Source organism: Epinephelus lanceolatus, chromosome 1 (genome assembly GCF_041903045.1).
Source record: "Epinephelus lanceolatus isolate andai-2023 chromosome 1, ASM4190304v1, whole genome shotgun sequence".
Taxonomy (NCBI): domain Eukaryota; kingdom Metazoa; phylum Chordata; class Actinopteri; order Perciformes; family Serranidae; genus Epinephelus; species Epinephelus lanceolatus.
Window position 1 is genome coordinate 12,929,577 of NC_135734.1, and position 144,179 is coordinate 13,073,755.

The following is a 144,179-nucleotide window of genomic DNA, read 5'->3' on the forward strand; positions in this document are numbered from 1 at the left end:
AATACGTTATAACTAAGTAAGTAGGCCTAAGTAAACTTTTTGCTTTGTAATTTCCCAAACCCATTTTTTTTTGTAAATGTCTCATAATTTTAGAATAAATTATTATATAAATTATTTCATTTCAATATTAACACTGTTACCTTATTGTTTCTTCCTAATAGTGATAATATTATTACTATGGTATGCTGTACTTAGGTACTCAGGTACTCAGCACAAAGAGAGAGGACAAAAGGTTGAAGGGATCCTTCAAGGTTTGTTTGTTTCTTTGTTTTTTAATTACTAACACAGTTATGTACCCAGCTAGTATTTATTGATACCCTGTATACACTAAATAATTACACAGTAATTCCAGGGCTGTAATCTAAAGCATTACCAAACTAAGTATTATAGCTAAGTGTGTATAATCAACCTACAAGCCTGTACAGTTCAGTTTGAGCAAATGTGTTTTATTATTAAATGCCAAACTTTTTCAAAAAGCTTCACATGAGACAAAAACATTCAAATAGCAGGAAAGATTCCCGCATGTAATTACCACTGCTGAATCATTAAAAAACACAGTGTGAGCCAGATGAGAAATCAGGAGCCATGTTAAGCGCTGCCATGTCTACAATGAATCCAGGTTGCAGTGCTACAGGTTTATAGATACTGTCTGTCAGAATTCAGTCATGGTAAGGATCCAACATCTTTGAGTCACTCCACAGGGTGAAATACTCACACCACTGTGCCTTTGAAGTGTGCGGGTTGATTTGCTGACAGTAAAGAAGTTCAACAGAGGAGATAATTAGCATTGTTCCGAGCAATTCTTTCAATCAACATGACGTTTGTGGCCTGACTTGTTAGTGCACCACAGGGGCTAAATAAGTTGCCATACTTACATTCCACTTGCAAGAAAGGCAGGGACAATGATTCATCTGTCTTCTCTGCTGCTGTGTGTCAACTTCAAATGTCTCACACTGAGTGGACAAATTGCTGTAGGAGATGTGTGTGCTTCTAAACATGTTGGCCATATTAAGAGCAATATCTCCTTATAATACCTAGTCTGTTTGTTACCCCCAAACAAAAGGAAAAGTAGCCCAGCTTGCAGCTCACACACCCTCACCTGTCTGCAGGGGCTTATTCTTCAGAAGAATTAAATCAATTATTGTCTTCTGAAAGCTTCCAACACAGCTAACAATAGATCTTAACAAGACTCTACTGCTATGCTATAGGCTCTGGGAGATACACTTAGGCACACTAGCGCTCTGAGCTAAATACTAACATACTGATGTTTCGCAGGTATAATGTGTATCATGTTCAGCAGTTTAGCTTAGCATATTAGCATGCTAATGTTTGTTAATTAGCACAAAACTCAAGCTGGAGCTGATGGGAATGTCATTAGTTTTCAGATTTGGTCCTAAATTAAAGTATTGGACAAACATTCACTACATTGTGTTGGTAGATGAAAACTCAAGAGGATCACCAGACTAAGAATTTATCATGAGAGGGTGAATATCTAAACCCAAATTTATGACAATCCATCCAATAGCAGATTTCATTCAAGACCATTTGCAAAACTCATGGTGGCGCTAGCAAAAAAGTCAAGGCATCATACTGTAAGTTGCCCATTGCCTTTGAGCCATGCATGCCTGTATAAAGTGTTTACATATACAAAAATGAAAACTCTGACCTGCTGATGATGCTACAGGGAAAATCAGGGGATCGTCAGTGTCAACAGGAGTCATCTTCTGGGGACCATGAGTCTTTGTACCAAATTTAACCTGAATCTATCTGGTAGTTGTTGATGTAGTCTGGACTGAAGTGATTAACCAACCAACAGCAGAGCAACATAGCCGTCCCCAAAAATTTGAAAATCACTTTGATAGACTTTTGACCAACAGAAGGGGATGCCCTTTGCAATTTCATTCAGAAATTCCTATTTGCTTCAAAGATCCAGTGTGTAGGATTTAGTGACATCTAGCAGTAAGGTTGCGGAACTGAAACTTCTCCTGTGTGCTAAGTGTGTAGGAGAACTACGGTGGCTAACACGCAAATGCGAATGGCTCTAGAGCCCTGGAGCCAGTGTTTGGTTTGTCCATTCTGAGCTACTGTGGAAACAACATGATGGACTCCATGGGAGAGGACCCGCTCTGTACGTAGACATAAATGGCTCATTCTAAGGTAAAGAAAACACAACAATTCTTAGTTTTAAGTGAATATAAACTAATGAAAACATAGTTATGAATATTATATTCTATTATTTTTTTCCCAATATCCTACACACAGGACCTTTCATAAGTATAGCCTAATGTCAATTTTATTTTTTGCCTAAAATTAATGTGTTCTTGTTGTTCAAAGTGATGGATACACAACTTGAGCAAATTTCTTCTAATAGATTTTTGTGCTGCACAGAAATGAATGGAAACCAATGGCTGTCTGGTATTTATATTTCTAAAACAGTTTGCAAAAGAGATAGCTGTGTACATAATCAGTTCAATATTTTGGGTATAAATTCATTTTAAAGGCTACACTAGCTTTTCATGCCTTTGGTCAGGGCCAGTCGAGCTGTTTCCCCATTTTCAGTTTCAGTGCTAAGCTAACCATTTTCTAGATTTAGCATGTAGCTATCAAAATTATCATCTAACTCTCAGCAGGAAAGTGAAGTAAAGGAGCTCTGTACATATGAGGTATCTGGACACAGTTCTCAACAAGGACGTAGCTCAGCCAGCCACTGGTGCTAACTCAAATAGTGCTAAATAATGGCAACAGTGCTAACCTAGCTAACGGTGTTAATCAGGGGTGCTACACTTCCACAACAAAGCCTCCCAATATCAGCAGTAACTGCCATGTGAGTGCAGTGCAAAGTCCTGTTGATGAGCTTCCAAGTGGGACACACACATGCACTAACATACATGAGTAGCTGGACCAGCTTACCATAACAAACCACAGAGAAGCTTGGATTATAACACACACACAGAGGGACTGTGACTTAAGTCTCTGCTCCGAACGCCATTACTCCTCGATATCTTTGCATAGCAAATAGTTATTTGCTCTATAAATACTCTAAATACAGAACCATGAGGTGTATTTTCCCAAATGCTGAATTATTTCTTTGAAGCTAATGGGCTAAAACTTGCAAATAGTGGTAAATACAAAATAGTTTCTACCATCTGTGTTTTTTCTTGTTTGTTTGTTTTTTAATGTAATACTGGCATGGCCTTTAGAAAGCCAAACTGGTCAACCACCACTCTCAGATAAACAGCATCTGGTTTATGTGGTTTACTTAGGGGTTTTTTTGTCTTTCCTTACAGTGTGACACTTAATGCAAACAAACTTTTATAGCTTATTGCAGTTTTTGTGAAAGCTGAGAGAGAATGTACAGTACAGGCCAAAAGTTTGGACACACCTTCTCATTCAATGCGTTTTCTTTATTTTCATGACTATTTACATTGTAGATTCTCACTGAAGGCATCAAAACTATGAATGAACACATGTGGAGTTATGTACTTAACAAAAAAGGTGAAATAACTGAAAACATGTTTTATATTCTAGTTTCTTCAAAATAGCCACCCTTTGCTCTGATTACTGCTTTGCACACTCTTGGCATTCTCTCCATGAGCTTCAAGAGGTAGTCACCTGAAATGGTTTTGACAGTCTTGAAGGAGTTCCCAGAGGTGTTTAGCACTTGTTGGCCCCTTTGCCTTCACTCTGCGGTCCAGCTCACCCCAAACCATCTGGATTGGGTTCAGGTCCGGTGACTGTGGAGGCCAGGTCATCTGCCGCAGCACTCCATCACTCTCCTTCTTGGTCAAATAGCCCTTACACAGCCTGGAGATGTGTTTGGGGTCATTGTCCTGTTGAAAAATAAATGATCGTCCAACTAAACGCAAACCGGATGGGATGGCATGTCGCTGCAGGATGCTGTGGTAGCCATGCTGGTTCAGTGTGCCTTCAATTTTGAATAAATCCCCAACAGTGTCACCAGCAAAACACCCCCACACCATCACACCTCCTCCTCCATGCTTCACAGTGGGAACCAGGCATGTGGAATCCATCCGTTCACCTTTTCTGCGTCTCACAAAGACACGGCGGTTGGAACCAAAGATCTCAAATTTGGACTCATCAGACCAAAGCACAGATTTCCACTGGTCTAATGTCCACTCCTTGTGTTTCTTGGCCCAAACAAATCTCTTCTGCTTGTTGCCTCTCCTTAGCAGTGGTTTCCTAGCAGCTATTTGACCATGAAGGCCTGATTGGCGCAGTCTCCTCTTAACAGTTGTTCTAGAGATGGGTCTGCTGCTAGAACTCTGTGTGGCATTCATCTGGTCTCTGATCTGAGCTGCTGTTAACTTGCCATTTCTGAGGCTGGTGACTCGGATGAACTTATCCTCAGAAGCAGAGGTGACTCTTGGTCTTCCTTTCCTGGGTCGGTCCTCATGTGTGCCAGTTTGGTTGTAGCGCTTGATGGTTTTTGCGACTCCACTTGGGGACACATTTAAAGTTTTTGCAATTTTCCGGACTGACTGACCTTCATTTCTTAAAGTAATGATGGCCACTGGTTTTTCTTTAGTTAGCTGATTGGTTCTTGCCATAATATGAATTTTAACAGTTGTCCAATAGGGCTGTCGGCTGTGTATTAACCTGACTTCTGCACAACACAACTGATGGTCCCAACCCCATTGATAAAGCAAGAAATTCCACTAATTAACCCTGATAAGGCACACCTGTGAAGTGGAAACCATTTCAGGTGACTACCTCTTGAAGCTCATGGAGAGAATGCCAAGAGTGTGCAAAGCAGTAATCAGAGCAAAGGGTGGCTATTTTGAAGAAACTAGAATATAAAACATGTTTTCAGTTATTTCACCTTTTTTTGTTAAGTACATAACTCCACATGTGTTCATTCATAGTTTTGATGCCTTCAGTGAGAATCTACAATGTAAATAGTCATGAAAATAAAGAAAACGCATTGAATGAGAAGGTGTGTCCAAACTTTTGGCCTGTACTGTATATTTGAGAAGAACCATATAAACAGCATCTGTAAGATGAGGAGCAGGAGATGCTTCAACATACAGCAACAGGTTTGTCATAGCCAAGCACAAGTGTTAAAGGCCCCGGTGCATTACTGTGCTTCCCCTAAGGCTGACTTGGCCCTGTCAGTCCCTTGATTCACGATCGGTGCTTGCCTTGTCTCTGCCAGATATATATCTGTGTCATTAGGTGATAGGTTGTCCATAGTTTCTGGACACAGGCAGACCGCAACCATGTCAACACAGACTGTAATTCACTCAGGACAATGCCCGTTGTCCTCATAACCGCTTGTCTCCGAGGACGACGAAACATGAGGGCCGTGTTTCATATTACCAGAATCAAGAGCTGCACATGGATAAAACCAATCTCCCTCTCTGTGATGCCTGCAAGGGCTTTATTTCATCTCAGAGAACTATTTTATCTTGCTTCCTGTTTTTATCTCCTCATGAAACTGACACCTGCTCACACACACACAGACAGGCGTACACACACATTGGCAGCAGATCCCAATGAAGTGCCTAAATATGGTGAACAAAAGGTCTGCAGGGGAGTGAAAGGAGAAGCGGAACAAAAAACAAATAAGTAATGAAATTATAACAATACAGAGAGAGGGGGAGATAGAGAGACAGAGAAAGAGAGAGAGAGTAGGGTTGCCACAATGGTGAGGAACAATCGCGCCGCGTCAATGGAAAAAGGGAGGTGGGGGGGGAGAGGGCTATCTGGACAATAGAGCCGGTGACAGGAGCACAATGGCTGCAGTGTTTTCAATTAGACATTATCTCATAGACAGAGTGGCAGGTCTCATTGTGCAAGGGGGCTATTTCAGGGCTGCCTTTGTGTGGGGCAGTGCCATATTCCCCCACCCCTCCTCGACCCTCAACTCCCTGAATCCCTCCCACCCCCCCGCACCCTCGCCCCCGCAGAGGCCCTGTTATCTTGTGTGCCACTGTGTGTATTTGTGCATGCATGTATGTGTGTGTCCGTAGACAGAGAGCAGGCCTTTTATGTGGCTTGTTATTTGCTTTCCATCAGCGCAGGGCAAAGTGTATCCTGCTACATGTGCCTGAGCTGCAGACAGATGGAGGGAGAGGGGAAAAAAACGGGAGGCGGGAGGTGATGGTGTCTGATGGCGGGAGGATCTGACCCTGTCCGACTGACCTGTGATGTTCAGGCTCACTGTTGAGTCGTGTTTGCCAACGCTGACCGAAGTGCCCTCCGTCCTCCAGAGACTTTCTGTAGAATATTGTGCACATCGCTATCGACTCAATCAGGTCATATGTGGTCTCCGTATCTCTATAGGGTAATGTGTGCAAAAAATCAGCTCTCGCCTTCGGCCTCACATGCTTCCGTTGTGTTGTATTGCTGCATTCAGCGGATGGAGGGTCGGAAAAAAAAGGGTGTTGCGGTGTGCTTGCTTCTCAGAAATAATGTGAACTTCGCTTATCGGGCTGGAGCATCTGTAACATGTTGACACGCTCACAAAAACGGTTGTTTTTCAAGAGTCTCATTCAGTCGCCCCTGTGCGGTTTGCTATGTGTGTATGTGTGTGTTGTTTATCACTTTGGCTTTTTGCATGTTGGTTAAGACACCTTGTTCTGTCTAAATGCACACATAAGCAGACCTGTGCTATCGCTGTGATATTGTGTCAGCTAAGCAGAATAATCTTCTGAGGTTTTTCCACTGTTGGTGGTTATCTCAGAGGGGGCCCCTCCCTCTGGTTTACATGGCACGTATTAGGCTGGGTGTCATGGGTCACACTGTTGCGGGTAAAGAAGATTGCTATAAAACTATACTAACAGCTTGGAGGTAAAAGGTTGAATCAAAAGAAAGATGTCTATATAATCACACACTTTAAGTGCTCATGCTTTCATGGAGCATTTTTTAAAGAAATGAATTGCACTCAACAACCTACAACCTTAAGCTCATGGGAAAGTGCAGTTGCTTATGGAAGAAAACTGGATGAAATCAGATGTAAGTGGGTCTTATTTAAGTCATCAATCAACGCCACCATTAGCTGTCTAGCATCATTGTTCCGGTGTTTGGATTGGATTGAAGGATTTCAAACTATAGGTCCTTGTAATTTGTGCTTTCATACTGTCTTGCTTGCTCCATCACTATTGCTCTTGCTGACTTTTTAGGATCTACACTTCAAATGTATCCTCACAAAATAATTAGAATGATATCCTACTGATGAGCACCCCGCAAATGACGTTACGTCCTTACTGTAAAGTTATGTAACTAAAGTTACGGAGGTTAGATTTAGGCAGGTAAACTTACTGTGGTCAGGTTTAGGAAAAGACACATGGTCTGGACGTATCTTAAAATGACTCAAAGTTTACACGGTACTGAACTCTGGTCTCCTGGGAGGAAGTCTGAAATTGGAGTGCTGGGAACTGCTTCCTTCTTTACCCCTGTCAATGCATTGGTCACGTGATCACAGTTATGTTAGTGGGTTATGCATGAATTACTGGCTCATAATAACGTGGGATATGTATGAATTTTGGTGCGTTACTTTTCTTCGGAAAACGCACAAACCATGTGATGCGATGTGATGTGATGGGGCCTACTTACTAATAAGGGAAATTCCCAAACAAAAAGAATCAGCTCACCATCACTACAGGTGAAAACAGAGAAGGTGGGAGATTAACTGACTTGATATGTTATGTTTGAACTCACTCTGTAATCAGGTGAGCAATGTGACATGAAAATGTTGCAGAACTTAAAAATTCCACTTTATTTTAAAGGAGATTGGATGATTGGTATTTTTATTAAAAACAACACAGTAAGTAAATGACAGATAAACTCTGGGTGACATAAAAGCTGTTAAACATCCTGAGATGCTATGAAAATCCAGTTAAGATGTGACAAAAGGACCTTGACTCGACACAAGACCCTTTAATACAGCTTGTTCAAGGCAGAAATGTTGCTCTGTTATTCTGCTTCACCATTCTTTCTAAAAGGTACAGTCACAAAATGGCAAATGTCTTTCCTTTAACCTAGCAGCAGAGGTAGTAACAGTGCTGAATCAACATCAGGACAGCCAGCAAGAGGGGACGGGTGTGAGGTTTAGATGACAGGTTGTCTGTGCAACCCATTGCCGAGAGATTTAAACGCAGCTAGAAGCAGTTAGCAGCTAACTCGAAGAAGAAGAACAACAGAAAATGTGTCCGCAAACTGGGGAGATAATGAAGGCGGGGGGGCTCCTTACCTTCCGAGCAGAGGATAAGATCAACCGCCATAAAACAGGGATGGTAAGTGATTGTTATCGGCATTTTATTTCAGGGTTATTTAGAAAGCACTGCCAATGCGTATGATACATGTTACACTAGAGGCTGACACTGTTGTGTTACAAGCCATGTCCATCACGCCTCTTTTGCGCTTGCGATGTCGGCATGCTATTTAAAACCACACACTGGGGTGGCATAGTTTGGTTCTGTAAGAAACAGCGGCATAATGGAGGGTCTTCATTGCGGCCCTGTTGCAGGATTTTTGCATGAACAGGGCCACTAACATACTGTATGAGGAAAGAAAACATTATTTCATATCTGGAAGTGATTATCTTAATTTTTTGGGGAAACTGGAATTGGAACAATATATATATATTACCTTTGACACAGCACATAGTTTTGATGGACAGAAAGACAAAAAAGAGGAAAAAAATCTGGTTAAATTCATAAAAAACAAAAGTCAAAGCCTATGTTGTATTTTTATATTTGCATTGTACTTGATACATGCATTAATTATATTTTATACATAAATTTAAAAAAGACCAATGCCTGAATTTTCTTTTTACTTAGTCCTCAAAAATCAACAGATTGAGATTATTTCACAACTGTACTGAGATTGCTGACTGCTAAAAAAAAGAATGACTACAACAATCTTAAAAATTAGGATAATACTAAAGGCATATGACACAAAAACATATCACAGATCTGACAAAACCAGAGATTAACCTGTATCAGCGCGACAGTGAGAACAGAGGTGGAAAATGGGAACCACCAAGATAATTTGCAGACTCAAACATACTGCTGGGTATCAGGCAGAAGGAACAACATATCACTTTTTGGTCTCAAACCTTTATTGTTTTGTCATAAAATATGTCTTCTACCAGTCTGTATCTGTTTTTGTAAAACTCTCCAGATATTGATCTGACAAAAGTTATTTACTAGTAATGATGATCGAGGATGTTTGAGTGACCACTGCTGCTGGAAACACTGACCCAAAACCTCCCCACGGCAACGGCTGTAGGCCTACTTTTTACTCTCTTGTCCAGTGTTTCTCGTGGTTTATTTCCGTGCTCTGAACCAGTTATGTGACCCAACAAACTCTGCGTGTCTTTGTGAGAGTCATTTTGTGAGGATGACAAGTCTCTCTCAGTGGTTTCCAGTCACCATAAAGAGCGTGCTGGTTTTGACTTTGACAGCAGCTCAATGGTTATCTGCTGTACTCTGGTTTAATCGGTGTTAATCAATGAGATGAGCTGCTGCGGTGTTTTGATGAAGAGATAGCATGACTGAAAACCTTTTCTCTTGAAGGTGACACTTTGCGTGCATTTTAAAGACAATCATCTAGGATGTTTAAAGTTCCATAAACAAGGACATAGTCTAAATAAAGATACCACAGTGCATTAATGCTCACATTTAAACAGCTTCCAGAACTGTTGTGAACTGTTTTAAAGTCCTGCAGACTGATACAACCACAGGTGTCTTAATTTTTATTTAGGAGTAGTATTTACAGAGGTTTTCATTGTTGGTGTAGTCCATCTCCTTGGCACCTATCGCTTATTAAAATATTTGCTGGGTATCATCTCGGACGTGCCTAATTTAAGTTGTTTAGTGTGCGTATTGTGTGAGGTGCAGAGAGAAGCGGCAGGTAGGCTGTGCAGTCAGCAGCCCTCAGATAGATATCTATCTAATGGCTGAGTGGAGATAGCAGTCGAGTGACCTGATTCCAATCTCTACCATCAGGATCTGACAACCCCAGAAAAGAGGGGCAAACTGGGACACAGGAAGACAGTGTGGGTAATTGACTTCAGTTGAGGTCGGGGTTGTTATGACATGTTGCACCTAGATTACGTTGGGCTGCTCATACACAACAAGCCTCCAGCAACTGCCACTGCGGCCAGAGGGGCATGTAAAAAACCCATATTTGCTCTCGTAACATATTTGTCATATACCTCAGTTACATTTCAGGTGAATTGTCAGACATTGCAAACAGATTGTAATAGGCATGAATAAACTTTGCTTCCTATTAAATTAAATCAAGACAATATATGTTCAGTGTAACATGATGAACTTTACTGATATGTGTATATTACTGTATGTATTGTGGTGCCTTTTACAGATTACAGAGCTGATGTCATCCGCAGCACAGTCACCCATTACTTGATTTTTCCACATGTATTTCATTTGTATATATTGCAAAAATCTACTTATATCTGTACATCGACTGAGATACAGATGGGCGACACATTTCAGCTTCAACGTTTCTTGTCATAGATTCACCTGGATAAGTGTTCTTTTAAAACTTGTTTTGCTGATGCTGGTGGAAACTGTCTAACATATCATGCCACAATCTCATATATTGTAGGCGTTCAACTGAGTTGATATCTGGTGATTGTAAAGGCCATAACAAGTGAGTCACATCATTTTTATGTTTATCAGATATTCAGTGAGACTTTGTGTCCCTCTGTTTCCGAATCTGAAAAAAGAAACACTTAAAAAAAAAGATCTTAAATGAAATGGCTGTAACATAAAAAAAAAAAAAGTTCTTAAAATGACATGCACCAGGGTGTAAATTATTCAAGTGTGATAATGAAGAAATCAAATGTGTTTGATGTATTATACCTGATTTAATGTTTGATAAATGCAGCTAATTTTCTGTAGTGTGTCACCGGTACAGAGAGTAGAAAAGCCTGTAATTACTGATGGACGTGTCATTTTGTCTAATATATGTTGATCACTTTTTAGCATTTTCCTCTTCATATTTGTCTGTTTCTGCAGTGATGGATACAAAATCAATAGCTGTCTTAAATGGGACAGCACTAATGCACAAAACATCTTGATTAGAATTTTCATTAGAATAATAGTATTTGATATTACTTTACGGATTAAAAAAATAAATTAGCAAAGTAAAAAGGAACAACAATATTCAAGGTAAAAAGGAAAAATAGATTAAATATGTCGTTGTATTTAAGATTAAACACATTAAACTGAAAAATAAAACAGTGATGGGTGCTTCATGTCTAATTTGTTACATGTAAGCTATCTGGAGGGCGATGGAGTGTGATGTTACAGATTCAAACAGATTCATGCATGGAACTGGAACCTGACAGCTTAGCAGTTTAGATACTAATATTGTGTTAAATAATAAATAAATAAATAAATAACATATATATATATATATATATATATATAAAGAAGATATAAATATAAAGACCAAACCAACAATAAATTGATCCTCCTGACATGCACTGTGTGATATATCTTATGACTCTGTGCCATGTTGTCAAAAAAACACACTGATGAGCCAAACTGTTGCAACGGGGTGACATCTTCCTTCATTACCATGACGACACACACACTGCACTTTATTTTGAGTAAATTCCTATCAGATGTGTATGAATTCACTGCTCAAAATTGTCCCCAACTAGTGCACCACTTACTTCTGTTTGACTAACGTTTACTAAAAAGCAGTGTTTTTTTCAATAGATAGCAATAAAAGTCACAAAAACAGAGAGAGGGCATGCTACAAGATAAGATGATTAGAGCTTTATTTTTTCTTTCTCCCTGATTCTCTCCCAATTTTCACTCTGCTTTACTCTTTTTGGTCTCAACTCTTTGGTCCCTAACTTTGTCTTTTTGTCATTTGGTATTGGACAGGTGTGAGAGGTTTTTCAAGGAAAAAAAACTGTCTGCTGCTGCTGGAAATAAGGTTGATGAGAGCGTTGAGAGTGAACCAAAACAAAAAGCTGAAAGGGTTTGTAGAGCTGAGGGGAACTGCACAGCTGGGTTATAATTCTCTGTGAGTTTGCCACTACAAGCAAAACCTATCATATTACACAATCATTTGATCCATTCCTATTTCAAATTATTGATTAGTACAACTTTAGTAATTATGCTCTTGTAAATGTGATGATCTACTGAGGAAGAAATCTGAAAAACAGAAATTAAGATGTATCTAGATGAGCTGAGAATCTCTTGGTAATCAGATTGCACAACTAAAAAAAAAAAAAAATCAAAGTGAACTGCTGACAACAGATCAGTGACTCTAACTTTCCATGTGTTTGATAAACTGTAATTCTGTAACTACCATTTTAAACATGAACCTAGGTCAAAATAAGACAGTGTTACAGGTTGCTGTATGTTAAATACCCATTTACTCTGTACCTATTTATATTCTCCTTTTCTCTGCTGTATTATTTGCTGTTGCACCGGCTCAATATCCTCAAGGGAATAATTAAAGTTTCATCTTCTAAACAACCTGGCACACTAATATGGAAACTCTGGTGCTCCAGGAGTACAAATAAAGGTTGAAGCTGTATAGTACAGAGCATGGTAATACAAGGCTACGCTTGAACCTACAGCTAACAGTGGCTGAGGGTGCTGCAGCATGGCCCAGCCTGGCAGAACAAACAGAGCGGGTTGGCACTGCTCAGCAAGGCTTGGCCAGCTTCAGCAGCCTAGACAAAGGTACACGACCTGAAAGGCAGGAGGCAAAATAAAGCTAGGAGATTGTAGAGCTGGCACTATGCTTTCTACTAAAACAAAACTGCGTGGTTTGTATGGACAAAATGACAATTTTGGGGGGGGTATGTGCTCCATAGGTTGTGGTCTCTCCTGAATGAAGTTTAAACAAGAGTTGAACTACCATCATTTGAATTTGGTATTAAAGGGACAGTTCACCCTAAAATCAAAAATACAGATTTTTTCCTCTGACCTGTAGTGCCATTTATTAACCTGGATTGTTTTGGTGTGAGGTGCCAAGTTCTGGAGATGTCAGACATAGAGATGTCTGCCCTCACTCGAATATAACAGAACCAGATGGCACTTGGCTTGTGACATTCAAAGTGTCATAAAACTACAATACAGTTACAGGTACAGCTGCACAGCTACAATACAGCAATGTCTCTTTCCAGATCTCATGACCCTGTTACTCAAGATAATTCACAGACTGTGTTGTGAGCAGTTTCATGTAGGAACTATTTTCTTTCAACTGAACTACACCCACCAATCATATCACTGTGCAGAAGGAAGTGTGCATCTACTCATGGTCAAGAGGCTGGTACGAGATATAAACATTAATGGCGTTCTCCTCGGCTGAGCTGTAACACTAGCTAGCTCAGTGGTGGCAGTTAGCTAGCAGTCATTGCACGCTTCGGTTAGCAGATGAAACCAGGTCATGCTGTTGAGTTTTTAATTTTCTTTTTCTTTTTTAAGCTAAGTGCCATCTGGTTCCATTACACTGAAGAGAAGGCAGACATCTCTCCAGCTGATATCACGCTAAATAAAACCCACGTTTGACTGTACAAACACTGCTAGAAAAGTGGCCATCGGTTGTTAAAAACAGGCGTTGTTGTTGTTTATCTGGAACAGTGCTCTGCAGTGGTTTTTAGCACTGCAGCCACCCTCCCCTCCACCTCCTGATGACAAAGTCAGTTCATGTACTTTCTTACTTTTGAAACATTGATATGATATGTATCATACGCATCCATGGTTTGCAGAAACGTCCAATGCAAACATCTTCTTTTGGCAACTGGACTGTAAATGGGCAATGTAAAAAGTATGCAGAATTAGCTTTGTTAGTAGTTCCTGTTTGCAAAGTACCCACTGATGTACAGACAGCTAACACTGGATAAATGTGATACTGAGATAAACTTAAAAATGTGGTGATTCAAGTTCTAGGGCATCTTTTTTCTATCATGTATATGTAGTCACACTAAATGTAAAAACATGTTCATCATGACTGTGAGTTTGGATTTGACTGAGTTATGACTCAGAGAAGAATTACGGATTTTAATGCAAATTACAGCAACCAGGCATTCGCTTAATTACCTTCATTGCTACTCCTGCTGCTGACTGTATTGATAAGCGGTCAAATCAGTGGCCAAACCGCAATAAATACCTTCCTGTTTTTTAGAACACCTGCATATGTCTGTCCCTTTCACCTCACACAGTTTCTTTGCTCTAAAGCAAGAGTGTACTTGAGCATGAAAGTTTAATTTTAAACGTGAAAACCATAGTTTGACAAAGTATTCTCAACTCAAATTAAATTCCTGCTGATGAAGACTGCGAGATGTCGCTGAAGGCTCATGAAAAAGCTAGTGAGCGGAACTTGGGTTAAAATTGTTTCATCAATGCATAGGCATGTCCTTACACAGAGATGTAGTTGACCATATTTTATGTGGAATTTTGGTTGACTTTATTGCATCTTGATTGAATGTGTGGGTGTGCTATGTTCCTGTCCTTGAGAGAGACAGTCTCAGACCTTCAGCATTCAACATTATCGTGAATAAGGTTACATTGGTCATTCATACTTCTTCAATAGGTTTGTTCAGGGCTGGTACTTACTATTCGTTGAGAGATGGGGTTAAGTTAAGGTTAGGGTTAGACATGAAACGCTGAGGATTACATCATGTAGAATTCAATAAAAAACGTTTCTTTAGAAATGAATTTAAGCAGACTCTCATGTATTCAGCTACATGTATGTCTGTGTACAACTGAGTGGATTTTTGACACAAATTAAGTTTTTAATGTGTATTAAAACACAAAGACAAATTACTTTTATAATTTCATAATCTCAGTATCACTTAATGGCAAACAGATTTTTGTTTTGTCTGATTAAAATGTGGCTGAGAGCTCTAAAACTGTAAATTCCCAATTTAATCCAACACCATGTCCAGCAAAAAGAAAATGTAGTGGTATTCTCATTAAAGTGCTACTCATGCCAGCAGTGGCTGATAAACATTTGCTTACGTGACTAAAAACAAGTCAAAGTGTCTGTGAGTGTGTGTGTTTTGCATTTATGGAGAACACACACCTGTTCTTCAAGTGAATTTTGTGTCTTGGACTTTAAAAGGAGGAGGTTTGTGGACTGAAAGTAACTTTTAAACTTGTCTCCAGGCTGTGACAGAATCACATCTGGCTCCACAACACCAGGATGAGAGCAGAAAGTAGCTGAAATAACTGCGTGTCAGTTTCTGTGTTGTGTTGGCAAACACAAACAGGACATGGTGAGTGACTTTTGGTAATTTTGAGGCCAGAGGCACATGGCACAGCTGCAGTGGAGCTAGCACTGAGGAGGAATACATTGTCAGTAGATATGGCAAGTCTGGCTTAATTTGAGACTAATGAAATTCCCTCCTTTCCACTGCGCTGTGCGCCACAGCACTCTGATAGCTCCGTTGTGGAGGAGAACAGTCCAAAACATGTTCACCAGAAACCCCTCCAAGAGAAAACTGATATCTGAGGTGCAGAATTGCTACAAGCAAATACACTCAGTGGCCACTTTATGAGGTACACCTGTGGATTCTAATGCAGTCCCAAACGACTGCCTTGAAGTCTACTTTCATGCGTGCCTATTATGTTCAGGTTTTTTCTTCTCTATCATAGAGACCTTAATTAAATTACATGTTTTAACATTGACGTCATAACTAATAGTGAGGTGTTTCTGAATCTTTCTGCATAAATGAGGTGAGCATATAGATTGTATAAAATAATGGACATAGCCACCATGATGTCACCCACTGGTTTGTGAACTTACAGTTTGAAGCCTTGAGTTTAGCATTTTGGCCATTGCCATCTTGGATTTTTGGAGTCAGAAGTGACCATACTTGGACAAGAGGGTGGCACAAACCCTGAGGCTAGCTGCTATCATGGTTAGCACAGCATACATTTAAAGATACAGTTAACTGTGATGATGCTAATGCTAATTTCCACTAGTGAAAAAAAGGCTTAAACCATCAAAACAAAATGTAATTACTGGAAAAAACTGAACATCCAACTTCCTGGAGGGCCTTTTAGTACACAAAATGCTGCACGAGCCTTTTTTATTTATTTATTTATTTATTTATTTTAGGTGACCAACATGTTTCATTTAACTAACCCCCCATGTCCTCGGGTCAGGCAATTTAGGTAAGCTTGTACGAAAAAAATTGCAGGTTTTGGGCAGGTGGGTCATAAAGTGACAAAGCAATGTTCTTAGTAAGTTATTAATAACTTACAGAAACATTGTGCAATAATCCAACTTCCATCTTCTCTCAATCTGATGTAACCGTCCCTCTCTCTGTCTCACTCACACAGCAAGCAGCTTAATAACCAGCGCTGCTGCACTCACACTTTCTTCTTATTCAGATTTTGACCCGAAAAATCTGTTTAAGTTCAGCATAGGCCGAGTTAAATCTCTCCAGTCTTAGGTCCTGTTTATACGACAACGATTTCAACTGAAAACGGTAAACTTTAGTTGCGTTTTGGCTGATAGTTTACACGACAGCGGCGTTTTGGGTGCCTGAAAACACAATGTTTTTAAGACGGTTTCGAGGGTGCAATTTTTTAAACTTGCGATATGCAGTTCCTCTGACCAATGGCGGACTCCCGAGCTCTGCTTGTGCTGCTCACCCAATTGAATTTATCAACGCTCCAGCAAAGTGTAGATTTACTGTAGCAACTCCACCTCGTTGTCCGTCCAGACAAATGTTCATGCGGTTGCCTTTTTTTTTGGTTTATACATCACCGCTCTGTAGAAGGAAGCGCATGTACGCAGGAGCGTGTTGTTTCATTGCAAAGTCACACCACCAAATACTGGCCTGGCATACTGCAGCCTTTTTGGTCATTTTTGTGGATCCGTGTGCACAGCAATTGTTATCAAAATGTTGTCGTCTGAACGCGGAACTTTTTTCAAATCGAAAATGAGAAACGATCAGCGGATTGCTTTAGTGTAAACATGGCCATAATGTCCATTACAAATATTTCCTTCTGCAAATATGTAAATATGCACTTCTGTAACGTCATTTTAACAAACCAATGTACACATCAGCTGTAAGCTTGAGATCACACTTAAGATGAAACCACTTAAAAGATGGGTGAGCACTTGCTGTCTTTCTACATTTGTAGTTTTTAAAATAAACATGATTTATATTGTGATATTTACAGGAAATATAGCCAAGAGCAGCTTGTCATTAGTGATGATTACCAGAAATTCAGCTCCAATTTACAGGTCATTAATTGAGGCATTTCTTTATGGGTGGTGCGGGTTGTAAAAAACCCTCACCGTGCATCAGTACCCTGTACGATTGACAGTGGTGGGGAAATCAGCTATGGAGACCAGAATGGTTTTTTGTACCAGGCTGTAAACATGTTAATTTCTGCTGCAAAGTTGGGCATTTTAACATGGGGATTTATACAGTCTATGGGATTGACTCACATTTGGAGCCAGCCTCAAGTGGCCATTCAAGGAACCTCAGTTTTTGGTACATCTATAGGCCCGTTTCCACTGAAGAAGATCCTGGTACTATCTGGGGGGCAGGAACTACTACAGGAATGTCCTCTCACTCGGCCCTCTCAACCGCCGTGTCTCCACTGAGAGAGTGGAGTAGGAGGAAGGTTCCTGTAAAGTTACCAGGCTCTGTATGTGACGTAATCGTTGCGCGACCATTTTGACCGGGGCAACGTAGGGGCGTAGGGACACCATTAGCCGGTGGCAGTGTCTGTAATAACTCCAGTCACGGTCCGTGAAAAAAATATTTCTTCCAGCGGATGTCTTAGTTACAACATGATTGAGCTAACTGGAGTAGTTTCATGTTGTTTCCGACAACGGGAGGCTTTTAACAGATGACATCCTGATGTTAGCTTTGCTGCTGCTGTTAGCTGTCCCTGTCAGCTGATGCTTTCTAGACAAAGTGATTTCCCAAAACTGAATAAATACCACACATAGCAACACAAAACTGCTTTGCTAGCTCAATCATGTTGTAACTAAGATATCCGCTGGAAAAAATATTTTTTTCACAGACCGTTTATTGAGTTATTACAGACACCGCTAACAGCTAACGGTTAACCCAGCTAATCTAGGATAACCATGTTGTTATTTACAAAACGTCACATCCCGCCTTAAGTATATCCAATCAGTACCAAGTAATCCCCAAGCCCCAGCCAGGAGTTTCTCGGGGCCGTTCTGAGTACCTACCCCGAGGCAGGGACTTGTTTAGCCCCTGTAAAAGTTCCAGAACTGTCCTTCGGGGGTGGTTCCTGCGGTGGAGACACGTACCAATGGCCCCGGCCCCGTAAAATTACCTCGAAGTTCCTGCAGTGGAAACGGGCCTTATGTTGGCTTCAATTATCAGCCCGTGAGGGGCACCAGTCAATACAATACAGTCCATTACAACACCACCTTTGACCATCACCTCAGCAATAATTGGATTAAGACATATCGAACAATATGAGCTTTGTAAAAGGAACTCACAGCGGATTAGTTGCATTGAAAGCCAACTGAATGTTCAATTGTACCTAATACATCTGAATTTGCTTGTAAGAAAAAAAACACTGGTTAATTCTGTTCTCCAGTCTTACAAGATCTATTTGCACGAAACAGACATCTTTAATGTATGCGGCTCCTCCACAGTCCCCACAGCATCATGGTGCAAAAACTGACAGCTGTGTGTTGGATTACAATCATTCACACCCCAGCCATGTGCGTGTAGTTCAGATAAAAAAAATACTGTTTATTTTGTTCTTGCTTAATAGATACACATCAGTACAAAACGTATCTACAAAAAGTTGATCTTCGAATTGGAACTCCTCACGCACGTATAACAGCACATCCGCAAACAAACTGTCTCTGCACCCTGCGCTCTGCCCTGGTGTGAGCAAATGCAAATCCTGGTAATAATTGACATGAAAATTACACTTCACAGTTTGATTCTTACTGGAACTGCACCTCTGCCCCCACACTGACACAGTTAACTTCACTGTCTGTCACCAAAACACCAAACAGGCACAAGTGAATAATAAACCTGGAAAATTCAGCTTTCCTGCCTCAAAGTCCCACCATGAGCTTTAATGAAGACACAGCCCGTAGTGTCTTAGTCTGACCAACATTTGGACAGAAAATGTGTCAAAATGTGTTTTTCTTGGTTATACTGTGATTTGATGTTTTACCTAAATCTTCTTTCTTATCTTTGACAAAAAGACATGTCCTGATTATGACATGAGGCACAGTTTGAAATGCTGCTGTTACATCTACCAGCATGGTATGGATACATGAACACTGAGTTTATAAATATATATATATATGAATATGCTATTTTGTGGAATGAACAACTTTATTATTGCCTTTGTTTTTCCCAGTGTTAAAGGGCCTTTCTAATAAAAGCAGCTGAGCTATTTCAGACATTTTTAATATAAACACAGCAAACATCACAGAAATATCTGTTCACCAACAGAATATAAATAACTATTAAAATAAAAAGAAAATACAAATCATATAGTAGTATGCCAAAAAATTTAAGTTAGAGAAACTTGGACTTCATTTCAACACCCATGAGTCCAGACTCTGGTGGGCTGCAGCCTTCTCCTCACATACCAGACACATATGACATACTGACAATGTAAACTTTTGCCCTGCAGACACTGAATTTCAAAGCATGACTGACTCTACTAACAAAGCTCAAGGTTTATTAAAACTTCATCAGTGTATCCAGGTGCCAGCTGGAGGCTCAAACATCTGGTCCACCTGTATTTGGGTGTCTTTAGGTTTAGGTCAGTTAAGTTACTGTGGTTAGGTTTAAAAACGAAACATGGTGAGGTGTAACTTAAAATGACTCAGAGTTCACTTAAAGTTTGCATGGTTCAGAACACGAGATTCATGGGGAAAGCCCAGGTTTTTGTGTGTATACTTGCTGCAGCACAGTCATTCGTCGACACAGCCAAAACGCCCGAAACTGGTGGTCTCCGCAACCTGATCTCACAGAAATACGTGAAATGACCACGACCTCTTAACACCGCATTCCGTGGTGGCAGCACGTAATGGGTTGAAATTACGTGCTGCCACCACAAAAACAATGCCAATGTAAAGTCAGTTAGGGTCCTCTCCCGTGGTGGACACACGGATTCCCTGATTCAATCATGTCACGTCAACCTCGTTTTCCTCAATGATATCTTTAACATTCCTGTATACACACAAAAACGCGGAAGTGTTCTTGATATTAAAACGGCAAATACATTCCCCTGTTATAATTTCCCACCAGTAATAATAATAATGATAATAACGTGATAGTTGGGCTGTTCTAGATATTTGTTATAGCCTATTCAAATATTCAATCACAAAAACGCCGTTTCTAGAGAACTTGCTAAAATATCTGAAATGAACCATCATGCCTACTTTTTCTTAACATATTTCATCTAGGTGCAGTGTCATTACTAGTTCAGCTTTACCAGACATTTGATATACTCGGTAGATGTATCTTTTTATGACCCTGTTTTACAACAAGCCACAAAAAACCTACCATCCCAAAAACGCCGTTTTTAGAGTACTATCTAAAATAACTACGATTAGCCAATATCCTTGCTTTTTTTCTTAACATAGTCCATCTAAGTGCAGTGTAATAACTACTTCGGCTTTACTAGATATTAGATTTATTCAGTAGATCTAGCTTTTTACAACCCTATTTTACATGCTGCAAACGAACCTACTGTCCCAAAAACGCCGTTTCTAGTGTATTAGCTAAAATATCGAAAATTAGCGGACATCTTTACTTTTTCTTACCATAGTTCATCTAGGTGGAGTGTAATAACTAGTTCGGCTTTACTTGATATTAGATATACTCAGTAGATATATTTTTTTACAACCCTATTTAGAGCCCTACTTTGCAAATCAGAAGAACTACAACTATGTTGCTGATATGTATCAAACTGCATGGCGCGGTCCCAGGGAATTGTAGTTTTTTAAAAATCTAAGTGTTTTTCCCAGATTTGGAAGTTGTAAATATTGAATTGAGAGTACACTGTGGACTTTAAGGGGATGGTAAACACATTTGTGAAATCAGATTTTAAATATCTAATTTCTAAATGGGTGAAAATTAATTTTATACATATTTTATCCATATCTGACAGCACCCACAGTTGTTGACTACACTCACATGATAGCTGAGATCAAGAGCTCTCTATAACAGTTGGTCCCATGTCTGTACCCCCTTTCGTTGCTAAGTTATAAGCCCTGAAACATGCACTGAGGTCAAGGTTCAAAGGTCAATGGCTGAAAGCAGGAGCCATGTAGAATCTTCATACTGACATATGTTACTCTCCAGGTTGAGACCTTTCCAGTGATGTATTTGGTTTAGCTCTATGACGAAGTTTAGATTTTTTCATTTTTTGGACACAAGCCATGCCAGGTGTAGTTTCAGAGAGCACTTTGAAGGCCCCGTGTATAAAATGAGTTTTGTTTGTTTCTTTGCTTGTTTTTATCTTTTTTACTGTAGATAGTTAGTAAAATGAGTCATCCTCAGACAATACAATACTACTAAAAAGTAAAACCAATAATAACAATAATGAAATAAGCAAAAATAATATTAAAATCATATTGAAATGTTAAAATCTATTTACAGAGTGGAATTGTAGCCTAATAGATAACTTAGATAATATTTATTATTGTTTAGACACTTTATTATTGCTTAGATACTATTTAGCCTATTATTGTATTTACTTTTAGCATGTTCTACTTTTGAGTAATTTCCGATAAGTTATGATAAAAAAAATAAAAAATTACAGACTATAGGAGACAACCTCTTCAATGTCTCACGTCAATTAATTAACACGATTTGTCGGCTTTTTATAAAGCCTTTTTTTTTTTTTTTGCTGCTGTCTCCAGTTGAGAGTGGTGATTTGCTAAATACATTCTACAATAATAATTAGATTAACATTTGGTCTATAATATTGTTGGCTATATTTCGCATTTTAATTAAAAAAAAAACGGAAGAATAAAAGAAATAAACACCGAAATAATTACTTTTTTTTATTGATACTCCTCTCTGACACACACACACACACACACACACATTGAACACGCGATTGAATGAATGAATGAATGAATGAATGAACGAACATTGGAAGTGGTTCAGCCGCAGTCCCGCCGGCTGGCTCACATTGAGATTACATTTGTTTTTTATTACTAACAAAATGTTTTATATTGACTGTATGAATGGTTTCGTTTTCAAATAAATATTTGGAAACGAAAATATGCTTTGGTGTACTTTTACAGAGTTTTGCAATATAGCCTACCTGTATCAAAATGTATAATTTTCAGCAGCGGTTTGTGTGACAGCTGCCACGGTCGGACGTATAACCAGCGGGGCAGCCGCTGGTTCTGTGGCGCTGGCTTGGGGTCCACTCTCCCCTGGTGGAGTGGAGGGTGGCCGGGTTGCCAGGGGCAGAAGGCTCCATGTGATGGTGTTTCCTCTCTGGTTCTTCCGTGCTCAGCCTTATTTTTATCTTCTTATTTATTTATTTATTACTGGCGTTTGGATTCAGTTACGGCAGACGGATGGCAATCTGAAATGGAATGAAGCCCACAGACGGCGGACAGCAGCTACAAAACAGTAGTGGAACGCGCCCCATCCGCCCACAGCACAATGCTCTTAAAGCCCCACGCTATCAAAAGCTGGCAAAATACATTTATTTTATTTTATGGCCTTGACATTAACCTGTCATATTGTTGAGTTATCAAGGACACTTCCGCGTTTTTGTGTGTATACAGGAATGTTAAAGATATCATTGAGGAAAACGAGGTTGACGTGACGTGATTGAATCAGGGAATCCGTGTGTCCACCACGGGAGAGGACCCTAATTGACTTTACATTGGCATTGTTTTCGTGGTGGCAGCGCGTAATTTCAACCGATTACGTGCTGCCACCACGGAATGCGGTGTTAATAGGTCGTGGTCATTTCACGTATTTCTGTGAGAACAGGTTGGGTCTCCGCTAGAGGCAGACCACAGCGCTCAGACACAGAGGTCGTGAAAAGTGAAGAAGGCGGTGACACTGTATTTCCAGATGTAGTAGGCTATATACAAACATGCATGGGTGAGGAATACAGGTGCCTAATTGCGGATAAGGTCCAATAGCCTTTCTTCAAAACTATAGTCCGCCATTGTGATGACCTCCGACCTCACGTTCACGGTCTCTAGAGGTCTACTTCACACGAGTGCCTCTAGGGTTCATGTCAATATTGCATCTTGCACATGTGTCACGTGACCTCGTGTCAAAGTGAGCGGCCTATGTGCCAAACGACCACAAAATACACATGGCAGCCATGATGCGTACACGCACGCGTTGTCTGCAGCAAGTATACTTCTCCTCTTAGGCTTGCTTACATGAACTGAATTACTTACATGGTGTAAAATAGTCAATTGTCATGAGGAATCATACAAACTCTCAAGCATGATTTTTTTTTCCTCCATGGTTAAATACTTCTGAAGATGTCCATGTAATGTAATGCAATATAATTTAATATGGACATAGACAACTTAACTTGCTAGCGTGCTATCTAGCTAACGTGCTGTGCTTGTAACATTAACTCCTTGATTATAACAGAATATAACTTTCACCACTGCTCATTTTAGAAAGACCACCACAAGAAAACATGTCCTTAGTTTATGTTTATAAAACATACAATGGAGCATAGATGTTTTTTCTGGCTGCCAGTGATCAGCCATAGCTAACATAGCTAGTGGGCTAATGTTAGTGAGTCTTTCATTGTCCCATACCAGGATACAGACTGGAACCAATCTAACACCAATATAGTCAAAGAACACTTTTTCTTGCAATGGCCTTTCTAAAATTAGCAGAGGTGAAAGTTACTATATTCTGCTATGATCAAGGAGTTGATGTTATAAGCAGAAAACGTTAGATAGATAGCGCGCTAGCAAGTTAAGATGTATAATGTTCATTAAAGGAGCAATAAGCGAAATTCAGGACCAGGATCCGACATTACCTTTTAAGAAACAACGGTTGTTGGCGAAGTTGTCGGATAAAGAAAGGGACAGAACTCGGATTAACATTGGCCTTGCATTTCCAAGGTGGAGAGCACTGCAAGAGCTAAAGGGGCTACAATTTGGCTCAGAGCTAGCTCTTCTTCTCCTGGACAGGTAACATTAAGTAACAACATAAAGTCAAATGTCTGTTTTAATTAGTGTTACAGTAATGTTAGGCACATGTCGCTATGTCGATTCAATTAAATTTAATGTTACAATCGTAGCATGGGTTAATGTCTGGAACTTGAGTTATTAGCGGCTCGGTCCCAGCAATGGGTCAGGCGTTACGGTTGTGTTAGGTGAGTAGCCCGGCAGCCCAGCTAACGTTTGCAATTAGCATTGTAAAATGTAGCCCGGCGGGCAGCCCGGCGGGCTGTGTTTAGCTATTTCCCTGCCTACTTCAATGATGATGGTACCTGTAATAAATGTAATATATTTACTGAGATGGAGGCGAGGCTCAGTGACTAGAAGAGCTGGTAGAAGCGCTCCATAGCTGTAAGTTACTCCAGTGGCCGTAGTAGCTCTAGTGCTAACTCTGGGAGCTAACGCTAACGTCCCTACTCTTCTCCGTGAGCCGGAGCCGTGGCGGGCTCACAGGCTGACAGAGAAGAGTAGGAATGTTAGCGTGGCAGCCGACTAGTGCTAACGCTAACAGGAAAGCAAGGAAATAGCTAAACACAGCAGAGACCGAGAGTGAGTTAAAGACATCGCTAACTGCTAAACTAAGCCAAACTAAGTTGGCTGTTTAGGTTTTATTTCCTCGCCCCTGTGGCGAGTGAATCTGCCTGTAGTGAAACCTAACCGGTGCTTCTTCCTCAGGATCCACTTCACTGCTGCCAGCACAGCCAGTTAGCCTCTGCTAGCTTCCCAGCTAACGTTACGCAACCGGAGCACCGAGCCCTGGTTTGTTATTCAGGTTAATGTGGGAAGAAGCAGCGGGTATATCGGGCAGCTGAGTAAAGCTGAGTGAAGAAGCTGCGGAAGAAACACCGGGACCGTCTGGATGTAATAGTCCGTGGAGAGGCTGCGGTGCTTGGCTGCACAGATGAGGCGAGTGGGGTGGGGAGTGGAGAGCAGAGGTAGAGGGAGGAGTGGCTCATGAGACACTTTGTTTTAGTCTACAGGCAGTGCACAACAGCAAACCTAGCGGTGTAACCATTTCGCTTTTTGCCCCTTAAAAGATGTAGATCATATTAAACAGGGAGGTCTCCACAAGTATTAACCAAGGAAAATAAGCCGAATTCCATGCTTGACAGATGTGAGCTTTTACAATTCCTTATGACGATTAATTATTTTAAAATGCATAAGTAATTCAGTTCATGTCAGTCTAACACACACTCCTCTATTCAGCATCCAGCAGTGACTATAGCCTAAATATCAAGATTCTGTTTAACTTCAGACTTTCTAATACACATAGATCATAAACCTATTAATATAAACACGATTCAGAAAAACAAACTTGAGAAAAATAAACTTTATACAGCTTTTTACTGTAGCTCCCCTGTTTGCTTGCATTTGTTTACAGGCAAGTCTGACTATTTCAATATGGCTGTTGACGCATGATCCAGCAGCCAGTGAGGCCTATGTTTCTATATGGTTATATATAGCCTAGTTTAAACATTCACATGCATTCACACACCACAGCCATTGGGGGCTATTTGGGGTTCAGTATCTTGCCCAAGGATACTTCTACATGCAGACTGGAGGAGCCGGGGATCAAAACGTTAATTTTAGGATTAGTGAACAACCCACTCTACCTCCTGAGCCACAACTGCCCTAAACTGTCAATTCATTCATTCATTCATCTTCTAACCGCTTCATCCTCTTGAGGGTCGCGGGGGGGCTAGAGCCTATCCCAGCTGACATTGGGCGAGAGGCAGGGTACACCCTGGACAGGTCGCCAGACTATCGCAGGGCTGACACATAGAGACAAACAACCATTCACGCTCACATTCACACCTACGGACAATTTAGAGTTATCAATTAACCTAGTCCCCAATCTGCATGTCTTTGGACTGTGGGAGGAAGCCGGAGTGTCCAGAGAGAACCCACGCTGACACGGGGAGAACATGCAAACTCCGCACAGAAGGGCTCCCACGCCCGGGATCGAACTGGCAACCCTCTTGCTGTGAGGCGAGAGTGCTAACCACCACACCACCGTGCCGCCCACCTAAACTGTCAATGCCTATTATAAAAAAAAAAAAAAAAAAGCTTCATGCGACACTATCCCCAGTGGAAAAACAGCAAGAGGTTACTGAAAAACACTCAGGTTTGGTGGATAATAAGCCACTGGAATCACAGCAACTGGTTGCTGAAGAACAACTGGTTTTGTTGTTTCTGGGTCTCAAACATTGGTCTGTGGCTTGGCAGGCGTCTCGCCAAGGTGTCACACACCATCTCCTTGATATGACACATACATTGATATGAAACATATGAAATGCACAAATTTTACATAATGTGGTTTGCAGAAATGTACAATGCCAACATTTTCTAATGGTGACTGGCCTGTAACCAAAGTGCATTTGTTGCCTAAACCTAACCACAGACTGGAAGTGAAACCTGGGATTCTGGTGTCACAGTCCTGCACTTTGTATGTCCACCATCCACTCAGCCACCTCTCTGCGTTTCATTAACTCAAAAAAACATTGTCTCTCAACATAATCCAGACAGCGATCACATTGACACCACAATGTAATTATGAAAACAGTTTATTAATCTGCAAACATATTTTCTAGTTGACAGAGTTTCTTTCTCACATGGTTACATAGTAAAAGAGGGTGGTCAAAATCCACATTCCTCCTTTCAGGTACAAATGTATACTAAAGTTCAGCGAAAGATTCTAGACTTCTCTCTGAGTTAATCTGAACGTGTCGTATTTTTCTATTAAAAAGTCATCACATACAGTAAGAGCATTAAACAAGAGGAAAGCCTCTCAGGCTTCTCCACAGCAGAGCACAACATTGGTGCCATAGAAATGGCAGATTAAACTTGTGTGATTCAAACACATAATAAAAAACAATAATCAAAACACTGTGCTGTCACTGTCGGGCTACTCATTCAGTTTCTCTCCATTGTTCAGGTGCATTGTCAGAAACAACGGTGCATGCTTTTTAGATTAGGTGACACAAACAACACAACTATGTTTCAGTTTTCAAAGTAGTCAATGCCTGCTCAAAATGTTATTGTGTTCTGAGACTCTTCATGCCATTAATAAAAATCACATAATGCTGTGTGAAAAGCAAACGCTGCAACAACAAAAAAAAAATCCTCACTGAAGACCAGAAAAGGAAAACAAGCCTCTGTAAAGAAGCAGTTCATGCCTGCAATCATGTAGTGGTGGCAGGGAAGAAACGTATTTTAGGTAGTTCATAGAAAGGATGGCACGTGGCTCACAACCAGACGATCCTGGGTTTGAACCCGCTCACCAGCTTAACCTTAACCATCATGTGGTTGAGGAAGCACATAGAAAGACAGTTTAAAGATGTTTACCACTCCTATCTATATTGTTGCTGCCGTAGATTAAATGACAGTTTTGTATTCATGCCACCACGATTCAATTTGCTATTTTCTTTAAAGGCCTCCTACAGTGCATCCCTGTGTCTCACAGCTGCATTTCGTGCTCCTTCCGCTTCCATAGTTTGATGTACTATGGTCTGTCTCCTTTGTTCAGATGCATTATTGTGTTTCAATTTGCAAAGCAAATAGATGCTACAAACTCCTCAGTTTACACCTGCAGTGATGAACAAAACTGAAACTAGAGTCAAGAAAACATTTTAGACAGTGTGCAGGCCTATTCTTATTTTACATACACTGACATCAGACCATAGATCACAGCCTGATAAACATTGTATTGTCTAGTCCTGATAAAGGACCATGGGAAGGATGTTGAAAATATGAACTTACCAGATGGTAAGACATGTTGTACTGTCCTACAAGCAATGACAAAGCAACATCAAGTGGCCTTAAAGTAACCAAAGCATGATTTATCCAGATGGGAAAGATCTCTTCTAGTAAAGTCAGTACAAACCATCAAGGTAGTGCAAGACTTCATCGCTCATCGGCCAGGATGCTGCTGGGCAGTGGAGCACTTGGGGCTGCCACTGACGGCCAGAAGATATACTGCAGCAGTACTGGTGATTAAAACAATAACCTCATTAATAATATCTGTCGGAATAAATGGAGTAAGCTTTACAGCAGCCTTATGTTTTCCCTCTTTGTAGGTAGCTAAGAAGATACCATGTACTCATATTTTCCACATTCTTACAGTGTCTAATTTAATTTAACAAAGGCAGACCTGTATGTAGTATAGGGTTCTGGACCAGGGCTACACATTTCTTGGTGTGACACTGTAATAAAGTTTGGCAACTTTTTACTTTCATACATTGTTTTCCATTTCACATTTCAATATATACTCAGACAACAGTTTGTATGGTATCTAATAGGGCTGTACCCAAATATTCAGATATTCTAATATTCGGTTCTATGGGTAGGTATTCGTTATGAAAATTTGGTATTCTTTTTTTTTTTACATATTTTTTTGGTGCTAAATGTAGTCTTTTTGTTGTTGGTAAATGTAGGTTATCAATAAAAATAAAAATAAAACTTTTAAATTGCATTGTTAAAAATGCGAAAATATAGTATAGCCTACCAACGGAGCTTGTGCGCACGGCAGTGGATCAATGCCACGTTTTACCACTTTATCACTATTCCCTCTAACTTGTAGCTGTTTTTTCGTTATCTTTTGAATTTAATATGAATTATGGAACCGTTTTTGTCAACGTTTGTTTCCCCCGTTTTGTACAATAAATTATTGTTTAAAGTTTCAACAAGTTTCTTTTGGAGTGTGTGACACAAGTGTGTTTTGAAAACGGCCGCGGACTGTCACCTGCTCAACGCATCAGTACCTTCGGATGCCATGACAGTAATAGATTATAGATTAATAGATTATAATAATAATGTCAAAATATCATTTACAGACCAATTTAACAGACGATCACTGCTGCCCGACCCGCAGGTCCATTTGCAGGTCCCGCGGGTTACGGGTCAACCCGTGCATCACTACTCAGCTGAGTCTATAAAGGCTGTACACACAACAGTACGGCTGTAGACATTATATTCTATTCAAGCCGGCAGAACCAGCAGTGCATTGGCTCTACAGTGCACGGCACTGCTCTCTGCCAACCATTTTATTGCAGCACAGAGTGTCTGCCAGCAACCAATTACTTGCAGAGGCTTCCTACAACTTGTTTAATCAGAAGACAAATTAAACAGGATGACTAGCCAATGTGAAAATCAAAAGAAAGCATAGGATAATGTACTGAAGGAGACTGTTGTGCCATCACATTTTTTTTGTGGTTTGAGAGCAAAGATCTGGTTGCCGCTGTGCAAAACTCCGCAATACAATTAGGTACCGGACCCCCCCCCCCTCTAAATTCTGCCGAAGGTCCGAATGTTATCTAACGAATTAGTGCCCCACTAATGACATTACATACTTAACATAAAGTTACGTACTTAGTGTTAAGTTACAGAGGTTAGGTTTTGGCAAGTAGGGTTAGGTTTAGGAAAAGAAACATGGTGTCGACGTACATTAAAATGACTCATATATCACTTGTTTTCAAACAGTTAGCAACACTGGTCTCCTGGAGAATAGTCCTGTACTTTTTGACCCATACACCACCCCAATCTGCCCCCTTAAGTGGACTACTTCTTGTTTTACACCCCTCTGCGCGTTGGTCATGTAATCGCTGCCTTTACAATTATGTGGGTTATGTACAAATTGTGGTGCATTACTTATCATAGGTATATGTACTAACAGTGCATGGCAACATCCTGCACATTCTGATCCTTGCTGCATTTCTTACTTACTATGCTGCAACCTTTTTTGACTATGTTCCCAAACTGGTGTGTCCTTTTACATATGACATCACACAGATTATGGTGTCAAAGTTTTGTACAAAACTCTGCACTTCTACTGATCTACAGTGGGCTCTGTATACAGGCAAAACACTGAACCTCAAATTGCTCCAGATGGTTGGCTTGCATGCCTGCTGCCACCAGTGTATGAATGGGTGAATAAAAGACAAAAATTGTAAAGCGCTTTGGATAAAAGCACTATATAAATGCAGTCCATTTCCATATTTTCACACAGTGAATGAGCCAACACAGCAGAAACAGATTTTGTCTTTATTGGGAAAAGCTTTAGAATATGTGAGCAGAAGACTCTCAGGTGAAATCTACACTCAGTGCTGGCATATGTGTTAAATATTAAATATGTGATGAGAGCCAGCAATTATTGAGTTCAGTGAATGCTTTTGAAGTTGTGATCACTGCCTCATTGCATTTTCAGCCTAAAGGCTCTGTTATACTCCAAAGCTGCACTTTTACAAAGGACCAAATGACAGTGGCGTCATGCTGCTCCAGTGTGTTGTGGCTAGGAAAAGATCATATCAAGGCTTAAAATATCTGGTTTCTGTGGCGCAGTCTCTGCAAAAAATGCAGCAATGTCTTGGTAAAAACTGCTTTTTGTGCCACTATCCCCGGTGGAAACAGCAAAGCATTGCTAAAAACACAAACATTTGATGACTAAAAAGCTGCTAGAAATGCAGCGATGACTCACTAAAAAACTTGTTTTTAGCAAGTGGAAGCATGGCAGGTATCTCACCTTGGTGTTACACCATCCATCCCCTCCACCTCCCAATGACAAAGTCAGCTCATATACTGCATCGACTTAGAAACACAGATCTGATACATTTGAAATGTACAAATGAAATGTATTTATAGTTTGCAGAAATATACAGAGCCAAAATTTTCTTGTGGCAGCTGGGCTGATAAAAAAAACCAAAATGATAATGTGAAATTTAGAAGAATGTATGAATGCAAATTCAGCAACCTGCATGCAGCTGTGGAATCATGTAGTAGCCAAGCTCCTGATCAGTACAACAGTGTTGTCCATTGTTTATGTATTACTGGTCCACAAGTTGATTTAATCACTTGACCTGGTACACTGCTGTTAGTAAAAAAGCTTCTTGCATTCAGTAGCATTATGTCACTGTAATATTATCTGATGTTACCTGTACTTGGAGAAGGAATGAGTATGTTACATGATTAATGGTCGCAGTTGGCCATCTAGAGCCTCCTCTTGATGTTCATTAAAAAAATATGATCTCAGACCTTTTAGCTTCTCCTTTCAAGCTAAATCCAATGAACAGTGAGTGAAGCTAGCTTCTGAAGGACCAGAGCCACTGTGGTACAGACTTAGCCTTTGTGGTACGTGCTCTACATGTGAGCTGCAAGGTCACTTAGAAATGTGCTTTAATTATATTAAATTTATTGATCATGTGAAAACTAGGGGTGTGACGGGTCACAAAAGTCACGGTTTGGTTCGATACAATACAGTGGTGGCACGGTTTGTTAAGTTTTCGGTACAGCAAGTGAAAAAGCCAGAGAAATTTCCTTGATTTTTAAACTTTACTTTGGGCTTTTGTTTTTTTGTATAAAGCAGTTATTACCATCTGGCCAAAATAGGCTCATTAGAGTATGGATAAAATCAGTGATTTCTTTCCACACAAGTCACCTGTGAGAAAATACTTGTTAAAATGTGAAACACAACTGTGTAGTACTGAACTGTGGAGTTAGAGTATTGGGTTATTTTTCACCATGTTTGTGTCCAGCATTTTTTGGGTGGGCCAAAAAGCCTGCTCAGCGACACACTGAAGCCATCCCTAACATAATCCCTTCCTTACTATATAAAAACTGCTTTATAACTGACAACAGAGCACATAGTATCAGTGTTGTTTCTTTTGCTTACTGTCGTCAGTGGTGAGTTCGCTACATCCCACGAACTCTCTGAGTACATTGTTTAATAAATCCATACATAAGCATCTTTGTTAAATGCGACCATCACATAAACACAAGCTAAACAGCCATCACTAACGTACCTTTCAGTCCTTCTGTCCGAATCGGCTACCCTGCCCAGTGCTGTGGGTGTGTGCTTAATGCTAACATTAGCTGCTGTTAGCTGCTGAACGAGAGGCTATAGCCTCACAGCGGCTATTGGTCTCTGGTTAGGAAAGTGTGTGTCCTGTGCATTGTGCAACCATGCATGCGCATTGGCTTAGCTGCTAAGGAGAGTCTGTAGCTGTGCGGTGGCTCGTTCTTTGGCTTGTGTTCTTATCCACCACTCTCTCTTACCATCATCCCCATTATTCACAGCGAAACAGAAGTGGCTCCAAACACCAGACCTGTAGGTTATCGGAGGATCTTCTATTTCTGGTCTGGTAATGACGTTACTTACCATCTTGCAACGAGCTAGCTTAGTGTAGCTGCCTCACAGTGTGTCTTCCTGGAGTAGAATGCTCTGGTTTGGGGTCTGACAGTATGCTGCCTGTTCCATCATGTGGACTTAAATATACAGTTTAAGCTGTGTATATTATTTTCCAAATGTAACGGGATAGATCAATGTATCCTTCAGTTTATAATGCGTTCCAAACTGAAAGCGTCGCACTGTGCAGTTTAATACAAACACATGTACTGTTCCAGCCATAGTGAAAACATCTAACTTGTAATGTCATTTCTATAAGTCAGTAAGTAAACTGTTGCACTTGATCCTGTCCAGGGTCAATCGTAGACCTTTGCATGGATGCCTCCTGGACCTTAGGCATGGGTCATCTGTACCTTGACCCCCCTGACAGCAGGCCTGTCTGTCACACAGAATTAAATGTAACATCACTGTCTAGGACTTCCTGAACAAAACAAGCCAGAACTCCAGGCTGATGCTGAGGGGTCAGTTGATCTTACTGGAGGGTGCAGAGAGGTTCATATAGTGCTTGAAAATAGTCATGTCAGTCATGACATATCTGAGAAGCCAGAACATCACAACACAGAGACATCATGTTGCTTCAAAAGAAGCATGATCAAGTATGTACTTATATGTATGGCAGTACATAACAGTGTGTCTGTGTGTGTGTGTCTGTCAAAGAGAAAAAGACTGAAAAGATGAACTGAAGAGAAAAAAAGGGACATTAGTTTGAAAGCGTAAGAAAAGAGAAAAGTGGAAAAAAAAGGAAAGGGTACAAGAGAAAAGGGTAGATGGAGAGAAAAAAAGAAGTGTAGAAAAGGGTTTTGTAATCTCGGTATAGTGGTGTTGTGCCGTCTCCATGGCGACAGGCACAAAGGCCTGTGGTTGGCCATTGATGGCTAATTGTATTCTTCACAGCTCTTTTGTTAATTGTTGTCTGCCCAGCTCCCACTTCCTGCTGGGCCACGGCACAAAGCCACGAACAGGAGGGATTAGAAATGGCACATCAGCTCCCCCAATGCACCGCAGAGCTCTCTCTACCTCCATCTCTCCCTCTCTTTCATTCTCTCTCCTCCTCTCTATGTCCCTCTTTCTTTCTCTATCTCTCTCCATCCCCATAGAGCCGCGCCTCCTTTTATCTTCTCCTCACCGTGTGCACTCCCATGACCTCGCCGATTCTTTCTTTCTTTCCCTTTATTTCTGCCTTGATATGAGGTCTTCACTTCTTCACTCACATTTTTGTGACGTTCTGTCAGCTTGTTTTTCTGCTCTGCCTCCTTCACTGCCAGCGTTATTCACAGACACAGATAAGACCAGCTTACTGTACAACATGAACACACTAATGCAGATTAAAACTGCAGATACACTTAAAAGTAATGTATATCTTTTAATCTCAGTTGGGCCTTTTCATCACTAAGCCAATGTTTTCCACTACTGAAAACTTTACGCAGAGCTTCATGCAAACACTGATGTATGATCGAGAACTTTTCCTACTCATGAGCATGGTACAGTACTTACACTTTGCAGCCGTGTTAAGAAACTGTTCAGAGACAAGGTGGTGTCTGTGGTAAGAAAACTGTTTGTGTATGAAAAGAAATCTGATAAAGAGTCAAACTACACCAAATTACTATTCTATACTCCTCTGTCCTCTGATAGCAGACAGACCAAACATCAATGACAACAACTACTGTTTGATCAGATATATTAAAGCACAACACAAGCCATCACAGTGAATAGAACGAAGCAGAGGAAACGGCCATGTTCGCCAAAATGTTCCGTCAACTCAACCAAAGACTGTTGAAGTTTACTGTATGAACCACTGTGTGCTGTTTCCTATGACCACTGTTGGGGGATGGGATATGCTCGGAAAACAGCGCATCTTCAGTGGTGACCTCAAGGTTTATAGTAGATGTACAGGAACAGGGAATACACCCTCCTCCTGCACCTCTCCACTCTTTGTCACTGGTGAAGATTCTCAGTCATCCAGGTCATGGTAATCACAAGTCATAGGCAACTGGACTTGCTTGAGTTTCTTGAAGACGTTTCATCTCTCAGTTTTGGACTAAACGGAAGAAGCCTCTTGGATGAGAGGTGAAATGTCTTCAAGAAACTCAAGCAAGTCCAGTTGCCTATGATATAGCACTATGATCCCCTCTCTGTCCTAAGCCCCTCCCACCAGATGACCGTGGGCATATGCACATGCTTCATACAGTTACCTAGTGTTCACCAAACATTAATTTATTTAATCTTATTTCATTGTAGAATTGCCCACAGTGCATTCGCTCAGCCTCTCCTTGCTTGGCTCTCTTTCTGTTTATCAAACCACAAATAAGACAAAAATTAGCGAGCAAGCCACCCTGCCTTACACCCCGCTGATGTGGACTGCTGGAGAAGAACAGGCAGCAGTTTAGGAGATGGATCTACTGTCAGTGGCATTAGTAGCTCAAATTTATCCAGCGCAAACCTCCCAGCACAGGGTGTCACAGTGCGCTTGTGGCCAGAGGGGCCAACCTGTGTAACGGCAGCAACAGAAAGTTTGGTGATCCAGTGAAAGTGCGGGCAGTCCGTGCCCCTGTAGCTGGGGTTTGTGCTAGCTGGATTCAGGTTGCTGCATCCACTGACTGGGGGTCTGTCTCTGAAGCTGCTACCCGCTCTCCATCCAGCGAGGTGGTCTGTAGCAGCGGCGAGTGAGGCAGATGGCACACTGTGATTCAAGGCTCCAGCTAACATTAGCTAAATAAACGTGAACTTTAAGCCGCAGACGTGAGCCTTTAGCTCCAGTTGGCAGAAGGCTAACTATTAGCAACATTTTCTCTCCATCTTCAAAATGCTTCACTGATATTGTTACATGTTTTATTGCGTTCATTGTCAAACTGTCTTTTAAACTCACCCTGTGATAAGTCCGTCTTCCTTCTCTGGGTTGCCTTGCAGTGTAGGCAGTTGTTACCAATGCTGGAACATTAACTTTCTCTGCAGGATTCTCCGCCATTGAATCAGGCTTTCACTGAAGGGACATGCACATGCATCTGCATCTGCAGAACAGCCAATACCAGCGCTCTCTCTCTGAAATGACCCGTGATTGACTGAAATCTCCTGTCACAGCCGTGATTTTCTACAGCCTGAAAACAGTTAAGAGGAGTTGCAGACATCTTGTTTTCTCTCAGTCGATTTGAATTACCATATGCTCTAAGTTTATCATGGGAGTTTAACCCAATTAAACCAAAATGAACCAGCCTACTCCAGCTTTAATTACAACCAGTGAATCTGAGGATGAATTTCCTGTTTCAGCGCAACCTTCTGGCAGAGCTGTGATTAAAGGTGCCAATATTCTCCATCAGAACATGCCTGTCAGATAGTCAAACAGCTCCTACCAATACTTTCTTGCGTCCTAATTGGAGGGGCTGCATCTGCATTTCTGTTACTTTCCAAAATCCACAATCTGACATTCATGCTCACTTCACACAGTGGTTGGCTAGGTGTGTGGAGGTGAGAAAGTAAGTAGAGTTTGAACTTACCCCTTCAGCTCCTTTTTCATTCATCACACCACTATTTCTGTGACTTTTTGTGTGAACAACTGAGTGCAACACTATGAGTGCCTTTCACGAAAGGCTGTCTGAAAATGTGTTATCCTCATGTTGAATTGATTTTTGCATCTCACCCCTCTCACTGATGGCTGGCTTTTCACTGCACCTTGGAGCGTGGCCGTTTGGAACAGCTATAAACACATTTGCCTTCCAACATAGTTGGACAACAGTACTATAAATTACCAACTTGTTTTCTAGCTTTATCTATCCCTAACACTGCACTTTTGTTCATCTTTTACCTGCAGGTTAGAATCGTCAGTCCACAACAAACACTGATGCACAGTGTGCATACAGTAACTAATGGGCTGAATGAGTTAAACTCTTCAGCACTCTTATGATAAATCCTTCACTGACTGAACACATTAAAAACACTAGTGTGGACATAAAATGTAATTCAAACCACATTTTCTAATTTATCCACAGTTGTGTTTACAAAAGGCCATTTAAAACTGTGGAAATTAATTTCTAAATTTGTCTTCCTATGTTCCAAAGATCTTGTCATTTTCAAGGATACAGCATATAAAGTATGAAATGAAAGATGAAGGCATCCAGGATATTTTCATTTGATGTAACAGTGCAGCCATTAAAAACATGATTCTGGGTATGAATGTGTCATTCAGAGTAAGCATCTGGAAAAAAAGAAAATGCAGAATCCAAACAGAGTATTCAGTGTACTTCATGCACTGCTGTTGCGTGTGTGCATAAATCTACTTTTATAGGGAATTTAACGGAAAAATAAATGAAGTGATTTAAGGGTCACTGCACCCAAATTACACAAACAAGTTGTTTCCACACATGCTGGAAGTTTTGGACTATTTTTTGCCAGAACATCAATACAGTGGAAAAGAAATGTGACGCTCAAGGCAAAGAATTTTGGAAACAAACGGTTGCTCTGGATAAAACTTTTCTTTCAAATGTTTTTGTAAGGAAAAGATAATTGGTATTTTTTGTACCCAGGTCACAAAACAATTTGAAGTTTTTACTGGAATGAAGCATTGCTGTTGAGTTTGTCAAATGTCATTTATTTTGTTACTTTAAGCAGCAGAAATGAAATTCAATTAATCCCTCAGGTATCTGGGTGGCGGCAGATGTTGGTAAAAAATATGACACACAAAACCAAAACTCTCTGCAGAGAATACAAACCACTATGGGCAAACTGGAAACTTTTTTTTTTAGTTTAGAGCCATTAAGAAGTTAATTATTTATATGAGATTAACTAATAAATTGAATGATCTCCTAATTGGTGATCTACTAATCATTTAAGGCATTTATTAAGTAAAAATACCAAAGATTTGTTCATTTCAGCTTCTTAACAAGATGCACTGCTTTTCTCTGTTGTATCATCATTAACAGCATTTTTGTCGAGTCTGTTGGTCAGGCAAAATAAGGGACTGTACTAAGGTTACACAGGAGAGTGGCTGAACTTTATGTTTTCATTAAAGAAAAATAAAATAAATAATCATTTTTTCTTTGGACCCAACCCTTTAATGAAGAAAACAAAGCAAAACCCTCCCATCAGTATATTAAAAACATATAAGGGAGTTGGAACAATATCTTTAACAATAAATAACTTAAAGAAGAAAAGCAAATTAATTTAAGGTGATGATATACAAGAGCTAGATACTCTCATTTGACACATTAGGGAATATTTTATATGCAAAACAAATCTTTGAGAGCCTTATCTTAGTCTAAGTGCGCGGGTTTTAATCACCCAGGGACTGCAAACATGCGAGCTGAGCTGATCATTGTCCTAACTTTCCAAACTGTAAACAACCACTGTCAATGTATTTTATCTCACTAGACGAATTAGTGGCAGTGTGTGATGTCTTATGTGACACATTTAACTTGCTGCAATTCTGCTGTCTGTTAAGATGCAGAGCAAATGAGAGAGTGTACAGGCTAGTGAGAAAATGGCCTCCTTGTTACAGATTCAATAACTGATATGACCCATATGTTTGGTGTTTGTTCCTATTAGCTGCTTATTTGATTGTCATGGGAAAATAAACCCCTGGTCCCGAGACATGATTGTTGTCCCCTGGTATAGACATTTTTATGACCTGTGGTGGACATGATAGCATCTTTTTGGCTTTTTCAAGTACATCAGATTTAGAGCAAAGGAAACACTTTGCACATCTATTAAAAAAGACAGGTGCGTTGGAGAGAGAAGATCAAAAAGTTGCAAAAGAACTCCTGCACACTGTCTAACTTGCAATAAATAATTTATTTGTGACGTTTCAGTACTAGACCTTCATCAGACAAACAGGTTTGCCTGATGAGGGTCCTTCATCAGGCAAACCTGACCTTCATTGCCTGATGAAGGTCTAGTACTGAAACGTCACAAATAAATTATTTATTGCAAGTTAGACAGTGTGCAGGAGTTCTTTTGCAAGTACATCAGACTACCCTCTCTTCAGCAAAAATAAAAATGATTATGACCACCAATTCCCCCTCTAATAATTTATGTACAGTCCCCAAGACATATGAGGCATCACCTTTGGTACTTGACATTTTATGAACTAAACAACAAATAGAATAGTGAAAAAAATTAAGTTCTGAGTTTAGAGTCAGAAGTAATTTAATTTTTTTAGTATTGATGCATCAGTACCCTATTTCAGTTTGTGATCAGCGCTTACAAATTTGTCTCCTTCCGAAAAGATGCAATTTTGGCACAATCTCTTTAATATCCTAACACTTATTATCAAACTGTTTTTACACATGAAAACATAAGAAATTTCTGTGACACACTGAAACCGATTCTGAAGGACTAGTTTACCAAGTCATCTATAAATGGCATTTTGCAGAGGCAGCTGTATACGCTTACACAAATGGTTTCATTTATTTTCATGTTTAACTGCAATCTTGAAATGTCAGGTTTATTCTCGACATTTCAATGTTATTCACATTTCTAATTTATTCTCAAAATGGTATTTCAGGTAGATTTTTTCGACACTTCGGCTTTATTATTGCCATTTTGACTTTGTTCTCGAAATTTTGACTTTATTGTAGATGTTTCAACTTTATTCTCAAAATGTTATTTTGATTTTATTCCAAACATTTCAACTTTATCATCAATTAAGACTTTATTCTTAAAATAGTATTTCAATTTTATTCCTATATTTCATCTTTATTCTCGACATATTGACTTTATCATTGATATTGTGACTTTATTTTCATAATGGTATTTCAACTTTCTTCTCAACATTTCGACTTTGTCACTGATATTTCGACTTTACTCTCAAAATTTCAACTTCATCATTGATATTGTGACTTTATTTTCAAAACAGAATTTCAATTTTATTCACATTTCGACTTTACTCTCAAAATTTCAACTTTATCGTTGATATCTCGAATTTATTCTTATATTGGTATTTCAGTTTTATTCACGACATTTTGACTTAAGTCTTAACATTCCAGCCTTATTTTTGATATTTTTACTTTATTCTCGACATTTGAACTTTATTTTAAAAATGGTATTTCAGCTTTATTCACTAAACTAAGCCTTAATTTCCAAAATAGTTCAACTGTATTAGTGATATTTCAACTTAACTCTTGACATTTTGACTTTATTCTAAAAATGGTTTATCTTTTTCGCACGATTTTGACCTTTGTCATGACATTTTGATTTTATTCTCATAATGAAAACAAAAAACGTCTCTATTGTTGCCCCCACGTTTGGCCCTAATCCTCTCCCATACAATCGAACTGAGCTAAACTAAAGTGAACATTTCTGTGAATAGATATTGGATTGGATATGGATCCAAAGGAGGAGAAAAGGCTGTCAATTGATCAGGACTAACCCATCAATAGCTATCGATAGTCCGACCGATTTGTGTATAACTGCAACAAGCCGCCAGTGACGGATAATCGTTTGGGTTTGTTTCCCCTCCCTCCCTCTGTGTCCCCTCCGCCACCACCTGGAAATCAGTCCCTCTCCCTTTAAGTGGGAGGTGAGCGGCAGGGCGCTGCGGACGATGAATGTTGGAAACCCAGAGCAGTGGATAGACACAAAGTCACCGGGACTGAGTGAGTGAGTGAGAGGGTGAGTGAGTGAGAGCAGCGCTGCGCTCTCTGTCTCAAATACATTTACGCACCGCAGCAGTATTCCGCCCCTCTCTCTCTCTTTACTCCCCGCCGTCCTCTTAACACCAACATCCACCACCGACCGGCTCTCTCCACTCTGAAGGACCGGGGGCAGAGAAGTCAGCACACGTACCGAGCAGCCTCCGTCCCAAACCACCGTGCTTTGAATGCAGTGAGGAATTAAAGCGGGAGAGGAAGAGGAGGAGGACGGAAGTTTTTTTCTCGTGGCGAGCTCAGGGCGCACCGGGACTGGTGAGTGAAGGCTTGATTGCACATCGGTGAAATGTAACAACTAATCTTTGTCATGAACTAACCTTGTAGATGTGAGGAAGCTGCGCACATTACAACTCACTCAAAGTCTCAGTGTCACGCAGCCTTTGCGTTCAAAACTTCTCTTGAATTTCAGGTGTGGATCTGTGAGAGTGTGAACCATCTAGCAGCTTAAAAGGGACATGGTTGGGCAATCACCCCATGCATGAACTCCCAACTTCCAAAAACTTCTATTTCAGCTTTCCTCCGTAATAAAACAAACACATGGTCCAGTTTATTCTAAGTTGTACCCACTTCTCTCCACTCTGCTCTCTCTGTGACATCTTTATGTCTCCTTCCCTGAATGTGCCACACAGGAGATTCTTCCGACTGGCAGTGTACAGTTAGGGGGAGATGATGGTGATGATGATGATGATGTCAGCCCTGTTGGCAGATGCAAATGAGCAGATATCAGCAGGTTCACTGAGAATAGGTACAGGCGGCAACATTGTTGCTTTTAACAGCAACATTGTTGCTTTTAACACCCTCTTTTTTTGTTCTCCAGCTGATTCACTGAAGTTTAGGAAGAAGAGTTAGAACTTTATCAAGTGTTGGAGGGATGTGAGGTCGTCTCAGTGAGAGGGAGCACTTACTGTCATTTATCAGTTGTCCGGTTAGTGTGTCGTTTATGTAAGGCTCATGCTGCACAGAGTAGTCATAGTTTACATAGTTTACATGCAGTATGTGAAGCATGGGGATATTGTAGGTCAGTGGTGCTTTGGGTCGTACACATGGGTGCTTTGAAAGCATTCAGGGGTCCGCTGCATCTGACAGGGGTCACACATAAGGGTGTGATGTTGATCACATACTAAAGCTGTCGATATGCGAAACAGTTGAGGACACCATGAGCGTAAAGTGACCAGCTCAGAGGTGACTTCTCTGCCTCAGCGCAGAGTACAAAGTAAGGAAAAGCCAGTGGGCATTCTGCCACAGTGGGGGTGGAAGTGAACAGTGAAGTTGTAGATTTGCGTGAGTGTGCGTGTGCTCGTCTTTACAGTGGCTGGCTGCATACAAAGCTATCCGTCAGTGGGGAGTCCCTGACCTTTCTCTCCGTCAATCTTCTTTCTTTTCCTCACTCGCTCCTCACTCCCATCCTCACACCCCCCACTGCTGCCACCACTCCTTTTCTTTTCTCTCTTTCTCTTTATTTTCAGGCCAGTTAGAAAGACAGTAATGTTGCATCTCTATACTTGCACATGCACACGCTCCCATCATGCTTTTTAGCCTCCACAGCGAGGACAGGATGGAGCAGTGCACATACTGTGGACTATATACCTCTGCTCTAACTCTGACATAAACATGCAGGATAATCTCAGGGAGTGGTTTGGCATTTCACCCTTCACCTCTGCCCCCCCCCCCCCCCCCCCCCCCTTCTTCTGTCTCTTGTAGAGCTTTGTCTTCTCAGGTGAATGAGTTCACGCAGGACAAAAGGTGTTCCAGGCTCTCACTCTTTCTCTGTCTCTGTCACTCAGGTAGAGCACTGCTATCATGTCTTACATCATAGTTGTGTTTGGCAGACAGGTGTCTGTTAAAATCCGACATCAGGACAACTTAAACCGGTCAACAGTAACCACGGCAACAGCACTTATGCTCCATACTACCTAACCAGTTAACAAACTTTGTCCCACTTTATGGCTCTCATGTGTTCCTATCACGTTAGAGATACAGAACTCAGCATCCAATATTCCTAAAAGTTCAATATCCAGTGATGTCTGAAGGTTGTTGAACAACTCTTAGTGCTATTTTGAAGGTATTTATCAAATCCTCAAAGACCTTTCTCACCGTCTGAATGAGCAGATATTCAGTCCACTGTGGAAAAAAGCTTTAAAACACATTTCCCTGAGTCTTTTTCCAAATACAAAAACGAGAGACAGAAATGACTAATCTCCTGTCTCAATTTGTACAACATGAACCAAAATGAAAAATCTGTCACAATTATATATGTCACTGTTTCTTTAAAGAAAAAAAAAATGACACGGGCATGTGTTACGTCTTGCTACCTGCGCAGGAAACTTTCTCATGCAGATGTTGAGGAGAGTCTCTGAGGATTTTAAATGACCTTTAGAACAGCAGTAATCTGTTCTAAACAACAATCTGATGGTTAACATTGGGACTTGAAAGTAATGGTGATTAGAGTTAGACCGATAAGTCAGCCAGGCCCATTTACTGGCTGATATCAGCCCACTGCGGATATATCAGTCCAGTCGCCAGAAGAAAATGTTAGCATTGTATGTTTCTGCAAAACATGGATACATTACATTTCCATGTCTCATGTAACTTCTCTAAAGTGATGTATGTGAGCTGACTCTGTCATCAGGAGATGGAGGGGGATGGTGGATGCCATGACACCTTGGCAACTGCCTGCTAAGCTACAGAGCACTGTGCAAGACTAACAACAAAAAGGGTTGTTTTTTAGCAAGTCGTTGCTGTGTTTCCAGCAGCATTTTAGCCATCACACGTGGATGTTTTGTAACAGCCCGTTGCTGACAGTGCCACAAAAAACAGTTGTATTTTACCAAGACATAGCTGTGTCTCCAGCCAACATTGTGACACCAAAAGCGGGTATTTTAAGCCAAAATACTAACTTTTCCTAAACCTAACCAGGTGGTTTTTGTGCCTTAACTTCACCACATGTTAACCACAGCACTGTTGAAATGTAAAGTTTCAACATGTCTGTTACACAGTAGGCTTCTGTGGTATCTGTTTTTTCATACCTTAATACCTTCCTGACATTTCACCAGGGTGTATGTTGTATGACGGTGTTAGTGTGTGTCGCAACCCCTCAGCCTCTCCATCTGGGTTTGATAAGCGCCTGTATTTATAGAAATATTGAAAATCATACCGTCAGGATTCCTTAGTACCCCGGTATATTGTGATACCATGATACTGCCTAAGCTTTACACATGATAATAACATGAAAATGTAACGTATCCATGGTTTGCAGAAAATGTATAACACCAACATTTTTTTCTGGTGATCGGGTTGGATTTATTGGTGTATGTTTACACTGTAAAACACCCTGATTTGTATGTATATTGGTCACAGTTTAAAAAAAGAAATGTAAAGAATCCATATCAAGATTTGTAGTTTATATTTATGTACACAAATATTCTATCGGCTCGTATACCATTATTGTATTTCTGAAATTCCTAAAAAATCAATTCCCGTATTGGTGTTGTGTTTTTATAGAGCTTCTCCATCCTCCATTCATGTTATGATCACGTTAATGCACTCCACAGGATTGTAATTTAGAAAACCTCTTACCTGTTTTCATACTCACGTTAGACTTTTGACTTTGTTTCCTTGCGTTTTGAATGATTTGTGCATGTGCTTGTGTGTGTGCATGTGTGTGTGTGTACCATTTCCTATACATGGGACGTCTGCACAAGGGCAGCAGAGCAGACAAAGGTTTTTCCCCCTCTCTCCTCCTGACCTCCTATATCCTCTGGACATTGTTCTCTCAATCCTATTGAACCAGGAGTCCACAGAGAAACATCACAATGGAGAATAATGGTGTGTCTGTATGTGTGTGTGTGTGTGTGTGTGTACTCCTCAGCCTCTCCTTTAGCGCAGTGTGAGGCCAAGCCAATCACACAGAACAATGCTGGGTTCGGGGAAGCCTTATGATCTCTTTAAATAAAACCCTCTGGCTGTATTGTCTCCTTTGGAAGAATCACAAGAAGTGTGAACATTAAAACACTCAGCTGGTTGACTGGCTGATAAACACGCTGGCAGTCAACAGTTTTATCCTCATGTGACGTCTCGCACAGAAACTTTTCACTTTTTTCACTGCTTATTCAACGACTAAGAAACAGACTTGTTCATCAACTTTTAACTGAATCATACTTCTTAAATATGCTCATATTATGTTATCCTTCCAAATGAATGAATGACTCAGCAGTAGGGCTGCAACTAATGATTGTTTTATTTTTGACTAATCTGCCCATTGTTTTCAAGATTAATCAATTAATTGTTTAGTCTATAAAATTTCAAAAAAGTATGAAAAATACTTATCACAATTTCCCAGAACTCAAAGTGACATCTATAATTTGCTTCTTTTGTCAAACCAACAGTCCAAAACTGACAGACTCTTCATTTACTATCATAAATGCAAAAGAAAAGCAGCAAATTCTCATATTTAAGAAGTTTGAACCAGCAAATAGTTGAAGTTCTTGCTTGAAAAATGACTGAAACGATTAATCAATTAATCAAAATAGTTCGGGATTCATTTTCTTTTGATCAACTAATTGATTAATTGCTAATAGTGGTAATAGTAGTGAATAAAAAATTGGCAAAATTATTTACTGAAGCTTTTCATTTGTAGAGTTGAAACGATAATCAGTAGCAATCCTTTTGTTGCTTGCCTGTTTTTGCTGTTGGTTGGACAAAACGTAACACCTGAAGACACCAATTTGAATTCTAAGAAACTGGGCTCGACAGTTTTCACTGTTTTCTTACATTTTTTATGCAAACATTTGACAAATTCATTTTTAAGTAGAATAATTGTTAACAATTGTATGAATGGTTGTGCACATATTTACCATATTGGCAACATTTTAATATTGTGAGGATGATCTTCATCATATCACCCAGCTCTGACTGATTGCTAAACTCATTATCTTTTCTCTTTCTGAGTTAACCAGGCCACACACACACACACACACACACACACAGGCTCAGACGACTGTCACACACACACACACACTACAAACGCGCATGAATAATATCCAGTTAAGATGCGTAAGCAGTAATAAGCAGTAATTTATCTGTATTTATCTATATCTTTATCTGTAAGTTAAAACAAGTTGAAAAGTGTTGTATAGATCCTTTAAAATGGACTAGAATTGACCAAACAAAAAAATCACTTACAATTTAGTTTTTTACTGCACATTGCCTCTTTAGGGACTGTATACTTAAAAGCTGTGTGAGAGCACAGAGAAATGAAAAGGTGTTTGAATTATGCACTACAGTGTGTACTCACCTGACTTTTTTTTGTCTTGTACAGCAATGTAACATGTTTCTCAGTTCTTAAAATCCTTCATTACTTGATACACTTGAATTCTTGTGATTTCACAAATTTAAAAAATACAGAAAATAGAAACAATCCGACAGTATTACCATCTGTCAACAGAAAATTCATCTGCAACCATTTTGTCAATCAGTTGAATGTTTCAGTAATTTTTTCGAGCAAAAATGGCAAAAAAAAGGCTTTTCTTTGTCTTACTGTAAACAGAACATTTTATTCACTTATTTTAATATGTCACCTTTGGCATGTTTCTTACTGTCCTCTTGTAGTTAACACACAAAAGCATTCAGAAATCCAGAAAATAATTAGCAGTTGCAGCTGTACTTTAAAGCAGTGATGGTCTATTGCTCAGAGGTTTGGTGGAGGTGGTGACATCAGTTTGATGCAAGCTTTTGTGGTGTCAATTATGAATTAATAAGTTTCTTAATTCAGGTCTCTATTCAGGCAGAGGTGACGAAGGTGTTTCTCTTCAACTCTGTGACTTAAAAAGCGGATAAAATGAGATTATTCAAGTTAATTCTTCACTAAATCCTTGATAAGTGTGTTATCACAGACAGTTTCTATGCCTCACAGTGTCCTCTTTTGCATTGTGTAACAGCCTGCTCTCCTCACGTTAAGCCACTCTGACCCACCAACATGTGCTCTTTAATGATTCTGTACATCAGTATCACAAATACAAAATCCAGAACATTCAGTGAAGTGCTGAGAACTGCTTCTTTTTATAAGAACTGCCTGCTGTGAGAGCTTCTTGGTCACCCTTTAAGTGTCAAGGTGCGAAGTGTCTTCGTTTTTTTTTTTGTTTAACCTTTGAGGCTAACAGGGTGAGAAAGAGCAGGAATTATAAGCAGAGATGTTGAATGTGTTAGGAGAAGGTCTTAGAATTCATCTCTTAAGGTGAAAAGGTTATTTGATTACTGTTGCCTTATCTTAACATCTCCTCTCGGGACTTTTTTAAAAAGACACTTTCCACCTGTTGCCTTAATAGAGGAAGAAAAAAGATGACTGTAGGAAACACACACATGTGAGCGTGCACACAGTGGCTCCCGCTGGGCGGGTGATAAAGTACAAGACTTAAACTGATGATGGGCCACTCTCATCTAGAGACAACAGCAGCTGCACACACACACACACACACACACACACACACACAATCCTTCAAGCATCTACACACACACGCCCTGAAGGTAAGATTCCTGTTTCATGTGCAACAACTTTTTTAAAAAACCTCAATAACATGAGGAAGATTAATTTACCTCTCTGCTCACACGGTTAAATATATGCTTTCATGTGTTTGGTTCTGAGGCAGATGCACTGTTGAAGCATCTGATAAGGTGTGTGTGTGAGCGTGTGCATGTGTGTGTGTGTGTGTGACAGCAGCAGTGTAGTATCCACATGTTTAGGTTTGTATTCTATAAAGCTGAAGATTAAACAGGGATTTTGAATGATATTTGTAAGACCTCATTCTGTCCTGCACACGCCGCTGCAAAGTGCATTTATGTTATGCCAGCTGCACTCTGATGTGCACTCACTCGTCCATGAATGCTGTCATAAGCTCATAATAATGCGCTAATAATGCAGGAGCAAAGCCCGCGCTTTCAGCCACGGCAGGCTATTTATCAACGGCTGTAAATCACTTTTGAAGAAGAAAGAACGGAAGAGTTGTTGAACGCTGCCCTGCGTTTCACATGCCACTTTTAAACACTTTCTAATCCCTAAAAAAGAAAGAAAGAAAGAAAAAAAAAACAGCACTAGAGATTTCTTAACTTTTCCTATGTGCGTGTGAAAGCCTGTGTGAAATGCAAGTGTTTTCATTCAGCACGCAATGTCATATGCAAGCTCCTACAGGACTAAGGTGTGTTTCATTAAATATAGAGTTGAGAGGGAAGCTTTTGTTGGGGAGTGTGTGTGTTATTTTTTTTTATTCTGATGTTTGTTCATAACTACAGGTTTCTTTTGTCTCACTGTTCCCATTATGTTCGTCACATAACGGCTCTGTATTGTTTAGCACAAGACATGAATGAGCAGGTTTATGTGAACCAGTAAAGCCTTGTAAAATCTGCCTGTTAATTTAAAGAGACTTAAGAGTTAAAAAGTGAAAGGTTTTTGTGTTAAAATATGATAAATGTAGAGCTTTAATGACAAAAGTGTGTGGATTATGACAGAAGTAACATAGTTTGATCTTCTGCACAATTACAGGGACAGAAAAAGGCTCAGTTTTCAGTTTCTTTTACAACTTTTTCAGTCCTCACCAGCAGATTTGCATTGCCATCAGAGAAGAGCGCACTGATGGTTGTTTTGTTTGCCATGACTGAAGATCTTTTTTTCCAGCCAATTTGTTTATTCCTGCCCAGATCATGAGAATTCACAAACCCGCTATTGATACATGAACTTGGCAGGCACAAATAAAAACAAACCAGTTTCCTGGTTCATTTACATGACTTTCCCCAGGACTCAAACAACAGCGCTCTGTTTTCCTATAACCCTATGTCCAGAGACAGTTTTATTTATAATCAGTGAGATCTAAAGTGACAGTAGGCGATTATGTGCCGCTTTGTAGCTAACGGGTGGTACGTGTGCATCATTTGGGTCCATGTCATTGGTTCGACAGCCCACTGGTTCGACATCCCATTAGTCCGACTGTCCGCGGTGCTGAACGGCTCGCGGCGGGCGTATGGTGCGCCGCGACCGGCTTGAGGCAGAGCAGGCTCACGGCTTATGTGTTTGTCACTTTCTTTTTCATTTTAACCCACACCATGATCTTTTCCTGACCGCAACCAAGTGGTTTTTGTGCCTAAACCTAACCAGACCTTAACCACAGGGCATCATGATGATTTCAGAACGGACTTCGGAACAATGAGTTTAATATGGTCGGAACAATGGGATGTCGAACCAATGGGATGTCGAACCAATGGGCAGTTCCCCATCATTTAAACCAGGTGTGCTGTAAAAACTTCTTTGAACTATAATATAACTATGACTATGGTGCGTTTAGGTGTTTGATATCTTTTAGCACCTCATAAATAGAAAAGTTGTCTCACAGTGATACCGCTTTAAATTCTTTTCCTTTCCTACATGACTTTGTTTCAGTAAAGTGAAATATGTTTCTGACAGATCTCAGAGAACATAAGATAAGCTTCTCTGCAATCTTATCGTCCACTAATCGCATCTGCTTGATAACTTCTTGAAAATCATGCGCTCACTTTTACGTCCTGTGCAGTGAGACACTGAGATAACTCCGTCCCTGTCATGTGTCCCCTGCCATTCTCAACATCTCAATTTAAATAATGCCATGTCGAACCTGTAAAGTCACCGGGGAAATAAACAGAAAATGCACGGCATACCTCACTGTGTCAGAAAGAAGACAAAAACAAAGCTGACTGATGTAGATATTGTTGCAGTGGTGAAGCCGTAGATGAGGGCTGTACGAGCATATACACTGTCAGTTACATGCCTTAAACTTGTGTTATTATACCCCCTCTGTTTGCTGCTCACTGTTGTTCCTCTGTCAGATAAAGATTTTCCCCCCATGTTTTAATTCTTTTTCACATACAGTATGTTGGTTTTATCATGAGCTGAAGTGTAACACAATTGAAGGAGAAACCACCCAGATAAATTTCAGTATGTGGCATTTAGCTACTTTATCAGCCTGTCAGCTCCAAAAACAAAGACTCCTGCAGACTGTGTGACGAATGCTGAACTCTCCCCATAAGTTACAAAGCAATATTTTTTCTAGTAGCTTGTGTTTGACAACAAGAGAATCAAATTAAAAAAAGTAGAAATGTAGAAAGTGAATTTTCTTTATTATGATTTTATTAGTTTGCAAGCGTTACTTAGCAGCTCCAGTTTGACAACTGGATCACATGATGCACTTTACATTGTTTAACCCTGATGTCATCATTAACTCGAGTGGCTCCTGTTGTTTGTTTGTGCGATCTCCAGAGTTCTACGTAATGACTCGGATTAAACATGACTGTTTTTTCGACCACCAATGCTTCTCTACCAACCTGCTTTGCTTTGTCTTAAGCGGAGCAGAGCAAGTCATATTCATCTCTACCTTTTGTGCGACACCATATCCCATTGGGTCCTACTGAAAATGCAGATCTTTAAAAAACAGGTCACAAATACACAGTGTCAATCTGAAGTAGGTGAAAGCAATTAACTTAAAGCTATAGTAGGGTAACTTTTTTTTTTGTAATTTTTGCTGAAATTGTCATTTTGTCCAGACAGTAGTACATGAGACAGATAATCTGTTAAAAAAAAGCTAAACAGTACACTAAAGTATGTTTCTGTAAACATCTGAGGCAAGAAACAGGCAATGCAGAAACAGAATCTTGATTTATATTTGATCAACGCTGCCTAGTTTGACAGTTTGATCGCAGTTCACAAGCTGTGACTGACAGCTGCGTTAGAGACTCCTCGGCTCTGATTGGTTGTTTACATTCAGCTGCGGTAGATTCTTGCAAATGCTTTCAGAAGCATTACGAGGAGGAGGAGGATTTTTTTAACAGGTCAAGTGTCTCATGTACTACTGTCAGGATTTGTTGACAATTTTAGCAATTATGACAAGAGTTATTTTTATAAAATAAGAATAAGAATAACTTTATTCATCCCCAAGGGGAAATTCAGTTATCTTCAGCTCATCTATTATATGTCAAAAAATTATAGAGCTTGATGGCTGTTGGTATATAGGATCTCTATATTCTGTATCTCTCTGTCCTGCATCGAAGAGAGCGGAGCTGTCCACCACAGTTTTTTGGTCCATCAAGGTGTTGTGGAGTGGATGATCTGGGTTGTTCATGATGGCCTCGAAAATCTTCAGTGTGCATCTCTCCACCACCTCCTCCAGTGTGTCCAACCTGACTCCAGTCACAGAGCCAGCTCTTTTGAAGTTACCAACTGCAGCTTTAAGTGACTGAGCGCTGTAGATTTTAGCAAACTTTACTCAAACTAAAGGGCTTTTTATATGACTTACCTGTTTAAATGTTATTAAGTTGCAGCCATGTTGACCACGTTGGTTAGGGAAACTAACCATGGTTAACTCCAGGTAGCTGTGGCTGTCACTATTTCAGTGTGTTCACAGTTCATAAAAGTTAACTGAAATGTTTTGGTTTCCTAAAAAAGTTTTGTCCAAAGTTTGATTGTACGAAATGACCCTCCCCGTTCATTGCAACCGTACATGGGTGAATTTTTATGTAACTCACCCATTTATGTTTTATTAAGTTATGCATAATTAGGGACAGGCTGCTTTGAGTGACAGACTGTCTGCCAACACTGTCCTCGGCCTCTCAGTCAGATCAACCCCTCACTTCTCCACAGAGCAGGTTTTTAGAGCGTTTTTGTTGAGGCCAGAAACAGCGCTGTGAGAATGGTGAGCATATATGTTCACGGCCCTGCTTTCATCTTTTTTTCTGCTTCTTGAATTGACTGGCTTGACATTGAGTCTGTGCTTTATAAACAACAACAAAAGATTCAATGGATTTTTATTTTTTTGTTCCACCAGTGTTCCTCCTGTGTTTTCCTATTTTCAGACACTATCCAGACATATCTGCTGTGTAGTCAGGTCTGTGAGCCGGGCCTGTGTGTGAAGCCAGGCAGCGTGTCATTACTGCGGTCAGCCGGCAACTTCAGACATGATCTCCAGCTTATTGGAGCTGGTTAAGACCTATGGCACTAAGTTGTTTGTGGCATCAGCAGCTATACTTGTGAAACACACGCACACATACACACACACATACACACACACAAACACACACACACAGCATAGACCTCCCGCGGTTTCTCAATGCTGAGACGAACAGGCCCTCAGCAGAATCACCTGTTGTGCTCCTTACTGCTCAAAGGCGTTTCCATAGTAACACCTCAGAGCCCTGGCCCCTTGGTCTATAAGACCCTCAGCAAACATAGACCCCCACTACCACCGTTACAAACTCCATAAAACACACATGCACGCACACACACACACATACGTTGTGCACACGTGGGTGCTCTCAAGAAGTGGCAGTGAATGGAGTGAGGATATAAAGTGTGCCGGGCTAAAGGAGAGAGCACATTGTGAGAGTCGGGCCTCCTTTGTCTGAGCTAGCCTGAAGGAGTAGGGGGTGGAAAGGGAGTGGGGGTGGGGGGGCTTTGTGAAGGAAAAGAAAAAAGTGGCCTTCATACACATCCTTTCTTCCCTTTCTCTTGTTCTATCTCTTTATTGGGAGTGTGTTTTGTCTTCTTCCCCCCCTCCTCCTCTCTGATAAATGCCACAGTAGCCTTTCGCTAGCCGCCACAATAGACGACCTGTTTCAGAGAGAGAGAGAGAGAGAGAGAGAGAGAGAGAGAGAGAGAGAGAGAGAGAGAGAGAGAGAGAGAGAGATGAAAAGAAAAAAATGGCTGCTTTTTAACCTGTGCTTCTGAAAAGCAGACTTTTCAAAAGAATAAAGCGGCCGTGACTAAAGCCAGAGTCCTGTTCTCCTCTCTTTTCTCTCTCCTCGTGTCTTTGTGAAGGGCACAGTTGTGTCATCAGCCTATTTATACATCTTATTTAGAAAGCCTTTGAGAGAGAGACACAGAGAGAGTGGTCAGAGAGGGAGAGAGGCGTATGAAGTGTATCTGAGCAGGATGGAAACACGGCAGACATGTTTAGCATGTAATTGTGACTGAAGACATATAGTCACATAAAGTCAGAACTGTGCTTTGAGATGATATACTGTATCTCTGACTACAATGAACAATGGTTAACTAGCAGTGACTAAATGTCCTTTGTCTTGTTTTTTTTTCTTTACTGTAGAATATTTTCATTAGTGAAATGTATTCAGATCCTTCAATTTGGTGAAAGTAGCAATAACAAACTGTAAAATAATCTGTTACAAATATTACATTGAACTTGCACTTAAATAAAAGTAGAGATGTTTCATCAAAATTTACTCAATCAAAAGCATCAAAAGCACTCATACAACACTGTATATACATTATACTACTGAACTGTAATTACTAATGCAGTAACCTGGGCTTTAAAGGACCCCTATATGATTTCCCAAGCTTTACTATAGCAGCCAACCACTATTTGCTATGTAGAGATATAGTGGACTGATGGTGTCCTTAGCAGAGAATGAAGTGATGCTACCTGTGTGTTGTAATCTGAGCTTTTCTGTTTTTTGTTGTGATGGAGGGTCCGGCCACGCGTGCATATTAGTGCATGTAGCCCACTGGCTAGCTAACTGCCATTGCTCTGCACTGCGCTCATAAGGTGGTTACCAGTGCCCCAGGAACACCACTAAGCCTTGCTTCTAATTTCTCCCAGTGGCCACTTGGTGGTATTGCAGCAAAACATCATCATCTGTGGCTCAAAAGCTATTTTCCGCATAGACCATTGTAAAACAACATTTGTAAAACTGTTGACAGGACACCCCGAACTGCAAGGTCAATTATGACTCAATCTGTTATTAAAAAAGGTGTGTGTGTACATTATGGTAAATGTACAACCTGCAACAAAGACGCTAATTATCATTACGTACAGATATTTATCACTGAAGCTTCAGTGTCCAAACTCAAGACAGTTAGAAAAAAAATTAGCATTATGTGCTAGGCCAGCAATGTTGTTGTCTGGTGTCTTGTTATCATTATACAATGATGTGGTCACTGCTGACAGTGGAACAGCATCATCACGCAAGCCACCCTCCGATTCCCTACAGATTAATAATGTTAGCTCTGCCAGCACTGTTGCTGCTGTTAGCACTGTACGCACTGTTAGCACCACTAGCTGCTAGCGCCACTAGCGCTAGCTTCAGCTAGCAGCCACCTTCATGTTGAAAGCAGTTTGCAGGCAACTTCTGAATCACAGATATGCTCTGATAATATATAGAGCTCCTCTAATGTTGTATTTAGCAAACAAGGGAACCAATTTAATTTTAAATTTGTATACTTCTGAGTAGATTTATTGATAGCAATGGATTAATTTTTTTTACAAGATATTCATGTGTCCTGAATGAAAAAAGTAACTACAGCTGTCAAAAATTGTAGGGAGTAAAAAGCGCAATATTATCAGCTGAAATGTAATGGAGTAGAAAAATGCAGCGATCTCAAGTTAGCTACAAGTAGCTCAGATTTTACTAAAAGGTACCTTGTGGAGTTTTTCACCACTAGTGGTGCAATGGAGCAATGTGTGCAACTGTGTTCTAGTTTGGTTTGTATTGTGAGGGTTATCACTCATTGTCCATCACGGTGTCAATGAGAGAGTTCCTCGCTAATCTGCGGCACACTGACTTCCCAGCATTCGTATCTCTTTCCTCTTGCTTTATCTTGCTGTCTTTGGCTTCTACCCCCTGACAGGCTTTTATCTGATGAGATGTTGGGTAACCAATCAATAGGACATATGACCATGTGATTGCGATTATGTGTGAAATGTGTGAAGAGCTCTGCATTAACAAAATGTGATCTGCATCACAGCTGTTGTGATAGTTTCCTGTTACATTTTGTATCGTGTCCCATAGTATATTGTTTGCTGTTTGCAATGTACCAGTGACATCATCCTACAGTATAAAAGTTATGTGTTTGATATTTAAGCAACAAAAAGGAAGGTTTTTTTGGTCTTTTTGTTTTTTGCTGCAGCACCTCTCACAAAACATACAGAGACAGACACACAGTAATAACAAAACAAAAAACAACAACAAAAAACGGAGCCATGTAACAAGCACGATTTGTCCTGCTGCATTGTTTCTTGTCTTTTTGATGCTGAAACACTAATTCTAGTGAAAATCACAAACAATCTGAGCCTGAAAGCACTGCATTAAAGCAGCACAGCTGCAGCCCACTGCTGTCTGGAGAGGCTGTGAACTTCGAAAGTGCACTTACCTCGAGTCGTAAACCCGTTGACTGGGAAGATTACTGAGCGTAGTCCACAGAATCTTTTAGATATCACTTAGAAAGCCCTTGTTTCTATGCAGTGATATATCTGTACTTGTAAAACTCTCGCTAATAGTTCTGCTGCTCGTACTGTATTGGACGAGCACATAAAAACCTAAATACTGAGGCCTTAATTTCTAATTAGTATTCATACAAATGTGTCCATCCTTCTGCTTTGCACATGCTGCTCCATCTGACAGGGCCGCTCGCCAAACCATCTCCTTGTAGTTTTAGACAAAGATGAGGATATGAAAACATTTTGTACTTTAAGGTTATGTTATTCTGTAAATAAATGTCCCTCAGTTAAATAAGTAGACAGACAATACACAGCCTAAACGGTGGGCCGTAACAAAGGGCTAAAAATATACTTTGTTTTGCATCATTTGAACCAGAGCATGTGCCCTACAGTACTATGAGGTGCACGGTTACATGCTCACTAGTGTGGGCTAAGTTAATGTTAAAAGAGAAACCAGTGCTGACACTACAAAAAGCTGTTGCTCTCTGCATTTATCAGTTCTAAAGAAACTCAACCACACAAGCACATGAACAAAACAGAAACCACAACCCAGACAACTTTGTCAATCATGAGAAGACAGAGGAAAGAGCAGTCATGTGTTCACAGCAAGTTAAAGTGGGATGGTTAACTTTATGACTCAGAACCCCCCAACAACACCCACATCCCTTCACACCATCATACTAGTGATGTAATAGTTATCTTCTATCACTGGAATCTTAAAAAAATATATTTCCTGCTTTTTTCTTCTTAAGCTATTTTCCTATTTAACAAGTGTCCAAACTTAAGTTACAGGAAGAGAATTTAAAACAAAGCCTGACTCATTCCTGTATCAATGAAAAAGGCCGCAGCCTACAAAGAACTTTATCTAAATAAAATAACCAGATCAGACCTGATCTTCTGACAACAGACTAAAGCCTTTGTGGTTTTATTTAAGTCAGGGGTGAGTCATATGCAGTCTGTTCATTGTAAGTCCTTGTTAAAACTTTAGAAAATCAAAGAAAAAGAAAAGCAGCAGCCAGTGAAGAACAGCAGGGGACTTTGTTTTTGGTGAACTTGTGCTTTGGCGGAGTTCTGGGCGCTGACATTGGGGAGTAAAACCAACTGCCACAAACAACAACTCCGGTATGTAACCAATGCACTACTACTGTTATGCCAACCTGGGCGTTGTCGATAAATTCTTAGTCAAATCAAGCTGTAATGTAATGACTGAACAATCAGCTGATCAGTCCCTAGCGCTAATGCAGGTAAATCTAGTCAGTGTACTTTTCAAGGACATAAAAAAAAAATTTGAACAATACTGACGAAGTCCTCAGAAAAGTCCTCTTTCTTCTTGGTACAAGGGAAAGGCTTTCATTATTGTCTTAGTTTTGTAACTAGAGAGTAGCCTTGCTTAGCAGCAACTTCTAGCTAGCAGGTGTTCCAATAATAAGCTATTGTAACTCAGTACATTAAGGGTTTCTTTAGCAGTCTTTATAAACCAGTGGAGCAGAGTTTAGTATCCCTACTGTAAAGTCAATGTGTATCTGCTAAAGCTCCAAACTTGGTCAATAAGGGGACTTGAACCGGTTCCCAAGCCAAGTCCTCATGGACTGAGCTAATGCCACCCCATATCCACCATGAATACAAAAGGAACCAATCTACCAATGCTCTCTCAATGTCATGTTTCCAACGTTTTCTGCTCCGTTCGGCCCGCATGTTTTGCTATTGTTAAGGCAAGTGTGCTTGAAACAATCAAGTCCGTACGTGGTGTAATGTTGTTCCTCTGCTTCCTGCCTACAGCCCACCTTGTGTTGTTCGTCCACGTTTATTTAGAACAGCCAGGACACAATAACGGTTCCAATGGGTGAAACTGTGCACATTTTCACATATGTCTCTTCTGAAAGGCATTCATGATGCGCTCCATTGTACAACCGAAAAGTGCAGGAAGTAGAGAGAAATTTCCAAATCCTGCAAGCTTTTATACCTCATTTGTCATTTTCGGAAAGTTACGAAATTTATCCGACGCAGTCCCCCAATTCCAACGTTTATCGGAACATTGTTGGGGGGAGGAGGCTTCAGACGCTGTTCGGTGATTTGATGAGCACTTCATTTGAACCATACAGGTGCTTTAAAGCCATGTCTGCATTAGCCATAGCCATCACCGCATTGTTTAATTCGCAAAGGTCTTGGGCTTGTGGGCAATTGTGTTTTTTAAGGCCCCTGAAAACAGAAATAATGGCATTTGGTAGGGCTGCACGGTATATGCGGTAGACGGTAGAAATGATATAAATTTGGCCCACGGTAGAGATTTGCGCTCTACCGTCCTATCGTCGATGATGTCATCAAACCTGCCTCAGTGTGAAAATGGCTGCGAGCACAGAGACAGCGGAGCAAGAGGAGCTGGTTCACGTCCGTGATTTAGCGTAGCACGTGCAACATGTGTTGCTGGAGAACTTGTGAGTGAGTGAGTTAATGTCTTATGAACAGCACCGGACTTCTCACACTCTTTTAGCGACTTACCGCTCAGAGGGAATTCATTCAGTGTCTCCTCTGGCAGCAGCACAGCGTCTCTCCCTCTCCTCTCTCGCCGTGTGCACACGGGAGTTGGTTTTCGGCAAGAGAGTTTGTCATAAACCTTTGGTAATGTAAACCTATGTGACGCTAGGGGCTCCACAAAAAACGCCATATGTGAATGTGTGATAGTTGTGGTATCATAACAGCCTGTCACAGGTTACAGCGTGATGATTAGAGGAGAAATGGCAGAGCATAAAGGTCCAGGTGGAAGAAACACAACTCAGTCATTTAGGATTTTGCTAAAAGAAGGAAATTACCTTTTGATATAGATCCCAGGGGACATTTTGCACCATAGAGTACTGGGTTTTAATTTTGAGTTTTGAGATCTGCATTCTGCACAATAAATGCTCTAAAAAATACATTATATCTTTGCTTTTGTTGTTGTTGTTGTTTTTTTTTATCAATTTAGCTTTGCTAAGGGACTACAAAACCCATTCAGAAACACTTCTATTATAACTTTTACACTTAAATTTATACCGTGATATATACCGTTGTTACCGTGAAGGGATTCGATTTATACCGTGATATAAATTTTAGGTCATACCGCCCAGCCCTAGCATTTGGTCTTTTTAGTTTATTTGTGATCCTTATCTTGACATACTGAGTGAACCACAGAATATTGTGTTCTTGCAAATGTTCAAAATGTACAAAAGTTCCTGCTTCACTTTGGCTTTGTGTTACTTACTGCTAACAGTGACTTAATGTAATAAACACTAAAGTAGATACTTTAGATTTCAGGTCTTCACAGGTCCAAAATGACCTGGGAAGTTTGTTCGGTAATTTTAAAAATTGATTTTTTTAATGGAGCGTAATTACAATTGCTACCAAAAATGTTGCTCTACTGCTAAAAACAATTTTCATATCAGGAAACTAGGGCTGTCAACGAATATTCTAAATTCGAATTTAAATTCGGGGGCGAGCGAGAGGTCCGCGGTCGTTTATAACGTAATGTTATAGATAATTGTGTTATGTGTTTTAATGTGTAGGTATGTAAATGTTTTCGGGAACTGCCCATTGGTTCGACATCCCATTGTTCCGACCATATTAAACGCAATGTTCCGAAGTCCGTTCCGAAATCATCATGATGCCCTGTGGTTAAGGTCTGGTTAGGTTTAGGCACAAAAACCACTTGGTTGGGGTTAGGAAAAGATCATGGTGTGGGTTAAAATGAAAAACAAAGTGACAAACTCATAAGCCGTGAGCCTGCTCCGCCTCAAGCCGGTCGCGGTGCACCATACGCCCGCCGCGAGCCGTTCAGCCCCGCGGACAGTCAACCAATGGGCTGTCGAACCAATGACATGGACCCAATGTTTTCAAAGACGTTTATATTGAAATAAAAATACCTACAGGTAGTTATGTTTCATATACAAGTATGTTTCCTTGTATTAGTTTGCTCTCTTGTGGACATAATGCGGAAAAAAAAATATTTGAATTTTTAGAAGGAATATTCAAACGTCATTTTTGAGCAATTTTGACAGTCCTACAGGAAACATACTGTTCTTACCCATCTTACTGTAAATACTGTTAATGTTAATTTTATTCTATTGTCATTTATTTTTGTTGTTCTGATGTAAGCTCCTGTAACACCTGCCAGCGACCAGTTTAGAATAGTTCTAAGTGGCTTAGATTGTGCACACAAATATAAATGTTTAAACTCTCGTAAGTATGGAAATGCTACATTGTTAGCTTGGCTAGAATCACCAGATTTTAGTCATTCAGTTTAAATTAATGGAAACCATGAGCATCAAAGTATAATTAACTCAGATTTACATGGTACAGAGACAAAGAAAAGTGCTAACACCTTACCTTTGAAACAGGCCGAGTCGTAAAGGTTTCATAAGTTATATTTATAATTTCGCTCTGTTAGCGTTCACCACTCAAAAGGATCAAAAGACTTTTTCATAAAATGACTGCATGTTGTGAATATTGTCAGGCTCAGTATCCATCTTACCTCGCTCCGCTCCCCCGCCAACTTGCTGGCCCTGCTGCTCAATCTTTGTCACCTTGCTGTTGCTTTTGTAATCTCATCCTTAATCCGCCCAATCATCGTGATCAGCACTGATCATGGGTCTTCTCTGATTCACTTGGGTATTACACATAATGAAAAACAGACCTGGGACCCACCCATAAAAGAGTGGGACCACACCCGGACCCAGTTCAACATAATGAAAACTGGAACCAAACCCGTGTGGTTGGGTCTCAGGTTGTGGCGTCAGGGTAGACCTGTGAAGGCCCCTACTGTAGATTAAGTCGATAATTAACTACCTGTGCTGTGGCATTCATTTTGTGGCTTTGCCTTAGTTTTTCCAACAAGACTTTTCCGAACTCAGATTGTTTTTTTCCTAATACCACACTACAGATCCAGAGATTGCATTGCCATCCTCTTAGTAGTCTGTCTGACACATCAAACACTTTTTGTTTGCTTGTTTTGCCACGGGTCATGCATTAACACGTGGTGGTGTGCATGCCGATGGGTGGATTTCAAAGCTCTAATTTACTTCAGCTGCCATTTTACCAACACAAATGCTCTTTTCAGCAGAAACAAACTGTGATCATACGGCAAAAATGTTCAACGTCCGTATCAATTCATTTGCCACTGACTGTTAATGAAAGTGTGTGAATGAATCAGCCTCACACTTCCTATTTCTTCATTCCTTGTTGGCTCATTTCTTTATACTTCTTCTGGTACTGATGTTATGTTTGTGGCATCGTTAGGTATGGGAGAAATCGGAAGTGTGAGATAGAAATGTGTTGGAGCAGAGTGTGTGTTTCTCGTGTGTGTGCAGTGGGCGGGCCTCTGTGGGGCAGCCCCTGAACTCCAAGAGGAAAAGGGAGTAAAATGTAGTCTTTGTGATGTCTCTATCACTCAATCGCAGCGCTGGAGTTCCCAACACTGCTCTTTGTGTGATGAACTGACCAGCAACCACAGAACAACAGCACCTTATCAGGGCTTGTAGGTCTCTGTGCTCGCTTTTTGGCACACACACACACACACACACACACACACGCATTCAGTGCAAGGTAAAAAAAAAAAAAAAAAAAAAAGAGGAAACTAAGTGTGTATTCTTGATGAGCTTATTCTTTGGACTATGCACTATATGGTTCAGTACCCTTGACATCAAAAGGCCACGAGAACAGAGGAAGAAAGGGGAAGGAAAGGAGAAGAGGGCAAGGCTTTTGTGTCTTCAGTCCTGAGAGCTCATTCTCTAATGAGGCCCAGTCAGCAACGCAAGGAAGCTTTGTTCGAGAACTGTGTGTGTCTGTTGCTATGTGTGTGTGAACGTCTTACCGACCTCTCCAAAAAATAAAATAATAATTCAAGACCTGAACATACGCATTTGATTCTTTGAGACTTCATCTGTCGGTGTGATCTTAAGAGTATTTAGTGCTCCGTTGGAAGGCCTTGATATTTCAGTGAAAAGCTGTTTCTGAACTTCTCTAAAAGTCAGTCAGGTAGCGGTAAATAAATGCCAGGAGAGCTGTTGGAAAAGCAAACAAATGCCACATGCATCACTTTGTGAACCATGCAGAAATGTGCTCATCACAATTTTACAGAGCCCAAAGTGACGTCTTCAGGTTGCTTCTTTTGTCTGATGAACAGTCTAAGACCCAAAAACTATTAGTTCACTACATCGTCAATGACAAAAGCAAATTCCCACATTTAAGAGGCTGGGGTAAGCAAATGTTTGACATTTTTGCTTGAAAAATTACTGAAACGATGAATCAATTATCAAAATAGTTGGCTTTTAATTTTCTTTCAGTCGACTAATTGATAATCGATAATTGTTGCGGCTCAAGGCTCATTGTAGCTGTTATAAGAAAGTTTTTTTCCAGCTGTTGCAGAAAATATAGATTTCCATTTTCTTTGCTCATTTTAGGCTGCATTGACACCTCTAGTTGTTATCAACCACTGTTTTTAACATCTTCAACACCTCGTCAAGGTATTTGTTGTTAATGACTGAAGGAACCAATATGTAATTATTTATTTTCCTTTAACTGTTTTCTCACTATGAGTAAAACAGGACAGAAAAAACACATCCTTTCCCATCCTGTCTCTATAGACTGGATCACAGAGGTGAGTGCCATTTGTATTGTGGATCTCAATTTCGCTCTTGTTCAGAAAATGTTTCACATTTATGTACAGTATGTACAATAAAACCTACTGAATATTCAGTGTGTGATCAGTGAAGTGCTCCTGAATGTGCACCATCTGACTGGTGGCATATGTCCACATATCTTGCATCACACCTGAATTTACTCCATTTGGTATGATTGACTGCTAGCTTCAACTGCAGAGCTCATTACATCACTCAGTTCTGTAGCTGGTTCTCAACTGCACTAAACTCACAACACATTTTTAAAGAGTCATTGCCAACTAAAAGCCCAAATCGGACAAAGACAGCAGATGGCCAATGCGGTTCTGTTTATACTATATTGGGTGTTCACACAGTCCCCCCAGTCCACTCGCAGACGTGGGCTTACGATAGTGTTAAAGTCATGCTGACCCTCGCAGCTATGTGGATGCGGAAAAAGCGTAGTTGAAGATTTGAAGGACTTGCACCCATATAGTGCATTCTGCCTCGCATCCCGTTTTTTTTTGTTTTGTTTGTTTGTTTGTTTCAAAACCAGACTCCACTGACAAAAACAGTAATTTTACCTCGCTGAACATGGGAGCTGAGGGTCTACTGCTGCCTTGATCAGTTAGTTTGTGTCATTGTGTGACTTTGGTTAACAGTTATTCGGATTCTGTCCTGGTGTGCCCATCCTCTTGAACATTTTTTGCCATGCTTTGTATTTTTTAGCCAAGTCTGTATAACTGCAAATTCAGAGACACCCAAAATTAATTCTCTAAAGTGAAATTTGCACCATTATTACTTCTGGCTCCCGTCACTACTGGGACATGTGTCTTTTTTGGGGTCAGTGTTCACTTTGGTTGACCTCTCGACCTCTGGGCCGCTAAACATGGTAGAAAAGCAGTGTGTGTTGCTATGGTCTGCGTAGCCGCTGTCTTTAATAGTTTATTAGTTGTTGTGCTTGTGTTTACGTGTGAAAGCCCTGAAACAAACAAACACTGCCTTACCTATTTGCATCCAGCTCGGCAACCTGCTGCACTTCCTTGTACATCACTTGCTATGTAACCGTCAAAGCACATGTATAGTGTTGAAAATACGGCTGACTCCCGACAGAGTACCAAAATGTAGCTAGGTTTCGTAGTAATACAGCAAAAATGTAGTCACTGGCCCAAAATGATTAATACAAGAGACAAAGTAAAGGCATGATGGAACATTTCCTGCAGCTTAATATGAGAATGTAGCATTTAATGTACCCAACCACAGTCATATGGCCACAGAAGCAGCTACTGTAACTGTGTCCAACTCAAGTAAAATTAAGTGGAATACAACCAACAGTGCATGGCAAGAAAGTTTTTCTTTTTTAGACCAAAAAGAATCACAATATGTTGAGTCATTTATCACAAATTACAGTTTATGACGACCTAATTCATCTTCCATTTGTTATTGGTTTCTTTTCTGACTCAAAAAGTGAATTTAAAAAATAAGGACCAGAAGAAGCTTTTTAAAGGCTTTTAGTGCATCACTGCTGTAATAATCAGAGTATTATGCACACAGCTAGGCTGAATTCTGACAGGTTCTTCTCTTTTCAATTAAAAAGTGATATTAAACAGCAGTGACAAACTCTTCGTTTGCACTGTTGTTCTTACTCTGTTGTTTACATGTTATTTCCTGCCATTAACACTCCACGGCTTTGTCGTTTATCTGACAGCTCTTTTTCTCCACTTATAGTCACATGTCCTGGAAATCATAACCTAGGATAAAGCCCACTTTGTTAGAAAGTGGCTGAAGCTAATGAATGCTCTTATCACACCCCTATTGCACCTGTTACGGGGCTGATGTTCGATCGGTATCACACACGTAGGGCTGCGGCAACGGTTACCTGAAACAGCATGCTAATGCTATGCAAATGAAGCCCCTGGACGGTGGGATTAGAAGAGGCTCTTTGTACTTTGCCTCTTGAGAAGAGAGATGGGGGGGGGCGGGAGTTGTGGGGCTGGGTCAGAGGTAACAGAAGAGTAGAAAAGACAGGCGTTATTGGTAAGGGAGAGCCAGTCACTATGACTTGTGTCAGCAGCTCTGTTCCGGTGAGGGAGCGCTGTTGGATCTCCTCCTGTCCACTCCTCCCTACCAGGTCAGTAGAGAAAACTAAAGGCTCGATGGAAATGTGTTCTTTTAAATTTAGGTTTAAGACTTTGAATTGTGCTGCTATAAATTTCCTTTTTTAAAATAGTGTTTTCTGTTTTTTATTAACGGCAGTTCTGCAAAAAGTTTAATTTGGCTCCATTAAAACCTAATTTTCTCTGATGAGCAAGCAAAGCAACATCCCTCCCTGATCGTCAATCCAAGGAGAAGACCCTGGCAGGTTTAAAAAGATAAAAGAAAACAAAGATTTGAGAAGAGATTAGGTGTCTTTCAGTGATGTTTCACTTTTGTGGAAGCTCTTCACGCGATCATCCTGAGCCAGGCCCTGTGGGCAGACAGACACTAGCTGGCGTGGTAAGCCGAATTGTTTTATCATCCCTAAGCAAATATTGCTAACCGTGAAACATTTCCCCAAACATTTGTTTATACATCGGCTCACACTTGTCTTAACACGACTGCACAGCAGGTTGGAAACTTACTGTGAGAGCTCTGTCACAAAATGCGGTTGACAATTGAACAGTGTGAGAAAATGTATTGCAAATGTTTCTCTGTTAAGTGTGATGGAACTGGCTGTGGAAATATGCAAAGATCAGGCTGTGAGATATTTTACATTTGCTGCTTTGTTGTTGTTGTTTAATAGACCGTCGTGCTTGAGCCAGCTGACTGAGACGTGTTATGGTTTTCTGCCGTTGATACATTCCTGCAGGGAACCTTCTGCCATTACAGCTGTCACTCTCAGGGCTGACAATGAGAATGCCTTTATTTGTTTATCACCGAGTAAACCTCTTTAGATGTCTCACACTTTATCCTGCTGCTCTCAACCACTGAGACGGGCTCTTGGCACTCTCTCTCTGTCTATTGTGCACTCTCTGCTATTCTGCCTCAGGCACTACTAGTTGGAAAGCGACAAGAACGATATAAACCCAACAAGCTGCTTCTGTTGGGAGGGGGGAGAAAAGAAAACAGTGAGAGAAAGAAGAAGGAACAAAGGAAGAAAAGAAGAGAAAAGAAAGGGAGAACAACAGCACAGATTTGCATTGCCAATCCCCCGGGGGGGAAATGTTAGGTTTTACGTGTTACAACTTGTTGGGTAACTGAAGGTTTTGTGTGAAGTGATTCTTGTGTCGTGGGAAGTGTAAGGTTTCAGTGTTGCCAGCGCTCAAAGGAGAGGAGCTGATTTTTATCTGAGGGCAGATGCATGTTCCCTCCGTCCACTGTCATCCTCCATCGCCTCCCTCTCTGCTGCGGCAGGAGCATTCACTTCACAGCGGGGGACAGGACAAGTATACTTCTGTAACAGCGCAGCCATTACTGTGGTCAGACTGACAGTGAGCCACAATGGGCTTCTTCTCAGTTCACCCAAATGACAAAAAACCCCTTTATCTCCTATTTAGGCCTAACATACGCCAGGGGACTTACACTGGGGAAAAGACTTTCAAAAGACTTTTAAAAGACTAAAGTCTGACATCTAAACTGTGAGTTTTTAGTCACGCACTTCAGATTTTGCAAAGACTGGGGATCTTGAGGGTCCCTGTTCCCAGGTTCCCATCCTGCTCCTGCTGGAAAAACATAACTCTAGATGCATGAGATAAAAGGCGTCACATGTTGACATTACTCTTTGTCAGTTTGACGTCAATATTATCCATGAAAATCTGTATTTGCATACAAAATTAACATTTTGGATTTTGTCACCTTAACTCGCTGCCAGCCTCCATTGGTTAACTGATTAGAGAGATAAGAGATTTCTCGCTAAAATAGGTGCAGGTTGGTGGATCAGACAGACTGAATTAAACACCAACCCTTGTTCACTCCACAGTACAAGATTAATGTTCTTGCGCCCTCGTAGAATCCCCTCCATGTTGACTATCTACCCTGTTAAGTGCTGCAGAGAGTGCAGCTGTTGGTTGACAATGATTAGATCATTGAACTTCACTATTCGCATGAGCCAAGACTAAAAACATATAAAACATATTAGACATGTTTTGTCAGAACATCTGGATGAGAAAAGGACTGACCTAAGACAGCTCGAACTGAGTTTTATGACCGCCTTACACCAAACAATCCAGATCATGGTAGCGCGCACCAACTGAGGTGATTTTATTCCAACACTGGAAATTTGGAAATCGCTTAAGAAGTCATTTGTCGTAAGGCTGGCACTAGTTTTATTGTTCCCTGAAGATTTTTCCTCACAGTACAGCAGAAAGTCTCACTGACAGATTCATTTAGATTCAGATTTCTTCCACAATATGTTGGCCATCCTTTTTCTTTATTATAGTGCAGCGTCTGCTGTAAAACCCAAATTTGACAGTGATTAGCAGGAAAAGTATTTCTTTTTCAAACTGCTATATGTTGAAATATGATACAATTATTATTTCTGTTGGCGCACTTTCACTTGTTTTTTTGAATTCCTAGAAACCAGTATCAGTGTGTTGATAGCTGAATCACACAGATCACACCCCTGTTTTTTTAAATAGACAATATGTGATCCTTAAAACGCACTGATGTGACTTGGAAGCAAAAAATAGTCTCACCTGCTTGGGCGGTTTATACAACTACAGTCAGTTATTAGCTCACTGTGTATGTTAAATGTCAGAACACACTTGCAGAGGTCTAATAGTTGTTTTTGGTCATTTTGTTCTGCTTTGTTTAGCTCAACAGCTGCTCTGAGGTCTGTTTTATTGTGATTTCTTCGCGGCATGTGGTGAGTGCCCATAAAAGCTGAACAATACCGTAGGTGGTCGGAAAACTGGCCTCAATCAGATAACCTCGAAAGAAGGCAATGCTATTCAAATCATGCAACACACACACACACACACACACACACACACACTACATACATAGATACATACATACATACACAAGGTCAGGTTCCACATGGGTGCAGTCAGCTGCACATAGGCTAAGGGTGTGCTTAAGTAGATGAGACTGATGTGGAGGGAAGCCATAACCTTGACTGGCTTCTATTGTTCTCGCTAAGACGCTAAAGGCATTGTTTAAAAAAAAACAACAACCTTTGTGCTTGTAAAACACACACGCACCTTGACGCATTCCTTGCTGTCAGCGGCTCTGTGGGTCACTGAGATTCAGCGCATACCTCTGCATTGGGTGACACACACACACAGTCTGTGCAGAGGCGTGTGAAAGCCACCTGTGGCAGCTCTACAGTCCAGTCCTCTGTGGAACGTGGAGGGGAGACCCAGGAATAACTCGCCGTGGGACAAAACTCGGTGTGTCGCTGCTGCCAGCCGCCCCCACCCCTCGTAACATAATCAACCCCTCACTGATACCGATTGTGGTTGCTGCAGTGTTGGCTAAACAGTTTCACACCTCTCCATCTTCATCCCTCCATCCTCATTCCTCTCTAATGCTCTGCAAAAACCACACACGTCACTTGAAAATAGCAATCAGACAGGATCAGGTTGATATGGATCCTTGTGGGTGTGCTGATAGCTGATAGTTTATTCCAGCGGTCACCACAGATGACTACTGGAAGTATACATGAGTTTGAAACAGCATTTAGATGATGGGAGAGATTTTTTTATTTAGGAAATTTCAATTTTGGACCTAAAAACAACATGGACACATACCCACTCACACCCGCACTCAAACACACACACACACACGCACACACAAATAACTGAGTGCGATACTGTGTTCAAAGTCAACAGTAGTCAAGCAGGTGGCATCAAATGAGTCTGAGTGCTGTTGTTCCCCCCGGCTTGCAGCTGTATTTAATGTGCTAGGAGGCTTTTTAGTCACCATCAGCTGTGTAAAATGGTTTTATTATGAATCAGAGTTTACACACAAACACACACACAGGTACAAATACACACACATAAGCGCGCAATTCGCACAGGTTTAAAGCTCTGGCTGACAGGTGGCTTTGTGTTGAAATGCAGTAACAGTATTATGTATTTGGCAGAATGCTGGCCTTTTTTTTTTTACATTGCCTGGTTGAAGCTGTTAAATTAATGTGGCTTTCCTTATTGGTGAAGGTGCACACACACCTGGTTTCTTCTTAAAGAAAGCACTGGGCAGGAAGTAACAAGCAGTGAGTGTAAAAGTTGATTAAAACAATAAAGTGGATTAGCTTCACTTGATGGATAATTAGGATTTTTTACTGGGTGACATTTTAGTATTGTTTACAGACGTATTATTGGAATCATGTGGTGGTGATGATGATGATGATGATGATACAACGTTACTGTTTTAGAAATACTTGTTATCTCAATAAGTCCAAGTAAAATGTTATTTAAAAAAAAGGTTGTCTATAGACAGGACAACAATACTCACATTAATATTGTGATAGTGAGTATTGAGCCACATCGACCAGCTCAATTTGGTCATACTATGTTGTTAATATAATCAAACTAACAGTAGTCTTAGTAGAAAATGTTATATAGTCAACAACACTAGCAGCAGTAACCAGGAATGAATAAGAACAGAATTAGTGTAATTTATACTGCCATACTGTATATCATGGTATATAGTCTCGCTCACCAGGCCTTTCTCAAGAAAAGAAAGGTCTGGCTGGGCCGACTCTCACTTTGAGATTGGAGAAAAAAACGCCCCGGCTGCTTGTACTTCTTTCAACCAATCACAATCGTTCTGGGCGGTGCCACAGCAACGGTGCGCTTGCAAAAATATTGCCGGGGGGAAAATAGGTTTTGGTGTAACACGCCCACAAAAATATTGCCTACAGGACGCGAACCATGGCAGAAAAATGGCTACATCCCCGCAAGATCAAACACCGCAAAAGTTAGTAAAGGACGTGTTGAAAACGGTTGAAAACTGCTACACAACTGGAGGTGGTAGGGCGGGACTTCAGCGGGTGGCTCGTTCTGCCCAATGAGAGGCTGATCTATGCAGCAAACTTCCGCCCACTCAGACTACATGGTATAGGCCAAATGTTTTTCAACATAGCTCACACACAGACATATTCTGTTGATTTTCGACAACATCAACATCGTGGGTCCATTGTTTGTAACAAAGTGTGGCAAAGTTTCCTCCATCTTACCAGTGCTTGCATCTCCCTGCTCATTTGCCAGTGACAATCCACCAGATGATGCATCATCTGACTCTAGGGCTGTTGCTCAAACTACACATTGTACTTCTGCATTAGGACACAAAGAGTATATAAGTGGATTGAGAGAGAGAGAGAGCTGCCTCTGTGTCTCTTAAACTCAAACCAGACTCTGATCAAACCATAAAACTAGGCAACACTGTGCTCCCTAATAGGAGCAGTGCTACTAGTAGTAATGGAGTACAAATAAAAATGGGTTGAGTTTGGTAGCAGTACAAGCAATACTAATTTTGGTCCAGAACAGTGCCACTGGAGAGCAGTACCAAAATATGTAACATAATGATTCTTTGTCATCGTAGCACAGTATTGATGTAGGAAGCATTTGTTTTGTGGCTCAGCAGCAATTTAAAGTGAAACACTCACATATGGGAGTCTTAGTTTTTTCATATATTGTTTTATTTAATCCATGTCAGGGGTATGTAGAAATTTTGTTTATATTTATCCTGAATTTAGTTTGGCCTTTCCAACATACCATTCCACTTTATTCATCTGAAAAAATATACATACATAGCGATACTAATACTAGAAATAATATTTGACATGTCCTCTGTAGTTGTAGTTGCAGGAGGAGTTGAAGTAGTAGTTGCAGTAAAGTTTACACAGGGGGCAATTTTTCAGTAGAAGTTAAAGGCATCCTGTGGGACTTTTTGAAGAATGTCACCAGCATTTTTGCCAACAGGAGGCCAGAATAAATAGCAGGGTTTTCCCGACTATCAGAAGACTTGGGTGCAGCACTTCTTGTTTTTTTTTCTCTCCAGTCAAGCCTATTTACATAAGTATGAAGATAAATAAAACAACACTTTAAAGACGACACAGTGTAGCTCACCGGTAGCCTGTGGCTACACTTTTGGAGTGGAAGGCGCACAGTCCTGAAAGTCATTAGCTTGCCGACGCCTTGCAATGACCCAAAAGTCCTTTGTTTGGGGTTTTACCCTCCAACAACTTCGTCAACTCTGTAAATCCACCACCAAACTGCTCGGCTCCCAGGCCGTCCACTCCCAGGAGCTGATTGCAGAAGACTGGCCGGATTATGGAGGTAACTGCCTGTTCCCGGAGCCTCAGTAAGCTTGTCTGTTAAATGCAAAAGACATCACAAATTTTGTCTCAACCTAAGTTTTTTTGGGCTATACCTATAAAGGTACTATAATTTAATACACTGTATACTCTCTTGTAAAATGTAAAATTTGTTTTGTTTTTTTCATATTTCAATTTCAGTGTTTGAATATACTTAAGATTAAAAATTCTTTGCTCTCTGACAGGGTGTACATGCATTATTATGCTATTATATTATCATTTTATCAGTGGCATAAAGCCGTCTCAAAATGAGAATAATTATGTCTTTTGCAATTATTTTTTGGACAATACTGTGTAAAGTCCAACAAAAGTAGTTATTGTGTTATCATGTATGCTCATAAGCATGCAGGTGATGTAGTTCCTGCTGATGGTTACATGCTTTTTGACCTGTTAACAATAGGTGACAGTATTTTGCCAAGAGATGTAGCATTGGCTAAGGGCCAAAGAAGAATAATGCTAACTAGCAAATATGGATGTAAACAATGCAGGTTTCAGTCAGAGTAAACAAACAACTTTGCATTTGAGGAAGGAAATGCACTGAACATGTTTGTTAGGCTTCAAGGATACACACAGTGTTGTTTTGTGAGAAACAAAGAAGGTAAACAGAACAGTTTACTTACAAGAAAACTGCACCTTTAATTCTAAGAGGGTTTTCATTGCAGAGGAACAATAGCTTGATTGTGTTCAGCTGTCATCAACAGATACAATCAGAGTGCATTAACTTGTGTGACTCGCTGGTGGTTCAGTCCAAAGTCATCTGCCAGGGTGCTTGCCACTCGTGTTTTGAAGACACTTTTGTGTTGCACTACTTGATTCATTGATTCATCATACACACACACGCACACACACACATACACATGCATATACATCACTGAGGTTTGGAGCCTTGGACCCTGGCAGACAGGTGGCTTTGTTCAGAAACACAGTATGCCGGCTGGGAGAGCTGGGTGAAGTGGAGGGGGGGCTCTAATCATTATTATGCTTTCCGCAGAACGGTGGCGCTCCGCATTTTTTTGCCGTGTTCCCGAGTTGGTCGGCACATTCCGCTGGCATTGTTATCCGGCCTGTTTCCTGCGGCCGGCGGCTTTTGTCAGCCTCTCCCCCATTGTCCCGGCTTCCTTTGTTCCCCGGCTCCAACAATGGCTTTTTTTCTGCCTCTTAATATATATGTGCACTTTTTGCCCTTGTGTGTTCTGTTTGTTTTGTTCTGCTGTCTGCTGTGTTTTTCTTTCCTCCCGCTGCAGAGCTGGGAAATAACACACATACACACAAACATACACGCACCAGCCCGAGTTGATATGTTCAAGTTCACTGTGGTTCAAAGCTCTCTCACTCAACCTGTCCTGTCTTCCTTTCTCTCCCTTTCTCCCTCACTGAGGCGTTGTCTGTCTCCCTCCCCTATAGCCTCCTATTATTCACTGTCACACACACGCACACACGCACACACGCACACTTAGACAATAAGCCTAGCTGTGACTTTAGGTGGTGGTACCACAACCAGTACCTAACCCTTGACCTTGACTTCAGCAGTGACCCAGAACAGCGGTTCCCAATCAATCGATGTCATGAAACAGACCCTGAGAGACACATCACACACCAGGGGCCCCATGTGAAGAGGCTTTGGGCCATATTTTAACAACCGTATCTGCATCACCTTGGCATGATGGAAGGACAATGACAGTGAAACCCATCACTGGAATAACTAGTTTTATACATTCTGAAATGCAGCACAAATTTACAGAAAGTGAGAAAGAGAACCAGGCCTGTATTTGAAACAAGCTTATATTAAAGATATGTCTTTATTTTTAATTCATACTGTTTTATACATATATTTTATCTTGTTTTAATAAGAACAAAGTGGCCTTTATTTTTACTTATACTTTTTACTTATAAATGTAGCATAATGTACATTTCCACAATATTAAATCCATATTAAATCCATTATTACATGAATAGAGTCAAGTAACACTCAGAACTCTGCTGCTTTCTGTTTTCTTTTCAACTCACTTATTAATTCCAGTCATCTAAGTTCAATCACTGTAAAGCTACCACCAATGAAACTTGATAATGACATCTGTCCTAGGCTTTTAATGTGACACACCTGCAAGAGGTGTTAAAAGAGGAGCAAAGCTGAGTTTGGAACTATTTACTGAGTCAATAGAATCATTCTTGTTGTTGACAATTGTGTTTGAAAATGCAACTCAGCTGATGGGATTTGTGGTGGCCCAGCACAGTCATATAAATATGTGAAATGGACACAACCTCTCAATGAAGCATTACATGGCGGGCATAAAATGTGTTAAAATGACATGTTGGCAACAAGAAAACAATCCCATTGCAAAGTCTATTAGGAACAGTCACAGTTTTGTTGTGAAATGGTTGCAGTTTGGTGAGGTTTAGGGAAAGAAAAACACTTGGTTAGGTTTAGAAAACAGTAATATACTTGGTGAGGTTTAGCTAAAGATTGTGGTTTCGATTAAAATAACTACAAATGGGTAGTGTCATAAACATACATACTTCGAAAAGTTATGTAAAGTACCTACTTAAAGTACTTTTCATAGTTACATAAAAGCCGTTAAGTGACGTAAATAGGCTAACTTGTGGTTTCACACCAACAGCAGTCTCCTGGTTGAAAGTCCATGTTTGTTTTACCCCATCCACCACCTGTCCCACCCACTGTGCGTGGACTTTCTCTCTTCATGCTTACTTTTTTGTGTCCACCATGATAAAAGATGCTCATTGATTTTGCATTGGAATTGTTTTTGTGTTACTAGCATGTCATTTTAACACATTTGTGCCCGAAATTTGAGAATTTACAGTATTCATTTCGCTGAAGACCTTTCGGAAGCCTCCTGAAGGACCAGATGATGACATGCATAACTACCATACAGCATTTGTTTAGTGCAGTCTTTAGCCATGCTAGCACCTTTGCTCCAGGGATGGTAGTGTTGGTCTGTCAGCTCTCCTCTTTGTACCAGACTGAAATATAAACAACCATTCATGGGTTATGATGGAATTTTGTACAGACATTCTTAGTCCCCTGAAGATGAAGCTTACTGACTTTGGTGATCCTCTGACCTCTCCTCTAACGTTGCCATGAGGTTTCACTTTTGTAGTCCAGAGTGAAATATCATGGCAGCTATTGGATGGATTGCCATGAAATTTGCAACAGATATAGGTTACATTCTTATGACTTTGGTGATCCTCTGAATTTTCCTCTAGCACCACCAGGAAAGTTTTCACTCACTCGGTGAAATATCTCAACATCTACTCAATTAATGAACTTTGGTTGACATTCATTGTCCACAGAGGACATATTGTAATAACTTTAATCTGTTGTTGTTTCATCTAGCACCATTATAATGACAAAAGGTTCGTCCAATAGGTTAAAGACCAAATACCTGCAAAATGAATGGCATCCCCTTAAGATTCAGCTGTACTGTGTGTTCAGTGCTAATTAGCAAATGTTAGCATAGCTGTAAAATATTAGTCTTGTTCTCTGAGTCAGGTAGCTCCCAAAGCTGTTTTAACTTGTTCATAATGCAGTTTCTCATTTCTAACAAGTAGGTAGAGGTGAAACAGACATATTCAGAGATGAACACACGCAGGAATGACCCAGCATTATCATTTTGTCAGTGTTATAAACTATTAAATCAATAGTGCTTGAACTCTGCTCTTTGCTGTAATTATATCTAATATCAAATTAAAATTGACATGGCAAGTGGCCAAGCCTCACCACACCCAAATGACACTTAGTTTTGTGTGTTGTGTTTGTCTTTCAACAGGATGGTTGAGCCCAGCCCTCCAGCACTGCACCTCCTCTCAGGCGGGGATGTCAGCATGGCGTGTATTGGTGTCAAAGTAGAACAGGAGGAGTCAGGTGGTGGGGGTGGAGTCATTACATGCACTGAACCTCTTAAGACATCTCCCACACGTGATTGGTCAGGAAATCATCCACTGGAGGCCCGCCAATTGACCCCACCACTCTCCTGCTCCCCTTCGGTGAGAACATTAAGAAGGGCGTGACAGACTGAGAAAGGTTGATGATAGGCATTTTAGGAAATGTAAGAAGTGTCACAGATTGATAAGTCAAAGTAAAATATGTACTCTTCCTCATCCTGCTCTGATGCTTTGTCAGTTGACGGATTATTTCTGTGCCCTGACAGGAGGGCTCTCCAGGTAAGGAGCTGCCTCTCAGGCAAAGCCCCGTGGGACTGAAGGAGGCCAGGACACATGATAGACCAGAAGGACAATCCAACTTTAAGGAAGGTCTGTTGAAACTCTTAATAACTTGCGCTTTGGTGCAATATAAAACTGAAAATATCCCCTGATTGTGAAGTTGAAGGCATACCTCTTTTATTATTTAGAAGAAGCCATGACAGACTGTGTGTGTTAATTAGGTTTCAAGCCCCACAGGGGACCACAAAAGTTCTCTATCAGCACCAAATTTGGTTTACAGCCTTGTGGGACTTAAGTACACATCCATATTATGAATGTGCAAGGTCAGTCAAAAAACATGGCCAATCATGGTCAGTCAAAAAGTCTTCGCAAAGGGTGAGGCTTTACAGGAAATTGTCCGTTAACGATTTGACCAGTCATCCTAAATCTTGGTGGATAGTTTTAGTTCAAGTTAAGGAATAGGCGTACCAAAGCCTTTTGAGCCCAGCCTATAGGGGGCACTACAAATACCACATATACATAATACATGCACCTCAATTACAGATGGACAGAGTGTCACTGAATTTGGTACACATGCTCTTGGGGCGAGTATTAACCAAGATCTGAAATGTCATAATGATTAGGGCATATGTACCTGGCTTACTTAGAATTCTATGCTAGATTATGCCTTTGCTCAATTTCTTGGGAGTTGGATCGAGCTAGAGATACGAATCTTGGCACCATAACTATGAATCATGCCCTATTGCTTCACATTAAATTTGATCCTGATCGGCCTGATGGTGGCGCTGTAATTAAGAACTGAAAAAGTGAATCTTTGACAGGCCACGCCCTTCACATCATGAGTGTAATTGACTGGAAGTTTGAAAAACATCTGCATCTCAATATGCTCTACAAAAAAGACTCTTGGACAGTTAAGGCCACCATGATAGATTATTGCTACTTTGCATAATGTGAAAAACAGTAATGCAACATCTGCTTTTTGGATTTTGACTGTATCACTGCTAAATTTAGTATACAGCATTGCAAGACAGAGCTACACAGTTCTATTACAGATAAGCAAGACTGGTCAAAAAACATGGCCGTCATCAATCAGAAGTCGTTGCAGAGGGCTGAGCAACTGTACTTCTGCACTGTATTTTTCTGTGACCTGTTTTTAATATTTTGACAAAACATTCTTAACCAAAGGGTTTTGCTAGCATTTTCCAGAGCTGTGTCGAGCATCCATCAGTGACCATTTCCAGAGTGGAAAAACTATTTTTGTCTACCCTATTAATTTATGATTAATTATATGTTATTATAATAAGTGTTTTAAATACTAAATAATAATTATGATTTACCACAACTTAAGTTTTATTAGTTTTGTTTTTAGACACAATAGCAGCGTGGCTCTAGGGATGGACAGTGACAAGACTCTGATAAACTCAATTGCACAACTCAGAAAAAGGTCAAAGTCAAGTTTATTAAACAATGGGCAAAATCGTGGTCAGGCAGAATCAAGGTCAAAAATCCAGATAGGCAAAATCAGGCAGGGGTACAAAAGGGAAAGGCTATGGCGGGTCCGAAAAAACACTAACAAGATCAAAAAAACGAGGATCAAAACATTGTCAAGAAATGCTGGTTGACTTGACAATACGAACAAGACGAACTGGCACAGGACAACACCTCCCAGCCAGACAGTGCACCATGCCACACCACAAAAACTTGTTCAGGGATGGCACAAGGAACGAGACAAAGAGCTCAAAGTTTCAAATTCCCCAGATCCCAATCTGGCCGAGCATCCATGTGACGTGCTGGCACCTCAAGAGTACCTCCAATCCACGGTGGGGCCTCCTCGGATTGGACTTGGTGCTGACCTGTCAAAGCATGCACACAGGACCTTTGGGGGGTGTCCTGTGGTGTCTGGCACCAGGGTGTTGGTGGGGGATCTTTTGAGTCCTGTGAGTTGTGAGGTGGGGTACCAGCATGTCCCATGGATCTTTGATCAGATTGGTATCCAGGGAAACTGGAGTCCAGGTCGATGCCTTGAGCTTTTTGTCATGATCCCTGGGCCATTCCTGAGCATTTTCTTGTGGTTTGGCATGGTGCTTCTTCCTGCAGGGGGTCAGTGCCATCAGGGAGCTCATTGCCATGAATGGGGAAAGTTCGTCTGCAACAGTGTTTGGGTGGGTGGTGCATGTCAAGTGGCATCTACATGAATGCCAGGACCCAAGGTTTCTCAGCAAAAGTTGGATATTTTCCAGCTCTACACATAGTGTCTTTAATATTCAATATGCAAACACTATTCAAATCAATGAGAACTGTAGCTGATACACTTTAATGTTTTAGAACAGTTTGTTTCTACAGCACTGAGCATGAGTGGTTTTAAATCTCCATATTGGATTTAAAACATTGGTATCAGTGTACCTCCACAGTCTGTCTCCTGTCTGCCCCTCAGTTTTATTTACTTCTATGGGAGTCTTTCTCTATTACTCAGATATACCCACGTCCATACAATTTTCTAACCGACCAGACTTTGACGACTCCATATTTTATGTGTTTAAGTGCACTACATTCTGCTGCTATTCAGCATTAAACAATGCAGTCTGCTGAAAATCGATGCGTAGAAGTGACAGTTTCTCTAGCAAAGCGAGGGTGTTGTTTTGGTTCCTGAATGGGTTCGGGGGGAACGGGGTGCTTTTTTTTTTGTCTGATTTTGTTCAATCCCTCACATGTGGAGTAAAAGGCTGCTCTCTGAGCCGCTCCCGAGACTCTCCCTGCCCTCGAGTCTTTCACTAGTCTGCACTCCTCGCCTTAAATTTTTCTCAAATTCTCTCCACTAGCTGACCTTGGATTGTTCTCTGTCCAAATATCGATCCACTCAAACACTCAAAACTTCTCCCAGAGGCACAAACAACCTCTGCCCTACGGCACCTCAAATGTCTTCTTCAATCAATGCCATTAGGAAGGCAGAAGAGTGGCTGAGAAAGTAGTTTGGTGTCAGATGGATTTTATTTGACAGAATATATTTTTCACACCATCTAGTGCAGCCCATCGCGGCTCAGCTGAGTACCTGTTGTGTCCTGTTAACAGTAATGCCTACCATTGAGAAGCTGCTGAATGCTGACTGGAAGGAGAAACTTCTGGATAAAAGCACAGTGGGGGCAGGACAACTGAAAGGTCAGCTTTCAAACACTACCAACACATTTATACCATTTATATACCACTTACAAATCATTATTTCAAATGCATTACTATTTAACTGTGCAAATATCTCTTGTATTTTTTCATTTGCCATAATCCCCATCTGCTTTGTTAACTGAAAAATGTTATATAACACTGATTTGGCACACCGCTGTTTGGATCATTTTGCTATCAAAATTGTGGGTTTCATCTTGTGTTCCTTTTTAAAATCAGGGTAAATTGAGATAGAATGACACATCTGGAGAGACAGAGCCAGGAGGAAAGACTTGACTTACCAGATTAAATTTATATTAATACCTGATGTTCGCAAACTGATGTTCAGAGGTATTCAGCCTTGATTATGTCTTGCAGACCTTATATGTGGTTTTGTTGTTATCTCAGTATTTATTTATCTCTAATACTTCAGTCTGTTTAGATGTTGTCCTTGCAAGTGATAAAAAATACATCAGTAATGTAATAAAGATAGTTTCCTCTTGTTAAAATCAGCAAGCAGCTAAATAGTCCTGTCGTTGTCCTTGTTGTTGTTGTTGTTGTTGTTGTTGTGCTGAATAAAATCAAGGAGAAATGATTCAACCCAGAAAACCTTGTGTGCCATGTCTTTAAGAAAAAAAAAGAGATAGGAATTTGTAATCAGTTTACAGCACTGCAGAGATAGAGTAAACCTGAGGAAAATGTCTGTTTAGCTACTGGATGTGTTCATCAGCTAGTCTCTGACTGTCTGACAGCTGTTTGCTGCTGAGCAGGTAGTGTACAGTAGGTTTTTAGAGCTTTCTCAGTGAAAACAGCTGCCTGCTGTTGGCGAAAACAATGTTATGAGAGTGGTGAGAGAATGAAACAGTAAAGTTGTGGATCGGACAGCTTAACAATGAGCTGAAACTCACTATAAAGCTCTGTAAAGCCGAGAGGAGCTGGAGATGCAGCTCATAATTCTCTGCAGATTCATCACTCGAGTGATCCCTTTCACATCGTCACATTGTCATTTGATATATTGTTGTATGGATGGTAGCCGCTTTGAAATTGTGCTTTAAAATTGTGATTTGTTACACTGCTTTAGAGTTTGGCTCAAGTTGCATATTTCTGTCTGAACCCGACCTGAGCCTAAGAGAGTAGCAACAGAGCCCAATTAACCTGAACCCGACACAGTTAATGTAGGCTACTGAAGCACTGAGTTTTGTCCTAATCTCACTGTTGCTGTTACCATGGTAACATGCTTGCTTGTATACTGTGATTACACATGGCACCTTGGGACTGTCAAAATGCACACATTATGCAAAGTCATCAGCAGTTGTAAATAATAGAATTTGAGTCGTATGATTGGCCCATGTCAAGAGTTAGCTAAGCTATTAAACATAGTTTAACCATCATGGAGGAACAGGAGCTGTTCTAGCTGCTGCTAGAATGGCCAGAATGCCCCCAGCAAGCACACTGAGCTTCGGGTAATGTTACTGTAGGTGATGACACATTTTGTTTGACGTTCTCCATCATTAGCTAGCTAATGTTAACTTACATGAATGTTTACCACCTAAAATAGCCCATGTGTTGTGCTCAAGTGTTGTCTTGTAAATAGCAAACCCCAGTATTGAACAAGAAATAGCCCAATGCTGACAGTAGGTCCATCATTTTGGGCAAAGCCAAACCTGACCTGTACCCGAACGTTATTTGTAAATATTTGTCAGAACCTGCCCGAACCAATAGGCTCCAGTCGGTGTCTACACTCTACACTGCTCACAAATTGTAAAAATATTCAGACACTCTTTACCACCTTACACTGATCATGATACAGGTTGTCAGGAATGTAAGTGCTCAACCGGTTTTCTGAGTAACCTGACCATCTGACCCCTTCCAGGTACCCCAGAGGCTCTGGCAGAGAAGGAGCTGCAGTTGTTGATGATGATCAACCAGCTGAGCGGTCTGAGGGAGCAACTACTGGGAGCCCACTCTGAGCAGAGGAACATGGCCGCCCTGCTGCTGGAGAAACAGCAGCAGCAGATGGAGCTGGCTCGACAACAGCAGGAACAGGTACCACTCAGAGGTGTACAATCACAGAACTAGAGAATCCATCCATCAAAACTTCAGAACAGTTTTCTGTGTGTTGTCTTGATGAAATCTAGAATGAACCTTTCTGACCCAACAGACCCAGAAACTAAGAAATCCCAGGGAACAAAGAGTCTAGAGTCCCTTCTGTTCTGTCTTGTTTGTGTTTTGACTGCATATGAAGAAGCACGAAGAATAGGCAAATTAGGCAGATGAAATTTAAAGCAATCTTTGTTTGAGATGTCATTTTTTGAACACGACGAGACAACAGCAGGGAGTCATTGTGTTGTTCTTTGTAATTCACTGCTGCACGACTGTGTGGTGCTTGAATGGGTGTAAGAAAAGTGCAGTGGTAGAGCGGGAGGCAGAAAAGGCAAGAAAGGCAAGACACCTGTTGGTGAAATAGAGAGTAAATCTCTTAATTTTAGTTTAGGCTTATTTTATAACTATACAAGTGAGTTTTTTGTGTCTGTCACTTCCACACCTCCTTATCTCACGACGAAATGGAAAATCAACATAAAAATAATAGTGATAATAAAGTCAGTAACACAAGTAGCCTCCACCATTAAAGCATTGCACTTGCGCAACATTGTCAAACTTATGCTGGAGACTTTAAAACATAAAGGATCAAAATCGGTGCAGCAGAGCCAGAGATATCGTCTTTTTTAATTCCACATACAGTTCCGCCTACATTACCCACAATGCATCTCAGCGACTGACGGTTCAGTTGGAGATTCACGTCTGCTAGTTGCAGCTAATGTAGCCACATGCCGCTAGCCTTAAGCAGAGATAAGCAGCAGGCTACAGAGGTCTGATAAGCTCATGTCTTTCTAATTCTGCACCTCCAGGTTTTTTTATTCATTTTTAAAGTTGTAGTCTTCAGACCTGACAAGCGCTGATTTTACGCTGCTTTACACAACCTTTTCATAAACACAAGCTTCTCTATTCCACTATAACCAGTCCACTTAGTCTCTCTACCCCACTGCGCTCCTCAAGGTTTTCCAACATGTTGAGCTAAATGCAGTCACATCAGGGATTAGAGAGTCCTCTCCCAGCTCACTGAAGAAAAAAGTCTCTCAGTAAAAGCAAAAGTCACTGCTGGTGGATCCATTGTGAGCATTTTAGCATGTTAGCCTGAGTCTGGTGTCTTAAATATGCCAAAGTACAATGATGTTAACCATAACCCATAAGAATGTGATCCGTAATTTGATGGCATTGTTGTCCATTTGCATTGTTAACTAAATGTTAAACCTGGCTGTTCCACATCCTTCCCACCCTCTGATTGTGAGCGTTACCATTTACAACATGTATCTCTTCCAAAATGTTTCTATCAGTAAAATTATCGATTCAAAAAAGTACAAATACCCATAACATGTTTTGGGTATTTGTCTGACAATCACTCTTTTAAAATCAATGTAGTTTTTGACAATTAGTTGAATTTTGTTTAAGTACAGTGGTGGAAAAAAGTTTTCGGACATCCCATGCATTTGTGAAATATTGCATTAAGAATCACTCTTAGGTCTTCAAGTGCAATTTCTTTTAGTACAGTCACAGCCAAAATACTAAATAAATCCTAAAAAAGCCATTAAAAACTTAAAATTGATTGGTTCCATAAAAATACATAAGAAATTTTGAGTATTGGATCATTTTGGTACCAGTGATGAAGGTTGTTCTCTTTATTAAAAAACACAATTTTTGTTGCCAAGCTTCGTGTCTACATAAAGCCAGCACATTTGAAAGTTCTTCAGACACAAAAATGGCTAAAACAAGGAACCCAACGCAGGAAACACGCCTGAAGATAAAGATTCTCAGCCAGGAAGGGTACAGCTGCTGCCAGATAGCCAGGAAGTGCAGATGCAGTCCTCAGCAGTTGGATGCACTCTGCAGAAATACAGACGAACCAACAGCTTGGAAGACAAACCAAGATCTGGGCGTCCAAGGGTTTCTTCAGCAAGAAATGGCCGCATCCTGATCCACATGTGCAGGCAAAACCGCCAAATGACATCACAGGAGCTTCAGCAGCAGTGGTCAAACCAAACTGGTGTCCAGTGTTCCACCCGCACTGTACGTGGCCGACTTTTAGATCATGGCTTAAGGTCCTACAAGGCTATCAAGAAGCCCCTGATCAATGAGAGACAGAGGTTAGCCCGGCGTCGTTGGGCCCAGGCACACAAGAACTGGACAGCCAGGAATTGGAAGAAGATTTTGTGGTCAGATGAGTCCAGTTTCCAGCTTTATCTTCCTCCTACTAATGTGAGGGTACGCAGAAGGCCAGGCGAAGCATTATCTCCAGCATGTACAGTACCTACTGTCAAGCATGGTGGAGGCAGTATCATGGTTTGGGGATGCATGAGTGCTGCTGGTGTTGGTCATCTCACTGTCTGTGATGGCACATTGAACTCTACCAAGTATTGTACCATTCTCGAAACCCACATGCTCCCTTCTGCGCGTGCACTGTTCCATTGAGGTAAAAACTGGATGTTTCAACAAGATAATGTCCCTTGCCACACATCCAAGGCCAGTAGAACTTGGCTGCAGGAGCACAGTATCCAGGTCTTAGAGTGGCCAGCTCAATCCCCGGACATGAGCCCCATTGAAAATCTGTGGTGGATTATCAAAAGGTCTGTTTCAAAGCATAAACCAAAGAATTTAGAAGAATTGAAAGCAGTAATTCAAGAAGAATGGGACAAGATTATCCCTCAACAGTGTGAAAGGCTCGTGGGGAACATGCCAGCCAGGATTAGAGCTCTACTACATGCCAATGGCAGGACTACTAAATATTAATTTGATGATGTGATGGTTTATTTATTTTTTGTTCAGTTTTGAACACATTCTCTGTTATTTGTTGACTTTGATACCGACAATGTTGAGAACTGACATATTGAAACTGTCAAGAATTTAGTTTTGTTAGTTTTTCTTGTAAACAATAAACAAAACAATATAATTTGTATTTGTTTGTATCTGTCTAATGCAGCCACACCTTTTGAAACACAAAAAAGATTTTTCCACAAATATTTCATGATAATATTTGAGATTGTGTAAAATTTTAAGGGTGTCCGAAAACTTTTTTCCACCACTGTATATCATTGGGATACAGAAGAAGATTCATTCTGAATTGAACTGCATTGGGTGGGTGTTGGGTTTGAATGAAGCCCTGATCATGGTCACCTACACTGTGTGCCCTTGTGTCTGTTTGCCACATACAAACGTGATGCTTGTGACAATGAACTTGTCTTGTGTCTCAGATCGCCAAGCAACAGCAGCAGCTGATCCAGCAGCAGCACAAGATCAACCTGCTTCAGCAGCAGATCCAGGTCAGCTCCCCTCATGACCTTCACATGTCATCACATACCACAGCCAGCAGCACTAGCATGGGATCATTGTTACTACGACAAGTTCTCATTGCAGATCACAAATCTGTGTTTTAGACAAATAAGGTAAGACATTTTGTGTAAGGTATGTTTGTCCTGCCTTGTCCCAGCAGGTGAATATGCCCTACGTGATGATCCCTGCGTTCCACCCCAACACCCAGCCCCTCTCGGTCACCTCTGACCCCCAGATGACCCTACCACTGCAACCAATCCCCTGCAAGCCAGGTCAGTTATTAAGCTAGCAGAGAGGTTCTAGCCCTGGGAAGTGTTGGGTTGGGACACACTGGCTCCCATGAAACCATAAAACTGTTGTTGGAATGGCAAAATAGAAAAAATTAATACAATTAAATAAATGTAAATTATTACAGAAATATTTGAAAGTTGTTAAGAGGAGATCAGAGTAATTTTTAAATATTGCATTTACATGTTTTATATTTTATACAGTGTAGGTGGCACTTTTACCAGCACAGCATATTCGCTTCGCTTCCGATTAGAAGTCGACTGATAGTCAATTTTTAAAGGTTGACATAATGATGATAGTTTGGAACAGGAAAAAGCCAATGGCCGATAAGTTGCCCAATATCATCCCCCACCCCCTTACACACACTATTTGACTTTATTAGAAAACTGGAGAACTGTTGAACTGAACATCTCTGTTCAAGTAATATATACCTGAAATGGATATATAAATCTGGATCACTGAATATTAAATGCATAATGAACAAATAAATTATCAGACTAATCATAAAAAAATCTACATAGGTGTGTTGTTTTCTTTGCAGCTATTGATTTTCCTCAAAGTCAAACTTCAAGCTTTCATACAAAACTGTGATCAGAGATGGGCAGTACTTCTGTTACTTGTATTTGAAATACCAAATCAATATTCAGTTACTTTTGATCATTTTGTAATTGACATTTGACAGGGGTGAAAAAATAATCACATTTAATTTGAAGCAAGATATTTTAGAGTCAAGAAATTTTGTGTTTTCACAATACTCAAAAGATTCTCTCAATGATTCATTAAAACTGGGGTACTAGCTTCAGGCCCTTACTCAAGTGCACTGTGCTCCCATCCTTGCACCTTTGTCCAAACTGCTGCACTATGAAACACAACTGGTAGTTTAGAGGAACAGTTTCCTATGGCTTCACAAAAAATCAATTGTTTTGCTTGTCTCCTTGGGTGCTCCACGCTGCTAATATTATTCTCTGGATGATGGTTGATGAAGTACTGTCAGACACTACACCTTCATCTAACAAAGCTAAATCCAAAATTCTCTCCAGTGCTTGTCTTCCCCGAATATGAACTTAAGTAGCTCTGTACTCTGTGCTGCACTGTGCCATTGAAGTTGAGCTACCCCTTTTTCATTGCATCAACATAACTTTATTAACAACCTTAGAATATCTATTCAGAATCACGGAAGAGAGGAATTGATAGAATTCATAATGGGCTTATAAATGTTCTCTACTACTGTATTCTATGTGCTGTAGTCTCTTGAATTATCATTGTGATCTTTTGATAATCCATCAAGGTTTTCCTCCACCAGGTCTTTAGTGCAGGGAAGGTTGGGGTTTTGTCAGTTCTTTCATAGCCTATTCATGCATTCTCTGTTATTAAAAGTAGAATGGACACTGACAATAACTGTGCTTTCAAGGTCTGAAACTTAGTGCTGAAAAGTTGTCAGCTCCATGAGTTGCCATCCGCGCTGCAACGTCTTCTCAATCAAGTGTTTTTGAAGAGAGACTTAAGCATGTTTAAGCTCTTCAACTCAAGGTCTACTTTAAAGTAAATGGAAAGGCATCAGTGAGCTACAAATGTGGACTTCAGTTGAACAATATGGTTGATAGTAGCTTTCACACACTTATGCTTGTACAGTTTGCCGGCTATAGAGCGTACAGCTCGAAAGCCGCAGCTTTGTGCAGTTTTGCTTTCACGAGTCTTAAAAGCTGTGATCATGGGTGACCTTGTCTTCTCTATCTTTTCAAACCTAAAAGACACAAGGCCAGTCTTTAAAACATTGTAGGCGGAATTTAAGGATAACCATTCATTTGCTTTATTTTATTTCAACAAATGTGTATGTGTGTGTGTGTGTGTGTGTGTGTGTGTGTGTGTGCTTCAGAATGCTTTGACAGATGAATGTAATAATTTGTTGAAGGACTGCAGGGTTGTGTGGAAGAGGTCAGCTATAGCCAGCAATCTGAGGTTGTGTTTTCTTTGAAGGTATAGACAGAGAGAGGGAGCTTTGCTGTTTGATTTCATTTTGTCAGAGTCTTTTATAAGTTTACTCATTTGCATATAACTTCACTATCAATTGGACATAATATTCTGGGGTCTTACCACAAAGTCCAAACTAAATGCACTTCCTTTTTAGCCATGCTGTGAGTTATATTAATGGTATCACTAATGCTACGATAAAACATTCCCTATTCCAAAATAGGTTTCATTTCTTTCTTAAAAGTACCCGTCCAGACATATATGAATACTAATATTTTGTTTAACATGGTTTTCCTTCATAAAAAGAAAAAAAACCTCAAACGGGGTCAGAAGCAGATCTACTCTTTGTCCCTCATAGAGTGCTGCAGGAATGAGTCCTAAAACGAAAAAATGAGTTAGCATTTTAGCACTCCCGGTTCCTTCGTCTCAAGGTCAATGTCCACTGAATGGGTTTTTGGTTAGATGCCTGAAATAATGTCTGTGATTAACACAAGCTTTAGAGATTTTCACGATTTGTTCTACGGCATAAAATAGGTCAGTAAATACCCCACTCATGGATTTTGAAGCCCTTGGGTGTCTTCAAAAGGACGGTTGCTAAGTGGCTAAATGACAACAGAGCATCATCACGGCAAACACGGCTTTACAGCCTTGTTGAGGTGGCAACAATAAGTCATGTGACCAAAGTGTAGTTTGTCTGTAGCCCTATGTTAGATTTTATTTCTGGCGATTGCATTTCAGCTTTAAAAATCATAAAAGTGGTCTCTATTTGTGAATCTAGCTGAACAAAATGTGTAAGTAGACTCATAAACTTTTGTTTGCCACAGAGCTTATTTTCTGTAATTATCCAACACTGAGTGAGAAAACCCCACTGTGTTATTGACGAGGGAACCAGGGCAACACTAACTTCTGCATTGACCTACAAAAAAACCTGTTGTCCCTGCAGCGCTGCATTGAGAATTCTGGATCTGGCCTCTGCCACGCCCAGCACCGCTACTTTTGGCAGCTTCACTTTCCATTTTGTCCTGCATTGCTTGCACTAGTTTGATCAGTGAAAGAGCAGTGTGCATCAAGATGGCTAGCGTTAGAGGAAACATGAGAGGGATTCAGCCAGACGTGTTTTAGCCTCAGTCAGACCCAGACTCACATGAGGAGTCTGTTGCGCACCAAAATGGGCTACTACCAGATGTATCAGAATAGAAAGTGAAGTTATCATCTTTTATTTGTTTATGTTGTTTGTTAGCTTGTAAGCTTGTGGGCTAACTGGCAGTGGGAGACACAGCATTAATGGTTGTGAAACACACAATATACACACAATATCACAATATCTGCTATGATGGAGTTTTAGTCCGTAAATAGTGGAAAGAAGCTCGGGGTCCAGTTTACATCCAAAAACTGCATACTCTATCATGTTTCCTGTCAAAACTTTCACTATGCTAATGCTAACTCTGCTCTCTGTACTGACAAGTCCGCTCAGTGCTGTGGACGTTTCAGGTTTCGTTGCCAATGTTGTGTCAAAGTCTGTTTTCCATCAATATGTGCTTCCTCTATTAGACAGCCATTGACTGTCGTAGTAGCGACGTACCTAATTCAGCTTGCCTGGGGTACGTTGAACCTCAGATTTTAGGAGACTGACCAGACATTAGAGGAATGTGAAAACACCTCTGCAGTGACAAACTTTACACCATGTACAAGTCAGTATAGTCAAGGTCAGACATTAGGCGACATGAACAGTGAGGAGGACTTTAGAGGTCCTGTATGCAAAATTCAGAACAATAATACAGCAAACAACTATCTATGGAAAGATATAGTGGAGTAATGTCATACTGAGCAGAGAATGTGGGTGTGTGTGTGTGTGTGTGTGTGTGTGTGTGTGTTGTAATCTGAGCTTCTGTGTGGTTTGTTGTGGTAAGCAGGTCCGGCCGCTTTGCACTGGGCTCATACAGCAGTTACTACTGATATCAGGATGGCTTCATCACAGAGACAAAGCACCCATCCTGCGGTTTCCCCCTGGTTGACACCATTAGCTCTGTCAGCACTGTTGCCATTGTTCAGCACTGATTATGGAGTTAGCACCATGCTTGGTATAAGTCATAGGGATTCCTCTTCCCATTTTTATGACAATATTGTTTGTGTGTTTAGACCAAGATAGTGAACTATCCAAAGTTACGCCTAGAACTTTTATTGTGTTTAGGTGTTCAGTATTTTTTAAACCAATGGCCAGTTGGCCAACATGTGTCGGGATCCGATCACAGTGGACTTTACCTCGGAAATATTTAAAGCCAACTTGTTGCACTCACTCCACGTGTAGACGTCTATTTACAAGTCCAGTTTGTGGCAGCACTGGACAGAGTAGTGTCATCAGCATACATAAGTGAAAAGTATAATTTAGAATGTAAATTGGGCTATTGAGAACAGGAGGGTCACTTACACCTCAGTTAGCTGTGTGCTGCCATCAGAGTTAATTACCATTAGCTAGTGAGTGCTAATAGTCACCTCACTTTGGGCTCCATTGCAAATCTTCAATCACATCAAAGTAACTACACAGGTATTTCAGTGTTCATGTTTTTCATCCCTCCACAGCTGTGGACTATTCCATGCAGCTGCTGCAGAACCCACACCCCACCCCTGTCAAGAGGAGCAGTGGTTCTTTCCGACAGGTACAATATTACTATAGAATGTATTGTGTGTCAGGCATTTCATTGTTCATCTCGATGTAACAAACTCGTCTCCCAAGTCCATTTCTAATGTACACACCTACATTACATATCCAAAATGTGAAGATAACCGTGAGAACTTATGGTTTGGTGTGTGTGTGTGTGTGTGTGTGTTAAATGTACAGTGTGTGTATTTAATGGATGTTTAAGAAAGAAACTCCCTCCAGATTTAACAGATATTGTATTTTTTAGTTATTTGGAAGTCTAAAGCTTTTCAAATACACCACACCCTCTGTTCAGAGACGTAATGTGTGTTCAGAGACGTAATGTGTGTAGGTGTGTGTGTGTGTGTGTATGTGCGCATGCGTGTGTGTGTGTGAGTGTACCTGTGTGTGTATGTGGCCTGAACTGTATTTGCACGGCAGGTTTTCAAGTATAGATAACCCAACACATCTTAGAAAAACAAAAGGAAAAAAAGGATGAGGTGAATACGAAGACAAAAGAACAGAGACTCCACAAAGGTGTGACAGATGCGCTCCGACATGCCAAATCTGCCGTGCATAACCAGAATACATCCACACCCTCACCCTTTGCGGTTATGTCTGAATATGTGTTAAGTGGCCCCACCCCTGCTCATCTGCTCTCACTGTGTGTTTAGGAAGCCAGTCAGCCCTTGAACCTGACCTCCAAGCCAAAGGGGCTGGAGCTGGGGAAAACACCCAGTCCTCAGAGCCTGGAGCTGGGATCACTGGCGCTGCAGGGGGCCTACAGGTCCAGAGATCTCCACAGAGAGGTGTCCCACAGCCCGCCACGATCTGCCCTCAGTGAGTAATGCTGACAGCTGCACTGCTGTGATAGAAAGTGGGAAATCGTGATCCCAAAAGGGGGAAAAAACTGTTGCATTCTCACAGCTCCTCTAAGATGCTTGAATCAATCACCTTATGTGTTTCTGCTCTGGCATGGTAACAGGGCTTTTAAATCTTTTTTCAGGTACCTGAGGAGGTTGTTAGCACTAGTAGCACTATAGAGCAATGTTTTTAAGAGTGGGTCCCTGTTTTGTTTGTATCTATGTAAATCAAAAGACAAAAACATTTACACATAGTAGCTTTAATTTTTAAAGTCATATAAATTGTGTTTTATCTATTGTTGTTCATTATTGACCCAAAGCATTAATGTGTGGTGTCTTTTCTTGAGAACATGATATACTGCTGAGAAAACAATGCATTCAACAGTGTCTGATGGTCTCTGTGCCATGCAGACACACCAGCGCACAGCGACATAATGGGCACTAGTTAAATTTAAAGCAGGACCTGTACATTATCACTTTAACTTTACCTGTATTTTTGTCTTCAGGTTTCCTCGGAGAAGGCGATGTGGTCACCCAGGCCATCCATGATGCCCAGCAGCTCCTGAGAGGTCACAGCACCGGAGGGCGAGAAAGAGACAGGGACAGAGAGAGAGATGGTGGCGGAAAGATGGTGAGCTGATGTCCAAAATGCACAGTCCACACACGCAGTCCCAAGTATTCTGTTCAGAGAATAGACTGTATATAAAGAAGGATGACATGACAGCTCCCCAAAAGTGAAGCTGAAACATCTGAATCGCTCCCTGGTGGCTGGCTGCAGTATAGGTCATAAACCCCGCCCCCTCCATGTTAGCAGATGGGACATAGCCCAAAACTTTTTCCCACATTTTTCCAAAAGATCAAGCTGATGTGTGTTCAAGTGTTTGTTTTTCTGGTAAGTTTGGTTAGAACTAGTAATTTGATGTTGAAAAAAGGCAGACTGAGGTCATGACTGGCAGCTGTGTGTGCTAATTGGTACGCTCGCTTGTACTGGCACTGTCGCGATTGAACGGACGGATTCTGGCTCCACATAACGTTACCAGCACAAGATGGCAGTGACAGTATCCAAAATATTTTGGCTTAATTTTTGCACAGTGGAGGTCTGAGCTGAATGCTGTATGATTAGCTTAAAGGCTACAGCAGTGAGATAAGACATGCACCGAGGGAATGTAAATGCACATTGTTATTGCAGTCTCTCCTTCCCTCTCACACTGTTGCTGCCACTGCAAACAAACACCTGCGTCATAGGTCCTTCCTGCAATAAGTGATTTTTTTGGACTGCTTGGAGCAGCGGAAACAAATAGTTAACACAACAACTTGACAACTTAGCAAAGTTTATTATTAACTCTAACAGCAATTATGAAGCAATGTTATCATTCATTTGGAGTCACGGCCACCTGATGAATGTAAGTCCAATATTCACTCACTTATTGCTCTGTTTTTCTCCTGAGGGAAATATTCAGATCTTTAGCTGCTAAATGCTCCACTGTGTTTACCAGCTAGTCTCTAAAGCAGCAGTTCCCAACTCATCCAGATTTTTCCTTAATCTTCAGTTCACAGTCCAAACAGTTTCATATATTCAGCGTCATACTGGCATTCAGCCATGTTGCCGAGCTAGTTTGCTGTCTCTGTTAAGTAGCTGCCCATTAGTCACTCACTTTGCAGCAGGAAACAGCACTTCAAAATTAAAGCTCTGTGCTGGAAGTTAACTGCACTTCAAAATAAAGTGTGTTTATAACAGACTTGACATGTTCGCGAGTCATCTGTGGTCCATTCAGAATGGACCCACGACCCACTTTTGGACCGCGACCCACCAGTTGGGAACAACTGCTCCAAAGCCCAATGAAAAAATATCTTGAAAATTAATCCACACCTGTCAGACAAGCAGACTTGAGAATTCTCAGGGGCAATTTTATAAATTTACATCACCTGAGTCTGAATTACAGGAAGCCATTACTTTAACTGAAGTGTGAAGTCAGCAATATTACGTATTTTATGTCTGAAATTCCCTTTTTCCGCATTCAGCTGCTAAGAGACTTTGAAAGCCTGTGAAAATGCATTATGTTCATTTCACCACTGAAATTCTGAATAATTAAATGATCTTATGGTCGTTCAGACAAGGCTGGTATATCAACAAAGAAATCTGTCAGATCTTCCTGTGGTGAGCTGGATACCGATACCGTCTTACTGAACAAACTGGATATGAGGAAACACTCACAGTCTGATTCTGACTGACAAAGGGGTCTAATCGGGGGTCAGAGGCAGGTTTAGGGTTACAGAGAGTCATGCCTCTCCTGAGGATTTAACCAACTGAAGAATAACCACGCACAGAAGCGCATTGTGACAGCTCAGCACTGTTGCTGCTGCTTTAGGGAATACGCTGTTAAGTAAACACTGTATGGAAAAGACAAAGAAGTTATGTGTCTGTTGTGTCTATTTTTAGTAAGTGAAAAGGGGCTTCAGTATCCCCTGACAAAGATGCTATCAACTGCTGCTATCCCTCTTTATGTGAGTGCAGTCATGTGCTCCAGTGAAAATGTACAACATGTTTTAATTACACACATGACGTTAGCAGTAAGATGTGGAGCAAAATGGAAACATGCTCCTAAAGCATCTCAACATTACATAATTTGTGTGGAACTCAACAGTTAAAATGACGGTTGTTTTTGTTTTTTTTTGTTGTGGTTCTTGTAAAAATTGTCTTCTATTCTAGTCTTGGTTTTCATTCTTTGAGGTGGCTGAAGCTTTGGTCTCAGCCTCGTCCCCGCGCAACAGCTGTTGCAGCCTCACAATACCACAAAGGCCTCAGTGTGGCATTGACTGAGCCACCTGCCCTCTCTCTTTGTCCACAGTAATACTGTACTCTGTGGCTCTCCTCCTCCTCGCCTCCATTATCCCACTCCATCTCTGCCGCTGCTTTAACACCAATCCCAATGACTGACCTATTTTGGTATTACACTCCGCCGAACGGGGATAAATAATGTTTTACAGCTCGTGAACAGGCGATAGAAACACTGGCGGTGTGATAGTTTTGCAAATTTAGAGTTAGATTCCCAACTCTGCCTTTTCTCCTTCACCTCTCCTCTCTCAAACAATAAACACCATTCTTCCTCCAGCACGGCCTTGTCATATCCTTTCTTTGCATTTACAGCTCTGCATTATAACAGCAGCTGATATGGTGAGCGTGCAGTTTCTTTACCTTAAATAGCAACTCTGTAAAACACATGCATGCTTTGAACACACCCCTTGCACATTGGGTCATCATTTTAGTGCAGTCCAAATTCAAATCGACCCTTTGTGCTCAGGTGTGAATATTTGTGTGACTTCACTGCGTGTCTGACTTCATCTGTCTTTGTCTTTTTTTATGTCTGCAGGAGTACAAAGATTCTCCCCACAGCACAGAGAAAATTTCTTCCTCCGAGCGGGGTGAAGACAGACACGTTCCACTGTCCACTGAGGACCACCTCAGCAGTGACTCTGAGGGTAGGTGTCCCCGCAGGAGCCTGTTAAATAAGGACGGCCTTATGCATTGATGTTTAGCAAATGTTTTGTATTCCCAGGCATGAGTGGTGACATGGGCGGAGTATGAGACAATAGGCCCCTGGGCATAGACATGGAAAAGGCGCCACCACCTTTCCCTCTCAGGACTAGGAACACGAACACACACACACACACACACACACATACATTTTTGTGTTTCTTGTAGTTTTAAGGTTTTTTTTAGGCAATTTTGTGCCATTTTTTTTGACTCTTTGTGTTTGTTTTGCCCCTTTTTGTAGTTATTTTTGTCTCTTTGCAGTTCCTTTGCATCTCTTTGTGGTCTTTTTGAGGTCTCTTCATGGTTGGAACTGTTAATTTGAGCGACATTTTGCAGGTGACAGCCAGGGGGGCCCTGAAACTTGGTAGGCTTGTTCAGTAAACCCTCCATGAGTAGTGTCACAACTTTCTGTTTCAAAGGTAGTTTACTACACTACCTATTAACATGGTTTCGTGTTACCACTTCAGAACATCGGATTGACATTTAAATATCTCGAAATAACTTGCACCACCACCACCTCCATGTTCAGCTGTATCAACATATTGCATCATCCTCTTGAAAATTTAATTAGAAAAAAGAAGACAACAAGTTTCTGGCACAGACCCAGGATGATGAATGTGGGCGGGGAAAGTCAATCATAACTGCTTGTGAAATCGGATGTTTGTGGGTGAAGAGAAACTTCCCCTTCAACAAGTCAAGGTTAATAACCAGGTGAGAAAAAAGAGAGGTGTAAAAGAAAAGGTTAACGAACAAGAGATACAGCCACAATTGCGGGTTCAAGCCCTTTCCTGGCAAAGAGGAGGAGGCAGCTCAATTACCAAAATGGAGGCCACAAGCAACAGTGAGTGGGTTTCAAGCTTCACACAGCTGAGCAAAGTTCCTTCAGTTGGTTTAATTCTGTCTAAAGAAGGAGTGAGACTAATCACACACTTGCTCCATCATTTTAGTAACTGCACATTCAAAGTCCCGCCTTTTGCTCCCCCTTTATCAGATGTGAACTAACAGTGTTTACCCAAGGATTTTTGTGATCCACTGACTGTAGCCCTCTTTCCTGTAGGTGCCCTGTCCGTCTCAGTCCAAGGCAACTATGCTGAGGCCCGGCCCCCTCCCTCCTCAGGCCACATCAAGAGACCCATGAATGCCTTCATGGTGTGGGCCAAGGACGAGCGCAGGAGGATCCTGCAGGCCTTCCCTGACATGCACAACTCCTCCATCAGCAAGATCCTGGGTGAGCCTAGCTCTGGGCAGGGGTGGGTTTCACTCTGTGCCTCTATTCTGAGACACTGCCTGGCACATGTGAGGGCATGAATAGCCACCTGCTTGTCCCACCAGACACACACACACACACACACACATACTGGATTGAATCCTTTTCCTTGGACCAAACGTTTACATTCCATTCTATTGTGGAGAGCTGGTTGTTGGGAGCAACCACCTCTCACACGGACACACAATGACATGCAGACTTGAATACACACACGCATCCAAGTCATGCATATGTCATGTCATATGTCACATAAACCACGACTTAATTCAAATATACATTTTATTAATAATTACTTAAATACCTCATCTCAATCTGCAGAGAACTGCTCTCTCCAGTACTCTCTGTTCATTGTGGTGGAATCACTGAGATCCATGTTTGTGCTGGTTTTCACACCAATTACTACCACAGCTAATCTCACACATCTGTGGGTGAAGATGTGTTAACCACACCTTCACCCAGAGACAAGGAACTTAACCAATCAAATTATTTTTGGTCTAATATGAATTTAAAAATGTGCATTCTTGTGTACCACACTGACAATGACAAAACCATAACAACTTTAAATACATGGGTAGACTAGGGCTGCATGATACAAGGAAAACATGCAATGCATAGTAACATTGTGAAATATCATGATGACGATATTTCAATCAGGACAGACTTCATATGGAGTTAACAATAATTTATTACATAGTGCAGGATATTGGTGGATAGTGGAAAGTTCTTTGGCGATTAGATGCCACCATGATGTGTATACAAAGTGGGCAGAGGTACCATGGTCAGTTTAGGAATATTCCCCTGATGGAGCTTGGACACTGGTGATGGAAATGAAGATGAGGATGATGGGATGTGGAGCAGGACCGGGCATTGAATGTGTTTAAAAGTGAAGGTAAATGGGGTGGTGGAGGGCTGCATCTGATTGTCCTGAAATGACACCTGACATCAGTGTCATCAATGAACGCCAAGTTCAAAAGGGGGTGTGGTCTGAGCAAAGGGACCAGAAGTAGGCAGATAGGAAGTAGAGACGGGGCCATTGCCCACACACACTTGGGGCGCATTCACACCAGGATAGTCCAGGGGATTTGGTTCGATTGGGCGGGGAATGCCGAAAAACTTCACACCTTCATTTGGTTCAGTTCACTTTCACACTGCACTTATTAAAGCGGACCAAACCGCCTGGACAACGTCACACAGTTACAACAGCTGCTCGTTTGGGGGCGGTATTGCCCAAAACGACCACTGAACAGGAAGAAAAAAAGCATGAGGAAGAAGAAAACCCAGCTCATTGATTGGCCAGGACTAAAAATCGAAATCCATTCCCTTCACAAAAACATCTAACACCAAAAATGCACTGCGCTCTACATCACTTCCTCTCTTTGGTTCACTTCCTCTCTTTGGTCCGCTGGATTGTGCATTTGCATTTCCCACTGTAAGCGGACCGCACCAGGGTTCACTTGCAAGTGAACCGGGACCCCCAGTTTTCAAGTGGACCAGGGTTAGCTAGTTTGGCCCGCACCAGAGTTCGAATGAGTGTTCACACCACTCCAAATGAACCAAACTATCCGTGAAAGCGGACCAGGGTTCGTTTAAAGCAGACCAAATAGCACCAGTGTGAATGCGTCCTTAATGTCCCTGGCCCACATTAGATTTAATCCTGTTGTTTTTGATCTCACCACAAGATTGTCTTTAGTTTTTTTTGGCATTTCACCTTCATTGAACAGTTAGGACAGACAGGAAACAATGGGAGAAAGAGAAGCATAACATGTGACCAAGGTTCCCAGATGGAATCAAATTGATGCACCTTTGACAGACCCGAGAAAGGACGAGAACCCCAGCCAAAACTAAGTTGAAGCTACATAAACATTTAAGCGTGCTCTCTCCTCACTGCTAGAACACTTTGATTGAACTCATCTTTATTGTTTATTTACTTTTCCCTCATCCTCCTTGTGCCAATGTGTCTTTAGGCTCCAGATGGAAGGGCATGTCCAATCAAGAGAAGCAGCCTTATTACGAAGAGCAGGCGAGGCTGAGCAGACAGCATCTGGAGCGCTACCCTGACTACAAGTACAAGCCCCGGCCCAAACGGACCTGCATTGTGGAGGGACGGAGGCTGAGGGTGGGCGAGTACAAGGCCATGATGAAGAACCGCCGGCAGGAGCAGAGAGCGACCTACACACACAGGTAGAAACCAATGCACGCACCAACTTGATTTGCACAACTTTGAGAATGCAATGCACGAGAGTTTGTCCCTGGCAGACAACGCTGACAATTCGCTCCATTGACGAGAGTTTTCTCTGCACCTCCACACATTGTAGACAATGCCTGCAGCTCCCAAAGCTCTCCTTTTATTCTTTAAGACACAAACAAAAGTGGAGTATTGATACCGCAGCTGGGCTGTTTTTTTTTTTCAGTCTGTCCTTGACGATGAATAGCATCCCTCGCCATTGTTCCCTCTAACTCCTCCAACTAGTTAAGCTGGAGGAGTTGGAGGTTGGAACTGTTAACAGTGGTTGGTTTTGAGCGTTTTTCTGTTTCAGTGATGTTTTTCTTTGCCTCCCAGATATGCTCACTGCTCATCTTTTGTCTTTTAGACTCTTTTGAGAGAAATAAACGTCAATATCAGAACCTCAAAATGGCCTTAGATTTCATTTGTGATCGTGTTATTCATATCGGCTTTCTTCAGAGTGACTGGGATACTGTATTTTAAAGACCATTATGTTTTCACTTCATGTTTCTAGGTGTATGTAGGTTGGCAAGCTAGGTCAACGAGCCTCCATTTTCCAGGTGCAGTAGTTTTGCATGGTTGATGGGTCTTAACACTACAATACCCATGAGCCTTGGCTACCATTGCTATAGATACAGTCGGTGTCTAGACATGGTCTAGACATGGTGAGGGCGGAGTAGACGAGGGGGAAAACAGTCCTTTCCCTCAGCCTGTCAATGCTGGGAAAGTGCAATTTTTAAACAAACATAAGAGACACTATTAAATTTACTACGTGATACAATATGAGTAGTTAAACTTACCATAATATCGTTGCCCCGCAGCCATCAGCACAGCCATTGATGTAATAGACTGGTGTGTTTTAGTGAATTCCATGTATGTTTCGAGACAGTATGGCAGTGCTAATGGTACTCAACACCATTAGCCATCAACCATTTTTTGCTATAATGTCATCACATACTGGGACTGTCAGATCTGAAGAACTACATTTTCTTGGACGCTCACAACTTTTTTACCATTGGCTAACACTGAATAAAGCATTAAACCCTTTTTGTTTATCCAGGAACAGCCCCCAAATCACAATCGCCAAACCCACCAGATCCCATTTAAATAAACAGTAATTCTAGCATGTATCGAGTCAGCATACTCTCACATCTAACTGGATGAATTAAGGGTTTGTTTCAACCAAGCCAGATTTAGTTATTGTTAAAACAGTGGAAAGACGAACTAGGGTTGTTTTTGTGAGTTTTATTTTATTTCTTTTGACTCTGAAGGAAGTGTGTTTTACGATGATAAAAGTACTCATCATTTAAATGGAGTCTGGTGGGTTTGGTGATGGCGATTTCGGGGCTGTTTCTGGTTAATCAAAAAGGATAACAAAACGGTCTATCTCTGTAGGGATCCCTTCCATAATTTTGTCAATAACAATCCTGTCCTGAGCCTGTCAGTGGCAAAAACAAGTTCTTTTAGTGGACATAGCTTGATGGTGCACAATTGCCCTGCATGTTTACATTGCCGGCTGCCGTCAGCTGCAGTGGTCTCACTCATTGCTGAACTATTTTCAAAAAATGTTGTTCCCATTACTCACTTAGACACAAAAACATGGGGAAATCAGGTCCAGGTTGAAAAATACCCATTAACTCTGGATTTATAAGCTTATTCAATGTGCAGAGAGACACACAAAAACTCTTTGGTGTAGTAGCAAATGCTTCTTTCCCCCCTGGCATGAAAGGATGTGACATTTTGTGGGCTTTCCCATAAATACTGACTGTATCTGTGGAGAAGAGGTCAGTCAGTGTTGCAAATTCAAAATACTTTGCCACTAAGTTTGTGAACAAAATGCTTTTTATGCTCACAAGGTTGAACCTTTGACATTTAATCAAAGAATTGGATATATTTTGTTTTCTTTTGTACTGATGATTCAAACAGAAAAGTTATATGAATGGTGAATCTCAAATGTTACATCCAAAAAAAAGGAGAATTCAAATTTCAGTTTGATTTAGATAAATAATCAAACATATTCATGCGTACTTGTTTAAAACCAGATGAAACTGTATCAACAGTTCAGACTAGGCAGTGATTACTGTCCATTAAACTCATCACCTTCATGATATTAAAGGTAAAAGTCTCTGAATATCAGCAAACTGATGTATCAGTAGAAAGCTGATTCATCCTACAGTCTTATGGTACGCATCACTTCCTGTCTTTACAGTCAAACAGAACCGCAGCAGATCCACTACTCCCACAGCGATGGCCAGTACCCGGGCGGTGCCAGCTCGGTCTCAGTGGCAACCATGCCCTTTCACCCCGCATTACTGGAGCACTACCTGCCACAGGTGCCCCCCACGATGCGTCGAGCAGAGGGCCAGGCCACACCTACATCCCTGCCGAGAGAAAGAGAGAGGGAACAAGAGAGGGAGCGGCCGCCGTACAGCGAAGGAGAGGAGAGCGACGCGGGAGAGAGGAGTGAGGGGGAACTGGTGCTCCTGACAGACTGAAGTGGGGGAGTGGGGTGGGTGGGAGAGGAAAAAATGGTGGTGAGGAATGAGAGGGGAGGGTAGCTGAGGAGGAAGGGAGCTCTTTGTTGACTGACAGTCGGAGAAGAGGAATGGAGGAGGAACAGGGGAGACGGGAGGGATTGAGTTGTCACCAGATGATAAGATTGCCCCTCTGGTAGGCAAACGTGAAGAGATGTGGTGAGAAAACGTCATACTCACTCCTTTGTAAATTAGTTGAAATTAGTAGAAACCCTGCCCCACACACACACACACACACACACACACACACACACACACACACACATAGAGGCAAGCTCTTGTGTTACTCATTTCCCTTCATAGACATGTCATCAGCTGCTTTGTTTTAGAATACAGAAGTCATACTTAAGTTACAAGGGAAAAGGTTTATTGTTTAATCCCTTATGCTACTTGCTTTCCTCCCATGTTGACTTTTGGCACCACAGGGATTCTTCTCATTGGAGGAAAGTTTAAAACCACATACGGTTACCAGAATCCCTGTTTTCACCTGTTTGACAGCTGAGTTACTACTCTGTGGTTGAAGCAACAGGCCAGTGATGGAGCTGTATGTTATCAGCACATCAGTACTGCCCCCTGCTGGTAGAAGCTGGTTATTACTTCATGAAAAACCCAGAGCAGTAGCATTCCTGTCTGCTAATTTTCACATTAAGTATCTCAGTGTTGAGAACACTGACACTTGTTGCACCACATGCTCATATATTACACGACACTCACGCAAGTCATGGATCAGATTGTCTGGAGTAGTATGGAACCTGGAGTTTGGCAGATTATAGTGCTCCAATTTAAATTTGTTCTTAAAAAGACTGAGAGAAAATAAATAGAGAGATCGAAGGTTTGTTTCAGCAATTTGGTAAGATAAATAAAGATGCGGGGCTCAGATTAAAAAAGAATGGTTAGCAGCAAAGGCTGAGATGCTGCCCTACATGCCAGCCGACATAAAGGGCAGTAAGTAAGTAAATAAGAGGCTGAGATATCCTGATGTTTAGTCCTCAGTGTGGTTCAAGCACCTAAAACACTGGATCCTACACTTCCCATGATGCAGCTTCATACCCTGCCACATTAGATACCCACTTCCTGGTAAATGTCCACGTGGTTTCAAAATTTAAACCCCTACTTTCTAACTCTGACTTAAAAGTATACATTTTTAGTCTCTAATCTCACAGTGATAAACCCTTTTGACATCATCAGGGTTATTTTTCAGACATTATTCTGCTGTTCTCACAGCCTGACAAGTAGTCGTCATGACAAACAAAATGAACCTAATGTGTAAAATATATTACATCACATCAGATCACATCACATCAGCATTCTGGAACACTGTTTACTTGAAGCAGATAAGATACATCTTTAAATTGATCTCACTTAAAACAAAACCATGGCAGATGTCAGTCATTGCTTCACATACATTTAGTGGCTCTCGACAGATTACACAGAGTTTTGTTTGTCACCATTATAGACTGTATATGAAGATGAGCGGCACATTTCCACTTACCCCCACTGTACGAAAATGAAGCCAAAATATCCCAGATACGGCTGCTGGTGATGTCATTTGGAGCCGGAGTCTGCGTGGTAACGATCGCTGTGGCGTCGAATTCCCGCCCAAACACTTTGTCCAACCAGTCTTGTGCAGCACCATTGATCGCAAGCACACCAGTGGCACACATAGCTGTCAATCATGACCTCAAACCCCATTAATACTGCATCAAATAACTAACTTTGAAGAAAAAATATCACTTCAACGTACAGCTGCATAATAAGAACTACGTAAAATGACAGAAACCATCTTTGGGAAAAATGTATTTGACATTTACATTGAGTTTTTAGTTTGGCTCATGTCCCATTGCTTAAATGGTGGGATGGGGTTTATGACCCATACTGCAGCCAGCCACCAGGGGGCGATCGTTACATTTTGGCTTCAATTTTGAGGAGCTGTCCATCATGTCGTCCATCTTATTTATTTTTTTACAGTCTATGGTCACCATGGTTGTAGTAAATGTTTCAGTTAAGGCAAGGCAAATTTATTTGTGTAGCACATTTCATACAGAGCGGTAATTCAGCGTGCTTTACATAATGCATTAAAAACAATTTTAAAAAAGCAGAAAGACAAACTGCATAAAATCATTCAAATGCTAATTAAAAGGATAAAAATCTGAGGGGTCTGTCACAGCACACAGTGGTTTACAATCAGGCCGCCAATGAAATCTTTTTTAAGAAGTTACATCCCAGATAATGTACATTTAATTAACAATCTAACCCTCCTCTTCCTCGTCCTCCCACATCACACTGTTCAGTTGAGCTGTGTTGTATATGCTGTATTTGTGTGTCTATGAGTTCCCTCTCCATAGCACGGTGGGTTGACCTCAGCCTTACCTATTTTTTTTTTATACCTCTGTGTTTGCTTCTTTGAGTGTTAATTGACTGTCGTGTTGAGCACCTCCTATCTGTGTATCCAAATGTCAGCTGTTGTTTTCGCTGCTTTTGAGATGCAGCCTCTTGCAACACTGCAGAAAATATCCAACATGCACCATAATTTTTCAGGAATTATTTTCATATTTAAAAGGCTCAAAGTTAAACTACATAAAGTTCCATCTAAATAGGCTAAATTGTTGTCTTCTTGTTTCATCTTTTATTTTCCTGTTCCAGCTATCAAACAGAGCCAAATCAATCCCAAATCACGTCACATGGAGGCTGTTGTTTATTGGTAGGATGTTCTCTCTAACAGATACAGAGATGGAGAAAAGGTCCATTAATGGTTGTGAGCTTTTGACAGTGAGGCTAAATAGAAACAAAGTTTTTGGGCGACTGAACCACTGGTCAACTTCATGAGAACGTAGAAACCAAAATCATCCGTGAGTCCTCAGTTCATTTTCGGCTACAGTGTGCCACGCTAACAGTTTAGCTTGCTGAGTGATATTTGGCTCCATGTTAGCACTTAGCACTATGTTCTTTGATAGTAGGGCTGCATCACTGATGATTGGAGTTAACATATTGGCATACTGATTGTTTTAGAGGTATGCTTTATTTTATTTTTCCTTGTAGGAAACAGGTTAGTTCCAATAATAAAACTTCATGCTAATGATGCTACAGTTTAGCATGCATGATCCTAAGTGACTCTAGGTTCCAAATTTATTTAATGAGTTAGTTTTAACGTCAAAAATAGTTTGAGTTTGAAGTCAAAAGTAGTCTTAAACTGTAGCTTAAGTTGTAGTTTTATGTAAAACATTGTTATACTTTAAAGTAAATGTAGGACAAAAGATGTGCTAACGATTAACTAGCTACTGCTTTACCTCTTTCCATGTAACGTTGTGGAAAAAGGTAAAGGTGGTGGATTTTTGGAGAATGTGTGCCTCCCCAATTCAGTGCTCAACAGATGAATATGTGGTTGCCACAAGTAAAATAGTGCCAGAAATAAACCTGCTACATCCTACTCAGTATGTTTATCCATTAGCATGTTGCTATTAGCCTGAAGGAATCTGTGGCTAACGCTTCTAATCACATGGATAGTTTTGGTGTCTTTGTTCTCAGCACTCAATAACCATATTGACTAATAGGGCAATGTAACAAAAATGTAGTGTACCTACATAACACTGGGGCCAATCCACTCTTAGCTAGCTGCGAGGATGACAAATCAAAATGGCGGGAAAAGAGGAGTTTCAGGCCTCGATGTTTGGGTTTGGGGCTCATCCAAAACAATCAGGGTCAGGGCTGTGTGGAGAAAAGATGCTGGCTTTTGTGCACAGAGATGGATTTCAGAGGAAAATGTTTATCTTATTTTAGCGGAGACATGCTGAGGAGTCGTTACCCCTGCTGATGTAAATATAGAAAGAGACTTTATTTTGTTTATAAGAGCCTGTGTAATTTAAAGGTGTATGTTTCTCTATGTTTTCAGAGTTTTGTGTTGTTGTTTTTTCGTTTTGTTTTTTCTTGAAAGACAATAAATTGGTTGTGCTAATTGCGTTTGGTACGATTTTTTATTTTTTTATGTGTGTATGTGTGTCTGAGACAGGTGTGGATCTCTCCCCACAGACCTTGGTTCAGTTGGTTCAGTAATTACTTTGCTCAATAATTCAGGTCTCCCAGAGGTCGTTCCCTGGGTAACACATCACCTCAGCTCTTTTCAGCTCACGCCTGCATAACACATTATATCAGCACAGCAGTGTATACTTGGATGTTCTACTTTTCTCTTATATATCTAATGTAAACTGATTATTCACACTGGAAAAGTCTTAGTAAATAATTTTCACTATAATCTTAACAGGGGACCTCGAAAAGTGTTAAAAAAAATTTAACACAGCTTTAACTAATAGCACTAATTATACCTGGATTGTCCAATCAGACGATCCAGGTTCAGGTCCACATAGACTGACTGGAACTGATGCACCTAAGTGGATCACAACTGCACTGTAAAAGGTTTAAAAACTAGTTCTGGTAATTGGGTTGTGAACAATTTCCTGAGACCACTGTTGGGAACAGACTGCAATGACTTTGTTGACCCTCTGACTTTTCAACTAGTGCAATCAGGTCAAATTTCTATTTGTCCATTATACTTGGCTTATGACCAAATACCTGCAAAACTAATGACACTTGTGTAGGCTACCTTGCGTATTTTGTGCTAACTGAAGATAGTAAATACCAAACCTGCTTAACGTTAGCATGCCGACATTAGCATGTAGATCACAGCACTTCTGTGTCTAAGTAGGCCTCCATTCTCACAGGACAGCTAGTGTGGCTGTAGACTCTCAGGCCTTGTCCACACGTCTACGGGTATATTTGAAAACATTTTTTCTTTGCGTTTTGACCTTTCGTCCACATGTGGGAAAAAACAGATTCTTTGGTAAAACTTAGTCCAGGGCGAAGATCAGAACTCCCGAAAACAGCTGTCTTGGAGTGTGCACTGTTATCTGCTTTGTGAGGCGGCATTTTGTGTCCGCCATGTGACCAAAGTAGAGCTGGCTCAAACCTTCAAAATTACATGACTTTTTACATGTTTGCACATAAAAGTACAGTTACTCTTCCACTATATAAGAACCAGAGGCATCAGAATGCACTACAGAGGTCACTGCTCCAGGCAGCCTTCCGATAATAGCTTATTTCCAGGCTTCTCCACCATCATCTTCCTCTTTGTGCGGCTTTAAGGTTACGATCAGCCTGTATCACTGTGTTGTTTTGGCAGCGATCGATTGGGTTTTGCGTTTTCATTTGGACTGAGATTTTTTTTTAAATGGTGCTTGTGTGGACAGGAATTTTTCGAGAACAAGAGAGGGGGCAGCCCTCGAAAATACCAGTGTACATGTGGACAAGCTTGGTTCTCATTTAGATAAGTTGGTGAGTCAAAAAATAAACTCCTTTTACAATCAGTTCACAATTTCCTCAGAAGCAAAGTGTATTTTCCTAACACATTTGCAACCTTCTAACCCACTGGTATCCTACTGATGGATGACTTTTTTTATTTCTTTAAATTTTATTGGTTGTTTTATTTCTTGAATGGCAGCTAACTCAGTTTTGATTGGAGTCTTATTAAATAAAGTGATGGCGAAGGCAGATGCAGTCAGGGACATGAAAGCTCAACGGCAAGGATGTTAGGAGTCATCACCTCAGAGTGTGTGTGTGTATGTGTGTGTGTGTGTTTTGGCAGGATGTCCCACAGCAGTGTTTTCTCCGTCCTTCCTCCTGTTAAGGCCAAGGTACCAGGTCAGCTGGTACGCACACACAAACAGGAGGAAACCGGAGAGTCAGTAGAATAAAAGTCATATATTGGTAGTCAGAACTTCTGAGAGCAGACCAATGAAAAACACAGACTTTTTAAAATTATTTTATACATTTTAATGGAAATGTTTACTGACAACTGTTAAATAATTCTTCTTGCCACTCCTACAGAGGTGTGAAGGATCACTGTACAGTAAGCTTTTCACAGTATTTCTTACAGTATTTACATCCTCCATCTCCGCCGGCCGCACGCAATGACGCAGCATCTCCTTGAGCAGTGGATGAGTACATTTACAAAGTCACATCTGCAAGCTAAATGCTGGGTCCCTTTAAACAGCGCTCAAAGCATTTACAAAAAGTAAATATCAGCATACAAAGGAAACAAAAATAATCAGTTATCTGTACAGTGTTTCTTAAAATTAAGTTAGTACATTCACACACAAAAATAGTTAATCTCAAATGAACTGCAATGCAAACCCTCTGAAGCTAACCATTTTGGTATGATTAGAAAACAAACAAAACAAAATGTGGAAAAACAATGTTAGAGTCACTCAATAAATAAACCCTGTTTAAAACTGCTTTAAAACACCAATAAGGCCTGTCAAAAAGAGAGTAAAATCTTTGACGGCCAACATGGAACAGGACATTTTTGGGACACTAGAGGTCGCCACAAAAACAGATCAAACTGGTCTTAAGAAAAAGAGTTCCCATTCTCCTTTGGCTTCTTTTCACCTTACCCAGTGTGTTATGTACTGAGAAACATCATTGTTGTGGCTAGTAATGCTAATAAGAAATTAAAATAACATACTTATCTTCAGCTATCTTTACATGCATTTTAATATTCCACTATTATTGCAAATATGACAATATTGTGAATTTGATAGGGGTCATGTTAACAGCATATTCTGTTTGAATATTCCAATTTCGGGTTAAATCATGAGGGATATATCTGTATTAGTCTGATTTTAGGAGCATTCTTTGGACACGTATACAGCCAATATGGAATATGTGTCTCAGTGGGGGTTTTGCGACACAATGCCTCTTGCCTGTTTGCCGTCAGCTCTGTGTGTTGTACACAGCCAACTAGCCAACAGTTTGTAGGACTGTGAGGTACAGATGCATGCCCAAAAGAAAAGCCCACATTTCTGGTCTGAAGGAGAAACACACCGAACTTCTTAACATTATGAAAGACTTGGATATTAAGAGGTTTGAAGATATGTGCAAATATTGCAACACCAACCTTTTCAAGAAGGTGATTAAAAGAATTAAAGAGGGAGGCTGTGTTCACACGGTTGAACAAGTCCGTCACTGGAGTAAAACTGAAAAAATCCTGGCACAAGCCACAGCCGATCCGCTTTTCCATATTTTGACGACATGCTACGGCATGTTTATTGGAGTGTGCATGGCTGCGTGTAACAGGGAATATTAGTGGACCTTTCATTAGCCACAAACAGCTTAGTAGGAGTATTGTATTTTTCAGAATAAGGACAACTGGATTATTTTGTGCATGTAATCATAGTCAGTGTTTTATTTTATGTTTTGTAGAGCCACAAGTTCTGCAGCAGAAATGTCGAACTTGATTGCAAGTGCAGTCAACAGTGCAAAAACTTTAGCTAACTCCTTGGTTAATATGTAAGTTACAATTAAGACGAGTAGGAAGTGAGATCTGTCACTGGTCTCATTTTTGACTACAATTTTTTTTAGGTTTATCCACAAAATTTAGTTTGACAAAGTGATCCTAACATGTTTAGCTTATACCAGACAACAGATCCGTCTCCATGACAACATAGCAAACTCCATCTGCTGACGAAGACCGTCTGATACAATTGAAAGCTCCTGAAAAAGCTAGTAAGTGAGCCTTGACATAGTTGACATAGTTCTGCTGAATCCATTACTTGTTGTCCAGTGCTAGTTAGTGTATTTATTGAGTAACTTAACACTTTTAACACAAGTTTTGTAGTGGTTTAATATCTCCCCTTGCCACAGTGATGTGGACGTGTACTCCAGGGTGTGTCAGTACACCCTGACATCACTGTTAGCTACGATCACAGATGCAGGGTGGTGCAATAGACTTGAAACTTTCTACCAAATAAGGCAGTTAAAACACTGCTTTTCAGCCTGGTATTAAGTTACTGTTTAAAGACATGTCAATGATTTAGAGAGTGACAGAAAACTCTTAGTTAATGTTCGGATTTTTGATGGTGTGTCCATGTTTTTTTGTTTTTTCAGAGAAGGGCAACCTTTCCTGAGAAAGTTCAAGGACAAGAGTACTTCAATGATTATAGAAAGCGGTGTGTGACACATTTTGAATCCTTAAGAATAGATACTGAACTATTTCAGAGATGATTTTGGTATCAAACTTTTCGATGCCATACAACACAGTGGGTAAGGTGACCAATGGGCCAAACAGCTGCTAATATACTACAACACACGAGAATGAGAGCAGAGTTTTTAGGACAATCTCAGATCTGTGTGGAATGTGTTTTCAGTACAACTCTATATTTAGCTCTAGCCTCTCACATTGGTGACCGCTGGAGTGTTAGATTTAATTTCAGAGGAAACTAAATAAACCTGCCCTAACTTTTCTCTTCCAAAATCCCAAACTGTGTCAACAGATGACTTCCACTCAGGGTCCGTGTCCTCTAGCTAAGTGAATGGAGAAATTCATTCAGTGCAAATGCCCTTTTTTTATCCAGGCTGAATTCCTACCAGGGTATTAGGATTGTGCGTTCAAGCAGCAAGCTTACTAATTTGGCCTTTGTCTGCAAATCTACTAAGCAGATTACTCCACTATTATCCCCTAAAATAAGGGCCTCTTGATTATCCTCAAATGGAAAATGTGCTACTGACCCGGGTCATTTAAGCTTTCAAAAGACAATATCGCCAGTAGCTTTTTGCTCCCAAATATGTGCCAACACGTAAGTACTTTTTTCACTATGTACCTTATGGGACAGTTCACCCCTAATCAAAACTGAATATTTTTCCTCCTACCTGTAGTGCTATTTATGAGTCTAGATTGTATTGGTTTGAGTTGCAGTGTTGGAGATATCAGCTGTAAAGATGTCAACTTCTCTCAAATATAATGGAACTACATGTCACTCAGCTTGTGGTGCTCCAAGCGCCACAAAAAAAAAAAAAAAAACAACATTTCAAAAACTCAACAGCAATGTCTCTTTCCAGAAATCATGAAATAGTTACTCAAGATAATCCACAGACTTTGTTGTGAGAAGTTTCATGTAGGAACTATTTTCTTTTTACTGAACTACAGGAAGTGTGAATCTACTGCTAGTTCACCTAGCACCACTGAGCTAGCAAATGTCACAACTTAGCCAAAGAGGATGCCACCAGTGTTTACATCTAGCGCCACACAAACAAGCAGGCAAGAGACTCTTGTCCAAGAGTAGAATCACATTTCCTTCTTTGGCAGGTGTAGTATGATAGGAAACAACAAGATCTGTGGATTATTTTAGTAACCCAGTCATGATTTCTGGAAAGAGACATTGCTGTTGAGTTTTTCAAATGTATTTTCTTGGCGCTTTGAGCACCACAAGCTGAGTGCCATGTAGTTCCATTATATTGGAGAGAAGGTAGACATCTCTACAGCCGATATCTCCAACACTCTGCAACTAACACCAAAATAATCTTGCCTGATAAACAGCACTAAAGGGATGAGTCAAAATGTGTATTTTTGATTTCAGGATGAATTGTCCCTTTAAACCCACTTAGCCTCACAGCCCTAAAATGAGTTGTAATTCACATCAGAATGCTCTGATCATCCCATCTCAGGATAAGAACCACTGACACATTTCAAATGTAGCTGTGATCCCTCTGAAAACACTTTCTCAGGTTAACGGTCCTGACTGAAAACCATTAACATCAGTTAGTGTCTCTTCTGCTGTCCTGAAGGGCTGCTGCTCACTTGGTAAATTATTAAGCCTATCAGTTACATGAGACCTGCAGAGGAGGACAAAGGTGAGGGCTCAGTGTCTCCCCCCGCTGGGATTATGTGGGTACTGGATATCCAGAAGAGTGTCTGGGTGAGAGAGAGAGAGGACACATCTGTGTTGTGGAAACAGCTTCAGAAGATATGATCTGAAGCTCGGATTCATTCATAAACGTGTTGTGTTTATCAGTCCAGTGTGATCAGGCCAGTGATTGTGTCAACTAAGGGGAGGATGAGGAGGAGTGAATCCTGTGCTTCAGTTCATTATAAAGCCAGTGCTTGTGCTGTATCAAGATTTTACTAACTTTTACTGGTCAGTGCAAAGATTATCTGCACCAAAAGCCAAGTATAGGATTATTGACAGTTTAAAAGTCTGTGCAGAATTTTATGTAAGTCCTACTGAATTAAAGGAACGAAGTTACCGATGTCTAATTAAATCTGAGTTCATTATGAACACATGTAAACTATGAGTGGCCAAAATTAGAATAAAGAACAAAATAATAATTAAGACCTACTGTGCTTAATAAAGGCGCATTCCGCTGATTTTACACATGAAGCTCAGTTTACCTGGCACAGTTAGCACTACTCAGCCTGTGGAAATGGATGTAAAGTGTCTTTTGTGGCTCTGAAGAAGCTTTGTCAAATCTGAACTCAAATAGAGTTGAAACTGATTGATCGACTGACATAAATAATGATCAGCTTCACTTCTCAAGCAAAACCTGTGTATGTAATTACGCATTATGTAAGTATGTAATAAGTACTTAAAAAGACTACACAAGTTGTTTAAGTGACGTCATTGCTTTCTCTCTTGCTGAAGCTACAGTACCTGTGTGTTTCATACCATGATATACCCACACAAGCAACAGGTCTCGCCTGGTTTTTCGCATCACGGCTGATAAAAAAGATCAGGAGTCGCCGGATAACACACCAAAATGAAGCCCCATGGGTGGCATCTAATGTAGCCTGGAGTTGCTAGCCTCCAGCAGATATGAGCTGCGTGCTGTGGTAAGGTCTGGTAAGCTCACTTAAATCCAACTCCACACCTCTAGAATTTTTTTTTTTCCATTTTCTAACATGTAGTCTTCAGCAAACGCTGACCTAAGTGACATCACTTGAGGACATTTATCAGACTTCACACAGCTCCCTCTGGAGACACGACAGGCTTGATACAACCTTTTTCACACATACTGTAGTACTCGCTAACACCTGGAAACAGACTTCGATGCATATAATCAGTGGAGTTATAGTATTTTTGCTTTTACAGACACTGTGCGTGTCTGTTTTTTTTTTTTTTAATGACTACATCTCTGGAGAGTCTGAATCTATGCTCTTTCATCCCAGTAATAGGGGGCTCTCATGACAGCAGCACAGCCCCAGATAACCCACTCTTGCCTCATTTTGAAAACTACACTTGATTTGACCCCAGATATAACTTACGCAATGTCTGATTACGTAACAAAATTTAGCTCCAAATCTGGGATGTGAATAGGAATAGATTACAGTGTGGGGCTGAGAGCAGTCTCTGATGGTAAGATGGCCCGTGGAACAGGTGCTACTGCCTCAATCTCAACACAAAAAGGAAGATATGAAACAAAACTGTGGTGGGAGCAGAACATAGATAGTAACAGTGAGGAGGGAGCAGACACAGGAGGGCATAAAAGAGAAAAGGAGGGGTTGGCAGTGGGGGTGACAGAGGTTGTGATTTTCCAAGAGGTCTGGAAAGTTTAAATGGAAAGTTTAACAGAGCGATTCGCTGTAACCATAAAAGTCAAAAAGGTGGAAAACGGTTCGAGGACAGCAATGCACACAGAGTTGAGAGTGACGTTTACACAGGTCCTCTCTTTTTACCCAACATCTATCTCCCCTCCTGCTTCATATCAATTCCAAGTTCAACACAAAACAACCCAAACTGAGGAGCTGTTTCACCTGAGATGTTAAGTAATCCACGTCTTCACATAAATAAATAAATGCACATTAAGCTACTCTCTATCACCGATTGCTATAACACAATAGTGATTCAACCTACAGCTAGTCCATGAAAAGCTTTTCCATTTGCTGTTCCACGGACTCAGTGGAGGTTCTTCCTAAAGAGAAGTCCACTAGCACACAGAGAAGTTTGTTTTGCATTTCTAGCAGCAGCAGTAGTTTGCTTGGAATAACTACAAGAGATACTGAAGCTCAAACTGCAACGACAGAAGAAAACCAGAGGAAACAAACAACACAGTACCGTCCACAGGGTTTGATGCACAGGTAATCTCTGGGAAGTGCAGTGCAGAAATACAGCAGCTATGAGCACTTAGCATCAAAGACAGAGGAAGAAAAGAGGAAGGATCGCACGAGTCAGAACTTAAAGTGTTAAAATGTCTGCAGACAGAAGGAGGAATGGTCTCACCACACACACCACATGCAAAATCTGAGGAATCCCAGGTGAAATGCCTCTGTAGTCAGTTTCTAACTATAACGAGGCCGTGGCAATGAGCCATAGATACAGTGCACAGAGAGCAGGACAAACTATCTGCCAATGTCAGCATCAAACCCTCCTTAACAGTCTCATCCCTCTTTTGACCTTCATTACCAGCGTTGTGGAACATTTTGGCGCCAGAGTGACAGACGATAAAGCAAGTCTGTGATCTCTACCCTAAACTCAGACGGCTCTGCTCACTATGCCTTGTTCAGCTGCCCGAAGAGGGAAAGCGAGACGTCAGGGTTTATCAAGATAAATTAAGTACACAAACATACACAAGCATACACTCACACACATACACACAGAGCTCACTGAAGTTTCATCATTCTTGAGCTAGAGTTGTGACAGACGTGGAGCTACGTTGGGGCAATGAAAGAGTAATTGCGCTTGTTGCAGAAAAAGGATGCTGGGTAGACTGAGCAGAGGTCCATCAACAGCTGGCTCACAGAGAAGAGTTCCCACCCTACAGGAAGTCCCAGCATAGAACCTGTTACACCTTCCCTCCTGTCTTCTCTCCGCAGTCTGTCTTTCTCCATCTCCTCTCATTCTGGGATCTGCAGGGCCATCACTGCAGGTTTGGTCTCAAAGTACTGGTTGAAACGTAGCACAGCGTACCTGCAAGAACAGCCATAAGTTTGATTTATTCTCAGGTTATATGTGAGGAAATATAAACTACAATTATAGTGAAGCTATTACAGATATTGTTTTCTTTTATTTATTTACTTTATTTATCCACTGTTTTGTTTCACTGCTTTCTTCCTCTGTGAGGTGAGAGTGATTGGGTTGCCAGTCATATCTTTCCTTAGGTCTACCTCCTCTCTGTGAACTACTAGGTGGGGGCAAGCTTGTTGTCCAGTGTTGGCAGGAAGTGTTAAGTGGTATGGATGCATACAAAAGAAATGAGACTTTGCTTTTGGGTTTTGGGTTTCAGTCTTTTACAATGCTCTGTTTAACCCACACAGACAGATTCTTTTCAGTCACACAGGCTGACCTATCACTTATGTAATATCCTACACAGGGGGGGTCATTACACACAGCTCTACATCTTTCATACACTCACACAGAGACTTACCCGAGGAAGTCGAAGTCGATGGAGGAGTATTTGGCCTGGATGAGCGCCCAGAAGCCCCAAAAGAAGTGAGAAGCCTTAATAGAGACAAAGCAGATATCAGATGAGGTAAAGTAATGTGAGGCACTGTGGGTATGAGTGTGTAAGAGAAGGTGTGTGTGTCTCACCAGAGCAAACTTGTTGACCTGTACATAGAGTGTCTCCAGCTCTCGCTGGCTGACCTCCTCTGTTTTCTTGGTGAAGAATTTGTATGCCTGCAGGTACACTTTGAGCCACTCCATCTGCATCTCCCGACTCGGGTACAGTCCATAATCCAGCTCCGCCATTCCTGACCACACACACGGACACACAGTTGTACAAGATGCCACGCTGGATATAACATTAAAGGGATTGTTTGGATTTTTTGAAGGGGGGGTTGTATGGGGAACTTATCCATAGTTGAACTTATCCATAGTGTATTACATACAGTAGATGTCTGTCAGCACACTCAGTTTGGCTTGCTAAACAGAGGAGCTGCTGATCTACCACTGCCTCATTCCCTTAGTTAGTTTGCGTTATTGTTTGACTTTGTTAAATCCAAACTAACCCTTTAAAAAACCAAAGTCACACAGTAACCCAAACAAAATAACTGATAGAGGCATCAGTGCACCAGCAGGTAGTGTTCAGCGATGTTAAATCGCTGTCTTTCTCAATAGAGTCTGGCTTTGAAGAGAGCCATTTAACGGCTTCAGGAAAAGCAGTGAGAGTATTCTAAATGTAGCATACACTTAAACTGATATTGTTTTTTTTTTTTTTTTTTTAGGAGGGACTTAAGTGGCAACAATATGTTTTGTTGCTGCCCCATTCACAGCAGTAGCTTCCGTGTTTGTACTCCTGCCTGTACAAACTGATCTACTGAACAACCCCAGTTCAAAACTAGCCCTTTAACTCTAACACACAAATCACACTGGTTCGACAAACCTGCAAATTCATTGAAGTGGTTGCCGATGTCGAATGCCTGGTAGTTGTAGCTGGAGTATTCATAGTCTATAAAGCGAACATGACCTGTGAGACAACAAAGAGGACACGTAAAATGTAAAGTGTATAAAGGTGTGCCTGCTCACAGGCTCTTCAGGCTGTGGCAGAGGAAGTCAATCAAACTGGCACCATTTAGGTAGAAAGTACAATGTTTGCACTGGCAACATTTTGTGGGCTGCCACAGCAAAGTATCTGCCAAAGAAGTAAAACAGCAAGCAGCAACAGAAAAGAAAAAAGTCACATAAGAAAAGAAAATATTTCCTCAAAGCACACCTAGGTGGTTGTAGCTGTGAAATGCATCTGCTACTCTACCCACGAAGCACAAATTAGGAGGAAGTCTATGCTCGGATGTAACACTGCCCTCAGAGCAAACCCGTCGTGCCACAGGAAACACTGGGGCACTCACCCTCTTTGCTGTTGTGAATGATGTTCTTGCAGAGCAGGTCATTATGGCAGAGCACCACAGGGGAGCCCAGAGTGGAGAGATGCTCCTTCATCCACACCATCTCCTGCTCCAGCACAGCTTTGCTGGGCACCTCCTGCTGTATTCTGGACAGGGAGAGATAGGAGAGAGGTCAACTTTTTCCACACACATTTTCCCCAGATGCTTCTCTTGACCGGCTGTGACAAATATGCAAACACAAGTGTCTGCAACACGACACCGGCTCCGCAATCACAATGAAGGAAAGTGACAGAAATAGTTTTGCTAGTTGTTACTGACTAAAACAAACAGCGTTTTGCTTGTTTTTGGATCATCACAAAGTGGGAACACACGTGCAGTGATAACAGCTGAGGCCAACATGCACAAACAGCACACAGGCTCAGTGGGGCTACGGCCTGCTGGCTCCTGGGAGCACAGTTACAGAGAAATAAGATCTCAGTGGACACTCGCAGTGCTGCAGAGTGTTACCAAATCACTATGGCTACACTTCTATGTCTCCTTTTGAAATGACCTGTGAGATCTAATTATAACCATCTGATATGTGATTTATTCCATCACTGCATATACATACTGTGCTTGAAAATGGCATTTATGCACCTCCTGCAGCTGTATTTATTCAGATATCTGCCCTTCTCTATCTCTGTGCATGTGACACAGGCCTGCTGAACATTCATACATCCAACCTGAGTTCAGCCCCACTCATATGACGCACGTTGACAAATCTGTGTCAGTCTGAAAGTGGTATTACTGGCTAGTGGAGAAAGGGTTAAGTCGCTGAGTTAGTTTCTCAGCTAACCAGACTGGTGTGCCAAGCAAAGACCCCAGTGCTACCGGTAATGGGCTTATGGGACTTAATCCACCGTCAGCCTGATAGCAGGAGATGAGAGAAAGCTGGGACGGAGGCTGAGTCTCAACTGTTCAGCCCCTGCCTGGTGTATAGCAGAGATATGACACTGTTAATCTATGAGAGGTGGAGTAATTTTGCATCACACTGGAATATTACACATCACATAGATCTCTGACAATGCCAGTTAACATCTGGGCTTTTATACAATCTGCTTCTGACCACAGGGCCACAAGTGTCGGCTGTCCAGGACCAGGACACTCTAGCTGTCAGTGTAACCAAGGAAGAGAGTAAAGTGACCCGATACACTGAGCTGAGCAAACATCTGCTGGCCCACTGCATGCCTCAGACTCCCTAATCCAGTCGGCTATTATTGTTACAGTTATATAAGCCACATGCTGGACTTAATCTAATAGCCATCAGAAGAAAGATATCTGCTGTGACTGGGCAGCTGGCCAGGTTATGAAACGGTCCACCTTTGTCGGCTCCACAGCTCTGGTGCCAAGATGCAAACCAAACCATCTTCAGCCTGAACTGCTTTTCCTTCCTCTTTTCCTGAGATGAAAATGCAATTCCATTAAATACATTTCTCAATGCCAAATGCACCAGCCTTATGTGTGTGTCAGCCCAGGAGTCAAAAGTTATTAGATAAATTCTAGGAGTTATAAACTTTCAGGGTTTAAAGTTGGTCAGAAGCAGTGTGATTTATAAATTACAACAGCTGCCTTGATTGCTAAAACGTTCCATCCTTCCATTATGAACCACATTTTCAGTAATGCATTTCTTTCCTGCAACATCTATGCTTGGCCATAACAACATATACAGTAAAGGTAACCTGGATTAAGCCATTAACCTGGATTAATGACTGACAGGAATAAGTGTTGACTGCTTGTTAACAGGAAGTGTTTATGACACCAGATCAAATCTCTATTTCATATTTGTTTAGTTATCTGACAAAATTTTATTTTGTGAACTTGGCTGCATAAAACAGTACAGGTAATGACAGAAAAGATGGAGACTGAACAAAAGTTTAACATGCTGTCAACTTTCTCTCGTCTCTAACTTTCTCTGAGGTTGTTCAGTTCAATATACAGCCGATGATTCAGCACATGATGTCGTCATCATGAAATAATAAATTACTAAGCACTAAACAAAATGCACAGCTGGTGGGAATGTGTCTAGTTTTGCAGGTAATTAGTCATAAACCAAAATATTGGACAAGTGAAATGGTGCTAAATAAAAAGTCAGATTGCCGAAGTTGGATTCATCATCAGGGGAAACAGCATTGACATGCTCGTGTGGCTAAAAATATGCTTTCACAAAACAGTAAAGGTGGTTGCAAAGCTTCTGTTCTGTCATAAAGAAAAAGACACCACCTTCTAGTATTAACCTTGGCAGTATCCTCTCACTTCCTGAATCCACAGTAAGCCAGATGACTATTCTGTAAGTACATCATGTGCCATATTAACGACCTCTGGTACCTAGAGAATTAAACAGGGGAACACATCCTGGTGCAAAAACGTTTGATAAAACTACTTCACTGAGTGCTCTCAGATGATATCAGGCTCAGGGTAAATTGACTCCATCCTCATTACTAATGTTACAGGCAAATCAGGCTGCGCTTCAGGAACTATTTGCATGATTATCAGAGTGCATGTGTGTGTGTGTGTGTGTGTGTGTGTGTGTGTGTGTGTGTGTGTGTGCTGAGCCACAAGCAGGATCACCCACCAAGAGCTGCTGAGAGGCAGCTGAGAAGCCAGATCTCACCTAACGTTGGACGCTTGGTCGGTGAACTCGGTGGCCACGAGGGAGAAGTATTTTCGCATCTTGATCCACAGGTTGGGTTTGGGGATGCAGCCATTGTGTGCATGGATGGCATGGATACGAGCCATCTCCCTGGCTATCATTCTGCGAGGAGACAGACACACAAAAAGATGACTAGGTTTCAACATGAACCCATACATCACTTCAGTTCAGCTACACTGAATGAGTCTCCAGTTCAAGGAATTCAGAGTTCCTGGAAAGAGTCAACTGAATACACCATGTGACACACACTGAGTTGATGTAGACATAGGAGTGTTTAAAAGCCAACACCAAGGATAATGAGTTTTAACAGATAAAGAATTAGTACTGATTTCTTTGTGCACTTTACAACAACTGAAACTCTTCTGAATCCAAACTTAATTTTGGAATTGGCCTTTGATGATTTGTTTCTCCATTATCAACCATCCGCCAACTACTATTTGCATGTGACTCCTATGTTCTTGCTTCATTTGCCTCTTTCCTGAGCGGTGTTGAGGTATTGCTACATTGTAAAGCAGTTTGTGTCTATAAGTGCAGTGTGGAAACCTAGACTGATTCTGAGCACAATTGGACAATGCCACTTGTGTTACATCTCTGAGCTAAGTCAGTAAAAATCATGAGTAGTCCCATGACTCTACCATGTCCCAACCTTAGTAAGGAAGGATCCCTGACGTCCTGCGTCCCAAGAGCGTCCCCCTGCATGAACTCATAGCAGATGCCATTCTGAAAGGTGCAGTAGAGGCGAGGAGCACAACCATTAGCATGTAGCACCTATAGAAGAGACAAAAGAAAACACAACACATTAACAGCGTTAGAAGGGAAAAACTATTTTCAAAGTCACAGGAGAGCCAAGCACTTTAGACTCATCTGCTATTACACTACCTGAAAGCTTTTGAGCTCATTGTCTCTGTCCACAATCAGTTCTGTCTTGTTCCCGTATACTCGGACCAAGACCACATCCTCTGGACTTTCCTCCACATAGCAGCCCACTAGCTTGTTGGTGGTTCCATCAGTGAAGAGCTGGAAGATGAAGAGAAGAAATCATTTAACCTGAGATACAGAAGAATACACCCAAACTTTGACTGTGCTGAGTGCTTCCCAAAGAAAATCTTTGAAGTTGTGTGTTCTCTAAAGCTATCAGCTGTTTTAAGGTCAGGACCAACAGTGCAGACACCATGCAGCTCTGACCTACATGGCATATATGTACCATAGAACAACATTCTTTACAGAATCACTGTCATACGTGCCCTCAGACCACAAATACTGCATAAATGCCAAGCATTCACCATGATGCTTTTTAAAACAAATTAAATTCAACATGTAAATCTTGGCACATTCAGTCATTTAAAAACCTGTATAATTTATTTTAAGTATAAAATATACATTGATGTTTCATCAACTTCCTCATGATGCAGTTGTTTGCAACAGATTAATGTACTGTATTGATATGTACAACCTAGATATTGCACATGGCATCAGGCTGCAAGAGCTATTTTAAACATGTATCACCACTATGTTTTTTTTACCTATAAACACTAGACTCAAAAAGTGACTTGCATTTTTATCTAGATTCCAACTGTCATGTCTCACAATAAGCTAATTGCGGTGAATATCCATTATTGGGATAATTGTGAATATTGTGTCTAGCAGCACCTTAAGAGACTGCTGGGCAACCAACAATAAAAGAGATTCTGCAAAAACATGTCACTGGCATATTTTAACAATGCACTCGACAACACAACAACAAAAAAATTAAGTTGTTGTCTTAGTAAACTGAATGCAGACCTTTTTTTTAAGTATGCTGATGAGTCTTGATACTATTTATTTGGTGTTTCTGCTACAAGTGATTTCCTATGCTGTATAGTGCTGCCCCAAAAGTCAAAGCATTAAATAATCAATCTGAGACCCCTCAGCTGACTGAGTTTCGGCAAGTTGAGCAGTCTTTTTTCAGTCAGTCAGTTTTTTTCAGTCCTGCTGCTCTCCAGCCCAGGCAGCTGCAGACCCAGACCCAGGGTGTGCGTGAGTGAGATGGAGGCAGCTGCCTGCAGGAAGACAGGCTTTGCCCAGTCGGGCCCTGAGATAACTTTATCTTTTGTCTTTTGCTTAGAACAGCAACTTAACACAATATAGTTTCTGGATTTTGTTTGATTTCTAGTGTCGGCAAAAAAACGTTTTTGCAAATTTCCAATTTGTTGTCAGCGTAGTTACATCACATTAGCTCAAACGGTTAACTTGGCTTGTTTAACAATATTACGTGAATGGCGCTGTCACCAAACTTGATATGAAAAAGGGGCAAATAGTCGAGTATTTGTACTGAACAGCTAAATCTGATTCGACTCACATAATTCTTTGTCTGTTACAACCCTAATGCTGTACAATATAAACTGATGCGGTGATTGAACTTATTACTCTGAGAACAGTATTTCAGAAAATGACGTGTTTAAGCAGTTGAGGAAAAGAGTAATCTGACAGGTAGCACTTACTCTTCAATTATCTAGAAGGAAAAATGATGTATGAATATTGCTAATACAGTTCATTTGGTTAGGCTTTGTTTGATATAATTCCAGATTTGCCATTTACTCCAGCACATGACAACATTTTTGAAGATTAAAAAGAACATGCTTGATTCTAAAACAGTGGATACAATTTCACTTTACCCTATAAACCACTTAGTAACATTTTATATAATGACAACGCAGACCTTGGCATTGCACACTACAGTCTGCAGGTGTATTAAATGCAGCAAGTTAAACACATAGGGCTTTGACAAGCATCCAAAGTTCCCACTTATCCTGAGTGAAGCACGTCCAACCACACCCTCTCTGTGCTGACCGCAACCAAGACTACTTGACTCATCTGCAGGGTGGTGTTGGCACTGCATCAGTGAGTTAACAAGTTAAGTCAAATGCCTCTCCTAAAATGAAGAGTAAGCAAAAAGCCCTCTGTGTCTAAAGCTAGGCCTTAAATATCTGAGTGACAACATCACTCCAGTGGAAACCAGTGGGCCAGTCCATCCCACTGCAGCGAACACAATAACAACATACACGCTGCCTGCATCTCCCCCGGCCCAGACGCTCACTCACACATATCTGGCATTCCACACGTGGCTGACCACAAAGATGGGCGCGCAGGCATCCCTGTTATGACCGTACATACACAAGCATACACGCCTTTGCTACCACATGACTGATCCCTTCTACCCGCCACACAATACACTGCTAAGACCTGCGATCAATACATCGACAGACAGCGATAAGCTTGGACCCAGACAGAGGTAAACATTCTGCCATATACTGCCTGACGCTTTCTTTTTTTCCATGTATGAGTCTACGTTCTGGGGTCTGACTGCGAGGCCTCTGAAGCTGCCTTTCTTTGGCAGAGAGGAATCGTTCTGTCTTCAGCATGAGAAAGTTGTAAAAAGAGACTGATGCTCTGTTGCTGTTGGCACACTCTGCTGTTTTTTCGGAACTCAGTGTGTGTGTGTGTGTGTGTGTGTGTGTGTCTGTGTGTGATGTTTGGAAATGGACAGTGTGTATTTACAGTAAAAGTCTTCCTGTCCAGGTGGCGGGGCTAATCAGGTGTTTCTGTCAACAGTGCTGCCCTGCTGCTCCTCACCACATTTAGCGCTTCCCGCTCCCATCAAAACAATGGTCCCGCTGCTCAGGAACATCCTCCCAAACTCAACCAAATAACACTTTTTTACATTAATCTCACACTCTCCTCACTCTATTTTCAGCTGTGACCCGTAACGTGAATACTTCACCAGTCGTGCAGCTGTACAACACCATATGAGGTCTGACTGACAAAAGCTTCCACTGGGACATAAAGCCTGTTTGGATGTTGATCACTGAGAAAAGCTCTGCTGGTCTGGCCTGCAGAGGTCAAGGTAAACACTGTTGCGTCCTCATCTGCAGGTGTGTGAATGGGTGGGGTGTTGGATTCAGAGAGATTAGCCAGCAGGATGTAAACACATGGCTGGCGTAACTGTGTTCAAAACGTGCCACTGGGGAGAGTAATAACAGTACATGGTGTTCAATGGTGCCCACTGTCAGAGTTAATCCAAGGACTTTGACCTGGCCACGACACATCAGTCACTTGATCATTTTACAAGGAATCAATTATGCATCTTCCCCGCCCTGACAAGCTGCATCTGTAAAATGGATTGCTCAATAACACACGTGTGTGTGTGTGTGTGTGTGTGTGTGTGTGTGTGTGTGTGTGTGTGTGTGATAATGATGTGGTGAAGCTTTTCGTACAGCTTTTAGTTTCATACTGGTTGAAAGAGAAATGTATACCGGAGATGGATACAATAATGTAACCATCGATTACTTATAGTGTATGGCCCCACTCACTGTTTATTTTGATTCATTGTTATATACTGTGAATGTGTGCTGACATTATCTTGACTGCACACCCATGTGTGTTGATGTGCTAGTTTTTCTTCACATGAACAAACAGATAGGCCTGTATATGGACAATAACAATCAGCTACACATATACAGGCCTATCTGTATATATGGACAATAACAATCAGCTACACATATTGTTTTGGTTTTGCTTGCATTTAGAAATCTTACAACTTTTTCCATGTGTTGAGAGTTGTATCATTTCTTGTGGACAAATTCTTTGGATACTATCTGACACTGTCTAATTTAATATCATTATATCATTAATCAATAAGCGTTTATTATGATGGAAAACCCTTGATATGTGTCATAATCTGCACTTGCATTTTACACATGTGTACTGGCTTTATTAAAGGCAAAATCCGGCTCACATATTTTCTGTTACACACTGATCAGGCTGTTGAATATGTAACTGACAGAGTAAAATGTTCAACAGAAGTGGTGAAGGCTACTGAGGGCAGAATGCCGACGCTGGGTTAATATGCTACTTTGGAAAGAAGCAGAAAAACGTTTTTTTTTTAATCAGAGATAGGGGAATGCAACTTCATCTCAATTAATTTTACGCAATGTTTAAATCTTGCCTTAAAAGGGATTTGTTAGATTTAACTTTTGTCATTTTTTCCCTTCTCTCTGTTTTTAATGTGTTCTTTTTATTTCTGAGAGAAATGTGTCTTGGTGTGTATTTATTACCTTTTTAGTTATTTAAATATTTTAAATGAATTTTATGCAATTTCATGTACTGCTGCAACAAGTAGTAGATTAAATAATCATTTTAAGTAATATTTTCTTATGTTAAGATTCAAGGTCCATTTTATTTGTCATTTTACAACACAAGCTTGCACAAAGAAATGTAAGTTGTAGCCCTTTCACAGTACACACACATAAAACAAACATACAAATAACATAAAACTACATACAGTCATTTATATACACTTATATACTAGAGATGGACAGTTAAAGTACTCACATCAATTCTGATGTACTTGCAAAATAAATCTAACCTAAGAACAGGGTCCAAAACATAGATGTATATAGCTAGAAACCAGACGTCAAGATAGCACCTATTCAGTCCAATGGAACTGCTTTCCCGGAACATACGCTGAAAAGGTTTATAGCCTCCGGGTTTACTTACACAGTATGCAGCTTACTTAATATGCACAGTAATGTTTCATCCTGCTAGCCCCACCCATGAACTCACACTTGGCTCATAGACTTTTACACTGTGATGACGTCACAGAAATTTAAATTGCTTTTCTCTGGTTGAGGAAGTTTTTCAAATAGAAAACCTCCATGATAAAAAAAAAAAAAAATTAATAACCGAAAGAGTCATAATTGACCTTGTTTGCTGTTCGAGGTGTCCTGTCAACAGTTTTACAGACGTCTCTTTTACAATGTCGGTCAATGGGGAAAATGCTTTTTGGGGTTTTTACGCTGCAATACCGTGAGTGGCCACTGGTAAAAACTGGAAGCAAAGCTAAGCTGCATTCCCGGAGGCCAGAGTGTAGAGAGTGGCTAGGAAACACAAGTTTACACATTATGTAGCTTGCACTGCACATGCATTTATTTTCTCGAAATCATAGACTGTATATAAAGATGAACGACATGACAGCTCCCAAAAAGTTATGCCAAAACATCTCAATCCCCTGGTGGCTGGCTGCAATATGGGTCACAAGCTCCACCCCCTCCATGTTAGTGGATGGGACATGGACCAAAACAAAAAATCAAAATGCACATCAAATAAATGTTTTCCCAAATATGGTTTCTGTAATTTAAGGTAGCTGTTACCACGCTGCTTTGTGCCCATTTTGGTTTGGCTTGGTTTTAGTTATTTATTCAATGCTATAAAAAGGAGGTCTGACATCATGATTGACAGCTGTGCCTGCCACTGGTGTGCTCGTGATCAATGGCACTGCTCCTGATTGGTCAGACAGATGTATGGGCGGGAACTCGACACTGCTGAGATCGCTGCTGTACAGACTGGCTCAAAATGACGTCACCGGCACAGGATGGCTGTGGCCATATCTAGGCCATGCTGGCTTCACTATTTAATAGTGGGAGTAAGTGGAGACGTGTTGTGCATTTTTTATTAACAGTCTATGGTTGAAATACTTCCAAACTTCACTCTGATGCCCGGTCGCCACTCTGCCATTAAAGCTAGATTAAGTGTGTCTGACTGACAATATTAAATGTAATCTGCGGGTGTGCAGATCTGTCATTCTTGCAATTTGGATCTGTGCAGATACTCACAGATTTCAGTTACATCACTGCGTCCTGTCTGAGAAATGCAAATATTTAAACTGACTTTCAAATCGAGTACTCAGGTCCATCCCTACTATATACATATACACATATACACACACAAAGTACAATGCATACAGTAAAATAGTCTCTATAAAGGTTTGTAGAGGCTACTGTATGTACTTGCACTGTAACAGCTCAGAAATGCTTAACTCTCAGATATTTTCCTTGAAACTCTCTCCTTCCTGCTGCTGTCACTGAATTTTCATGAGCTATAAAAGTTGCAATAGTCTCAGTTTTAAGTTAGGTGTCAAACTTAAGCAGACACACCTTCAGGTTTATTTGTAGAACAGGCACAGACCTGTGTAATGTGACCTGCACGTCTGCTTTCTGATCCTGTCTGTTCATTGACTTTATTCATGCAAACACTGCTTATCATTTTACCTAATAAAATAGCTGAATAGGAAAGGTCTCCCAGCATGCGTTTGCCTATATGTGTGCCTAGCATATATATAGCAATATTTCTGTAACTATTAACATCCAGACACACTTTATAAACTGACAAGTGAGCAACATAATAAAGAAGCAAGGCTGACTATCAGTGACCAGAGTTCACCCAGCTATGGCACAGTCTCATAAGGTGTGTCTCTGCTTCACCATATTTCTCACCCAAACTGACCATCACGTCACCATCAGATGGTCTCAGACACTAACCTGGCCGTGACTGGGCTTCACTATTGTATCTGGTGCTACGTGTTGTGTACTTTGGACACATAAAACTGTCTGTAATAGGAATATATATCCCTGCTTGCCTTTGGGGTAACTTAACTTCGTGACGATAGTTTATCTTACTTAGAATTCAAGTCTGGGGGCGTGGGCTAGCTAAGCTAACGTTTCCATATTATTTAGCTAATAAGACGCCTTAAAACAAAAGTAAGGTAGAGAGCGGTGTGTCGTTTGTTTTAAGAAATTAACCTAGACAGCAGATAATGTTTCCACGGCCCTCCTCCAGGCTGCCTGGTAGTGCTGGGTGATGCTGCAGAGCTGTCAATCTTAACTTAGCCTAGCATACAGCTAGCTTAGCGGCTAACGTTACCTTGGTCTTGACATGGCTCGTGTCCCACGCCGGTCTCAGCTCTTTAATGAGCTTCATCGCCCCCTCCGTCACGTTGTGCTCGTCCACGAAAATGGGAATTTTTCTAATAACCGGCGACCCCACGGGCACATGTATCTGCGTCTCCATCCTGCAGCCGTTTATCTATAACGTTAATCTCCGAGCCCTTCACAGATATTTCTAGAAATGGCAGCATACAAGTGTTGCTTGGTTTATAAGTAGCGAGATGTCGATGTGTTTTAGTGCGTGAATGAAGTTCTGCTTGAGAGATGTGTCTTGCTCGGTTGCAGTTGCAGTAAAGGTGACTTGAAAACAGCGAAGATGTACGGTCAAACTGCCGGGTATGGATGCTCGTCGCCGGTTTTCTTGGGAGCAGTCAGCCAACAGTACCATTTCCTCCTACTTGGCTCCGCCCGCCCGGGATCATCCGATTGTACCGCCGGTTGAGACGCACCATAGCCGTGCACGCCCCTTGTCTCCGAGTGGAGCCGAGTGGAGCCGAGTTGAGCCGAAAAGAAGAAAGCGTCACATACTGGTGGCCTCATGAGTCATGATAACTTCTTTAAAGGAAAACAAAAGGCAAAGAAGTCTACGGGTACTTAATGTAGGCAAGCTACAGTGAATACTGAAAAGCTATGGGACACTTGGGTTCAGTTTCTGAGAGGGTTTTCTTGTAGACAAACAACTAATTGTCTAACCACTGTCTAAAGTTACTGTCATGTGTGAACTGTGGAGGCCAATGCTTCTTCTCTTGTACCTAATGAGAAAATAATGACAAGCTGCTTTCAGGTCATAATGTGGAAGAAAAGTAGCCAATGTACTGTAATTAGTGAGCATAATAACATTATGGACTTGCATATCTTGGTCTGTTCATTAAACTGATAGCATGAACAATGTGTGCTAGAGCAGTGGTTCTCAACCCTATAAATATTCACCAGGTCAAGGACCTCCATTTGATAAGAATTTGCATCTGAGACATCCATCTGAAAAGATTTTGGTTGTTAGATATTATTAAGACCAGATTCTATAGCTGTCATCCAGAGCTGCAACAAGTTGCAGGTTAATCGATCAGTCGATCAACAGAAAATTAATTGACAATTTTGATAATCGAGTAATCATTATAGTAACTTTTTAAGCAAAAAAGCCAAACATTTGCTGGTTTCATGCTTCTTGAATATAATAATTTGATGCTTTATATGTCATACATGATAATAAACTGAATTTCTTTGGATTTTTGACTGTTAAAGATAAAACATACAATTTGAAGATGTCACCTTAGGCCAGGGGTCTGCAAACTTTGCCATTAAAAGAGCCATTTTTGACCAAGAATAATTTGAAAAAATCTGTGTGGAGCTGCAAAACATGTTTGAGCCTTATAATCAAGGTAAATAGCCTATTAAGTCTAAATTACCGTATACTTATGGTCTAAATAAGCATTTGTTAATATGTTTTACCACAAGGTGGACACTGTGCAGAGCACTATTTATGATTATTTGGTACTTAAATTTTGCAGAGCTGGCAGTGAGAGCAAACAAATCTGTCCACGCACTACTACATTCTCTATTTTATTCAATTTACTTTTTTGGATTTGGCATCCATAGCTAACCAGCCACTGCTATCGAGGTTCAGCAACATATGGATTCATAGAATGGATTTCCATAGAATTCTTTTCTCAAAGGCTCAAGGAGCCACTGGACAGGGGCTAAAGAGCCACATGTGGCTCCGGAGCCACAGGTTGCCTACCCCTGCCTTAGGCATTGAGAAATTATACAGGGCATGTGTCACTATTTTCTGACATGTTACCAGTAAAATGGTTAACTGATTAATCACAAATATAAAGGGCAGATTAATCAATTATGGAAATAATAGTTGCCCTATTGTCAAGAAATGAGATAACCGTGGAGAACAGAAAAATTCTGATGAAAATAGTCACTCTTATGACCACCTGGGGCCTCTGCTGGACCCCTAAAAACCACTGTACTGGAGATAAATTAAGGTAAGATAAGTTATATCAATTCTAAGGAGTGACAATTAGGTGTTCCAGCAGCACAAGAGACAGAAAGGAGCAAAAGAAAAACAACAGAAGATATAATTTATTAATTATATCTTCTTGTGTTTGTGTTAAATAAAATTAAAGCTATATAAATAAGTACAGAAGAGTATACAATAAGCACAGAAACTATACAGTAAACTGAAACAATAAAATACCTGCATATAAAATAAAGTAGCCTAGGCACAGGTACATAAATGTGCTTTATGTGGACTGATGTAGTAGCTAAATGTGCAAGACCCAACAGGACGTGATTTCAACCTATAAAAGTCTTGATTAAAAGTAAAAGCTGTCATTTTGAAGAATGGTCCAGTGAAATAAAAAATCATTTAAATATAGTCGCTGGTCTGAATGATTACTCTGTGCTGTTGGGTAATTTATGCAAGGAAGCCCTGGTAGCAAAGACAAAATACAGCCACCGGATAAATATAATGAGTTATCTCAAATTTGTACTTATTTTCTACCTGTGACATCTGCTGCTTAAAAAGATGCATGAGGATGAAGACTATCAATATGCCACACCAACTCTGTCAGAGTCATGTCACTGTGTGCTAATTTGATAAGTGGTTTGCATAAAGTAGACAAGAGAAAGGCACAAATGCGCACACCCACCACCCGCTGAAAAGAATAAATGAAGGGAACATGACCCAGCAACCTCCACTACAGCAGTACCAACTCTGAGTCAAGTGGTGGCAGTATAGTAATAAAAATGTCTTTGCCAAGTGGTTCAAACAGAGGGACAGGTTACCCTGAGGGATGACTTTGAAGAAGGGCTACTTCCTGTTAGGATGAGTACACCAGAGAACTCTGTAGGTATCAGCTTCTTTCAGCTGCATCAAGAAGTTGTCTTTCTCATACCAATATCAATGTCTTTGTTCCTGGTAAAGATCCAGTTTAGAATAAGTATCCCTTTTTGTTACAGATAACTTCCCAGTTGTCCTCAGCTTGGACTCTTCTGACATCAATCAGGTGGTTGTAGCAGTGATGGAGCAAGTTTGAATCGATAAAGCAACTTTTATGAATTTCCACATGATTATAATTTCATATGGGTATATGAGTGCTAAATACAAATTCTTCCTCAAACAAGAAATTGTGATATACTTTGTCACATTGTGATTTTAATGAATGAGAGCTTGGGTTAAACATGCTGAAAGATGGGAAGGACTCAGCTGTTTTGATACTATGTCAAATCTTTAATACTCTTTACATCAAAAACTTAATTTCTCCCACTTCTTAACTTCCACACTCATGGGATGCCTACCAGCACCGTGGCTCTTGGCTTTTGTGCTCATCATGACTCTGCTGTCTGTTACTAAAATCCCAAGGAGCCAGACAGCTGGTGAACATTGACATAAACAACCACGGACATCCGGCCATTTAAATCTGCTCAAACTTGTTGCCTATATTGCTAGAGGCAACCACTCCACATCATTGGTGTGTATGTGCGCAAAGCCAGACTACATAAACAAGTCCACAGGAAGTTTAGGGAATTTTCGGCTGCGGTGTTTACTGTCTGAGAGCAAAGAGCTGTGATTGGGCCTACATAGATACATTTGTATAATCTACCCATAACATTCTTATTGCAGCAGCCTGAATCTTTATGCATTCATAAAGTTTACATTTACCCCAGCACTCAGATCCCTTCATTAGATGCTAATGCACTTCATGATTTGGTCCCACTCTGTACATTTCTGACCTGCTGACTACAGTAGTCAGACCTCTGGTGGTGGTTTTCTAACATTGAGTTTTCTCAGGGGTATGATTTATGACTGTGTCTGTGGGTTTGTCATTACATTTTTATGGATGGTTGTTTTTTTCTTGAACTTTTTGTGCTGTATTGTATTTTACTCTAAGTATCACTTTCTGTATGCATTTCAATGTATAGCCCATTGAGTTTACTTGTTTTTATAATGTGAACATTTGCACATTCTTTTGACAGTATTTTGCTATGTCCATCCTCCTTGTTTTAAACACTATACAGGTACTGACATTTTAAAACAGATGTATTTTAATATTTTTTATTATCAATTTCTCTTTTATATTCATGATTTTTGCCTTTACACTGTTTACTGTGTGTGCTGTGACTGTTATGGACCAAACTAGCAAGCACATTTGTGAGTTAGGCAAATATATACATGTGTAAGGTCTTATTTAAATAAGATAAGAAAATCAAAAGGTAAATACAATATAAATGTCATACATAGAGGATACAGTGCATCTGTGAACACAATACTACATATAACAATGAAAATATGCAAAATATTATATGAAAAATAATGCTAAATATATATGTTTTAGCTCTGAAAGCTGGGTCCAGCAGTCAATACACACTTCTCACACTGACCTTATGATAGTTTTAGCCAAGGCCAGTGTACATTACATTAAAGTGTGCCTGCTGAGCCCAAGCAGCAACCTGCGAGGCTGAAAAATGAAGCCAAGGCAAAAGTATCAGAAACTGCAGTTCCTCTAATGGCCACTTGAGGCTGGCTCCAAGAGTGAGTCAGTCCCCATAGACACCATGTTAAAATGGCCAACTTTAGAGCAGAAATAAACATGTTTACAGCCTGATACAAAAAAGGTGTTGGTCTCTATAGCTTATTCGTCACATTGACGTCACATTGTTTTAACAGTCTATGGTTGAGCCATTGATGCATTTTACAGCTCAGTTTATGCATTTATAAAACTTTTTTTTTTTTGTTTTGTTTTGTATGGCATATGTATGCTAAACACCATAATTTTAGGTCATGGTGCCTTACAGAAAGGAAATTTCTTGCTTATTCACAAAAAAGAGACTTCCATGTCTTGGACTGTTGTTACTTCATACAACTTCCTGTTTTAAAGTATACCTCCTATTTTTTATAGTTAGGTTTAAATAACTGGAGAGGCATCAAGGGGAAGAGTAAATGTGCATATGTGTTGTATGTTTGTGTCAGTGTGTGCAGCTGTGAGATGGAGGTTATCAATGAGCAGCACGTTGTACAAAGATGAACAAAGATATGCAAACAGCAAGGCATGCATGGTTTTGTTCACAGCCAATATTTTGAGCAACTAAACTTTGTATGTGTTTTGCAAGTGACTAATGGCTACTCATTAGTTTCACGGGACATGGTGGGATGGGTTGGTGTGTGCAGTCACACCCAGACACTGTGTGTGTGTGAATGTAGCAGCTCAGAGCCGCAGCTCTACCTGTAGCCACATGCCTCATCTGCTCTCCTTAAACTTCATCCAGTCTCTTCACTGGCTCTCAGGAATGCAGTTGGCAAATTGTGTGTGTGCACGTGTGTCTCACTGTGTGTATGAGAGGGTGGGAAGGTGTGGATGTGTGATTGGATAGGTGGCTGAATGTGAATGTGCATGCATGTGTCTCAGCCATGACCTTGTACGCAGGTGGGACAGCTCAAAGGTAGACCAGTGCTACTTGGATATCTGAGGAATGAGGAAATGTTTACATTGTTACACTGTGGAGTGCTGTTTACAATGTCACACACACACACACACACACACGCATGCACGCACACGTCATAAATCACATCTCCATTGAAAGAGTCAACTCAGGGCTTGCTTCCTGTCTAACCTAATTTGTCATGTCAAGGCTCATGTTGACACACTCCTCATCTATCACAGATTGCATGATTAGAATGAAGTGGGGTGTTTGGGAAAAGGGACCATTCCATGTGAGGAGTGTTTACTTTCACACACAACTTCATAACATTTACACAAACCCACTCAGAGGACATGGATTGGTTTTGAAGTTGACAGATGTGGCTGAACAATGTGCTTCTGATCTACAACAAAGTAAGTAAATGGGAGGTCATTCAAGGACGTCTGACCATCTGGACAGTTTAGAGATCACTGGAATAACAGACTTTGTCAAATTTCACTGTTTGTCCTTCCTAATGTTCTGTTTCCTGTTGCCATCTTTTACTGCTGTGCAGAGTTATAGCGGACTTATATTGAGGCTGTATTAGTGTTAAAAACATTGTAAAGAAGGCCAACTGATTTTCAGAATAACAAAACTGCTTAAATCTAAAAGCTTTTACTGTAAACTGAAAACAATTGAACAAATGTCATTTTGGCTGTCATTTGTCTTACCTGTTGTATCTTTCCTGTAAAAATGCTGTTGCTAGGGGGCAGAACAAACCACCAGGAACTGTGCCAGACTTTGAAGCTAATTTTCATAGTGACCAAAAAGTGGTAACGCAATTTCCCGGGGAGCCTTCACATGATGCTATTGAGCCCAAAATGACTTTTTCCCATTGACTTACATTGGAAAAGAGACATCTGTAAATCAGTGGATACATTTTTTGAGCTTCACAACCCCTGCAAAATGAGAAGAGCCACAAGATTAAATAATTGTACCTTTGTTCAAGTTAGCAGAATGCTAAACCGGAAGTCAGCCACTCAGCCGGCAGAAGTTAGCCAGTTGGCTGCACTTTGCCAGGTTAGCCGCCGTAAGTCTCTAGTGTGCTTGCTCTATGGGCTCCACAGTGTGGGAGCAGTGCTAACCATTGGGGTTATTTTATACACGGCAGCTGAAACATTTTGGCTTTATGCACCACTGAGCAACTTTCTTAGGAATGAACGAGGCCCTGCTTTCAAAGCTGTATCCAGTTCTCCTAATACATCCATGGGCCAGAAAGATTTACACATAACAGACACAGCCCGGCACTGTTCCTGGGGGCTCAGTTTGGTCGAGGTTATTTTTTGCCTACTGGTAACACAGTTGATGAGAATGCAGAGATTGAACCAAACAGTAGGCTATGTGAGCCATTTAACAAAAACTAGCGAAAAAATAAGCTAAAACACTTAGTGACTTTTCCCAGTACACCTACTCATATGTTTCAGTGAAATATTGCATTAATTATAGACTATGAACTCATTTTTTATTTTGGGTAGCACTTTATTTGAAGGGGTGTGTGTGACAGACAAGACATTGTTATGACACTGTCATAACCAATAACTCTATGTAGAGTGCTTCAGAGATGATGTTTTTTCTGTAGGCCAATGCAGAAGTTATAATTGCACCGGTTCCCTCGTCTGAAAGCTTAAGGGGTTTTTCTATTGGATTTTGAATTACTGCAGAAAATAATTTGTGTGGCAAACAAATGTTTACAATACTTACACCTTTTGTTCAGCAAGATAATCTTCACAAATGAACACCATTTTTCCGATTTTTGAAGCCTATAAATGCAATTACCAGATGTAAAAAGCTAATGTTAGGCTATAAACAAACTACACTGCAGTCACATTACCTACAGTAATATTACCAACCATAGCAAGACTGTAAAGCCATGTTCAGCACTACGCAACGTGATGACGTTCTGTAGCCTCATTTAGCCACTTGTTAGCAACTGCCTTTATTAAGACGCATAGAAGCTTCAGAGTTCACAAGTGGTGTATTTACTGGCATGTTTTATGTCAGCAAACAAAAATGTGAAAGACTCTTAAGCTAGTGTTAACCACAGATGAACCAGGAGTGGTAAAATGCTCATTTCCTGATTTTAGAACTAATTTCTGTCAGACTCTATAAAGATGGACAACATGACAGCTCCTTAAAAGTAAGGCCCATACATCTTCATTGCCTCCTGGTGGCTGGCTGCAGTATAGGTCACAAACATCTCTCCCTTCGTGTTATAGCAGAGGGAACATGGGACAAACTAAAAAAGTGCACACCAAATAAATTTTTTTCCTGAAGATGGGTGTTTTTTCAAGGACGAGAACCCCGCAAAATTTAATCCCTTGTATACGATAACATTTTGAAAGTCTAGAGGAGCTGCATGATTAAATCGTTTTGTCCCTATTCAAGTTAGCGGAGGGCTAAACTGGAAGTTAGCTGCCTGGCTCACAGAAGTCTCTGGTGTGTTTACTCTATGGGTCTGTGATGCAGAAGATCTGGGTAAAGTCAAACTTTTTGCAACTTGCACACAACTAAACGCGGCCCTGCCTCCACCTTATTATCCCGTTTTCCTTATACATCCATGTGTCGGACGGGTGTATGGGTGGGAACTCGATATTGTTGACTATATGGATTACTTGTTCCACCTTAACTGAGTGTAATAACGCTTAATGACATCTGAATCTGAATGATTAGTCCAAATTGTACCACTGTGGTTGAGGTCATGGGGATAAAGCTAAATAGTTTCTTTAAGTTTGATAATTAGGCTTGCTATGACATACATATGACAAGTTATGTTGTCTTAGTTAATGTCATAACAAAGATATCTCAAATAATGTAAAACTTTTGTGTCTTCCAAACTTGTTATATTGTAAACTTGTAACCTATCTCTGTTTTTTATCTTGTCTTTTTGCCAGTGTTTCTTTTGTCATGACAACCTTTCCCTTTCCTTTACACCATTTTCTCCATTCTTTCCCTCTCTTGCTCTCTTTTCACTCCCTTCATGTTGGCTGCCTCATTTAAAGCCTCCATGGCATTTCAGAGTTAGAGGTTTGTCAGAGATTTAGGTCAGTGATTGTCCCACTCCAGATACTCCAGATACTTCAGATACTTCAGATAGCCACACCTGAGCACACACAGTAGTGAGATCACCAAAGCACTCAGAGCTTATGCACTGCTCACAAAGATTGTTTGTCCTATTGTAAAATAAAGCTGGATTACATGTTCAGTGACATACAGTGGCTCTAAAAAATGGCTGTTGACTTATCTGCTTGAACACAAGGTAACCCCTTAACTGCAATGATGTAGGCTACTGTAAATCTCTAGGCTATACTCAAGGCTTCCACTTTCAAGCTGAAAAAACTACATGACACAGGATAGGCTTATGTTAAAAAAACAATAGCTATAATTATTTACTCATACGCTGTACTTAAGTACCACTCTGTATTTAGGTAGTAACAGAGACTTATTGACCAACTGCAGTTCCCCTCAGCTTAGTCTCTATACACAGACTCTATTGCCATCTGCCAGAAGTCAGACGCCGAATACAGACGATGGGTTCCAAGAATGCCCTCAGCTATACAAACTGTCTGAGCCAGAAGTGACCATATTTGGATGAGAGGGTGGAGTTAACCCAGAATCTAGTCTTCACCTTAATGATAAAAAAACTGTTTGCATGTTTTTCACAAAGAAAACATCTAATACACCTGACCCAAATGTGTATGTTGCAGGTGAGAGGCTTCAAGTGGTGACAGAATTCAAATATCTTGGAATTATTCTCGACTCAAACCTCACATTCAAAAAACAGGTAAAGAAAGTCTTGCAAACAATCAAACACAACCTGGCCAACTTCAGATACATCAGAAACTGTTTAAATATGGAAGCCGCAAAATTATACTTCAATGCAATGATAATGCCCCACTTAACATACTGCCTCACCAGCTGGACCCAGACCTGACAAACAACATTAAAACCAATTCAATCTGTGTATAAGCAAGCCCTAAAAGTCCTGAACAATAAATCTTTTCGTCATCATCACTGCAGTATCCTGGACAAGCATGTCCTTTTAAGCTGGGATAACACTGTAAAATTTCACAACATAAATCTAGTTTTCAAAATTCTCCATGGTTTGGCTCCACCACCACTTGCTGACTTTTTTATATTGAGCAGCTGACTGACCAGATCGGCCTCAACAACTACTCTCATCGTATCACTGAGAAAAAGTTCCTTCAGCCAGTCAGCCTTCTCATTGCGAGCTGCCCAGTTCTGGAACTCATTACCACCACACATTCGCAATATTGAAACAAACAAAGCCTTCAAACACACTCTAAAAATATGGTTAAAAGATAATCAGGCCTGCGATCACAATCAGTAATTCATACTAATTCTATAATTCTGTCTATCTGCTTGTGTGCCTCTCTGCCTCCATGTTGCTCTTCTTGTCTTTTACTGTGTGTGTTATGACTGCCTATCTGCTTGTCTGTTTCGCTTGCTTACATGTTGCTTAAATGTGCATTGCGTTTTGTTTTGTATTATTCTGTATTGTTTTGTTCCTGGTATCCTGCCAATATGTTGCATGGCTAATATGTTTGTCTGTTTGCCTGATGTAGCCTACCTGCCGGCTGAAGCTTATTTTCCTGTCTTTTAATGTGCTTAATGTGCTTTCCATTGTGATTTATGTGCCACTTCTTGTCTTTTACTGTGTGTGTTATGCCTTCTATTCTGATCCATGTGCTTTTATATGTGCTGTATATTTTACTGTTATTAAGAAATGTCTATTGTAATGGGGTTTTTTAGCTGGCATTTAACACCTTGCCTGGGGACTGCAGTTGGAAACTAGCTACTCAGCTAAAAGTGGCACATTTATAGAAATGTTCATTAATGTGCACTGTCCCTGTACAAATAAACAAATAAATGAAATGAAATGAAAGTTGCTACATTGGATAGCATGGTGCATTTACAGCTATAGTTAATTGTGATAATGCTAATAGAAATTTCACTCGCAAAAGCCAGGCTTTAGACCACGAACAAAATATTTTTATTGGAAAAACTCCAACTCCTTAGAAGTCCTTTTAGAACAACTAAACCAGACTTTTTTATGTGACCAAAATGTTACTATTAACTTCATGAACTGAAAACACATTGATATAGTGTCAGCTACAGCTAAGCCTTTACTCTGCACCTTGTACGAGGGTGTAAACAGGTTTATTTCTGCTGTTTCTGCTGTAAATTTGGGCATTTTAGCAAATGTGTCTTTTCAGGAATAAGCCTCAGCCAGTCTCAGTGGCCATTTGGTGAACTGCAGTTTTTTCAACTCCAGAGGTTGCTGCTTGGAACGGACCATAACAGAGCCAAAGAAGTATGAATATTGGACATAAGGTGGACTGAAACATGAATGCTAAAGTTGCTCTGTATCCACATGACATTTTTGATAACAAATAGTTTAAGAGGTGATAATCCAGTTCTCATTCCAAACTTGTCAATAACTGCTTCTTTGTCAGTGACTTTGGTGTCAGATACAGACGCTCAAAGGCAGCTTTTGTGAGGATATGATACGCAGCTTATAATGCCCCCGAAATCAATGGAATATAAAGAGCTGAGAAGTTCCTAAAGGGCGAACAGGAGGGGAAGTGGATAGGTCCAACAAACCCTAGACCTTCACTTGAGAGCCTGCTGTTCTGTTACTGTGTGAGTTTAAAGCCAAACCATGATGTCTTTACTTAAACCAACCACGTGCTTTTATTGCACGAGGAAATAAATGTAAAGGTGTTTTACTGATGTTGAAAGTTTATTTTGAAAAAGACTGTATGCACATAACGAGCTGAAACTGTGTTTTTTGAAAAGACACAATGCATGTAGCAAGCATAAATTGACACACTGTCCCATAATGTCAACAACAGGTAGGAGATACCTAGCGCATCATATTCAGACATGAAAGTCTACTTACAAAGCAGCGATATTTGATGCATTGGGATGAGAACACATCGGATAATCACATAGATGTGTTTACGGCTTGTTTGTGCTGCTCATAAGTGGCCGAAAGGTCACTTGTTGTAGGTTTAAGTCTGTTTATCTTACAGTTTAAAGGAAAATAAAGAATGCTGTGAAGTTAGTTTTAATCTACTTTAATTTGAACATTATGCTGTATTTAATGAAAAGTTTTTTCAGAGATTATAAACAGCAACAGAACATAACACACAATGACACAAAGGAGACAGATACTTTGTACACAGTCAGGAACATCTGTGTCCTTGCATAGCCACATATGATACTATAATGTGCAACTGTCCTTGACCTGTGGCCTGGTGCTGAAACACACTGGCTGTGACAGGAAATGGTCACAGATCAATAAAAAAGTAAGAGGACGACTAAAAGCTGACGAATAGGTTAACCTGTGTGACCCCACGTTTAGAGACCTTCACATCCCTGCAGGGGTTAAACCAGGTTTAGCCCTCAGTGAACTGACACAGAATATCTGTCAGTGTCACCACTTCAAAGAGGTGGTACTTGTGTGTGGCAGTGTTTGTCTTTTTGTTGACCCTTAGAGGAACATATGGCAGCCAACACAAAGCCTTAACCCAGCTCCTATCACCACTGATACTGCCTTGCTCCTCCTCTCAAAGGTGAACAACAGGACATTCAGGCATGCCTGCATGAGCATGCACACACACACACATACACACACTGGCTGCAGACCCCCACCCTCTTTATTTACAGCCCCCTCTTATAGCTTCTCCATCCTTTCATTTTCAGATCAGGTCCTTTCACCCAGAGCAGGCAGCAGCTGGAGGACTGACTCTCAGAGGGAGGCAGCGTGACAGCAGGGCCGACAGGACGACTGCTGAGCTGCACATTAACTTCTAGTTACCCCACACAAACACACACATGTGTATACACACACACATAGCATAAAGAAAGCATTTACCCTCCCCAAAACACCTATTATGTGATTTACACTGAACAAAAATATAAACGCAACACTTTTGTTTTTGCTCCCATTTTTCATGAGCTGAACTCAAAGATCTAAAACATTTTCTACACACACAAAAGACCATCTCTCACAAATATTGTTCACAAATCTGTCTAAATCTGTGTTAGTGAGCACTTTTCCTTTGCCGAGATAATCCATCCCACCTCACAGGTGTGGCATATCAAGATGCTGATTAGACAGCATGAATATTGCACAGGTGTGCCTTAGGCTGGCCACAATAAAAGGCCACTCTAAAATGTTCAGTTTTATCACACAGCACAATGCCACAGATGTCGCAAGTTTTGAGGGAGCGTGCAATTGGCATGCTGACGGCAGGAATGTCCACCAGAGCTGTTGCCCGTGAATTGAATGTTCATTTCTCTACCATAAGCCGTCTCCAAAGGCGTTTCAGACAATTTGGCAGTACATCCAGCCGGCCTCACAACCGCAGACCACGTGTAACCACACCAGCCCAGGACCTCCACATCCAGCATGTTCACCTCCAAGATCGTCTGAGACCAGCCACCCGGACAGCTGCTGCAACAATCGGTTTGCAGCAGCTGTCCGGATGGCTGGTCTCAGACGATCAGCCACCTGGACAGCTGCTGCAACAATCGGTTTGCATAACCAAAGAATTTCTGCACAAACTGTCAGAAACCGTCTCAGGGAAGCTCATCTGCATGCTCGTCGTCCTCATCGGGGTCTCGACCTGACTGCAGTTTGTAACCGACTTGAGTGGGCAAATGCTCACATTCGATGGCGTCTGGCACATTGGAGAGGTGTTCTCTTCACGGATGAATCCCAGTTTTCACTGTTCAGGGCAGATGGCAGACAGCGTGTGTGGCGTCGTGTAGGTGAGCGGTTTGCTGATGTCAACGTTGTGGATCGAGTGGCCCATGGTGGCGGTGGGGTTATGGTATGGGCAGGCGTATGTTATGGACAACGAACACAGGTGCATTTTATTGATGGCATTTTGAATGCACAGAGATACCATGACGAGATCCTGAGGCCCATCATTGTGCCATTCATCCATGACCATCACCTCATGATGCACAGCCCCATGTTGCAAGGGTCTGTACACAATTCCTGGAAGCTGAAAACATGCCAGTTCTTGCATGGCCAGCATACTCACCAGACATGTCACCCATTGAGCATGTTTGGGATGCTCTGGATCGGCGTATACGACAGCGTGTTCCAGTTCCTGCCATTATCCAGCAACTTCGCACAGCCATTGAAGAGGAGTGGACCAACATTCCACAGGCCACAATCAACAACCTGATCAACTCTACGCGAAGGAGATATGTTGCACTGCGTGAGGCAAATGGTGGTCACACCAGATACTGACTGGTTTTCTGACCCCCTCAAACCCCCCCCCCCCAATAAAGCAAAACTGCACATTTCAGAGTGGCCTTTTATTGTGGCCAGCCTAAGGCACACCTGTGCAATAATCATGCTGTCTAATCAGCATCTTGATATGCCACACCTGTGAGGTGGGATGGATTATCTCGGCAAAGGAGAAGTGCTCACTAACACAGATTTAGACAGATTTGTGAACAATATTTGTAAGAAATGGTCTTTTGTGTGAATAGAAAATGTTTTAGATCTTTGAGTTCAGCTCATGAAAAATGGGAGCAAAAACAAAAGTGTTGCGTTTATATTTTTGTTCAGTGTATGTAAGCCTGTGCTCTTTATGAATGCATCTTGATGCAGAAACAAGAAATAGTAGTCAGAACAGAGGGAGAGTCTCATATACTGCAGCTTGACTTATCCTTACCCTTGGGCAACGACAGATCTGCACAAATCATTTTTTGTTGCTTGCTGCTGCTGGGAATGGACAGCTGGTACTTGGTACATCGGTCAAACTTTCTTTTTTTTACAGCTAAACAGTACACTAAAAAGTGTTTCGGAAAACACCTGAGGTGACGAATAGGCAATACAATAAAAGAATAATAATTCATATTTGGTCAGTGCTGCCTAGTTTGACAGTTTGATTGCAATGAGCAGTAACTGACACAATTGGCAGCTGTGTCAGAGACTCTTTCGTCAAGTCACAGTGGATTCTTGCAAATACCATTAGAAGCACTATGAGGAGGAACATGATTTATTCACAGACAAAAGTTATTTTTATCAGAGTAACCAATTGAAGCTTTAACTGTGAGAACAGCACCAAAGGGCAGTGACTTCCTCCTTGTGGGTGGACATATTATACAGTATGTGTGTGCTGCTTTGTAGTTTAGCACGATATAAACTCACCTAAAACTCCTACTTTTTTGTTGCAGGATAGTTTTACAGCTGATATACATTCACATGAAAATAAAGGCTAGTATGTAAGAACACCATAAAGAAAAAAACCCTCCAAAACTGCTGATGATTTCTACAAAAAAAATAGTAAATGTGTGCTAGGAGGGCTGTACAGCAGTTTCTATTTCCATACACTGATGTGTTAAATAAAAGAAATATGTGTGTGTCTCTTTTGCTACCTTGACCTTGACTGCTATCACAGATTTTCTCCTGGCAGCCTGGAAGGAAAAACATAGTTTCCAAGATCTGAACTAAGCCCTGCCTGCCCCCACATGTCCGTGACACAGGCCACAGGCGATAAGTGCCTTTTTATATCTTCATGACAATTTGTGTGTTTAAGACAATACATCACCTTTTCTACTGTATACCTTTCCAAAGGTAAAAGCCCCAGATGAGTCACTGGGAGTGCTGTAACTCAACCATATTCAGATTAGTGCGAGAAACCAAAATCAAAGACTAAACAAGATCTCAGGTTTCCCTCTGTGAGCTCATATGACTTCAGATGACTCATCTGCTAGCCAGTACATTTGAGTGTGGTATGCAAAGGTGGAAAAGTATGCTCTGCAACTCTTTAGTAGTGTTCATGATTCATCTTAAATTATTCTGTATATTTCTCCCTGTTTGTCAAGACAGGTGAGTTTTTTTTACGGGAGTAAAATGAGTATGCAAATCTTTTTTTGTACTTTATACTTAGTTAACATTAATCTCAGCTGTCTTCCTGTATTTGGTTTTATATGGTTGGTTGGTTTGTATATAAATTGTCAGAAAACAATTAAAAAAACACTATCTCAAAGCTAAAGGGGCCGTCTTCAATGATTGTGTCTGAGTAACAATCCCAAACCCAAAGATATAGATGAATGATTTGAGTGTTTAAAGGTCCAGTGTAGGATTTAGGGGGATATATTGGCAGAAATAGAATATAATATTACACGTATGTCTTCTTTATGGTGTATAATCATCTGAAATAAAGAATCGTTTTGTTGTTATTACCTCAGAATGAGTCATGTATATCTACACAGGAAGCGGGTCCTCGTCTGTGGAGATCACCATGTTGCACCACTATGTTACTACATTAGCCCAGAATGGACAAACCAAACACAGACTCTACATAGAGCATTTTCTCATCAGCCACTGTAGTTAGCGGCCTCTCTGCGATGAGTAGCATCGGAAACACACATTTTTTTCCGTGAAACTGCTTCATCCTTTGTTTTGGAGACCTCTGTGGATAATTTGGCCCGTGGGCAAAGTCTCCTGAACAACAAACACTGAAGGAATCATAACCAGGAAAACACGCTGGACCTTTCATTAATTCATTTTCTTCCAATTGACAGATTGTTTTGGCACTGATTCTGTCTGTGTGTAATGCTTCAAGTAATGTGCCAGCAGTGCAGTGGAGTGTAATTTGTGTGGTCTAGTCATGCCTAGGTGAGTGTAATCAAGACGCCCTCTTTGTTAGGTGTGTGACAAGTGGTGGTCAGGGTGAGGAAAGGTATTTCCGCTGACAGTTCAGATCACTCTTAATTCCAAGTAAAGATCTGTACCTGATGTTTACGAGAACAGAAGGTGTAGGGTAACAGGAGTCATTTGACTTTCTTTTTGTTGTTGCTGCCACACTGGCAGTGAGTCAGATCCACTGAAGATTCATTTTGGTAAAAGGTGCAAACTAAAACCCAGCATGACTCACTCTGGATTGTTGTGGTTTGGTTTGGATGACAGGTGCCACAAAATGCCCTAAGTCCCTGCAAATTATGTCATTACCTCAAAACCCCACTTGTATGACATAAATCCGATCATTTGTCAGCTAAATTCACCAAAGAAGTTTTGCTTAGTGCTTCCTGTGGAGGAACATTGTGAGATTGATACAGCCTGCAAACTGTTTTGGCAATACATGATATGTGATCCACTTTTGTAATAGAGATCAAACAACCATAGCACTGAAATTGGCCTCACTTTCTTGCATTCTTAACTGTGCACTGAGCAGTGTAAGCACCTTGCGGGTACAGTCACACACAGAGTGTGCACACAAAAGGGTGGAGTCGATACAGTGAGACTTTTTCTCACCCGAGGGGATCAGATTTTGACTTGACGCGCCGGGAAGGAATCCAGAGTGAGGTTTACTTGGAATTACGTAGCCTGAAACCGCACCGGGAATGGGAGTGCGTTTTAGCGTCATTCTGTTCTGAAATAATATCCGATGCTAATTCCTGTGATCTGATTTTAATTTGGTAAGATCTTGTGAAGAAAAACTCACTTCATGTGCAGTCATGAAGCGCACCGCATCGGCTCTGCCGCGCGTCCAGCCCTCGCGTAAAAGCGAGTGGCTGCGGAGCGTCCTGTCCCACCACCACTGCCCCGACCCCGGCGTGGAAAACGAAATCGTCGTCCTGGCTACTGGAATAGACCAGTACCTGCAGGAGGTCTTTCACCACCTGGCCTACCCCAACCGGGACGATACGGTGACGGCGGAGGATTTCACCGCGCTATGCGCCGTGCTGGGACTCACCGGAGCGGAGAAAGGGAAGAGGACAATGAAAGGAGGAATCGAAGATGGAGAAAGGGATGAGGAAAATGACGAGTTTAAGGATGTGTGTTCTGTGCTGCCCAGACAGCTGTCCTTTAAAGACTTCCACTCGCGGCTTTGTGGATATTTCCGTGTGCGCAGTGCGCGTAAAGGCACCGGGGAGTGTGCCTGGCGCCTGCCCGTTACTGAGGACACGGAGCTGGTGGAGCGACAGATACGGCTCCGGTGGCCGCGTGTCAGACGGAGAAAATGTGTGAGTTTTGATCTGACCAGGGATCAGACTGCATCCGTCAACAGACTGAGTAAAGGTCGAACCGCAGAGGATCGCGAGTCGGGTAGGTGCTGTGTCTGGTACATGTGTTATTGCACTGAAAAGCCCTCTGTGACCACTGAGGGGGTTAATTGTTGCATGAAGCTTATTACAGTTTATGTATAGGACTTTGTTTTAACTGTACACACAGAACCACACTGTCTAATCTGCTCATATGCACAGAGCAGTAATGATAGTCTTGAGAGAGTGTGTGGTAAGAGAGGAAGTAGGCAATTAAGCACCAATTACTTGAACTTATTTGATCTTAACACCCAACACACTGTGCCTTGACACCTGATTTGTTCTTCATCTTTTCCATCTCCTGTACACTCACCACCTGCTCTGTCACTCTGTTGTTCTCCTACACAGTGCTGGAGGCACTCACATCCTTTTCAGAAGCAACTGCTCCAATGCAACACTGTAAAAGAGTCCTCTGTGACTGATATGTTATAACATCAGATTGCTGATACTGGTGCATTAATGTCCGTTCAGCAAGCATTATACTGTTGTATGATCGAGGTGGAGCTGGTTTTAAGCTCTTTGGATTAGGTAGTTAAGTGGTTTCCAACCTAGGGGTCGAGCCCTCTGCTAGGAGTCACAAGATTAAACTGTGGGGTCCTGTGATGATTAATGATAGTTTGCGGTGGCGCCACCAAGGGGTGGTCGCTGGGGCCACTGTGGACTACAGCAAAGTATCATCACATCCAATCACAAACTCTCACACAACTCTTGCAGTATAATCTAAGTCTCATTTTTCCAGTCGTATGCTCAGTGCTTCCCAAACATATAGGCTCAAAGAAAAGAAGAAAGAAATTGTAGTATTGGAGTCTGACTTTCAAAAGAGAAAAAACAAATTTCACTTTCAGTTTAGTTTTGAATAGTAAGGATTTAGCAAAAATGCATGTGTACGAAACCAAAGTATATCAATATGTGATTCCTCTACTCATAGTTTTCAACAAGCCTGTGTACTTTAACAGCCTATATTCGAATTCCTGAAATTCAGTTATTGGCTTTTGTTTTGGTGTGCCACCCCATCTGGCTACCCCATTAAAAATGTCTGGGGGTGCCACTGCCTATTTGTTGCTTTAACAATTTTTAAAATATTTTTTTAAAAAGGAAATCACTCCTTGGAACTGCTGCCTACTCAGATATTTGAAACATGACAAAGGGACACGACTGTTTTTTTGTTTGTTTTAATATAAGCGAAGCCAAAAAGGTGGGGAGCCACTGATTTAATCTTCAACAGTGTGTGGTATTTTATAAGCTTATCATATGTTTTTTTTAAATGTAGTTTGTCTTGTTTCCTAGCTAATAACTTAAACTGTCACATAGTGGAGTAAAGACTGCAATATTTCCCTCTGTAATGTGGAGTAGATGTAGAAAGGAGCTTTAAATGGAACTATCTAAATAAAGTATAAGTACCTCAAAATTGTGCTTAAGCACTTATAAGAAAATAGCACACAATGTAAATGCTGAAGTAAAGAACAAATACTGTACCTTGAGTTTGCAGTCATACATGACTTGAGTTTCAGCAAAAAAACAAAGTGTAGGACTGCCCCAGACTAACAGTTTTCCTCGTCCACCAATAGTTGTCACTGGGGTCATTAGTTGACTGGTCGCACACATGTTTACGGTATTAATTTAATTATTAAATTATATATTTTTGGCGGGGTCACACAATGGTTTGAATTCAAAGTCTGAGAAAGCATAGTATAAGTATCATTGTTAACACTGTGCTACATTACAGAGGAATACAAATGAATATAGGCCTTTATTTTATCTACAAGTGCCCATCACACACTGAGCGAGATGCCTGTTAGTTACGCAATAGCAAGAACATCAACTTCAGAGGACAGAGAAGTTATCTGCACTGCAACTTAAAACTGTTCTGTGTCCCTATAGTTGATGAAGTAGCTGCTCTGAGGGAGCTGGTGGAGGACCTCCGCTCGGCGCTGCAGGGGAGCGATGCTCGCTGCCTGGCCCTGGAAGTGGCACTCCGACGGGAGAGGAGCCGTACCCGCCCTCCTTCATCCAACTTCAAGTCCACAGTTTCATCTCCCACATCTTCCATCACCCTCGTACAGGGGAAACTGGTACCAACACAGAGGATTAAAGGACAAAGCAGTGGTGCCGGAGGAGATGCTGCGAGGAGGGTGGGGAGGAGACGGGACATCAGGGACCCCCTTGTCAGGGAGCTGAAGTTGATCCGCTCCTCACGTGATGGGCAACTGGAGGAGGCCATGAAATTCAATGAGCGTCTGGAGGAGGAGCTGCGATGGGCGTACCAGGAGGTGCGCAAGCTTCATGGGGTGGAGTCTGCACTGAGGAAGGAGAACGCTCAGATCAGGTTGGAGTTCTGTAGTTAACTTGATGTTTGAATGACGACATGGATAGATGTTATAGGAATGGTTTAATGATCTTGGATGATCTCCATCAGGAGGCGGGCAGAGGAGGCCAGGGAGGCTCTGAGTTTGGGGCTTCAGAGGGTCCGGATGATCCAGGAGCAGGCTCAGTCTGTGCCACAGCTTCAGTCCAGGATCACCCAACTGGAGACTGAACTACACCAGTACAGGTACAAACACTGTGTGAACAGACATGTTTGTGCATCCATTACACATCATTTGCCTCTGCGCTCTACTCATTTGAAATTCAATGCAACAGTGCCGGCAGCTCAAGTTACACACGTGCCACACAATCTGAATTGGAGTGTTGTGTAAAAGTGTGTAAAGGTTTACTTTCAACAAACACTACTGTATTCATGTTTAACAAAAACTCTTTCTAACCCTCCACAGTGACCAGACTGTACACACAGTCAGATAATGCACATGCGCAATGCATAAGAGATAGTTTGAACCTGCTCTGATGGCTGTCAAAGACACGTCTGCCATATTTTTATGCCTCTGTGCCGGCGATAACCATAGCCTAAGGCATTATGTTTTTGGGTTTTCCATTCGTTAGTCCCATTCTCATGAATGTGAGATCTCAAGAACACCTTGAAGAAATTTCTTCAAATTTGGCACAAACGTCCCCTTGAACTCAGCGATGAAATTATAAGATTTTGATGGTCATAGGTCAAAGATCAAAGTCATTGTGACCATGTCTGTCTCACTCTTTTGAACGCAATATCTCAAGAACACCGTGGGGGAATTTCTTCATATTTTGCACAAATGTTCACTTGGACTCACCAGCAAACTGATTAGAATTTGGTGGTCAAAGCTCAAGGTCACTGTGACCTTGAGCTTGTCTCATTCTTGTGAAGGTGATATCTCAAGAACACCTTAAGCGAATTTCTTCAAATTGGAGAATAAACTGAATAAACTCACACAAATGTCTAGTGGGATGATGAAGTGATAACATTTATATCTAAAAGGTCAAAGGTCAACATTGTGATATCATAATGCTCTGCATAAAAAGTTTTTTTGGCCATTATTCAGTGTCATATCTAAGGAACAGAAGGCGAGACAGTTGGTTCGATACTGAAGTGGTGATACTAATCTCTGGTGTCCACCTTGAAACTGTGCTGATTGTAAAGATCATTTGTGTGTCCGGGCAAGATTTGTGTGAGCATCCACATTTTAACAGACATAGATGTAGACTGTAAGAGATACTTGACTGTTGTGCTGAACCAAATGATTGTGAAAGGAGTCATTTGTAAAGATGAACCCTCAGAGAATTAACACCTTTGGAGTTCCTATCATCTCTACAGCATGTTATAGGTGTCTTTCAGCTCATTGCTTTGGTTTTACTGTTGTGAGTCGCTCACACTGCTCTCACTTGACTGCTGAAACCACATGTTTACTTCCCATACATTTTATAATATATTTTTGCACAAAAGCAGGACTGTGGATTTCGTCCCCCGACATTTCCATTGACACTGCAATTGGAAGTATGTCAGAAAGACAGGGATCTTTTAATGCCTGGTGTGAACAGGAACAAGGGAAAACAGTTTAAATGTTCATATGGATACCTGACTAGTGTTGTGATACAGACTTGTATGGAAAATAGTGAACCTATCCTTAAACGCCAGTTTTGACTGATTTGACCTTTAGGTCAAGACCCAGTGAAGATGGACACCTGCAAGTGCCCAACTACATCTAGACTAGACACTTCAACAGCACACAGTGTGTTTTAAGGTCAAAATGTGGGGCCTTTCCATCACAGGGTGGTCTCACTTAAAGCTGGGGTTGGACACAATATCAGCCTGACAATGGCCTAATCCTACAGTATCAGTATGTATGGTATGACAGCAGTGTATAATGTGGAAGACAAGTGATTCTATGTTTAGGAAGCTTCAGGCCCCCACGAGGCACTCAATGGAAAGAATGGAAGGTCAGGATTGTTTTGCCCTCACTTGGTTTGATGATGGATGTCTTTGACATGCTCTGTTACACTTCAGGCACCATGCTT

General features: G+C 41.0%; 3 protein-coding genes across 10 annotated transcripts in view; 2 read left to right on the forward strand and 1 right to left on the reverse strand.

The window, feature by feature from the left end:
- Positions 1 to 39,849: 39,849 nt before the first annotated feature.
- sox13 (SRY-box transcription factor 13) lies at positions 39,850 to 101,133 on the forward strand. Of its 8 annotated transcripts, none has more exons than XM_078175925.1 (14): positions 39,850 to 40,233; positions 72,929 to 73,145; positions 73,310 to 73,412; positions 76,344 to 76,478; positions 78,349 to 78,521; positions 81,782 to 81,850; positions 82,018 to 82,132; positions 86,700 to 86,776; positions 87,432 to 87,597; positions 88,127 to 88,251; positions 90,992 to 91,100; positions 92,213 to 92,383; positions 94,387 to 94,603; positions 96,856 to 101,133. In XM_078175925.1, exons 2-14 carry the CDS (start codon positions 72,930 to 72,932, stop codon positions 97,139 to 97,141), a joined length of 1,962 nt encoding a protein of 653 aa, XP_078032051.1. In that variant the 5' UTR covers positions 39,850 to 40,233; position 72,929; the 3' UTR covers positions 97,142 to 101,133. The 8 variants fall into 8 exon arrangements, with proteins under 8 accessions (XP_078032051.1, XP_033483524.2, XP_033483526.2 ...); XM_033627633.2 differs by having other exon boundaries at positions 39,851 to 40,233; positions 76,392 to 76,478; XM_033627635.2 differs by having other exon boundaries at positions 39,851 to 40,233; positions 76,392 to 76,478; positions 82,021 to 82,132.
- A 6,745-nt stretch (positions 101,134 to 107,878) lies between these two features.
- Positions 107,879 to 122,602, reverse strand: etnk2 (ethanolamine kinase 2). The gene is made up of 9 exons (XM_033625485.2): positions 122,209 to 122,602; positions 115,351 to 115,488; positions 115,118 to 115,239; positions 114,433 to 114,573; positions 111,786 to 111,928; positions 111,323 to 111,406; positions 110,530 to 110,690; positions 110,366 to 110,439; positions 107,879 to 109,908 (listed from the first exon to the last, which is right to left on the reverse strand). The coding sequence occupies exons 1-9, from the start codon at positions 122,353 to 122,355 to the stop codon at positions 109,836 to 109,838; spliced, it is 1,083 nt and encodes a 360-aa protein (XP_033481376.1). The 5' UTR covers positions 122,356 to 122,602; the 3' UTR covers positions 107,879 to 109,835.
- Positions 122,603 to 139,033: 16,431 nt separating this feature from the next.
- Positions 139,034 to 144,179, forward strand: part of LOC117256704 (EF-hand and coiled-coil domain-containing protein 1) — an 11,271-nt gene continuing 6,125 nt past the window's right edge. The window contains exons 1-3 of the mRNA XM_033626269.2: positions 139,034 to 139,797; positions 141,675 to 142,119; positions 142,210 to 142,344. Coding sequence (XP_033482160.2) covers positions 139,206 to 139,797; positions 141,675 to 142,119; positions 142,210 to 142,344 — 1,172 coding nt within the window. The 5' untranslated portion in view covers positions 139,034 to 139,205. The remainder of the gene's footprint in view (positions 139,798 to 141,674; positions 142,120 to 142,209; positions 142,345 to 144,179) is intronic.

Excerpts from the sequence above, each read along its gene's own strand:
- sox13 (XM_078175811.1), top strand. The coding sequence starts at position 62,902 with ATGACTTGTGTCAGCAGCTCTGTTCCGGTGAGGGAGCGCTGTTGGATC. Across the intron at positions 73,146-73,309 it reads CACTCTCCTGCTCCCCTTCG|GAGGGCTCTCCAGGTAAGGA; the intron begins GTGAGAACATTA and ends GTGCCCTGACAG. Across the intron at positions 91,101-92,212 it reads CCTCAGCAGTGACTCTGAGG|GTGCCCTGTCCGTCTCAGTC; the intron begins GTAGGTGTCCCC and ends TCTTTCCTGTAG.
- etnk2 (XM_033625485.2), bottom strand. The coding sequence starts at position 122,355 with ATGGAGACGCAGATACATGTGCCCGTGGGGTCGCCGGTTATTAGAAAA. Across the intron at positions 114,574-115,117 it reads AGGGATCCTTCCTTACTAAG|AATGATAGCCAGGGAGATGG; the intron begins GTTGGGACATGG and ends GTCTCCTCGCAG. Across the intron at positions 110,691-111,322 it reads CCACTTCAATGAATTTGCAG|GAATGGCGGAGCTGGATTAT; the intron begins GTTTGTCGAACC and ends GTGTGTGGTCAG.